This window comes from Cyanistes caeruleus, chromosome 11 (genome assembly GCF_971803275.1).
Source record: "Cyanistes caeruleus chromosome 11, bCyaCae1.hap1.1, whole genome shotgun sequence".
In the NCBI taxonomy this organism is placed as follows: Eukaryota; Metazoa; Chordata; class Aves; order Passeriformes; family Paridae; genus Cyanistes; species Cyanistes caeruleus.
The window spans coordinates 4,454,883-4,597,384 of NC_141711.1; the positions used below are offsets into that span (position 1 = coordinate 4,454,883).

A 142,502-nucleotide genomic window follows, 5' to 3' on the forward strand; every position below is an offset into this window, starting at 1 on the left:
CTATGAGATCTAATAAACCCAGTGCATGACCCCGTGCAGTTTTTGGACTTAAAGAACTAAATGCTATTGTGAGAGGAATGAGAGCCTACATATTTTTTCCTGTAGCATGGCAGAGTTCAGCTGTATTATATTTGCAGTTGTCAATAAATGTAACGACATAACATGAAGCATATAGACATCTCTGGTCTCCAGCCTCACCAAGAGAATATCCCGACACCTTCTTGTCACACACAAGGCAGATATTATTTTTATGCACCAAACAGTAGGCAGGATGCAGCAACAGACTGACTCTGTGCTACCACAGTGTGTCTGAGAGGCTGTCAGCACATACTTTGCCTACTTAACGTTGCTCTTTCAAATAATATAAAAATACTTTGGGCTCTGAGTTTCAACCTCGCTCTTGCTATGCCTGACTAGTAAACAGGGAGCCAAAGTTTGGTGCAGCATCTTAGAACTACCTTTATATATAGAAAGGGTGCTCTAGGAGATAGAGGTTATTTATCTCAGCTGTTGAGCTCTGCATACAAGACTGGTTATTAAATTTAAGGGAAAATTTAAGATCTCCTAAAGATTATAAACTACCCTTAATTAACCCCCACGGATCCCATCGACACTGGAATGAGCATAGCTAAATGAAAGGCATCACTGTATATAATCTAGGAGCTGTGGAAACCAGAACTTTAGCATATAAGTATATGGGACTAACTCTGTCCTCTGAGACCCAAGGATTATTTTGGTTTTTAGGATTTAGGTGAGCACTTCAGAAGAGCACTAAATTCTGAGGGAAATGCAGAAGTCTGCTTTACAACTCGATTCTTTCAAACATACACAGATAGAAAAATCCTTTTCCCCAGTAGTACAAGTGCTATTAACTTAGAAAGGAAGCATTCTCATTACATGAATAAAATCAAGCACCAAAACTTAGTATAAAGGGCAACAATCTAAGGCAGTTCCAGAAAGACTAGAAAATATTTTTTTTTATTATGTTAGTTCTTGAAGATGATACAAATTTTTGTTCTTCACTTTTTATATTCCATTAGCTTCCCATTTAACTATAAATAAAGGATAAGTGAATGGTTGGTAACACAGACATGTTACAGTATTATCAAAGTGTTTATTTCTTTTAAAATCTTACCCTTGTATACCTGGCTTTGATTAAATAATGTCAGAGTGTGAAATAACAAAACATAACTACCTGCCTAAATTGTACGTTATATATTCGTTTTAAATCATGGAAAATTCTCCTCAGCCCTGCTTTAGCTGGTAGCTGCACTCAACGTTGGAACATTGTTTATTCTTTAGTAACTAATCATCCTTCATGGTTTTCCAAAAGTTCCTGGCATTTCACTAGTTTACACATTGATTGAATACTGTTCCCAGAACTGCTTGTGGCACTGTGCCAAATGCTGTGATAATCAGCTGGAAGATTTATTCCAGTTGAGGAGTGTTATAAACATAAGGATTCATAAGGCTCAGCATCAAAAATGAATACTGATGCTTTCTTTGAGAAGGCTGAAAACTTTCTGTGAGCCTTCAACGAGACACGCTAAAAGTCTTTGCAGTCTTCTTCAAAATACAGGCTTTGATTTGAAAAACACAGTCATTTAACTTGATTTGATTTAAATATTAATAACTATCAGAGATTTTAACAAATTAAAATATAATTTTACATTGGCATATGCAGAGCAAATCGTACATGGAAAACCTTAAGGAAATTCACAGATTAACTACTGTGCACAGGATCAGACACATTTGCTGCAACAGGATATATTATTATACTGGGAGATGGGTGGAGGAAGAATACAAAGGAAGCTGAAAAAATTCAAAGGGAAGCAGCTGGCAGGTAAATGCACTGAGCCAGAAAGAAATAATAAGGAGAGAGGCAGCGAGTGGAAACCGAAAGGATAGTAATTTCTTAAATAAAGCAACAAGAAGTAGAGAAATATAAGCTACAGATGAGAACCCTGAATAAAATACAGAATAGCAAACATTCCCAGTTAGAAAGAGAGTATTGCAGTTTCATTACTGGCCTAACAGTAACAGTAAATTAATATTACAGAGACTGAAAAGGTGATACTGAGAGACTATCAGCTTAATTAAGAGCCAGTGAAACCACAGAGCATGGCTGACTGGCATGTCCAGAGTCTATAAGGCTAAGAAGTGCTTATACAAAAATTAAAAGTAGTTAAATGGATGAAGCAACTTCATTGCTTTGTATGGCTGCTGCATCAGTGAAATGATGCTGGTACCAGCTTAGGCCACTGTAAATATTAAAGCCATGATATTCAAAACTTGCAAGTGTAGGTGTCCAGCTTGGTGCATTTGAAAGTTGCCTTGTGGTCTTCCAAAATTCTTTGTCAAACAGAAATTACATTCCTTAGTGCATGCAGTTGTGGTAAACTGTCCCTTACTGATCAGCTCCTCAATACCATCTCCAAAACTCATTTGAGAAGCTCACTCTTGAGCACTGAGTCGTCTCCCTGCGCTTTATAAAACACTGCCTCTTGCACATGTGCTCGCAGCCCCCCACACACCCAACACTCCAATCACAGTGCACTGAATTAAACCTCCAAGCTGTCATCAGGGCCTGCTGCCCTACAGGCATCTCTCTCCATGAAATATGGCAAATGCCACAGATTGACCTCCACAAATATTATGCTTCTTTTAGGAAAAAAAAAAAAAAAAAAAAAAGGAAAATAAAAAAAAAAAAAACCAAAAAACATCAACTAACCAAAAACTGACACAGAGAGGTTTTCTGGAACTTTTCTATGCCTTGTCTTTGTTACAGGCAACAATTAAGTATTTCATAGATAGGTAGAATGGAGATGTCACCAATATCTAAAACTGCCAAAAGCTTTATCACAACACAATCTTGACTTCCAAAACTCTCAATATATTGCACACTTCCCTCTGGATGAGACCAAGGCACAATATTAATGATGAAAGGGAACAAAGGAACTTGTGGTTTTCTCTTTGTTGCATGAGAGATTTTCACTCAACAAGGCAATTTTGAGCAGTCAGTGGCTCTTCACAGCAATGCTGGAGCCAGGGATCAGGTGTTTAGTGCTTGCTCCTGTAGAAAAAGGTGATGTTTTCTCACAATAATAGAATTAAACATTTTAAGAGCTGCCAAAATATTGCACAGCAGTAGGAAAAACAGTAAATACTCAATAGAGGATCTCAGTATTTTAATGAGTGCACATTTTGAATCATTCGAAGAAATAAGACATAAGCAAAGAATTGCATGTTCTGACAGGGAATGTCTAGATGTTTGCAGCAAGAAGAGAAATTGAAGAGGGAATGAGGAGATGTGAATTACGATGTTTATAAGAAAATAGTTTCTTGGCAATGTTTCATGTTCTTTCTAACATGATTGCTATAAGAATGAATTAGTGTTTTTCTTTTCAAAAAAGAAAAAAAGACCATTTTCAACAACAAAGCAAAACCTCCTCAGTCCATGTTGCAAAAGAGCTTTGATGCAGATCTCTTACTGACCAGTCCTGAGCCACGACATTCTTATGACAAAGGCTCTAATGAGGGAGGGCAGTGGCAATCAACAATCCACTCCTTAACAGGAACTTAAGGGTAAAGAAAAAGAGATAACATGGCTGATCTTCCTAAGAACCTAAAATTGTGATTTGGGGGATTTTCTCAGATGCCAAAGGGAGGTTTCTTGGTAGAATTTAAAGAGTGAGAACACAAGCAGAAACAGTGGGCTGTTGACAGCATGGCCCTCCAAAAGTACCCCAATTACCACTAATACAGAGACAAGCACTGGAGATGAGTGACTGAAAGTCAGTCCCTTTCCAATGGAGCCACCATAAACAGGGAAAAAACAGGAGCAAGATATGTCAAGGAGAATTATGCTTGTGTATTTTCTTTGTGCTGCATAGACAAGGACCACTTCTCCTTTGAAAGCCCTGTAGACATGCAAATGTGCCCAAAAACATGGAAAAGAAGAAGCTGCATAATTTCTCATGGAAAAATGAAATTCCTCTTGGAATCTCATGGGCATTTCCCATTGTCTTTCAGGTATGGATCCCAGGAACAGGATGTATTGCTCTGTTTGTGATCTTGACTCTGCACATGACTCTAATGCACTCTACTCTTCTACCATTTCATATTCCTCTTTTTCTACTTTGCATTGCTGCTTTTTTCTCCACGTTGCCCTTGGCACACTTTATGGAAAATGCTGCTGAAGACCTGCTCCTGGACTGGCAGTGTAACGTACATGCTAAAACAGAGGGGTGCATTTGATTTCTATTCTTTCAGAACGTGGATGTGAGGCCAGCTGGGGAGGAAGAGGAAATGTCTATAACTCCAGTCTGCATGTAGTTGCATATTTAAAATATTGATTATGCCAAGACAAGAGGAACAGTCAATGTCAACAAGACCGTTCAGCAAACGGGATCTCCAGAAGGGAACAATACAAACAGATTTATGACTTTGGTGCCAGGAAAGGGTTTTCAGATTCTATTTGCTTTGCTTATACTACTTATTAAGATAATTCTGCTGGACTAGTGCACAGTGCATTTATTATTGTTATTCAGTACTTTATTAGAAAACAGATCAGAAAGTATTCGAAGATCCTTAATAAACATTCACAGTCATTATACTTGAAGACTACAGATATTTTTTAAATAGTCTTTACTTGAAGCACAGTAACCTCAGCATGCCAAGGTTAATATACCCTTAGTTTAAAAGGCAAGGTGGGATAAGGCTGCCTGTGAAGAATGTACCACAGATAAAATAAAACTCCTTTCTCTGCAACTGGACTTGAAGGTAGCTGAAATTGTTATCAGCTTCATAAAATCAGATTCCCCCCCCCAAAAAAAAAAAATCAAATGGTTTAATACAGATTATAGAAAGGCTTTCTGGCTATCATTTACAAATTCATGAAATATGACATTCTAAATTAAAGACTAAGACTGGCCTCTTTCTAAATGAGAGATTGCAAATATCACAATGGCTCCCAGCACATAGGTAATGCTGTAGGGAGTGGCTCCTTGACCCTTATTCCGTCATGCAGCACCTTGTGACCTCAGAACTTAATTCTGCCTCTTCTGCAGCTGGAAAGGTCAATGTTTTTACTTCTCAACCCTCTTCTCTTCTCTTCTCCACATTTATGCAGAGATTGCCATGGAAGAGGAACATTCTGATTTATGTGGTTTTTTTCCAGTCTTTTGCCCAATTTATATTTTGGGCAAAATAGCACATGTATACTAAAAGGGAGTTGGATGAGAAGAGACAAGTTCATATTTAGATAAAAGTGGAAGGAATTTTTGGTTTTGTTTTAAACAAATCAAGGCTATTTGGCAGGTATTCTTGATGTCTGAACAGTTCCTGTTCCAAAAGCATCCCTGACAGGATGAAATAGGCTGTTATTTAGCTATCTATAGTCAAAGTACAGATTAGTGAAATTTTTTGCTTGGCAGCTTTTTAAAACAGAGGAGCTGGGACCTCCATCAAAACGAAATCCACAATGATGCAGAGGACAATGCTGGTCATATCTGAAAGGTGCTGTCCTTCCCCCCTACTAATACTCCTGTATTTTCCAAGCTGACATTTATCTAAATAATCCTGTCCATGCACTGAGAGCAGCAGTTTCCACAGGAGGTGAAGGACATGTATTGCTGAGAGCAATCATGAGTTGCTCCCCTACAAGGGCTATGCATCTGACAATCAATCCATAAACATGGAAGAGCGAGAGCAAAAGAGACCCTTTAAGTTATTTCCCCACATTTCAAATCTTGACAACATATCTGAAAGTCAACTGTAATTTTAATCATCCAGTAATGTTTTATGTTAGCCAATTACAGGGCTCCAAGAGATTAGCTGAATGTTTCATGTCTGAAAAATATGTGACTGGGACTAATTCACTGGACCCTTCTCTAACCTGAGGTAGGTATAAATGAGTAGAGCTTCACTAAAATCAATCGAGCTGTATCCAGTTATACTGTCACAGAAATTGGTGCTTTAGACTTAGGATAATTTTCCTAATAAAAATAAATTTTAACCAGTAGATTTTTTTTTTTGACTCATACATGTAATCTAATATTTCAGGCAATATACAGACCTACTAAATCATCATCTGCTTTCCCTGCATGCATTCCAGATGAGCTTTGCTTTTTACATCCCTACCTACTAGGAAGAATGCTCATGAAACAACCCATAATTCAATTATAAGTACCTCCAGGAACCTTCTAATTATATGTTAGGCAGGTCAGAAATGAAATAGCCATGCTACCCTTTAGTCTTGGATAACAGACTTGAAACGGTGAAAAGAAAAGTTCATCTGTTCATTAAGAGGCCAATTGTAATACAGTTAAGGGCTCCAGCGAGCTGTTTTGTTGAGATCTGAATATCCGTGAAACAAGCCCCTCCAAAGCTGGACATTTAGCCAGCCTTTGCCTTTCAGCAAAGAATGGGGAGCTGCTCTGGAGAGTAGGTACTGTTCATTAGTCATTTGCTTTCTCTTACACTAAATTTGGTTGTAGGAGCTCACGGGAGCGGAATGAAAAACAACTGCAGGTACTTAAAGGTGCTATCCTTTTCCTGGAGATTGCCGCACTTGGTCTTAATTAAATCTCCCACAGGATTTCAGGGCTTTAAAAAAAAATTAATACAAAACAAGAATGTGTCCGTCAGGCAGGTTTTTCTTAGCTCTGACAGCTCTAAATGCAGGCAGCTGCAATACAAGCTTGTCCTCAAATCCTTGACAATGACCTCAACCTCAGGGTGAAAGATAATGTAGTTGCTATGCTCATTCTGTGTGGAGTGTCTACTGATCAGAGGCTTGTGGCAAAATATGTATATTTTTTTCTTATGATATAGACTATTGTTCACTGGCAACTTAAGTGATACCACAACATTATCTCTGTCACAGTTTATTTTTTCATTTTTAAATGGGAAGGAGTGGCACAAATTCAAGCAGACTTCTACTTCAACAGCTACAGAGAAACGACTTTGCAATGCCTTCCATATTAACCCCTCCACAGCCACAAGGCTGAAGGTGAAAAGGAAAATTAAGAAAACAAACAATCTAATCCCAGATACTTTATAAAGGACTTTACACAGCCACCTATACCAACAACAGGGAGATTTCCCAGTAGAGTGGTTCCTGTTGCATTTAACAAGGTATTATTTGGGATCAGTTTCCTCCAGTGGTGGAAAGTGTCACTCAACTGATTTTCTTGGAGTAATGACAATTTTCATCCTAAGAATCTTCCTCAAAGTGAGAATCTGTCTTCAGTTTTTAAAGGCAGACAAATTTTGAGCTAAGAAGAGAGACAGCCATATAGGAACACTGTAGGAACCATAAATGACAAAGGAAAATTCCAACAGTAAGACTTCAATATGAACATTTTTAAAACTAGTTCTTAATTTTCATTGATATTTCGTTAATAAATTAAATACATTTAGGAAAATATATTTATTTTATATATGTGGGAATATATTCTGATTTAGTTTGGGGGTGGCAGTTACCCCAGAGCTGGGGAGGGGACGGGTGGGTTCAGCTCAGCGCAGGGGCACTGCCTGTGCTCCACAAGGACAGAACATATGGAAATCTGAGCTGCTAAATATCAAAGTCTTTGTCACTCAAGTGCAAACTGCAATTTCTGTCACACTATAACCTGGCTGGATTTTGAAGGTTTTCACAATAAAAGGCATGTTATGACATAAAGGCTGTCCCCTCACCAACCTTCAAGTCCCTGTTCTGAAGCCTGGGCAGAGCAGACCTGTTCAAAAGGAGCAGCACGATTGCACTACTTGCAAATATTTCTCACAGGAGCATACAAAAATAGTAATTTCAAGTGACACTTGTTAAGCACGGTGTTTCTCACAAAGAGGAAAACCTTTTTTTCAAAGGCATTCTGAACAAAAATAGGAAGAGACGTGCATAGAGCAGAATGCACTTACACTACACATACCTTTTGGTGGGTGTGCACTCTGAACATGTCTCTTCTTATTCAAAGAGCTGAGATTTTTTACATTACATTACTCAGCTAAGAAGGGGGAAAAGAATAATTTCCATGTGGGAGCCAAAACTAAATAATTTAATATTTAAATGAAAACAAAAAAAAAGTTTCTTCTGGATTTATTCAAGTATTTTCTCATAAAAAGGTTTGATTTGAACATGAGATTCTTTAAGAATATTAACAGGAAAGTAAACTAAATATCACCTTGAAAAAATATATATTTTTTTTAATGAAGTACTAAAGAAATATTTTTTGTATATAAAAAACTAAGATATTATTAAAATGTACAAAAATCACTTAGCAATTTTGACCCAGATGTGCATAGAGATTTAATTGCTTTGTTACAATTTAGTATTTTTTTCCAAAATCAGTCCAACCCGCCTTTAATACTGGTGGGATTCTGAGATACCATCATGTTATCATAATTTTTGAGTTGATTTCACTGATGCCAGCCTAGAAAATATTTCATCATGTGCAATAACTTGAGCTTTATTTACATACAATAAGTATTCAGAGATGTGTTTCTTTTCTCATGAGAAGCCAGAGGCAGAGGAACAATTTTTGTGTGCACAGGGAAAGTTTGTGTAAAAGCATTCATTTTCTTAAAAAAATTGGTTCAATAACAAATTATTTATGTATAGCTACAAGTGTTAGAGTGTAATATTAACTATTTTTATCTGCTCCCTTCTCTTGATTATCAGTACTACTGAAAAAAAGCCTGACCTTCTACCAGAAAAAGAAAAATTTGGAGATAAACTCCTGGTCTCCATTTTCTGCCCATGCTTATTTCAGATGAACCACATCAGACAAATCCATAATCTGTGGGATATGACCTGTAGATTAAAACAATCCTGCAGAAATCCATAGCTCCTCTTTTGTCAAGTACCTCATGCTTTTTCATGCCATTTTTCCACTTAAAGTATGTGTGTCTGTTTTTTTCCAAAATGCTATTTACTCTTGATTGCTATTTGGTCCATTTTTAATGATGTTTTTAGAATATGTCTCCCTAGATCCTGCCAAAATATTTCACTGCTCTATTAAATTCTCTTCCAAATATTTCAAGATTTTAGTTTTAGTTTTATGATTATTTTTTTTCTATTAACCACAAATCCCACTGTTAAAATAGGAGAAAAAAACAGAATAGAAAAAAAAATACCAGCTAGAAAGGTATATGGAGAACGTGTTAACATGATATTGTCAGACATTTATAAACTTCTTCCAATGAACTTTGAATTACCCTGATCCTTTCATATTTTCCAGTTAACATACATACATCTGCTCTGCCATGTAATCAACTGATTGTTACACAAGCATTTGCTGAAGCTATGACAAACCCAGATTTATGAGGTCAAACAGTTCAAACTTAATCCATTCAATAGCTGCAATTTATCGTCTGATGATAATTGTATACACAAACATTGTAATGATTTAGATGACATAGTGTAAAGATGAAATCCGTTTATTTTAAAAGGGTTTCTAACCCCTAAAACACGTTGCCATGAACACCTTTCTAGGTCTGCTTTTAACAACACCGTTATTATTGTTTTATTGATCAGGATTTTATTACTGATTTGACACTTATATTTCACACTAATCGAAAAAGGTGTAATTTTTCTGCACGTATAAGGCCGTAATTAATTATATCATTATTGTGTTTTCAATTCCTTCCATTTAAAGGGCCCCAGAAAAGAGTGCTTAATTTATCATACATGTATTATAAGGAATATGTAAACCTCTTAAACAGACAGAGAGCATGATCCTTTTGGAGATGATGGGATATGACACAGGCACTATATTTATAGATTCTTACCTCTATAGTGACCTGATTTTAGAGTGACAACTATTGCAGAATGGGAGAGTAAATTAACAGCTTCGAAAGCTTGAGTATCTGAAACAATTACTATTCATTACTTTTATAACACTTATTAGTGACCATTCCCTAATGCTTTCAACAGATAAGGAAACAACCTGCAAAGAATTATATGGCAGACAAGTGGTGTTATGTATATTATATAATATATGTAATTTTATATGTGCATTTCTATATTTTCTGTTCACAGATTTAGGAGACAATTGCTACAAATGGGCAGCAGCTGTATCATCTATTTCTTCTAAACATAAAACATGTTAGTGATTGTAAATTTCAGAGAAACTCTAAAACAAGTAGCTAAATGTGAAATTTAAATTGATCTTTGGTTTACTGCCATTGATTTTGTCAATTTTCTAAATGTAACAGTGTTCACCACTGGGAACAGAAACCTGTATATATATCAGCAAAATTTATGCTTTCAACCAACATAAACTTCACAGGAGGAATGACAGTCCTTGCTGCATAAAATAAAATGCTTGTGAAGTGAAGGATTTTCTTCTCTAATTAGATACTGTATATTTTTTCAACATCATGTTAGTAAATTTGCCACATAAATTTAAATGCTATTATCAATATTGCCTGCCCATATTCAGTTCAGTTTCCTTACTACAGACTTCCACAAGTAATTTGTGATAATGGTACTAACCCATATGATTAATTCACACGTACAAAAACCATTATGGGTACTCACAGAAAAATACCTCTAAAGTGTTTCATAAAAATGTCAACATAAGCATAGCCTGAGCTAGCTGATACTTGCACAACTCTAATATTACTTATTGTTTTCACAATTAAAATACAGATGTGTATTTCATACTGTGGTACCCCCTTAGACCATGAATCTCCAAACACCATTCCAGTGTGCAAATTCCACTTGCAAGAGGGGGTTGTTAGAACTGAGCTAAGAGAAGACATCCCACATTTTTCAGGCTGCTCCTCTGAGTGACTAGTGTGGGATTTTGCTCACTGATGAAGCTGAAATGCTGTTTCAGGCAACATTAGGAACCCATCCTCACCCAACCCAGCCTGATCACTTGGGGAGGACACAACTGTCACAGGATGGGATCCCGAGTGCATTTATTTCCTCAGGATTCAAACCAAACCACTTGCAAACTTGCGTCAGGGACATCAAATATGTGCTGTGGGAAGCAAGCATACAACCTGCTTTAAAACACTAAGTGAAATAAAATCAATGGCTGAGCTCATTTTGTGCTAATAGTCTTCAAATGCCTTCATTGTTTCACCGTTCTTAAGCAACACTCAAGACAGGCACATGTATAAGGCTTTGTATTATCAGCCTCAGAAAAGGAACTTTTTTTTTTTGCTGGTATAATGTCTGATAAGGTATTAGTACACAAAAACATTTGCCTTAAAAGATAACATCACTTATCGTAGTATTGTAATTCACAGGGTGGTGAAAAGATCCCACTCATATTAATCTATCTGCTACACAAACACATGCAGTCAGTTCACAGAAAGCACATTTGTTTCCTGGAAAAGTGATTTTTAAATAGCATTGTGAGCCTCTCTTTAACAGCATTATGAGCCAACCTGCAAACTGAGCACAACGAGGGAGCAGAGCACCAGCCACGCTTTCTGCTGTCCACATGAGAACTGAGCCCCAGGGATGGGGCAGTGTCAGGGACACTGCTCATCATTGCTGCACCCCTAAACTGCTCCAGGGACACTGACCCAGCACCTCACCTGGGGAACCAGCAGTGCTCCCCTCTGGAGCTTTGCTTGGAGGTACTCCAGCTCCTCCTGAGGATGGAGCAGCACTCCCTTTCCCTAAAAATGCGAGACAAGATGAAGGGATGCTGGCATTGCCTCCCTGCACTGGGGATGACACTTGGGAAGTACCCCCAGCTCTGCCCAGGTGTGACCTGTCCCACATGGCCCCAACACTCCCTGCCAGCACACCAAGGATCTGACAAAGATGAGGATGGCTGGGGTGCAGTTCCCCCAGGCAGAGGAGACATTTCCTGGGTGTAGCTCATTAGCACGGAGAGGTTTTGCCAGTGCCAGCTTGTGCTCTGACTCACTGCTCTGCTCTCCTGCAAACCAAAGCACTGACTCTGTAAAACCATTTGCAAACAAATGCTCACAGGTAGGATGATAAATCCAATGCAATTCCAGACTATACTTAGCAAAGAAAGACTTTCTGACGGTGGCACAGACAGTGCTTGGCCTGTCCTTGTGGCATTTGCCAGGAGCACACATGGAAATTGTCAGGTCCATCAAGGTTAGGTCAACTCCTGCTATCTGCAGGGGCAAAACTGGCTCTTCACAGCACCCAGCTTTCTGCATCAGACAGATGGGGAGTAGGATTTTTATGTTATAATGCATTAAACTGCTGCTTCTATCACCTCTAAGTACTTGAGTCCATTACTGGATGCAACTCTCAGATGTTCTCATTTATGGTGCTTTCCCCACCTCTGGCCATGCAAGCAGCCCAGCTCCCTCCAGCCCAGCATTTGGGTGCTTTGAAAACAGATTTTATTTTAAAATTGCTTTCAAAATTTTCAAAGTAGAAGCTGCCTTATGGTGCAACTGGATCCAAAATGTTCCTTTGGTCCTTTGAATGGACAGGGAAGAGTCCCCCAGATAAAGACACTTGTGCTTGGACAGATGAACAGGCAATAGTGTTATCTCTGACTCCTCCTGGGTGGGCCACTGCCACCTCCCCTGCTCTTCTGGATGCCCACATTTCCCTGGAACACAAACCCAACCACCCTTGTGTTTCACAGGGCAGCTGCACAGGCCTGGCTGGCTGGAGGTCTGTGTTTCAGAAGGGATGGTTACAACACAGCCAGGAGATAAACAAGCTCCAATATCTTGTTTTTGCTACTCAGCTCCTGTTATCAGCAGTGACTGACATTCGGTGGGAGCTCTCGTTTTCGTACACTCAAGTGCTATTGTGCATTTTCTGATAAGAAACCTCAGTAACAGAAGTGTACATCTGAGAGTGACAGAAAAACCTCCTTTTTTCTGTCTGACTGCATTCCCCACTTCCACCAGTGCTACAGCAGCTTAGGAGCTCCTTCCAGTTTGCACTGGGAAATGGGAGGACCAGAGTCACACAGTATCTAAAAAAAAGTCAGTTGAAGAATCTAGCAGAAACATTAGAGATAAAGTTTTCATTTTGCCAAAGCAAAATGAATTTTTTTACTTATTTTCTAAAGATAAATGTATCTGTTCGGATACAATCTTTTCTCACCTGCTCTGCAGCACACATGGTCACCTTTGGCTTCCAAAGCACCACACTCATCCTAACAGCAAAGTCCTGTTCTTCCAGTTTTAAGTATCTGTAACAAATACCTCCACTCTGAGTAAGATTGAGGCCATGGGACCATGGTCCTGATTACTGCAGCAGCATAACCAAGGAAGGAATTAAATTTTCAGTGGAAAGAGCCTGCACCCGTTCTGTTTTCTTTTATTTCATCCTCCAACATTTTCAGGAACTTGCTTCATAAAGTTTTTCTATCTAAGTACTGTATCACTACCCAGATCCCACACTGCTGTGGGTATTCTCACCTCTCCTACAGTAGAGAGTGTAGGGTCTTAAGAAGAGCATCAGCCATCTACCACCAAAATTCAGCCCAGATAATGCCACAAGGCATCCTGGAGCTTCAGCAGCCTGAAGAGAAGCAGTAAAGAGGTTTTCTTTGTGCCAGCTTTCTTTGTTGAGGCAGCGGTGAAGGTCTCACCCCTGGGTGCAGGGTCAGCTCAGAAGCAATGGGTGCTGTAGTGACAGCCCAGGCAATGGGGAGGGATCAGAGCTACCCTGAGATACCAAGGGATGTTCTCTCTGGGGACACGCAGCCAGAAGGCATTCCTGGTCCCTGTGCTGCAGCACTGCCCATCTGCTCTCACTGGGCAGGACAGAATGGATGCAGGATTTGAGGTGGCAGCAAGGCTGAGTCATTCCCGATACACGCTAGGGCAGGCAGGGTGATGAGCTGAGCTTTCTGCTCTTCTCAGGTACAAGTCACGGCTGCTTAGCCCTTTTTTTTCCATCCTCTCCTCCCCAGAGGGTTGTTTGAAAAAGGGAGTTTGAGATGTGCTTACCTGGAACTCATGTTAGCAGAAGGGAAAATGCCAATTACTTATGTTTTAAAACGGGCTGAAAGAACATGCTTTCCCTGTTTTTGTTTTTTTCCTTTTCATTGCTGATTGCTTGGTGGTACTGGCTGAGAGAAAAATCAAAACACCATCACTGATTCATCAAACATTCTATGTTTGCTTGTGTTTGGTAGCAATCTGGAGAGGGAATGAGATGCTACCTGGTGACAAAGGGTGACATCCTACCACATCCCAGGCACAGGGCACGCTGCTCCCTCCTAGCAGCAGGAATTAGAAAAGCACCAGCTGGAGTTTAACAAAAGTTACCGTTTTACTAGAAAGTTCTATGTGCTCTGCACACAGATTCCCTGTGTCAGTGGGGATTGCAGCCCTTAGTGCAGCAAACAGGAGCGAGGGAGAGCCCACAGCGTCGCAGCCGCCTGCTGCGCAGCTCTCCGTGGTGACGTGACCTTCACTTGTGTGAAGAGACCAAAACACCTCAAAGCTGCTTTACAAAACACACAAGTGGCCGTGTCATTGGCCACAGGTGATCAAACAAGGAGAATTTAGAAACATCCAACAATTCACCTCAAAGCTTTGCTCTGATGAGAGAAGAATCCTTCGCTCACATGAAGGATGTCACATCTGCCGGGGGAACAGGCGCCCAGAGAACACAACTGAGCTCCTTGGCACATACTCAATGGAAACTCTTTGGACTTCAAACACTTCAGCCATCAGAAGTGGGTGCCTCTGAGATAAATCTATTTCCCTTTTCATTTTGTTTCATCTTTTGAAGCACATTTGAATAGTTCAATTTTACAGCAGCTGGGGAGGAGTGCTAGGACAGAGCCATACTTGCTATCTCCATGTCTTCAGATATATTTTAGGGGTAAGGGGAATTTTAGGAAGGAATTCACAAACTATATGAAAGAAAGACTTATGGGCTTTTTAGCCACTGTGTTTGGGTTATTAAAATATGCTTTGTTATCTTCACACACGGTAAAACCTTATAAATTATTCTTATGGAGATAATACCTTGTATTAATGACTGAAAAGCCCTGAAGTTAGTTGACACTTCGCTGCTTTCTCTGGGTAAGTAGAAACAATACCCTTGCTTCTTAGGAAAATGAACATTCCCAGACTTTCCCCAAACTAACCATTGCAGATATGAAGTCAACAACGGAATTCCTCTTTGTTTTTCAAAATGTTTTGGAGAAAGACCTACAAGCATCTCAGCATCTATAACAGACTCTTAAGAATTTATCCTGTCAAAAACCAGGTATGACATTTTGAACATGAAAACATGATAGTGGATTTTTAATGCATAGAAAATGTTTTTTTCTTAAAGTAATAGGAATAAGTTTTTTATGTGCTACTTTGTACATTAGTACATTTGGACATTAGTAAAGTCCAACTTACTTCTCCAGAAACTTGGAGAGCAAGAGTAAATTTAGGCAATAAGTTATTCTCAATGCACTATGGAGTGCCTCACCACTGGACAGGGCTGGCAGATGCATGTGTACATTGGATGATTTTGAGAGATAAAAGCACATGTGAGGGGGTTTGGTTTGAGGCATACTTTCCACAGGATGAGATCTCTGATACCCATTATTTATTTTACTCTTGCCAAGTTAGAGAAGCTTCAAGCACAATAACAACTGTTTAATCTGTTAAAACATTTACTTAATATTAGCAATACAGAGTGTTACTGGAGGCTGATTCTAATGCAAAAGTACATGATATTTCCTATAAGACTCATATAAGTTTCATTAGGCTCTTTAGACAAAAAAATTATAAGGAAGTTATTTAGCTAATCATCTCTGCATCAGTATCACTAGGATTTTATTTAGGCCCAATACACAGCAGGACCAGAACAGGTCAGGTCTTAGTTGAATTCTGTGGCTTTGCATTGCAAAACTAGTCACTGAAATACATGGACAGTCCAGTATCCAATGGCATCAACCTAATAATATCTGTCACCACCTTTCCTGTTGTGACATATAGGGATCCACTGAGCAACCTCAAATTACAGGATGGTGGGGCTGTAGCGGGGTGTTTTTTGTGGTTTTGTTTGGTGGTTGGTTGGTTTTTATTCAGATTTTTATCAGCTAGCCGCCTTTTTAAAAGCTTATCTATAGATTTTATAGGGTATATTTATCCAAGTTGTTATGGCAATGGTACATTAGAAATCAAATGAAGTATTTGTTGGCATGACAAAATTAATTGTTGCCTAGGGTCTGGAACAAACAACAGTAGAGATAACATGCCACTAATATGGCTTGTTTGAAGTGACAGTACTGTATCAATTAAACTGGGGCTATGGTACACAGCCTGCCTAAGCTATTTAGCTCATGCTTGAGGATGTGAAACTTTACATTCTGTGTCAGGGAAAAAAAAAAGATCCACTTACTGTGCAGTAATGAGGAGCTGGAATTTACCATTTTCTGAAATACATACTCACTTTCTTGTCCAGTGTTTAGCACTCTCGTTTCCCTCCTCAGCTTGGAACATGAACAATATTTCTGTGCCTCCCATAGAAGCAGCATTATGGAAGTCTATTTTTCTTTCAGGTATATAGTGGACTAAATTAAATTTTGTCTCCACTTAAGACAAGCATAAATCACTGTGTTCCAACATCACAGGAAAGGCTGGAGCTGCACGGTTCCAGGCCATTGCCTAAAGCCCTTTCCTTAGGATTCCTGATCCTGTCTCAAGTTTGGTAGTGCTTATAATCAAAAATTTGTGCAGGGTGATCTCCTGACTAAGGGATGCAGAATCACTGAAGTTCAACTCTGCAAAGAGGAAACAAAGGCCAGGACAGCCCTCTTTTGGAGGGATTTAGCCTTAGCCCAGATCTATGGAGAGGAATTAATTTAATCTGTGGTACAGGACATAAATCTCTGTGAGGAACATCACTAACACCATTTATAGGTGCTATGGAAATTTTTAACCCTTCACACTCAATGTAGTCAATGGACAAAACTCCAGTCCCAAAAGCTGTGAGGTGAACTGGGCTCATCAGGTGAAGCATCCAGGTGATGCACATCTACAGAAGAGAACATTTCAGTCCCACTTTCCCTGAGTTTTAAGCTTTGGTCCTATGCAGTAAAGCCATATATGTGACCCATGTACTTGTTCCAGTGTGTTGTCTTAGCTGACATTGGCAGATATTGACATGAGATGAATTTTGATATGAAAACACCAAGGCTCCTATCTGTTGCCCAAAGAAAACACCTTTTATTTGAAAAATACCGTTTTTTTTTTTATTTGCCATACCTGGGTGCAGCCAAGCTTTGTGAAAGAATACTCTTTTCAAACCATACACTCAAAACCAGAAATCAGCTGTTAGAAAGACCAGCACATATAACATAATATAAAAAATTTTATCCCACAAGTGTGGTCAAAAACCAAAACAAAAGCAGAGTAGCTGTAAAAAATTGTATTCCATCCTGTCCTAGGAAAGTGCATGTTTCACCTTGATTCTGTTGCATGCAGTCAATTTTTCTGTACAGTTGTATTTACAGCAAAGTGTAGTTGCTGAATGCAGCTGTGATACTTTATAAGAACCTTTAATAAGACATCCTAACTTTTGTGCCCATCCACCAGGAATGTTCTGCCAGGAGATATCATATTTAAAATATAAAAGGGGACATATTTTAGATTTGTCCCAATTAACCTTGTGATGAGATGTATTGGAGTGCTTATTAATGACAGTAATGAGATGCAGACAAGACAATGTATAAAACATCATTGGCATATCAATTGAATTCATATACACAGATACCTTAATGCACTGGACATGGAGGGAGATTATGAAGAGGAAATTTTGCAGGGAAAAAAGGCTAATTAGAACAAAAATTCAATACTTTTCCTAGCTTGTGTCCATCAATGTTAGAAAACCTGTTTATCCAATGACTGAAGAATTGTTTCCACTGCTTTTACCATACAAGTCACAAAACTAATTTTATGATGGTTCTCTTGGAAGTATTTACTACAAACAGCAAACATCCATTATCCTTAAACTGTGTATTGTTCTGTTTAATTTAGTTTGGTATAGATGTACAATTTAGTAATACATCTTCTTTCTCTTCTGAAAGCTACTCTAAATATACATTTATTTCTCATTAAGACAAGTTTTAATGACCTTATTTAGAAAGATCCCACAAGTTTAAATTTTGTAAGGTAGCATAAGAGCCCTAACTCCATGCCTTAAAAGCTACTATTCTTACATTATGTGGGAAATGTCCACTTAAAATATGTAGATTACTCACGTGAGTAAACTTATTCACAAACTCAAGTGTCCTGTTCTACCATCACATAGCTTCATTAAAGTTGTGGCAAAATCACATCCAGCTTGGAAAAAATCTAAGGTGTGTCATTAACAAAATGGGGACTTAAGAATGATTGTCATGGCCAGCAATAACAACAAACTGATTACCATGCTGAGCTTCATAATAGCATTTCACCTTCTTTTCATTATTGGAATTATAATAAACAGATAAATTACATCCACACATACACAAACAGCTAGGTAAGCATGGCTGAAAAAGTAAGAAAATCACTTTATCAGTGGAGTGATTGGATCTCAAAGGATAACAGAAATTATGTACAGTAAAAGTAATAGCTCATGCATGACTTATAGTGATCAGGAGAGGCAGGAGGCAACAGAATAAAGCTTCAGATACCTCAGAGTTTTTCATATTATTACAATTGTATCCTGCAGTGTTATTCATTACTTCTTTAAAATACTAAATGAAGGCAAAGTATTTTTTTCAGTGTTGTTTAACTCTGAAAACCACCACACCTCCCCAGTAATTTTAATTCACCCCCCTGTTTCTTTTTTTTTTTTTTAAATTAGTCAGGATGGGAGGAGGAATAAAGGAATAAAGAATAAGTGGGAAGAGAAGGGAAAAGCAGAAACAATCTGAAAAGGGCTTAATGCCATGAGTCAAAGTGCAGAGGAGGAGGACTGGGCTCTGGGCTCTGTGAAAGGGAGAGCACCAGGTGCCCAGAGACCAGGGGACACCAGCCCTGCCACCACTCAGCCAGCCCCAGGGAGGCTGGGGCTGCTCAGCATCACTGCCAGACCCCCAAGATCTGTACAGTATTTAGCAGAAAGGCCCCAGACATGGTGTGGGACAGCCCTTGCCCAAGGGGACTATAATCCACATGGACAAACAACCAACAAGGGCACCCTGGAGCCCTGCTGGAGGGAGAAGGTCAAGTCTTCTGGCCGGTGCATCATAATAAGACAGTGATGCACACTTTCAGCAGATGGATTTAAGCTAAACCCATGCAAAATCAGTATTTTCCCCCCAGTTCAACAGCTTCTGCTCAGGCACAGGTTTGAAATCTGTGCTGTGAAGGGAGGGGATTCCATCCCCAGAAGCTCTTATCTCAGACTGGTGCCTCTTTTCTAAACTGTTGTGGAGTTTTTAAAGTCTACAAAACTCAGCACGTGATCATGAAATGTTCACTATCACACCATGTGCTGTTTGTTTCAAGTTCACCCTCTGAGCTGCCACAGACAGTTTTAGGGGAAGCTGTCTGGGTTTTACACTCCTAGAAGATTTTACTGCTCCTTCACTTAGGGCTTTAAATATGAGCTGATGGCCGCTGTGCACAGTATCTTAACTTTTCCATTTTATTATAGAGTATTACACTGGTGAAATGATAAATGCAAAGCAAGGCATGACTGAGTGACCAAAGTACTGGGCTGGGACTACCTAAACTGCCAGATCCACAGGAGTGTATCAGCAGTGTCAAGCCAGCTCTTCTCCCTCAACTTAAATAAATTAAGCCAAACGTAAACTATTACAAGGGGTTTTTCACACTTGTCTTTGGAAAGAACTTGTTCATATGGCCAAAGCTATTGCCACTTTTTTTTTTGCAAGAGAAAAATTTAGCTTAGTGCTCTTGCTTCAAGTGTCACAGGCATATGTTATTTTGTGGAAAGCTGTAGGTTTCCCTTTATCTGGACTGCTACAGACCTGGGCTTGGCACCTTGACATAGAGCAAGCTCCATGCTGAGAATCAAGTGGGTGGTAAAGTCTACTGATATTTCCTGTATTTCATCCTCAGGGTTTGTAGAAGTTTTGCTCAGTTTCTTCTCATTTAGCAGAATGGAAAACTCTGACTGCTATCACCACCTCCTCTTAATATGCAGTTATGACTGAAAATAGGAGATCCAGAAAAACAATTAGCAAGCAGTCTAATTGCAATTGATTCATTAAATGCCAGCAGATGAGTAGCATTGGGAACCAAAATATGCACTTCTTAAATTCTAGTTTTTAATTCAGGGATTTGTTTGTTCTTTGCTGATGAAAAATCACAGCTAAGGGAACTAAGCACAAAAATCTTGCTACTGAACAACAAAAAAGCTAAATTAGCTATTGAGTACCCATTGCCAAGGGCAATACATCCAACAGAGGATATGATTATGACAGATGAATCCTCACTGCACTCTCACTCTAAAAAATAAATGTACAGTGTCTTAGTTACACTCGTGCTCGAGTCACTTTTCTTCCACAGCAGCTGCTTGCAGCTCTATCACTGAAAGCCAGTAGGGGTATACTATAGAGGTGGTTTCCCATCATTAATATGAGAGAATCACTCCAGTTTTCAGCTGACAGCACTGGATTTTTATGGCTGTTCATGCCTTTTCCTATCCTGCTCCTCCTTTGTATTTATCATTTTCCCTGGGAACTTTATTCTCTTCCTTTCACTGTTTCCCCTATTACTGCCCCTTGAGCCAACACAGATTCCTACACCTTCTACATTCCTTTTTCACCTTTCACAAAGGTTGTTTTTTGTTCCAGATAAAAAAGAAGTGAGGCAATGACAGCAAAAGGTGGCTTCACTCAGTCCAGCATCTTTCAAACAGATTCAAAACACAGTCCAGTGATGAGCAACACAATTTCAGCACTAAGAAACAAGAAAAGATTGACCTGATGGGGGTAAGACTCATTCCTGAGTATTCAAATGCTCAGCAGGAGGATAAGTTTGTGAACCTTGGGGGTCCTCCTGCAGGAGCTGATTTTCCATGAAGTGAGAAGCTCAGGTAATCCATAGCTGCCCTAACTGCACCCTCAAATGGGCACCTCTGCTGTCAGTCCTTGTTGCCAGGGATCCAGCATCTATCAGCCAAAAGATGCCATCCATTATGTACACTAAAACACCATAAATTTCACCTGTCTCATGTTTCTGCATGGGATGTACAAGTTCTGAAGCTGCTCATGGGCCTGGGACGAGGCCTGGCTATAAAAACACGTGGAGGTCATTCCTGACACAGGCACAAACCTCGTTGCCTTTCCCACAAGCACAGCCCCAACCACAGCCATGCCTGCACAGAGCAATTACTCACTGTGCTCCAAGATTCAAATCAAACTTTCCCTTTAAGCTAAGCAAGCACATTCTTAACAAAGCCATCAAACCCATCAACATGCTTGCTAATTTATTAGGAAATAAAACCATGGCCCATGCTCCCAGGATTCTGAAATTACCAGAGACCAATAGCGAGATCCAGCAGGAAGGGCATGAAAGTACCTTTGTTAACGTTCTTTTTATTCCTTCATCAAATTCATTTTGTTTAGAAAGAATATTTCTCCTTATTTTCTTTTGCCAGATAAGCCCAGAACTGGGGAGCTTTTTTAACAAGGCTAGAAAACAATGTAGAGCTTTGGAAAGAAACCATGTTTAGACAGGCAAACCATGGATAACAGCGATATTGTGTGTGTCAGGCAAGAGAAAGGAGGGACTACAAACTAATAATGACAGGGCTATTTATTACTGAATAACCAGCCTCTAATTTTAGAAACATAAGGTCTCCTATTTTCTATTGTTCATTTTAATTAGTATTTTCCCTAAATAGTCTCCCTCTTCCTATATGCTATTTATACAATTGCAGAGAAAATATAAAGTACATGCAATGTTAGCAGAATGGCAACAAAACATGCTGTGAGTGGTATGGGAGCTGTGCATTGTCTGCAGCAGGGACAATCTCAGGAATGATTCTGTCTTTTGAAACAGGACATTTTTATTTTCTTGTGGAGAAAATATTTGGCCTTTAGTATCCCACCATAGCACCCCATCCCATGGACACAGAGTTACATGAAGTACTTTGAGCCCTGTAAGTAGGATGAAATAGGTAAATATTTCTGTGAAGAACAGCCTTGAGCAGCTGGAGGAATCAGCCCTGAACTGGGCTCTCTCTCTTTAAAATTCCTCTAGGATTTTTTTCCTTACCAAGCTGACAAAATGCTTGGCAGTGGCTCAGAGGCTGGTGCACTGCAAGATATCCTGCCTTGCTGTTTCCTTGCACTTCCCTCATCTGCTGTAACCACTTGTTTCTTGACATAAGTAGGTGAGAAACCTGTGATTTAATATGCAGTGGCCCTCAGCTACGCCCTTCACTCTCACAATGAAGGGCATTTGGGAAAGGGATATTTTCATCATGCGCAGACAGGATTTGTTTACCCTCAGAGAACCTAAATAGGCTATTCAGAATGATGTTGGATTTCTCCTTCCTTTTCGTCTGAGGTGGCACAAAATTTTCTACCTGATGGCAAAGAAGTCAAACAACCATAAAAATGGGCAAAAGTCCTTCTCACCCTGGGTCTGCCTCCACCTCCAGACACAAGTAGATACCTGGGCAGCAAACAGCGACAGATCAAACTCATATGAAACTTATATGAAACTTCTTCCCTTAAATGCTTTTTAACTCTGGTTTTAGTCATGTGCAATTTCCTTCTTTTAACAACAATCTGTGGATTCCTACTCTGAGAATGTGTCCAGTCTTTATCTGAACCCATGGAAGCCCTTTCTGCATGGAGCTTCTCATATGCAAAATAACCTCCAAAAAATTTTGTGTGCTTGAACTAAGGTCTGCTAAATTATTTTGAGCTTCACCTATGATGCACTTGCCTACAGAGACTTGAGAGATTTTCTTTTGACTAGAGCACGTGTTTTCTAGGCACTCTCCAAAGGTTCCAGTGCCCTCACTCTTATTACTGCTAACATAAAATCCAGAAAAAAAGGAAAGTAAAAGAAATAGAAGTGACAAATGACAAATGTAAAGGTGAACACAAAAAAGTGCAAATTTGCTTCCTGTAGGAAAAATGATGCTGAAGAGTTTAGGGGGCTCTGCTCATTTGTGCCACCCCCCCACCACACAAAACATTTCCATAGGAAATGCATGTATACTTGACATTATCAGCTCTTACAAATAGAAATGGGAAACATGCATTTGGTTCACAATGTGGGGGCTCCAAAAAAAGGGATCCAGTTAGAACCAAATTGTACAGATCAATTTAAAATGTTACTTGTTTCTGAAAAGGATTCCAACTCAAATATATAAATTTAGTGCATTTCAAGTCATAGAAATGCATATCGCAGGAGGGGAAAACAAATAAATAAACAAAATCTGTAGAAGCAGTGTAGATCTCAGCATCAAAGACAAGGGGAAATGGGTTTAAACTGAAAGAAGAGGAATTTAGATTCCTCTAATGAGAGAAAGAGATTCTTCCCTGGCACAGGTTTCCCAGAGAAGCTGTGGCTGCCCCTGGATCTCTGGAAGTGTCCAAAGCCAGGCTGGACAAGGCTTGGAGCAGCCTGGGACCGTGGAAAGTGTCCCTGGCCATAGCAGGGGGTGAAACAAGATGATTTTTAATGTCCCTTCCACTGCAAACCATTCTGTAGCTCTATGACAGAATTTTCTTCCCTGGGCTGCTCGACCCCCAGGACCCTCCTGCCTGCACCCTGAGGGTGCTCAAGAGAACATTTCCCACCGCCAGGACCAACTGCAGTTGGCTGCTCCTCCCAAAGTGACAAGAAAGCAGAGAAAGGCAGTCCATGATGGGATGTTTTGCCCTTGGGCAGGACTGAAGCTCGTATGAGGACTCAGGCGTTTCCTTCATTGACAGACTCGCTTCAGCCGTCGCCAAAAGTGCAGTGCGAGAGCTGGCAAAAACCAGCTGAAATTCCGTTTCTGTTGTGTTGTGCCATGATCCTCCACGAACTATTGGTGCCAAGTTTTAAGCAACTCCATGTGCAGCGTTTTGTAAATCACTTCCAGATATGCAAATAGCATCATTAAAACATTTGCATATACCCGTAAGTTTCTGCTCCAGGTCCATATGCCCAGGCTGTAGGAGAGGGCAGAAAATAACACCTCGTGGCATGATGCAGGTACGTGTGTGGAGGGTGGGGAGCAATGGGATCAGGAAGGTGCAGAACGTCTCTGGCTGCCCTTTTAGATCTGCTTCAAGAACCCCAGGAGCTAAAACCTATTTTGCAAAGGGGAAAAATGTAAAACATCCCCCCCCCTCACCCCACTCCAGGCAAGGAGCAACTGGCCTGAGTAATCGGTTTGTGACACCCACCCACAGACTTGCACAAAGGTGGGGCTTTTTAACTAACCATCCCACTCACTTTAATGCTCTCCCACTCTGCAAGACCTTGTAGCATCAAGGCTTCCCCAGCTAACAAAATGCAGCACTAAACCTCGAGAAGTATGTTTGGAGAAAGAAGAAAACCACCCATGTGCAATCTGGAGAGTCACTGCAGGGTGCAGACCACAGGGACCTCCAAGGAAATGAGGACTGGGGTGGCTTAGCTTTAAGAAAAAAAGTCAGACAGGGCATTGGAGAGCAGAGTCAAACACATAAAAAGCTGCTGCAAAGAAGCTGAGAGGAATCTATTTTCCATGCCCATGGCAGAGAGGAGAGGCAGTAATAGGATTAAATTGAAGGAAGAAAGATTAAGGTTAAACATTAGGGAAAATTACTGAACAATGAGGCTAAGGAAGCACTAGAATAGATTGCTTGGGGAAGATGGAGAGTCTGACCTGGAGGTCTTAAAAAATAGATTAGACAAGTGTCCATCAGATATGACAAGTACAGGTGGTCTTGCCTTAAGGTGGAGAGAGGGGGATGGGACTGATACCTGTCCTGCAGCCTGGAGAAACAGGCAGCACATGAATCCTATCTATCAGATCCCAAACTGCAAAACTATTTTAAATAACATTTTTAAAGTACTAAAAAGTAGTCAAAATTGTAGCCCGCCTGGGGAAAAAAAAACCCCAAACATCACATATATTTTTACTCATAATGCTCTTCTAATTGTATCACAGCCCTTATTTTAGTCTTCACTGCTTTAGGTTTCTGTATCATCAGTCATGCTCTGATGAAATCATTGGGATTTTCTCAAAGCTATAAAGAGGTAATTTTGAAAGATTCCCACTTATGGTGGGGACATTTTCATTAGTATTTTTCCTATAAATAAAAGCATCAGAAAAGAAATCATTTCATTGACTAATACTACTGGAAAAATGTTATTTTTTTTTTTCATGCTTCCCCTCAATTATCTCCAATAAACACCAGTTACATACTTCATTCACTGAAGTCATAAAATAGAAAAACAAGCTCAAACTACCAAGTTATGGTTGATAAAATGCAGTTTATCAACTACAGTTGATAACTGAAAAACTATCTTTTAGCCCAGCTCTACAATGAGATGTAAATACACATCCTGTAAACCCTTCAACACATGCCTACGACCATAACAACCGTGATTATCTGGTCATAATGCCCTATCCCTAAACTTTCTATAACATGCACATTTAACAAAGTAAAGTGGGCAAACCACTGTCTGGAAAAGGCAAACCAAACTGTGTTGCTTTTGCTTAAAGAAAAAAAATAAACTACTTTTTCAGCTTCTTTTTCTCCCCCATCCCAGAGCTGTTTCAGAGCTGAGTATTACTAGCCATATTTTTGAAGGATAAACCAAGCCTGTGCAGCTCACCCTGTCCCACACAAGGAAGCCAAGTCTGGAGAAGAAGCTGTCAGAGATTTTGGATGTGTTTAATTCAATGAGAATTTTCCATCCACTCCCATGAAACCAAATTTTCTCCCCAGATCTGCTGTTGCTCCAACAAGTGAGGCGTGCTGTCATGTGGCTTCCCTTACTCAGACATACAGACCTAACACAGATGAGTCTATTTATGGATGATTAGAAATAAATCTACAGAACAGAGTCCTAGAAAAAAGTAGAGGAGAGATTTGCCAGTGCAAACAGGTGCAGAACGTCGTCTGGAGGGGACCTGTGCTGCAAAATGAAGCATTTTGCAGGATGGTATTTGAGATAAAAGTGTAAAACAGTTTACACTTTATGTGTAAATGATCAAAGAATCCTAAACAGGCTAGTGAGGCTAATTTGTGGCTTGAACATCCACATGGAAAAGACTGTCAGATTTACTGCAATCCTCATTAAGCAAGAGCAGTGTCTGGTGTGGCTTCTGCAGACCACCACTCCTGCCTGTGCAGAAAACACTGAGCATACATTGATTTCTTTACACAAAATCGTTTTTATTGTTCGATTATAACAACTGAACTAATATGATATAAACAGACACAAAATTCACTCTGCCAACTTCATAAACAAATCTTTACCCTTGGCCACAAAACATCCCCAAAAGCAGCACTCCTGCCTGGAATTACCTCATTCACAGTAGCCTGTTGAAGAAAATCTTTCTACCACCTTGAAGTAAAGAACATCTGCTCAAAACCAAACCACTGCCCTCAGAGTAATAAACCTACAAGAATCAGGGTGAAGATCCCAGCCCCCTGCCTCATGGCAGTATTTCTGCCCAAGGGGCACACTCTTTAGACAGGCACGTTTTTCTTAGGAGTCCCAAACAACAGGAAGGTGCTTAAGTGATAACATGCCAAGAAGAATAAGGCTGAATTCTGAAAGAGGGGATTTCAGAAATCTGGGTGTCCTCCTTCTCTATCCCTTGAAGAACAGGGAAAGGTGCACAGCTCCCCAGCTGACCTGCCATACCTTTCCTCTTTAATCAGACCAAAATATTTAAATAAGGGCATAGCAAAAAGGCATCATTAAAAAAGCAGGGCACACTAATTCTTGAACAGAAATACATAATTCATAACGAAAGTTCCCAGTTTGTCAAAAACCTTAAATTCCTAGTGCTCCAAATTCTTTGTGAGCCATGTCCTATATGACAGGTTCAATATGACACATCCCTGCAGGCCAGCACAGCCTTCTGCCTGCACTAACAGGTCTAGTGGATAGGAGAAGGGACTTAAGATTGGCCTTTTAAAAGAAAACACGATTCAGATTACTCATCTAAGAGCACCAGTTATGCAAGTTTCTGTGTCAAAAGAGTTTCTGGAGGAAGAGTGATCTGTGAAAACAACATTATAATTTGTTCTCCAATTAAAGTAACTGTAGGAGTAGGCATGTTCTGTTAGAGCTTGGTTTTGGTAGGAAACATGGTCAACTAGCAGAAGATTTGGCCATGAAGGTCTGACCAAGCCATTCCAGAGCTGGTATAATGTGCAAATGGTACAACTTCTATAGAAAGAAAACTTTTATACACATTCCTGACTGATTCCTGTACTGAGAAGTCAACATTCAGATCCTGAGGTGTTTTCTAGCACTCGGCACGGGGGAACATCAGAGCTGTGCTGGTTTTAAAAGAATCAACAAATTTTTGCTGTGTGCAGAATGGAACCACCACTGCTGCATCTCTGTGGTGTGACAGAGAGGAAGAAAAGCATGTGCCAGATATCCAGTCAGGATATGGAACATCCCTGGGGTTCAGCTTGCCTTTGATTGCAGAAAGAAACAAAAAAAATGGGCCCCTGAGAGCAATAAAGTAAAAGGTGATTAAAATGAAACAAGATGAATCACTGAAGACCTCATAGAAAACGATACCAGAGCAGGTGGCCAACCAAAGCCATGGAAAGATGAATTTCCAGCATGGAAGAAAGTGTTAAACAATGCACAACTACACCAGGAGAAACATTTTATTAGAAACATATTTGTTAAAAAAAAAAACAAACCCAAACTATTTTAAAAACCCGTTTTCAACAGTGCTGCAAACATCTCAAAAGTTTAAAAGGATGATTCTTCTTATTCTCCATATATTACCATATCATTTAGCACAGAATAAAGACCCATCAGTTTAATTATACAGCTAAAGACAGGTGGTTGTTGTTGTTTGCTTTGATGGTGATGCACTGCAACAATAAACAGGCCTGTTATTTCTATATTAGCATATGGGTTCTTTCTTTGATGATACAACACCTGTGGTTACAATGTATGTTGAACCGGAGAAAATACCTCCCAGAAACATCTCCACAGACTTAAGATTTCAAATTTAGAACAACAAAAGCTCTGCTTGAGTCCCCTGTTGTTGGAAGGAGCAGCAATTAATTATCAAAAAAGGAACCAAAACGTTACCATCAATCCTGCTGACAAGAGGTGCCGGTGGTTGCAGTGGACAGGGACAATTATGCACATATCACAGGGCTACAGACAACTTCTGAATTACAATTACACCGGGAAACTCACTAGAAATATCACAGATGAATACCACTGAAAACCATTATCAGGACTGGCTTGAAACATATGTTGCACTAGAGCTGGGGGGAAAATAAAACATACACCAACTTTTGAAGAGATGCCTGTCCAGGCAATAAATATGTTTAAAAATTCCACATTTCTGCAGCCTGTGCAAAGAAAACACACACACAATAAAAAATTAAACTAAAAATCTTGTGCTGCAATAACTACTTTTCTTTAAGATACTTAGTATTAAATGTTACTAGTATTACTAATAGTTAGTAAGAAAAAAAGTCCAGTTAGAAATTTTTCAAGTGCAAGTAGAAGAAACACAGCCTTGAAGATTTTCCTGATGGAGGTAGTCATGACCATGGTGATGAATTCATCAAAAGAGGATGATCAAAGGGTCTTTTGCAAGATGTGCTGCAACTTGAGCAACCATCACTAGGGCAGATGGGCAGGCCAAGACAGCTCATCATCTGCATCATTCTCAGACTCTCCCACTGGCACTGCCATTTGCCCAGAATTCCTTTCATATAAGTCCATAGTGAAAAATGGAGATAGAAGAATAAAGAAAATGAAATCAAAGCAGAGAAATTATAAAACTGGAAAAAAAAAAAAACCCTTCCTTTGAAGTGGACTCTAAAATAGGACATACTGTGTGGTATTTTATTTTTAATATTTTATATTTAATATTTTAATATCAAGCAGGATACATGTCCTGGGTGTTTTCTATCATGGGTTAAATTGTATTTAGAGGTAGAGGAGGGAGCAAACTCCAACTGACTACACCTGTAAGACCAATTGGAGTGACTTGGCCCTTCTTTATGTTAAAAAAAACCTTGGGTGAAGAGAAAAAATGACTAAAGAACAATCTGTACACAGGAAATGGGGAAGAAATAAAGAGGAATAAAATTGGAAGGCGATAATTAAAGAGATGTTAAGAAACCCTATAAATATAGATTCAAAGATGGAAAATTCAGCAAACAAACTTCAGTAGTTGGCGTCTCTTATTCTCAGTCCAGGTTTCCTTCCATCAGTGGATCTCAAAGCAGTTTACAAATATTAACTGATGAAATTTGTTCTTCAGCCAAGTTCCCATTGACAAAAAATCACATCTGTTAATGCAACTAAGTAATGGAATATAGTTTTGGTCATGAAGATTTGAAAAGCTTTTGGATGTTCAGTTTCAAAATGTCATCTCTAAAGTTTTCTAAAGTAGCTGGCCTGGGAAGGGAAAGTTTGCAGGCTGCTCTTAACACATACAATTTCATTCTGCAGAGAGATTTTATCAATCCTCCAGTGTCCCAATAAAAGAAGTACTGATCAGTGAGAATAATTACATGACACAGACCTAATGGCCCTTTAATTCAGTCCTTACTTGTTAAATATTAAATAGATGAACTTGGAATTAAAGAATGCTTTAAGTTTGTTGGTCACATCCTCATCTGCTGTAAATTTGCATCCCCACTGATTTCAACAGGGTTCTAATACTTTAATCCAGTTCAGGAATTCCAGGACAAATATCACTTATGAACATCCCCACTGTGGTCTCATAGCACACAAAATTTAAGTAATTCTATTTTAGATAGCCACTGTTGAAACAAAAAAAAAGACCCAATGTAGCCTAGAGTGGCATAATAGTATTCTGTGATTATGCTACCTTGACATAATTTACCACTTCTCCTACAACCTCTTTTTTTCTTTGCCATGTTCCCATTCTTCCAGAAAATAAAATCTATAATATGTAATAATTTAGAATTAATATCTTGATTCCCTAGATCCTTTAATGAATTCAAATGCACCTAGGGAATCCAACCAAAGACATCTGTTCATGAATAGTGAGAATTATTACCAAGTCCTGGTGGAGACGGCAAGATGCCATCTCTTCCTGAAGTACCTCCCAGCTGAGAAATCAACTGTCTCCTGGCTGAATTTCCTTGTGTCAAGGTTTTACCGTGTTATGTCTCTTGGGATTACTTACTAACAAGAACTCCCTCCCAAACTTTTGCAAACCCCAGAAATAAGGAAGTCTAGCCTGGCATTCTTTTTGTTGTCCAACTACACGTGCATGCTACCTTTATCATATAAAATAATGATGGCCTCAATTAATACTAATTACTACTCCAAACTTTCACAAATCCCTTTTTAATCATCTTTGGGTTTAACTGATATACCCTAAACCCCTCTGGCTGCCAAAAAATTAACATTTCATTAGACAAATCATAACCTACTCCCTATTCTCCAAAATCCAACCCATCTGGAAATATTCTACCTCATCAAATGTCAGACTTGCACAGTATAATGGAAAACTATTTTTATTTAAAGACCACACATACATACACATAGCAAGTGTGATGCATCTATACTTATAGATGCAGATCTAGAAATATCACCACACCCACATCCCACCCACCACTCACTACATTCCAGAAGATGTCCACTGCCTTTACCAGTTACCATCTTACTTCTTCCTCACTCTTTGCAAATCTTCTCTCCGCCTTCCAAACATCCATCAGAGATTAATTTACCTCTACTGTCAGAAATGTAAACCATCAGCAGCTTGTTATATTGAAGAGGTTAAAAGAAACTTCTGACATGACTTGTGTTTAAAATCCATCTTTAGCTGATGGCATGTCATCAGCTAGAAAATGTGTAATCAGGAGAGCAGACCTGAAAGTCTGAAAAGTCAGAGAATGCAAAGTTCTGCTGGAGGCTTTTCTTTCCTCTTTCTTTTTTTTCTTTTTTTTTTCTTTAATTTAACAAGTTCTAAAATATATTTTCTATTTTTGGCTTCAAGTGTGGCTATGGTCTGAACAGTGACTGTGTAAAAATGGCACCTTCCTACTCAAAAGATCTGCTCCTTCTATGTATTCTGAGAAAAAAAAATAAAATAAAGCTGCTTCTGAAAAACTATGGACCCAATCTCCAGATGGATAATCAAGGTATGGGAACCAACATCCGTTCAAGACCTTGGTTTTCCCGCTTTGTAATTTGTTAGGCCACATAACAAACATAGAGATGCATGTTTTGATCTTTCTCTAAATTTTAATTTTGCATTTTGTTGGTTTGGTTTTGTCCTTTTACAAGTTTCTGTTTACAGCTGTCAACAGCACATCTGATGGTGCAGGAAGGATGGGACAATTATATTTCACACACATCCAATATCACATAGCAGGCTAAGGAGCATCTCTTGTGCCTTCCAGCACCCAAAATGCTCAGACTCACATGGGAATTTTACCCAAATTCCACTTGAAGTCTTATTACCTGACCATGTATCTTGTCTGCGCCTTTATTCAGTCTCAAAACCAGTCTTATGAACAAAAATGTTGAGGAACAAATTGCAGCGAGCTCCTCTACCTTCAGGTCATGGTCCAAACGTGCACCTACTCCCTGGGCATCAGCACCCCTCTGCATCCCTCACACTGATAAGGTCATGCATGAAGGAGGGTGATCATGCAGGAGGGCACTGCACGGCCACAGAGCCCAGGAAATCTTATTTTTGCTCAGTCCACCGTGGTTCCTATGAATTCACTGACAGTTTCACAGCCAGTAGTACAAGTCTGTGGGCTCACACTTAACAGGACACCAACTCCTCACATCTCCCCACTCCAGGAGCTCTCCCTGGATGATTTCTAACGAACCAGCAAGATACAGCAACTGCAGAATCCCAAAAGACCTATTCCCATTCATTCCCAGACTACAGCCACCATTTAATTCCTGCACCAGCTTCTCTTTGACCCTGCTGGCTCACAGCCAAATCACCTCCAATTCATCCCCTGACCTGTGAAGCACAGATTTGGGATGTTCAGCCTCTGTTTGATATTATACATGTTCTGATCTGTTCAATGTTTTTTCATGCTTTCTGATTCACTTTTATCCATAGTACTTTCATTCCCCACTAAATTATCCCAATGCATTTCATTAAAATATCTCATCATCAGAGGTATTATTCTCCACTTTCTACCTCTTTTACCTCGTGTGGATTGATTAAATCAGCATGATGGTAGCTGAGTAGTGTTTAGGACTCAGTGTGACCACATCTGATTTGTTCATAAAGGATTTTCCTTTCTCTGGATGCCAGGGGGGTGCAACTTGATGTTCATTTATTAGTGCCTTTTCTATTTAGAAAATCAGTTACCAAAATTGTTCCAGGTTAGTTTGTTTAATCAAAAGCACCAGATAAAATTAACACAATATTGACAGAAAGAGAACTTTAAACTCCACAGCTGTGCCAGTATTAGCTGCTCCAAGGTAATTCTTGCAGTCTCGTTCTAACTTGCAGCAAACTTGGGATAATAATACCTTAATAATAATAATACCTTAATTTTATACATCAGTTGTTCTCCAGAACTATCCAAAGGCACTTTAGTGACTATATATAGTCATTACTTCACCTACCACCAAACTGCGGCTACCTTAAGATGGAACAAAGCACTCACTTCCAGCTCCCTGCATCCTTTAAAACGGGATTGGAAAAGAAAAATAAATTCACTATCAGAATTCAGGTAAGCAGTTAAGTACACAGAGGGCTGATCTCCAGGAGAACATTCACAGGACAGCTCGCCCCAGTCCTGGGCAGTGTTTCCATACTTGGTTAGATGTCCCAAGTGCCTGGGATATTTGTGTTTTCTATGTACATAGAATACCTGCTGTGTCTCTCAGTGGGAATGTCTCAACCTGCCCCAAACCCAAGAAGGGAGGATAGTTCCCAGAAGACTAAATTACACCTCAAAGCCCTTAGAATGAGTCTTTTCCATCTTGTCAGCCCACAAAGCCATGGCTTCCCGATATTTGCAATTCCAAATTTTCTATGTGTTCAGTTATTTTCATGGTAATTTGCACCAAAATTTGAGCCTTTCACCATGTGCTTGTCACTAACTGCCTTGCTGATAAAAGTGGGAAGATTTCATCTTGTTCCTAAGTCCCTGCTTGCAAAAATACCTCTTTTTCTGCATGCAAACAGCAGAATTTGTTGAGTGAGAAGCCTTATTTCTACATGTGCTCTTCTCTCTCTCTCTCCCGCCCGCCACAGTTCCTACATGGCTACTCGGTTTCTTGGCTACAGCAGCCACCAGCAAGTTAACAACATGTCCCCCTACATGCTTGGCGAGGCTCCACGACGTATCTGCTGGCCCATTCCCTTGCTTGAGAAATGCTAAAAAGCATTGCTGGCATTTACATGTCTCATTGCTGCGCTGCCATCGGCCCAAACACTCCTCCTTCCCTTTTCCCTTCCCACCAGCTACCCAAGCAGCAGGAGCACATGAGGAGCATCCTGCCCCAGCCCCACGTGGTAATTCCAGCCCTGGGATTGAATGGCCAGGCTTGCTGGAAGCCTGCTTCTGGATACAGGGATTTGCAGAGTAGAAGGGTGGCCTGTAGCGGAGAGAGCCGTGGCAAAAATATGGGATGCACCATGATTTACAGCACTGGCAAACTGGTGATCTGCCACGAGAAACTGCTTCAGCCATATGGTCTCGCTCCAGAAATAAACTCATTACACCAGATAAATACTGTTTCTGGGCATAGTGGAAGCATTTATCCTCTCTGGAAAGATGCAACATGCCTCGGGACGTGGCAAGAAGCCTGGGATCAGATGACCCAGCTGTTCCCACCGAGTGGTATCACCCTGAGCTGGTTGGTCCTTGTCAAACCTCCAGTTCCTACTGTCTCCCCACAACCAGAAGGTCTTGCTGCCTAAGCCTTAATCCCATTTGGATGTGGGCAACCAATGGAGCTGGAGCAAGGCTGTATTTAGCCTTTTATGGTCAGACTGAACCAGAGAACAGCCTACTTAAGGCATCTTTCCCCACAGTTGAGGCACATGCAATTAGATGACGGCAACAGCATTACAGCATTGGGAAAATGCTCCTCGTACCTGTTGGAGCAAAGTCCCCACGGGATGTTTACAAATGGTTTGTCAAAGCAGAGCCCTAAGCACGCACATGGCAGCCTTTGGAGACACCGCTGGCACCAGTGAAGGCAATGGCTGCATTTGTAATACACGATTTTCACACTTGGAGTTCTGTGGGGTGTGTGAGGTGGCACCAGAGCCTGGTGGCATTCGGTCCCACGGAGGCACCACAAATGTGTCAGGGCACCTGACACTGGCAGCAAGCTGTGAGTGTCACTGCAGGGCCAGCACTGCCTCCGAACGGAGAGGCACCTGGATGATTAACTCTTAAAGGAAGGCTGCATTGTGCTCCAAGGTAATTTTACTCTGGCATTGATTTGAGGTGCAATTTGAAATTCATGACAATCTATGTAAATGTGCTTGTGACACTGAAGAGACACACAGTGTGGATTATGCGTGACATCTTAAGAGCACACAGATTTTTTCATAAATACTTATACAGTGTCTGCCTTTTAGACATCCTGGACGTTCTCTGCTCTCGGGTTACATCCATCACATTGAAAATAACCCCCGTGATTATATCAATACAAAAGAATTTAGTTTGGCTTCTAATTCTATCTGCAGATTTAATAATCTTCTCCGTGTAAATGTAGCAGAGAATAAGATATTTAAGGGTCACAGGTACTGATCGTCCATCTTTTAAAGTGGGAAATGTAAGAGGAAATGGAAACAGTGAGGAGGGGAAAGGAAATGCTGGAGAAAGGAGGTGGAAGCAGCACTCCCTCGTTTTATTTTCCCTCTGCATTGATAAGGCTGCTTGACCACAAAGAGGACAGTGGTGATATTCTGCTGTTTCTTAACACAGGATGGCCTCCCAAATGTCAATAAAACACCCATGAAGAATTAGGGACAGTGGTGGCCTAAAGGGGACAGTGTGCTGACACTGTAGCCATCCCTAAAGGGGTTAAATCCAAAACGAGTTATAGAAAGAGGCTCTTTCATGAGTGAGATAAATATGACTAAAGCACTTTTACTAGAGACAGTTAAAAATAAAACCTTAAAGAAGGAAAACCTGCATTCATTTTACCCGACAGACACTATTATTTCAAGATATTTCAGATTCATTTGCAAGTTAGGAAAATTGCGGCTGGGAAAAGAAAAAAAAAAAAAAAAAAAATGCTAACAATCCCATTTACAAGCAGAAATTCTACTGTGTTGAGTCATAAACTGCCCCCTTGCCTCAGCTGTATTCGGCTCCGGAGTTCAATCTATCCTTGTGCTCTTTCCTCACCTCATTTAGCAGTGGGGATATCTTTTGGATTAATTAGCGCAATCCTCTCACTCAATCAGCACCGGTTGTTTTCTGGCCAGGCACTCTGGGTGATTGTTGTCCCTGTCCCTGGGGGCTGGGGATGTTTTTCCGCCGCCGGCCCCGGGGCGCTGCGCGGGGCGCGGAGCCGCATCCCGGCTTTGCACCGTGCGGGGATGCCGGCAGAGGGCAGCCAAGCAGGAATAATCCCAGCCGAGCAGGGATACAGCTCCAGGTATTCCTCACATCAAACAATTGGCCTCAAAACCTCTTTTTTTTTTTTTTTTTTTTTTATATATATATTTATATATATTTTAATTTTTTTTTCTATCCCACTCTCTCCCGTTTCTCCCTCCCCTCCCCGCATCCCTGGCAGGGCAGCTCGCTGCTTCCTCACCCGGCTCTCTCCACCTGAAAAAGTCATTGCACTGCCCAGATAACTGCTGAGATTTTTACAAAGACGTGTTTACTAGAGGTATATTAAAAAAAAAAACCATCCTGAAAAAGTGACCACCAGAGTGGTGAGCGATGTTTGCACAAGCTTCCAGTCTTAATGCTGGAGCCAGCTCTAAGGAACAGCACGAATAAAGTCAGGCTTTTAATCTTCAAATTATAACAGCAAACAAAGGGGAATGTGTTTTTGCAGCATAAGAACTGGCAGCTAAATCCTTGCAGGAGGGCTAAGACCTAGGGCTCTGTCTTGAAATCATTCATTCATGGAAAGCTTGAGGCTGGTATGACTATCCTTCATGAGCTTACACGTGGATGTCTTCTACAGATATTTCTAAATTCCAACATACGTATATAAAATACATGTAAACACAAAATTTCTTAATCCTTGTTACTAAATAAAAACTTCTAATTCCTTAAAATTTGTGTGTGCATATATATTTGTAATTGCTTGGATCTTTTAAAGAAAATTTTCCCCCTTTTTTTAAGGAAAAATCATATTTTAAATAGCATTTCAGACATCAGAGAAGAATATGACATACACAACAGCAAAAAAGCACTAAAATACCATCTCTGTTAGGGAAAAGCATTCAGACTACTCCTAGGAAGTTACAGGGATCAAGGTAAAAGGCTCTAAACTACTGGGGATTTTCAGCATAGTTCGGAGCCAATGTGTATTCCAACCCATTTCACTTTAACAGGATGATTACTTATGAAAATTCCTTACTCTTTGCTCCAGCTTGAAGAGAAAATAAATAAAAGCTTTTAAAAAATCATGGTTTGAGCTACCTATTAGCTAAAAATGCAATCATGACCAAGATATTCACTTTAAGTTGGACATTTTGCTCTCTCACGACCACAAATTCCTCCTGCTGTCAAACCTTGAGAGCATGGGGTGACAACAGGGATGCTGCTGGATCTCCTGTTCTCCAAGACCTGATCCTGCTCCCCTTCCTCACCCCAGAAACAGATCAGGGCCAAGATTTGTCCTGTGATGAGCTGCTCTGGCTTGGGTACAACTTCAGCAAAAAAACTTCTGCCTCTCCCCAAGCTTTCTCCTCCCCAGGTTTCTGACCCTGTGGTTCTGTTACATCATTTTTTCTTTAGTCAGGCAAGCTCAGTCCTTGGTTCTCTTTGGGTTGTGCTTGAAGGCACTGAGGGTGTTTTGGGAACAGCAGCAAGAACCTCTAACCCTGGTTTAAAGTGTCACCTATAGGGATGGGTAAATTGAGGTATTCACCACCTCTCTGGGGTCTTGTGGCCACAGGGAGGGACCCCCACACCTGCAGATGCAGAGATGGGCCATCATCACCCCTCAAATACCAGCCATGGATGTGGCCCAGGTCTTGCAACACCACAAAGTTATTCCAAATTTTGGTTAATTTTGGAGAGAATTTGCATTAGTTTTAGGTTATTTTGCAGGTTCATCACTGGGTGCATCCCTCTATCAGCTCACAAAGGACAGTGGTTGTTTTCTTCTCTCCTTTTTGTAAGCAGCAGGAAAAGCTGCTGTCAAAAGAATGTTTTTACAGTAGTGGAAATAATCAGTGCAAGGCTAGTTTTAAAAACCTGCTTCTAAAGTGCTTGGAACATTAAACAATTATTTATGAACACTTGAAACATTAGCTGTTCCACTTGAAACCATTGGCAGGGCTTTAATAACAGCCCAAGCAATGCTCTGGAAGCAACACCAAGGACTCTTGCTAGTCACAAACCCTTTATTTCATTTTTAAAGCCGCTGTTACTGCATACCAAAATTAAAAGGTTTATCACTATGATTAAAACAAAATCTCATCACCAGCATGAGCATCTATTCCCTTCAATGCTCCACTGAGACATTCCCTTCATTTTTTGACTGTTTGGCATGCCTTTGCTTTCCTTTGCTTCTTCCTAAAACTAGGGAAAGCCTGGCTGGGGCACTGCCTACCCTCTCTCCCAGGATTTGGGTGTATTTTCACATCAAGGAGGCCAACTGACACCAGGTTAAATAGATTTTCTAATCAGGACTGCAAACTCTTTGATAATGCAAGTACCCTAAACTTTTACAAAAACAAAACTCTTTCTGGTAAGAGAGGGAAAGGGGAATTCAATGACAGATTTCTCAATGACAGCAAAGGCCACATTCACTGAAGTTTGCAGGTGTGCTTGTTCCTGCAGCTCGTGTTGCCCAGGGAAACAAAAGCCTTTAAGCGTCTTAATTTAATTTATTAACATCAAGATCTTCCAACCCAAAGCAGAGTCCTGTTACATGGGGTGCAGCACAAGCACATGGCCCTACCCCTAGGATGACACCTTCAAAGAGAAAGGAAAGGAAGAGGTTTTCCCATTTTGCAGTGAGGAAATCAAAGCGCAAAGAAACAGACCCAGGTAGGGAGGTGGGTGCCTGTCCCCTGGAAGGGAAACCCAGTCCTTCATCAGCCTGCCTGTGCTCCTGGATCTGGTACTTGCAAGCAATATACACCCCAAAATTAACCCTTTCAGTATCCAGCAACCTAAACCTGCCCTACACGAAGACCCAAGGAGGGAGGCATTTCACAATCCCCTTTTAAATTTAAACACGTAATTCACTTAAAGAGTTTTTTGTCCAGAAAGTGAAAAAGCTCTGGCCCTGCTCCTGGTAGAACACAGCAGACATTGCTCCTCTGTAGCAAGGTACCCAACAGGGCTCCTCTGTTGTTCCTCATCCTGTGGTTATGGTGTTGCACACAATTAGAATTATTAATTAATTTTTGCACAGAGAAGGATGGGTGCAAGAAGGGGGCAGAAAGGTGTTTTCCACCTTGACAAAAAGTTGTTGGCTGTTGAGTGAAGGAATCAAGCAGTGGTCACTGGACCATGTGTGATAAATCCAAGCCTTACCAGAAAGGCCACATTCTACTGGATGGAAGGGAAAGCAGGCAGCATGGTGTTAAGAAATAACTGAGGCAGAAAAAGCAGCAAAAAGAATCTGAAAGACATGAATGCCTGAGGAAATGCAGATTTTGGGGAATCTGTGAGTAAACAGGCATATGACTGACTGAGCCAAAATATATACAGGATTTCACAATATTTAAATCATGGATCTTTGTGTTCTTAAAAATAAATTAAAACTATACCAATGCTTACACATGGGGATCTGACTGAGGCTGGGAGCTACCAAACCTGCAGCCAAGGGCCTCATCCTGCAGCCTCCACAGGAGCAGGGCTGGGAGCTGTGCACAGCCCCCAGGGAGCTCACACCGACACCGGTGGGAGCAGAGGCAAACCAGTGGTGAGTGGCTTTAATCTCCCACATGAAGAGCCCTAACAGCATTTGAGAATCACACAACAGAACGTGCATTATCTGCCATGGCCCCTGTGCCCTCTTTTTAAGGTGGCTGTTAACTTGGGGAAGGTACTGTGCCAAAGGAGCGGAAAAACGATTTGATCACATTCAGTGATATTGCTGAGAGCAACAGGGAAAGACATTTGAAAAAGTGGCTTGCAGTCATTTATATACCTCTTTCCACATGTTAACCATTTTTACTTTCAATAACCATGCACCAGCGCTCTTGCTGCATTACCTTATAACTCCTTTTCTTCTTTATGGTCCTTTGTGGACACATTTTCACCTGTTTAAATCTCTGCATATCTACTAGGAAAAAAATGAGAGACATACACACAGGTACTCTGTCCTAAGCTATAAATATATTAGGGATATACAAATGTCATCAGAGCCTTCACATGCAGCTTCACCAGCTCCCACTACAGAGACACGCTGTTATTTGCTGGAAATGCACCAGCCAAAATCTGGGAATGTTCCTAGGACTGGTGCTTCTCTCTCACCCAGGTAATTTCTTACTCAGTGTGTTTTTATCTTATTAAAAAAGCTATTCCCTCCTTTACAACTCTTTGCTGCTCTGATAGTTCTCCCTAAAGAGATCTAAAGCCTGTTTTGCTCGTATTGACAAAGCAAGAGTAATTATCTTGTTGAAATTCTGGGGTGGAAATCTTGGACTTACAGGGCTGCCAACAACTTCTGAAAACTTACCAGAAGTTTGGCCACCTAGATCAAGGACGACAGTCTTGTAAACCATGAATTTGCAGAGAAAAGACAGCTACCCATGTTTCCTCTCTCTTCCTAGTTTAGGTCCACTCACTCCTCCTCTCTAAACTCTTCTGTCATCTCCTGGAGGTGTTGGACCCAGCTCATCTTGCTCATCCCTGACACAATTATATAAATAACAGAAGTATCTGCAAAACCTCTCTGGCTCTTAGTCACCTGCCATTATTCTTGCTGACTTGGAAGAGATTTTGGATCCTCCCTGAATTGTATTTTCAGAAAGATGTTGACCCTTCTCTAGACACCTGTGATCTCCATATGTTCGGGAGGGCTCAGGCATCTGGAAATGTTGGCTCTTTGGGAGTGTGGTTGAACCTGCCACTCCTGGAGATGCTGGCCCTTGTGATGATCTCTACCCCAGCTTTAGACATGGAAAAGGAAGTGGATACACCTGGAATAAGTTCAGATGGAAAAGGCAGCTTACAGCTTGTGTAGGACTCTTCCCAAGTGCCTTTGAGATCCCTGGTACACACATCTTACATAAGGTGCCTCTGAGTTTAAAGATACTCTTTTTAACATGGCAAACTGCACCACACTCCATTTTTATGGTGTCTCTCTAGTCACAGTCTCAATCTTGGGTATAAACACTGCTTCAGATTTCAACAGGATTTTGGGAAAACATCCTGTAAAAAAGGGATTCTTTACCATTTTCTGCACCCTTTCTGATGCAACTCCTGCAAGCAGATAAAGCTGGGAAATCCTTGTACCTATGAGCAGTCCAGTAAGAAGAGCTGAGATCTATGCAGACATTGAAATTGATGGGTAAGGCTTTGGTAAAGCACCTACACAGCAGCCAGAACCACCTTGTTTCCACTCAAATTCCATGTCCTTAGCACTGCCTTCAGGAGAAGATTTTCCTGAAGGGATGGACTGAAAATGCGAATGGGTGGCTGTGCAGCAAATAGCTTTATCAATGATTTCATTTGTAGTCCAGAAATACCAAAGAGCTTTGCAATTCAAAATGTTAACACACAATCTCAGACCCAGGGAGCTTGCCACTTAGAACTGAAAGTATACAAAAGAGAAAAGGAATGAATAAGATGCTCAGGGTGAAGATGTAGAGAATAAATTTAAATTAATCTATATTTTAGGACCCTGAGTGCTAGCTATGGTTCATCTCTTTCCCAGTTATTGATCAAGTTGTAACTTACTAGTTCTTTATGAAGGAGGCAAGGCCATTATACTACTACGTATGTTTGAGAAATCAAAATATCACCAGCATATGAAGTAGTTGGATTTCCAGTTATGAAACACACGTTTGACTCCTAAGAATGCTGGAGGCTGAATAAAGGTTAAAAACTCAGAAATAATATTGTTCCTGCAACTTTTGCAAAAATCTTTGAGAGATGAATTTAGCAATATGTGGCTTTTAATGGTGTTACATTAAACAGCAGGATTTCCATATGGCGTGAATCTGCTGAATTGTATCGAAGATGGGGATTTTGTTCCAAATTTCTATGGCATTCTGTGATTGTGTCATTAGATACCCGCAAGCCTTTGCTACAATGAAGAGTACAGAATGTGCCAAGTAAAACAATCTTGAGTGTGCCTTCCAAGGGAAAATACCGAGACTAACGTTTAAAATTCCCCAGCCCCATTTTCTTTGAAAGGCAGTGAGTTCTTTTTGTTAGAAAAGGGTTAAATGGAAATGTGTCATTTTCATAATAATAATGTGTTTTATATTGAAATTTGTTCTTCGCGTCTTTTCTTTTCAGTATAAGTGTTGGTGTGTATGAGTGATATGAGGATAAGTTTGTGAGGGCAATTACCCATTATTGTTGAGTAGCTGAGTAGTCCCCTGAGCAAACTCATGCATAATTTGTTTGTTCATAAGATACTGTAGAGCTGAGGCTGCAGTATCTTCTATGCCCCAGCTTATGGGAAAATGGAAGCTTTTTCCCACTACTCTGCATTTCTTACCCTATTGTTTGAACTCTGATCATCCTTCTTGCCCCTCTATTATGGGCACCTTCACTGAATAGGAATCGCATATCAAGCGGGTGAAGGTCAGAAATACATCATATAAAAGGGGAAACAGTAAATTCCTTTTACAAGATTCATTATGATAATCATGTCCAAATACATTATTAGAAGCATTAAAGAAATCCTTTTCTAATTTATTTTTGTGCCTCTTACTATCTGCATATCCCCGTTATCTAGGAGAAACAGTGTGGTCTGCAAAGTTGAGGTTACAAACGTGCAGTGGTCTTGGGATAGACGGGACTGGCTTGAGATACAACTTCAATGTTAAACAATTTTCCACATTTTAAAAAATTCTAATCTTTCCTTACATGGTTTTCTCCTCTTACAGCTCTCTCTTCCTTTATCTGTGAGAGGACTTGCCCTTTTCCTCAGGTAGCAGCATCCCTATTACCTCCTTCCCTTGCACACACTACAGCAGTGATTTCTTGCTTTACTGATCAGCTCTTGTGCAGCTTCACCCTGGAGAAGCCCCACAATTTAAATGTTGCTGTCTGCAGCCCTTCTTCTCTAAAGAGCTGCACACACTTAACATCAGGCTGTCTGGGCAATGTGTTTTGTTATTAAAATTGCTGCAATAGGAATGTGAGCTTTTCAAAGTGATTCATAAGTGCACTAAGACAACTGTGTGCCTTCATTTGCAAGGGTTTTCCACCCACCTTTTTTGTTTTTAAGCCAAGGCAGTTCTATCCTGTGCCACAAGGAGGGAGGCAGGCTGATAAACAAGACATCTTAGCAGGAGATACAGGTATTTGTGTTGAGACATCCCTTTCTTACAGGATTTAACACTTTCTGTTACCCAAACTCCACTTCTTTTTGCACAGGGGTCACAAATTTTTTATCAGTAGCTGCTCAGAAGTAGAAGGCAACACCAGAAACAGAAAAGGGGACGTACCAAACTATTTGGCATTGCTGCCACGCCAGATTTTGGAAACTTTTGGCTTAGGACATTTAGAGGGTTTCTAACAATGCTGCTGAGACATGCCATAAGAACCATACCTACAATTCTTTGAGTACATTTCACTAATTGTGTAACTGATTTGGGGTGAGGTTTTCATAAGAGATTAGCCTTACAAAACCAGCAGAAAATCTAATACTGGGTTTATCCTTTAGGAGCAGTACTAGACCAGCACAAAGCACTGGACAATCCCAGTGTTACATTTTCCTATTTGAACAAAGTGTTGCCATCTGCAATGAATTATATTTATATTCCACCTGTGCCAAGCACTTCTTTAATCATGTCAGAATGCTTTGTTCTGAAAATAATAGTACAAACAGGAGAATGAAGCTTCACCATCCAGATGTCAAAATTATTTATTTTCAAATTTTTTTAAATTGGACAGCTGATTGGACAAGATCTTCATTTCCTTATCACATGCTTCATGTGCATTCCCTCCTGTTGGTAAAGTATATCAGAAGCTAGCTGAAGAAAGATCATACTAATATAATTTGCATCTAGTCCTAATGCTTCAGTTTGGAAGAAATGCTGGACCAACAGTGTCCATCTGTCCCTTTGTAGCTCTCCTTGGGGAATTCCAGTATAAGAAGTCAAAGCAGCTCCCAAACTCACTCACACCTGAACAGAATGAGCTGAAAATTGAACAACATAATTGCACATAGGAAAGAAAAAAACCCATGAAGTGCCTGAATTCAGTTAACTGTATTGTTGTAACTGCTTGTAACTTATGAAGATACATTAAACATCCTCATTCTAGCTCCAGAGAAATTAAATACCCCAAGAAGTTCCAGTGTGGGGCTCTCAGACTTGCTTTTGCTTGATGAAATTTCCCAATAAATACATTGGGGTTCTGGAGTGATTTAAATGACAAAGCCAGTCATTAATTTTGGATGTCACAAACTTTGGATGAGCTCTCCAAGGCTTTATGACACCTTCCTTCACACATGGAACTCTGCCACCAGAGCTTTTATCCTCTCTTTTGCTCTGGCTGGTGTTATTAGTACCAGAAATGCTGTTTGGATGGAAAGAGGAAATGGAGATATAGATAATTTCTTAAAAGGTGGGGCCATTAATCCTTTCAGAAGAATATTTGGAACTCAGGAATGTAGATCCTCTCAAGCTGGTGGCTCTCAGTTTTAGATGAGCCTGAGCACACAGTCCCTGAAGCCAGTTCCGTCACCACACAGCCCTCAGGTGCAAGGTGAAGGGACAGATTTTGTGAAAATAATTTTAAAAAGAGAAAATAGATTTTAAAAAATATATCCAGGGAAAACATGGCACACCCAATACTGTAAGAACAGCCTTTACTGGACAAGACTTATCACCATAATTGGGGAGGGAAGTGGTTAAGAAAAATAGCAGGTTGTAGAACTTGATATATTTGAAAAGAGGTTTCAGGGGTGTGATTTCTGGGGTCAGGACAGCTTATCTGTGGCCCAGAGAGAACTGCCCCTCCTGAAGGTTTACATCAGCCGACCATGAGCTGACAATATCGAATGTTAATGCAGCTATAGGTAAGAAAATACTTATAAAACACACTGGCTGTGGGTAACAAGGCAACTTTGCCAAGAACTGAGACATCCACTGAGATCATGAGCAAGGAACGGGGAACTGGTGGGACTAAAAAGCCTTAAACAGATAATTAACTACTGAGAAAATGTACATTTTTTTCCCACCATCCTCTGGTGACCTTAAAAATTATTCTGCAAAGGGACCTGATCTTTTCTTAAAAGGAGAGTCAATCAAAGAGCTGTCTGCACTTTGTCTTTCTCATATCCATGGATCTCTAAGGGTTTGTATTACTTGGGACAGCAAATTTACTGACAGAAGAACAGACCCTGAAATTCATAAGACCTTCCCTGTTCACAGTCCTGTCAGCTTCTCTTTTCGTTCTCATAGATTTTTAATTTAAATTAAATACTCAACAGCCTGAAAATATACATAGTGCTACTTATGATCATCCCAAGGTCTCTACAGGTGATTTACACAGATGCCTGAGCATGCAAATTGTTAAACAAGGGAGTGACTCTGTCTTTTCAGGGTCCTTTGCTGGTAGCTGGGACTTGTAATACCACACCTTAGCTCTAAATCATTATTAGTAAATTGAATTTTTAGTGTATTTTTGTGTAATCTTTATCATCACAAGTCTCAAAACATTGAAAGGAACACGCTCCAAAAGATAGGCTATGAAGAACTGCTACTGGGGAGAAGAAAAATGTTCCAATCACATCACTCAAAGCCATATCCAAGGACCAGAAATTTCTGTGCAATGGCTCCAGGGGCTAAACAGCAACAAGAACAGCCTGACGCAAAAGATGTAGTATCTGAAAACTTGAAAGTAGTTTTTGGTGTCCAAGACAGTTCTATTCCTCAGCAAGAACTCATAAGAGCTGAGAAGACGCTGGGGAATCACTTGGAAAATATGACTTGCAGTTAAGCCCTTGATCAATCAGTGCAGTGAAAGGAGCAGTATCACTCTTCGGAAGCTAATTAGACACTAAGAGTAATACTCGAGAAAGCTTTGAGAGCAGATTGTGTAAAGACAGCTCCCCATATAAATCATTACTATACCTCAAGTCTGAATTTCCATTAATTATTAAAGCTTTCTAGGCAAGCTAAGCAGATATTTCAAGATGCATATTTCAGAAATTTCCACATGTTAAAAATTAAGTACTGTCAAACAAGCTGGCCCAGGCAATGAGAGCCTCTGGAGCTCCCCACCCCAATGTACTCACGTCACTCATTCCACCTCTGAGGGATGCGTCAAGCTCCACTGTGCCACTGCCCTCTCCAACCTTTTGGGTTCTTTTCCCTGTGTTTGGGCATATTGAGGATGTTCAGAAGAGCTCCCTGGTTCTTCTGAGTGCTTTGGGTCAGCAGGGCATTATATCATGGCACAAACTAAAGGAAAAGGGATGTGAAATAAAGGATTAGGCAGAGGGGGACCATAGAGAGCAGCTTGTGTGAAGAACCAAAGCCTGGCTAGATGGTGGGAATGAGGCTCTTCCCCTCATCCTTCAAATTTTTCTCTAATTTTCCTTGCTTTTGTGATCAGGCATGGAAGGAAACAGATCTGAACCAAAGATTTGATTTGAGCAAACCTTCCTGGCAAACTCCAAAGCTGAGAGAACTCAGACTAAACTGATCCATGGCTTTTTTCTGGAGTTTAAAAAGAAACAAAAGTCCACTAAAATGCTCTCATTTGGGAAAATGGCATTAAGTCCTCTCTAAATCCAGCTTTCCAGTGAAGTATTGGAGCAAGTGTCTTGTTGCTGTTTTAACTTAGAATTTCAGTAATTTCAGCTATGACTAACAGAAATACAGCTTTACATATTCTGAAATAGATCTGCATCCTATGTAGGTATCTCTTGTGCTTCTGCAGTTAAATAGAAGATGATGATCAAGGATTTTTTAGTAATTGCAAATATGTGGGAATACAATCCTCCAAATAGATTTAGTGGGCAATTTTTTTGCATTAAATACAAGTTAACTTTATTTGTAAATAAAAAAAGGCTTGTTCTTTCTTTTTAGTTTTGTTTTTTTGGGTTTTTTTTAACCAAAAAAATAGAAAAAGATTGGCAATGAAAATATTCCAAGGATTTGTAGGGAATAGCAGGGTTTGGATTTGCATGCAAAGCTTTCAATGTGATGAAATGTACCCAAATAGAGTGTCGCAATTTTCGATTATTCAAATCAAGATACTGCAATATTTTTGGACACTCAAGGCTTTGAGCTGTTTATTTATTCATTTTCTTTCTTTACTGCCTTTTTCCCCTGAGAAACCTAACAACTGAAATACAGCAACAGTGCAGAATATTTATTGGAGAATACAGGCACTTAACAGGATTGCAAAATTCCAAGTTCTCAAGAAGGAAAAGGAGCAGGCATTAAAACAAAAGCTGCTGATACTGTACAACTTTTCACTTCTACAGATAAGACACATCTTCTGCTTTCAAGAAGAAGACTAAGCATAGCTGAATAAGTGTTAGAGTGCTTGTCATCCATTCTGCACAGCAGAAGGAGACCTTTGCAGAAATGTATAAATCCTATGTTTTCCCACCCAGGTAATATTTGAAAATAGAGTCACTGTTGGTTTAGCTAAGGACTAATGACTACTGAGGTAGCAAACCAGTTGTGAAAATAGAACAGCCATGGTGAGTAGTTTGAAGCACTGCAGGCAGTGACATCAACAGTATTTTCAGTTGCAGTTCTGGCAAGGATAGGTGGTGTTTTACAAGAGATAAAGAGTTGCCTGGTCCCCAGAAGTCTGTGGGTACCTCTCTGGACAGAAAGATGCTTCCTAATGTGAGAAGCACAGCTAAGAGAGATGTGGATACAGGGGCTGGGCTACCTTTGGGTAAGAGAGCAGAGGGTGAAGTGCTGTCCCCAAGAAGACAGAGGGTCTCTATGCCAGGACCTTATAGAAACACAGTTCTCCTCAAAGATTTTATTCACACTTGACAGGTGTTTTTCAGAATGGCCACAGACCTCCTGCTTGCTCCTCACACTTCCAGCAAAGCAGGTGAAGTATTTGAAAAACTCTGAGACCCTGTCTTCAGACTTTCCACAGCAGAACAAGTTGTCTTGCACAAGTCCTCGTCTGAACCCAAGATACAGCATGAAATAAGAATTAACAGTTTCAATCATATGATCACCTCATATGTTAATGAATGAGGGAGTAGAAATAAGGTTGCCTGAGCAACCTCAGTTCTGGCACTGCTTAATATCAGAGTATTTGGCTAAGCAACTGTAATAATTTCCTTTTACTACCGAGGGGGTTTCTTGGACAAGTCTAGAGAGCAAATTGCCTACTTACACTGCTGGGAATGAGGATACAAACATACACATCTCACTTCCACTACCTCATCTCACTTTAGAGTCTGAGGTTGTCCATAGGGCAAAGCAGCACATCCAAATACTGCCTGAACTCATACACAGGCAAGTTGTTCCCCAAAATAAAACACATTTTCACTCTGCTCTGCCCTTCCATGGCTTCTCTCACCAGGAGCCAACCAAACCTCCAACTTTAACAAATTGTTTTCAAGTTCAGGATGCAAAGTGATGCCATCCTCAAAACAAAACAGGGGAAAAAAGAGCCTGTTTCAAATGTAAATATGAATTGGATACTATTTCACCTGTAGCACACCTTCCTCCACCTCATTTCAGCCTGCTACACATCCAGAAAGATTTTGATACTTAAAAGTACAATACAACAAATACAATACAACAGCTAACTAATGTAATGATTGTGTTTGAAGTGTCATGGTACATAGAATCAGACAATTCTCCCCTTTTATCTACAGTCCATAGAACTGCACTTTTTCCCACAAGTTCTGTAGGGTTTGAAAAGAAACGGTCCCAGTTTAGAATGACAGTACTCCAAACAATTCTTGTGTTTTCCATTAATTTTTGGTTGTATTGGTATTCTGTTCCAATTAGCCTCTGCTAGTGCTTCAAAGCTCTGTCTTATCTGTAGATAACATCAAAGATGAGAGCTTTCAGTTTTAAATTTGGTTTGTAGTTATTTTAAAGATACAAAGACATCATTTGTGAATAGCTGATCAAATAGAATAAATACTTCTTTGTTTTGGCTCCAAAAGGGCCAGAAAACTACTTTTCCTTTTGAAGTTCAATTTCATTTAGACATCAGGACTTATTTTCAGGGTTCTGAACTCCTGGAGCTCACATTTTCTTCAGTTGCAGTTGCATGTGCTCAGGCAGGAAACGTATTACCACCTAAACAAAACTTTGAGACTTTACAATTTTTACCATTCCATAAAATTCCATAAAATGGATGGTTTGGGTCAGAAGGAATATTAAAGATCATCTTGTTCCAACCCTTCTTCCATGGCCAGTGACAACTTCCCTGAGACCAGGATGCTCAGAATCCAACCCAACCATCCAACCAGCCTTTATCACTTCCAGGCCAACTTTTCATTAGTCCAAATCACAGATCTTTACAAAGAATCTCACAGAAGAATTAGCAAGAAAGATTCCAGGTAACCCCCTTGACCACCTATTCTCTCCTTTAGGACAATCTCTTAATCTCTCCTGCCAGACCTGTTTCCCTCCAGCTGGAAGGAAATCTAATCATCCAGGAGTTTGACCTGAGATTTCTTATACCCCAGGGAGAGCCTACATAGGAGTTCACCAAGTTGCTGATTTGTCATTTCTGCTGCCTTGTATCTGGCCTGATCAGGATTTAAACAAGCCAAACAAACTTAGCAAAAATGCAAAAAACTCATTTCAGTAGTGGTTAGCTAAGAAATAATAGTGCTGACTTCAAGACAACTACAGATTCCTTTGACACCTTCCTGAAATAATGTAGAGATCTAATTTTGTCTTTTTCTTAAAAGAGTAATTTAGACAAAACCCCTCCTTCTCAGCTCTACTCAGCACCTCCGAGAAGCGACCACATTTCAACCACTGTTGGGAAGCAGCTTATTTAAAAGCATGAGGGGAAAACACTCAAGTCAGTTTTCTCTCTGTTTAAAAAGCAGAGTGATTTCACTGACATCTTTTCTGGGATAGTGCTGTTTAGGGAGCTGCTGTCAAGCTTTGCCAGTCAGCAAAGGAGTCCGTAAGTGCTCAGGTTCCTCTTCATTAGAAAATACTTGCCACCAGCTTTTTACATTTGATGGAAGATGTAACAAATCACTCTTGTGCTTACCTGGCTCACAAATAATGTTAAAGACAGCGTGATCTGCCTGTCAGTGCCCCCAGTGTGCACTGCTGCAAACAAGAGGGATTTTTCTTTGTGTCCCCACATGGGTCAAACTGATGCTCTAGAAGATACCTCTGCAGTTTATCAGACAATGAAGAGTCAGAAATTGAAAATATTAATGGATTCCTGAAAGGGAATATACTGTGGGGGCACATGTGTAGTTTGGGAAGCACAGAGCTCCGTTTCTGACCTACTCCAAGCACCTATATTGCAGAGGCAAGGGATTTCCACAGAAATTCTGCAAATGTCCACCAGATGATGGTGGGACCACAACAGGTCGGGGCTAACAAGCACTTTGGAGGACAGGATGAGAGTTCAAAATAACCTTCACAAACCAGGAAAACAGCGTGAAGATGATTAGAGTGAAATTCTGGAAGCACTGCTGCACAATCCTATGCTTAGGTAGGAGAAAACAGCAGCATTGAAAAGGAAAACACCTGGTTACATTGCTGTGCTGCAGAACCCAATCTGGGGAGCAGCATGGATTATAAACCAAACATAATTCAACAATTTCATGCTGTCGTGAAAAAGACAAACGTCACTCCAGGACCTGCAAACAGGAAGAAAACTTGTAGAACATTCCAGAAACCTCCCTGCTCTGTGCCACGTGGGCCAGGCCTTAGGAGGAACGTGACCACTTCTGGATACCTCATTACCAGCAAGGTGACCAGTCATCCTCAAATTTATTTCACCCTGGAGCTTCATCCTCTTTTCCTAGGTGTGTCCAATTGTCACTTTTTCACACAGGCACCTTGCCCTCCTGGACAACAAAAGATGTGCAGTCTCTCTCTTTTCCTTACTCAGTGGAAATACAGACCGTTCTTAATTTCACTTGTTTGGGCTTTCTCCATGGTATTAGTGACCTCTGTTCTAACCTGCCTTTGCAATCTTTTTCAAGGTTTTATTCCAACCTGAACACATTCCCAGACTTTCACTGACCTACAGTGGCACTGAGTATAAAAGTGAAATAAAGACCTGTGTCTCCTCTTGCAGGACACAATTGCTGAAAAATTATCTGGAGTGTCTACAAGACAGAGTGATGAGGAGTAAAATCCTGTCTTTGTACTGTTCTGGGTCTCTGCAGCATATAGATCATTTGTCAGTGCCAGTTTGAGGTAGACTCTCTAAACAGCCTGTTTTGCATTTGAAGCACTCACAGGACATGATGGTTCGGCTAAAAAACCATGCATTTTACATGAAATCACCAGGATAATTTGGCTGTATATCGTGTTCCCACAACTTAATATTCTACCTTACAGATGCATGATCAAGAAGAGATTCCTTAACTTTGACAGGGCACATCACATTATACTCACTTTATTATTGGAAATGATCACCCCAGGGTGCAAAAGGGAGCAAAGACATAGTTTCATCATACCTTTTTTTTTTTTTTTTTAATAAACTACATTTACTGCAGTGTGGGGTATTCCAAAGCTACAGAGCGCCACTTGCCAGTGGACAAGTGGCTATATTTTACCTGGATTGTGGAAGAAAGAAGTAACTGCTTAATTTAATGCTGAGCTGTGTAAAATTCATGCTGGAAAATTCAAGTTTTAGCCACACAGTTCATATCCTCATTTAATATCATTATCTAAAATTACTTTTTACTTATTTTAAATGCTGTACTCATAGATGCAACCAAAAACCTTCCTCACTATGGCTATACATCCTCACTTGTACTCAGGACAGGATCCAGTGCTGGACCCCTGGCCTTAACATTATGGAAACTTTAACAGTTCTGATGCTTGCTAAAATCAACAGTGAGATTTTCCCTTGGCTTTGATGGTTATTACAACCAATTAAAGTTTCCTATTCTCAAACTCTGCAAAGACTTTACTGCAGTCCCAGCTGAGCAGACCAGAAAAATATACTCTTGAATCTCAACAAGCACTTGATACAGTACATTTATCTGGGAACTGATTGATACCACATCTATTTTGGCATTATGATTTTTATTTTTAAACCTCCATTTAAATACCCTATTTCACAACCTAGAAGGAAAATGAACATGGGATGGCCCATAGATATTTAGTAGCTATAAAATAAAACCTATAAAATGAAAGTGAAATGAATTATCAAACCATAAACTAAAGTTCGGTGTTTAAAATGGGCCAGGGCTTTAAAAATTCAATTACAGCTTTAACAGAAACAAGTTTACTCAATATTTTAATAACCTCTCATAATGTTTTTTTCTTCCTTTGCAAAGCCTGGCATTACTGAGGATGTATGGCAAGGTTGCCTTTCCTCTAACTACTTTAAGATTGATTAGGAAACAGAAATATTGATGCATTTATCCAAAATAATTAAATGAAGCAAAAAATAGCTCACAGGAACATGTCTCAGTAGAAGACTGGAGCTGGTAAAGATTATGAAAGGTTACATTTAATATTCCTGGACTGAAAACATTAGGACCATTAATTGAATATCAGTAATGAATACAAAGAGTAAGAAAGTTATTTAATGTTTCCCTAACACACTGGTGATTTGTTTCATGCTCAGTAACTTCTGTGGGTTTACAAGCCACCAACATGTCCTGCAGGGCACCTCAGGACAGCAGGTGAGAACATCTCAGAGCACTAATCTGCATTACCTTTGTTGAGGCTCAGATACAAAGGGATAAAACCCGATGAAAAGTCAGGTTTATTTGGTGTTGTCAGACTGGTATTTGTCATGGTTTGGGGGATACATTCAGCAAAGAGCTTCTCTTCAAGCACCACTGGCTGCTGACGTTCCTGGAGGCTGAGCCCAGGCTCCATCCTGGCTCCTGCTGGCTTCAATGAGAGTTGAAGTGACAAAAGCCCTGAAGGACAGGACTTGAGGGGCTGTTGTCTCAAGGCACAGCAGTTTCCAGGTCTGTGGTTTTAGAAGGGCTTTCTCCTCATCTGTTTTACTTTCTTGGGGAAAGGCATTAGGATTTTGACAAAACCTCTAGAAAAACAGTGAGGATGTGCCAGATGAACTAGAGAACTTCAACTCCAGTTTATTTTGGAAAACACCCATATCTTCATTTTAAACAGTGGCATCTGAAATGCAGAGTAGCACCAGATTTGTTACAATCAGAGAGGATCAGACTGCTCCTTGTGGAGCCCAGATGATTTTATTAGGACCCACCAGGAGCTCCACAGCCTGACAAATCCAGCTGAAGAGCCAGCACCTCTGATAACTTTAAAACATTGCAGATGCAACAACATGGAGAAATAGGTGTTTCTGGGAGAGTGAGGAACTCCACTTGAAAATATATGATTCTGAAAGCTGCATCCAAGGAGAATGGAACAAAGATCTTAAAATACTACTAGAGTTTTTCCCCCCCCACTGTGGTTGCAATTGTTTCTGAAGTACCCTGCTTAAAATAGGTTTTCAAACCATGCAAGACTAATCATTGCAATTTGGAGAGGTAAGTAGGCACTTAGCATGCAGTTCACAATTAGCTAAAGATGGTAGAAGAATCTCAGTCAGGTTGGCACAGGAGATTTAAAAAAAAAGAAAGAAAACATTTTTTTTCTAGCAAGAATGACATGTGATGGGAGAATAGAGGAAGATAATTGTCATAACAAAGGGAATATGTTATTATTTATTGGCCACACTTAAGCACTGGAATCCTGGATTATAGTATCTGGTGACAAATGCTGCTTGAAATTTTGTAAATATCACTTAAAAAGTATGATAAATGAGTAATTCTGCACCTACTCCACAACCAACCCTTTCAAAATTCAATTCTGGGAAACAGAGTGACTTTTTTGTCCTATATGAAAGGACAAAATGCCAAAGCACCCTAAAATCTTGTTCTCTTTAGGCTTCACCCTACTCCTACTACCATGAAAGCAATATTGCTGGTAACTATGGCAAGAGAATTTTCAAAACCAGCCAACAAACTGAACTTTGTGGTGCCTTCAGGGTTTGGCACAGCCCACCCAGGTGGTCCCCTGCCCCCTTGTGCTGCTGTCAAGCCCACCCAGCCTTGTGCTGCCCCCATCAGGGACCACTCAGCCCCATGGCACTGGAGGGAAGGGCTGAGCTGCCCTTCACCCTCCAGAACTGAGGAGGGTCACAGCACTCAGCTCAGGCTGAGACCATTTCTTTGCCAAAGTGACAGCTGTAAATAGATATTTAGTGTCTAATTTCTATATCCTTCGGTATCTTAACTTATATTTAGCCAAAAAACCATGACACATTTATCTGATTTGTTGCTATTAATTTCCTGGTCCTCTTTCTATTTTCTCCCTCCTCTCACAGATTCACTGGGTTATGAACTGCAGTAATAACATTTCCAAACCAATTTTTTTATATTTGAAAAGCTTCTGATATATATATATATATATATATATTTATTTTAATCACTCCACCAGTGCTGGGATGCTGATCACCCTCCTCCTTCCCTACCCTCCCCAGCTCTAGAAGTGCATGCAAACAACAACGAGGGGGGGAAAAGAAAAAACCCCAAACCCTCAGCAGTAAGTTGGCTGATGCTGGCAGCAAGACAAATCTGGCACCACACAGCAGGCAGGCAGAGAGTGCACTGCTCATCCTTTCGCTTTGCCGGTGTGTGGGAATGCTGGACACCAACACCCAGCAAGGGACTCGGCCAAAAGCTCCTCTCCTCGGCGCCTGAACCCTGCTGCTCTCTGCCCCGGGTGGGAGATACAGGTAAAAATAGAGAAATGCTTGAGCTAACTGCATTCAGTGGCAATAGAAAGCAGTTAGGAGAAGCCCAGACTGCCTAATCTTATTCCTAGCAGTAAACCACGGCGCAGGGGCTGTGCACGTAATGCCCTCAGGTACCGGGACTCGTTCAGGATTCTTCGCATTACAGCAAATAAATCGGTGCAAGTGGCAGTATGGATTTTTTTTTTGGGGGGGGTACACTTTGTTCAAGTTGCCTTTATAAATATTTATTACTATTTATATAATTATAGCTCTCTGACAGCAGGCTTTACGGCAACTTTGAGCCACAATAAACAGGCTGGATGCCTCCTCCTCAGCCTGACCGTACCTATTCTATGTGTTATATGTTTATCTATTACCACCCTGCTTTGAGCTTATAATTTATTTCAGAATGTAATTTATAGTTACATTACAAAAGCATCCCTCTACAAACAGCAACCATGTAATATTGATAAAGCATTTAGGAACAGAACATAAATTCAACGGCTCAGATATTATGTAGTATCAATAATCTGCAGGGAAAAAAAGTGTCTGTATAAGTATGCACAATTTATTATGGCAGGAACCTAAACAGAGAACATCTTTCTCTGTCAAACTTTCTTTAAGAGAACTTGACATCCCCAAATTCTTTTCTCTCCCACAGATGTCAGAGGACAAGACAGACAAGGTAAAAATCAAAGCAGCTGAAAGTTTTGAACATGACAAGCAAAATATTTCTTGGCTGAAAAAAGGTAAGTTACTTTGAGTTATTACTTACTGTGTTCAGATATTTCTCTTTTTCTAAAAAAAAAAAGGCAGAAAATAGCCTATAGGCTTGAATATTTAGGCCTGAAATTCCTACCATAAAAATTCCATAGCTTGACTCCTGTGCAATATGTACATGCAATTTCTTTTGGTACAGAAAAGCCTAAATTACCAAATTTAAAAGTAACCTGAAAACTCATTTTTCTAATGTCCTTGCATTCCTGGGAAAGTTTAATTTGACCTGAACTATAAGTATGGATGATTGTCTTATTCTGATGAAAAATTTTTAGTAACTGAAATTGTTACTGAATTGGATTAATATTATTAATTATTATAAATAATTACTTTCTCAAGCATGAGTAAAGATCAAGCCTGAAACTTTGGATTTTGCAGTGTTTTATCTTAGAATAAAGTTACATCAGTTGTCAGCGCTTTGGATGTACAGAAACATCTGTACAACCCTCAAATGTAGAGAAGTCATACAGGACAAGTATGGGGACCTTTCAGATTTAAAAGGATGAAAAAGAAAGCCTGTTAGGTAATTAATTTGAAACAAATACCAGTATTTCAAATACTACGTTCCATTTGTTAAGCTAATTTTTTAAAAAACAAAGAAAAATTTTGAAATGTTTCCTTGTTGTTTGTACAAGTAATGAAGAAAGGTTCTTAGGATATATTTCTCACTGGAAAAAATTGATTTGCCATGTTAGAACATATCTTATTACATCTTTATGCAAATTTGTTGGTCATAGCAGAATCCCTTTATTGCATTTATTACAGACAAGTAGGATTTGAATTAAATAGAAGTTCCAAGTGTAGGCTTTCAAGATGTACAAGAGAGAAATTAAATGTCCATGGCTGGGTGCAAATTATGTTTTTTAATGAGAACAGTTGTATTCTAATCCTAAAAAAATATTTTGGGAAGACTCAACAAGTGACCTCATATTTTGAAAACACCAGCTACAGGGGTATTGGGCAAAAGGCACATTTATAGCCACTTTATGTCATCTCTAACATGTGCATCACTATTTTAAGCTCATGTCATTAGCTGTACATTAGATCTTTTAGTTATAAAGGAGTTTGCAGCAAAGAAGGCCTGAATTAATGTTCCTGCCTTGCAGCCTCCCATGTTTATGCAGCATTTGCACAGAATGAAAAACTCCCACTGGAGCACTGACCAACATGCAGAATTGCCTTGAATGGACACCCAAAGTCCTGCTTGAAAGTAAACTCTAACAACAACCCAGCAAGCAGAAACTTTGTTGTTTGAGTGTCCCAGAGTGGGATAAAGCTGAATGACTAGACAGCAAACATTCAGTTGAATTGAGTATTTATTCCATCACTAGAGAGTAGAACACAAGGTATTTGCTACTTTGCAAAGGGATATAGAAGTCTAAAGGACTTTTGTCTCTGAACAGGGTAAGACTGATGGCAGGGCCATCATATTGATATTTGAGTCTCATATTGATATTTATCCTCTGGTCCAGACCTCCTCCAGGAGCCAGGTACAGCTCAGAGCCACCTGAGCTCATTTCAATTAGTGACACTACTTCACAAGGTTTTATTTCTCCAGTTCCTAAGGAGAAACCCTATGCAGAATTTCAGGATCATTAGCAACATTTTGATTGTTCTGTGTTTGGAGGAGCTACAATCTCTCAGAAAGAGCCAAATGTTGACTATTGGCACTTCTCCTTTCCAAAGTGCCACCGAGCAGAATTGGGCCTTGAAGATCTACAGCAGCTGAGTGAATAACTGAATGTGTCTCATGAGGAAAGCAAATTTTCCTTGAAATAAGAATATGGAAATTATTTTATCTTAAATTGAAGTTTGTTTTTAAAAAAATTTGTTGTTGTTTCTTTGCTTTAAGCACTTCTGTGGTATGCACTGGGATTTTAGAATATGGTGAAACAAATTGTCTGGAGCAGAAGCTTAACTTCTATGTTTAAATGTTTTAAAAATACCTCATGTATAGATTTCAGGCATTCCAATAAACAAAGAATTGTGGAGAACAGACTTGTACTGTTTCCATCAGGCACAGTAAGAAGACTATATGTTCTTTTAGCATCCAGTGTTAAAGAAAAGTTATTTTTATTCATGGTTTTGTATTGATTATTTGTTCCTTCTAAAAGAAACAATCATGAACCACATAGTATCAGAAATAAACAACTAGGCTGTGGTTTTAGTGTCTTTCCTAAACTTTAGTTTTTCCTAATGCTTTGCAAACTAAAATCTCATGGGCTGGTTGTACAGTGGGTCAGCAGCAAAATAAAGTATCTATAAATTTTTGTTGTCTTTCAGCATTAGAAACTGTTTAATCAGGGTAGGGGGAGGGGTGTTGATCTGGCTGCCAGTTATTTATCTTCTACTTTTTCTTGGAAGGAGATAATTGAATTCTGTCTTGAATCCTCTAAGAGGAGAAATCAAAGCCTCGTTTTGAGGGAGAACTTTCCCAAAGCAAAACAGAAACTAAACTTGTCAAAAGTATTACAGAAAAACAGTAGGCTAGGCATCTAGGGTTGTGTCTTATCAGCAGGAAGAGTATAAACAGTTCAGCTCATGGCTCTGCCTCTAAATAAGTCATTTTTACTCACTGATGTGCCCTTACACCCCTGCCATGGGTGCACCAGGAAACTGCTGGCAGTTAAAGATGACAAAGGGACAAAAATGCTGCTCAAGTCAGCACAGTCTGGGACAGAAACATGTACATAATCATGGCCTTGATCTGTAATTTTTTTTTTAGAGGATAATGACAAATTTATCCTTTCCCTTTCTTTTTTGCTTGTGCTACAAGCCTTTTTCTGGTGAAGGGTCCTCTACAGCACCTGCAGAATGTAGAACTATAATGAAATAGTAATCAAAACATAAACAGGGGAGAAGAGTGTTAAATGTGTATTCTAGGTTAGCTTAGACTTTAAAAAGTTCCAAAACATCTCTATCTCTTGAGGCATTTAGCACTGAAGTCTAGATGTGGATTACATGAAAGACTCCCAGGGCTGAAAGTGAGAACAAGGATGGTGAAATGTTTACAGTCCTATTCCAACACGTCTCAGGGTAAGGAATATTTATACCAGCAATGTTTTCTGATAGTATGGAATACTCTTCAGGACTGTTTCTTTCTAAAGATCACACAACAGATGAGAAATCTTGCATCTGGACAGTATGCATACGACCATCACATAAAATCAACAAGAACCTGTGTGAATGAGCACAGGGAAAAGGCAGTTCTGCTTGTCTGACATTAACACTGATGTGAACCAAGCCAAGGAAAGCCTGGGATATAGCAGCAAAAACCAGACAAATGAGTTCCATTTTGTGTAGGAATGGACTTATTGGTGCTTTCTTCCTCCCATGGGAAGAAGATAGGAGCTGCTGGAGATGGGAGCTGGTTTCAGATGGAGATATAGAGATCCCCATGTCAGGGCTTACAAAATATCAGGGCAGAGTGAAACATGGGTTCATTAGCAAAGAAACACTTCAAAAGTTATCTGCCATGGAAAAAACTGGCGCTGGAATCTTCAGTGCATGTGTTATCCCCACTTATGCACGTTTTGCCCTAACATGCACAAAATAACATAAATGACAGTGCCTAGAATATGACATGTATAAATAGAGCCAATATAACTTGAAGATAATATTTGAGAAATGTCCTCTGCAAGGCCTTGCATCCCCACCTGCTTCATGCACTCACAAGATTCCATGGAGAGAGAGTGACAGGGAAAGTGGGAAGTGTTTAAATATAAAAAAAATAAAATAAAAAAAAAAAGAGAGATATTTAAATTAGATGTTAGGAAGAAATTCTTCCCTGTGAGGGTGGGGAGGCCCTGGCACAGGGTGCCCAGAGAAGCTGTGGCTGCCCCTGGATCCCTGGAAGTGTCCAAGGCCAGGTTGGGCAGGGCTTGGAGCAACCTGGGATAGTGGAATGTGTCCCTTCCCACGGCAGGGGATGGAACTGGATGATCTTAGAGGTCCCTTCCAAGCCAAACCATTTCATGATTCTATGATTTGATGAGCAACAAGCAGATCATCACACCCAAACAAGAAACATCTCTGGGCCCCTAACTCAACATGGCCATTAGAGGGTCCAGCAAAATCTGGAAGCTACACAAGACAATACTTTAGAAAGGCAGCACTCAAGGATGGGCAGCACCGCCAGGAACTGACTCTGGGATGGTCCCACCTTGTCCAGCACAGCCACAGCCCTGCCTCTTCCACACGGGCCAGCGGCTCCTTCACCATGGCAGTGATTTAGTGCCAGATTAGCAGCCATCTGGAGGGAAAGGAGGGAGGTCAAAGCAGAGCTAAATTCACACCAGCCTCAGCATGTGGCTTTTGGAGCTCCTTACAAACAAATCTCTTGGTATCCCTCGATGATTACAGCCATATGGATACGTGGGAGCAGGCGGGAGCTTATCTGACGGACATAAAGCTATAAAAGGTGACACTGATTTTGCACAGGGACCACAGTGGTCTGTTCACTATTTCTGCATCCATTGCAAGAGCAAGGGAAAAAAAAAAAAAAATGTTTGAGGGCCTCACACTGCCCTCCCATGGTTTCATCCCAAACTGGCCACAGCAGCCCAGGAATGCAGATCCAAGTCACAGAGAAATGAAATTTCATTTCAGGATATTTTCACACAAAGCCCTCCTGTTTTATGCTGCCCAGCTGTGTACACAAATGCCCTCCATATATAACTTCCAGTGAAAAGTTAATGAAATGGCTTCCTTGCTCTCTTGCCAAAAATATAACTGAAAGTCTAATCTCAAGACTTTCTCCAAAATAGCCCCTTTTTGCACTAAAATTCCCATAAATCAGAAACATTTTTGTCTAAAATAAGCCTGTTTTCATTGTCTTGCAAATAGTAAAAAGTCTAGCCCCAATTTCTTTAATCCACTGCTCCAGCCAGCAGATTTTCGCTGTAGGGTGAAATTCAGCCCAGTACTGAGGGTCACTGAAAGGTCAGCACTTAAACCATAAAATAAGGCTTAAGTGGTAAATAGAGCCTCTGTTCAGGATTATATTTCACCCCTTAAAAGGACTACATTTCATATGAAAAGAGAGATTTACTTATATCATAGACCTGGCTGTAGTGACATTATTCAAATAATACCTTATTCCAGTATTAATCCCATTGGGTGAGACTGGGCCACAATTCTGATACATCCCAACACAGGAGCAGATTATTCCTGACTTCACCAAAACTTCCCACAGCCTGGTCCTGGGATAAGAGGAAAACCTTTCTATAGGGCGGCACTCAAAAATGCCTTTTTCCAAAAACACTCCTATCCCATTTACCCAGGACTAGGAGGCATCAATAAAGTGGGAAGGACACAGTGCCACGAGACTGGTATTGCAGAAGGAGAATTGTCCTGGAGACACTCAAGGAGTTTCTAAGTTTTTACAACCTTCCAGTTTTATCCCTGGTTTGGGAGGACCAGAGTAAAAGCACAAATCTTGTACTTTTGCTGAGACTATTCTCAGCAGAGTGTTTTGATCTGACTTGCATCCCTTCATTTAGGGAGTTAAATGGCATTTTTAGAATTTCTTCCTAAAATTTCACAAGCCACTGAATAGAATTTTACATACAAGCTTGGACACTTGTTTCCTGAATTTTGCTGACTTGGGTCCAGAAGCTTTTTTCACTCTCTTCTTTCAGCCTGAATTAAGTCATTGCATTGAAAAGCTTTATAGAAGACTGATAGCAAAGAAAGGCTTCTCAGTTTCATGTAACAGAAAATGCCAAATGCTTCTCAGATGAATATTCTAATCCAAGCAGACTGTTTCCAGATAAGAACACCACACACACAAAAAAAGAGCGTATTTAAAAACTGATGACAAGGATCCCAGGGGGCTCAAATTCCTGGAAGATGCCTTGTCAGCTTCAGGACTATGACCAAATGAATTAATGAAGACAACCCTTCCTTTAAGTTGTAAAACAGCAGATTTAAAGACTCTTCCAATGGAGAGGGAGTATATGAAAATCTGCAATGGTCCCAGCTCACCACTCCTAATTACAGTGTTATAAACTGAGGGGTCCTTGACCTTTGAGCTGGAAGATCCCTGAAGATGTAAGACTTTGTATGTACAGTAAAAACAGGGGTACTTCTCTGGGTGACACTGGTAAAGTTTTAAAGGTCTAAAGTCATGCTCCTGTGGATATCCTGGATATCTATTATAAAAATATGTGTGAATGTTTATTTAGGTTTGATTGCCTGAAGTAAATTTGTTCTATAAAGGAAAGGTTTATATCATTCAGCTGCTGGTCCTGGGGAGGACCTGAATGTATTGTTCCATTCACTACTGGAAGTCTTCCAGACCAATTCTATTCTTTGCTGTACTTGGGCAAAATATTCAGAATTTCGCCCATCATTGTCAGTAGAACAAAACATGAAATAACACTACAGACACTCTTTAGTTGTTGAGTATCTCAGCAACATAAACATTAAAGCAGAACCCTCATGCCCAAGTACCTTCATAGCCCTTCCTACTTAAGATGGCAAACTGGTGCATGGAAAATCTTAGCCTAGGGGTCAGTGTCAAATAGATGAATAATTCCATTAAAGCAACAGAGCTGCACTGGCTTGCAAAAATTCTGATTTGTTCCAATATGTTTAAGAATAGATACCAGTAATCATCCCAGGGCACCACTGCAGCAGGAGGAACAAAGCCATGGCTCATTTTACCACCTCAGTTCATAAAGGAAAGGGTCAAATGCCAAACTGGTCTGCTAGATCTGAGACAGTGCAAGCCCATAACAACAAAACAACAAAAACTATGCTGGCCTGATTTATTCGGAGTTAGAAGGCGGAATGATCATGGATTATTCAGAGCCTGTTTTGAGGAAGTGTTTTATAGGCCTGGGAGGGGTATGTGGAGTCAAACTGACAGTCACAGTCATACAGAGGTAGCAAAATCTTTTATTATTGGAGCAGCTGAATGAAATATTCAGATTAAATATAATTAGGTTATGAAAAAAAAAATAGACCTCCCCTCATCTGACTGAAGATTTCCAATCATTCTCTAAAATACAACTGCCTCCAAGTACCCAAGACAAAATACTGTGTGGATGGGCTAAAGACTGGGCACGCTGGTGGCCTATTGCTTTTGGAAGATATTACAGGAAAAAAATCAGAAGTGAAATTAGTTTAAACATTTCTTGTTAGCTGAGATTCAACAAAATTATTTTCCATCTTGTCCTAGTTTAAATAGATGTGACTATTTTTTAAATAAGTATTTAGAACTAAGTCCAAATGGAAAGAGACATTAAAAGTGACTGTTTTAAATGACCAGTAATAAAATCCTGGACACAAGCCCCTCTCAGAACAGCTTGGTGATTAGATCTGTGACTTCAGATCTGGGCTCAGAGCACATGAACATATGAGAGTACTCAGATTCACTCCTTCCAGAAGACTTTCATCCCCAGCAATCAGATACTCTGTGTAATATCGTGGTTTGAAGGTTCCCAAGTGGCTCTGTCTGGGCTGGCCCCTTAAAGCTCATTGCTCCAGAGAGAGGGAAGGACACCTGAGTGAAGGACAGGAGATGGGCTCCTGTCAGGGAGAGCATTCAGCCATCAGTAAAAAGTGGAAAATCTTTAAGATTCAACAGGCTATCCAACTTTAATTCCTTGTTTCCTCACCTATCCCCTCAGCTTAGTGATCTCAGGTGTCTGACCCTCTGCATGGATGGAGCTGAACCAGGGAGTCTGCTGCCTGCTGGACAGAAGGGCTCATGCAAAAATGAGGTGCTGAAGCCCTCAGTGTCAGCTGAGTTCCTTAACTCCAACTATTCCTGAAATTCATCTCTTTGAAGAGAATTGCACAAGGCCTCTTTACCCCCTAAGTGATATTTCAGTGTTGCAGAGATCTTTGTTATTCCCCTAAACTAAATTAATTTTTATTTTATAGGAGTCAAACAGTCTCTTAGGGTCTCTTGATTATATAGTCTCATTCTAATTTCAGTCTTTAATCTGAATAAACACATTAGAAAAACACAGACACAATTAACTTAATCATAAATTCAGATGGATTGTTTATTATCTGTCTACTTAATGTGCTTATGATTGCAGCAGTTAAACATGATAATGTTGTCTTCTCTCACATATAAATGAATACACACAGCACAGAAATATCCCCAGGAAGAAAAACTTCTTCCTGAATACATCAGTGGGCTCCAGATACAGAGAAGTAGATGCACCACTCACTGCAGTGCTCTGCAGAAAAACAAACATTGCCATGATATTGTTGAGACATGAGAGAACTGATTACTGACAGATTATGTTCCCCTTGCTGAAATATGTCTGCAAACTGCTTCAAATGAAGAAGATGCTACTGCAGCAGAGATGCAACTAGGAACACTCTGCCTATATTTTTGCACCTGCAATTTAAAGGAAGTGTAGATTTTGGGCAAATAGGACTGCTTGAGTTCTTCAGGGTAAGATACAGGTCAATTCAGTATCTTCCAACTGAAGAAAACTCAAATATCAGACTTAGAGAACTTTCTGCTTTGTGATTTCTGTAAATATAGTTGTCTTAAATAGAAGATAAACCCTTTTAGCACCAAAAATTGTGTTTAGTTACATGCCCATGGCAACTAAAACTTGTGCCAAAATGCTTTCATGTATCCACAAATGCTTGGATGCCAGAATTTAAATTGGAATATGATTCTTCCTGTTCCTAGAGCATATTGAATATGAATAATTATTTCAAGCATGCATCCAAGTTAAGTTGGTGATTATTACTCAGACTTCTCTGTCACAAGACTAGTTTTTTAATAACCACACAGAATACCATGATGAAGTTTAATTTGCCTTCAGAATATTTAAGTTTTAACTAAACTTAAAATGCACTACACTTTTCCCCTCAAACAAGAAACACTGAAAAGTACCCACTATGAAAGTTCATGGGCAAAGGGGAAGAAGAGGGGAGATAAAAGAATGGAAACTCAAAAGTCAATTCAAGTCTCTTCAGTTTCACTTTCTCAACAGTTTCCCTCATCTATAAATATGAAAAAAATTAATTTCCTTATTAAAAGCAAAAGAAGTTGTAGGTTAATTTTGAAGCTCAGAAGTCCATGCTTATATTCCAGGAGTGGGTAAAACAATATAAGAGATGATGAGATATGGGGAAGAAAGCCAAGAGAATCATAGGAAAAAGCAATTATGGCCCCTGGTAGTCATTCTGGCTAGATGACGTGGTGACCAAATTTATTGTCAGCAGATATTTTAAGTGCTTACTATTTAAAAAATACTATTGCTATTATAAAACAAAGCATATAAAATCTAGCATAAAGTACTTGAACTATATTCAATTCAGCTTCCAGCTAAGCAATCTTTTCTTTTATTTTCCAAGTTTATTTATGATTTAAATAAATAAATAGCCCATGAGCTTTAGGGAGATATTCACTTCACACTCTTGGTCTCCCAACTTTATGATCAGCCCTGTTCCATCAGAAATGGTAACCATGAGCAAAGAAATTCCAAACAGCAGTGGAAGCTTCCCCAGCTCTGCCTTGGAGGGAATCACCAATACTTGTAGAAGGATAGTACAGCCCCCATGCCTTGAAATTTTTCATGAAAAATAAATAAAATGTAAAAACTCAGCAGTGGTTTTTACAGTATGACACAGCAGTATTACTTGCATTAGGCCAATTTACCACTTATGATAGCAGTAATAGCACTAAAAGCCAATAAAAGCGGTCTGTTCGTTCAGAGATTGGCTTTTATGGCTTATTCTAAATATTATCAAGTGAATCAAAAGCTGTCATTATAGTGTCTAAAAAGCCTTCGTACCTTGTAAGCAAACAGTGAGACTTTGACAAATAATCATTAATATGCCTGTGTGAGACCAGGGCTAAAAGAGAAAGAAACAGGAAAACCCAATATTTCACTTTACATAAATCATTAAGATCATTACAGTTAAATTCCACACAGAATAAAACAGATTTATATGTAAAATGCCATAGTTTTCCCAAGTTGTTTTTTTTTTTATCTCTGTACATTTTCATAAAACAAGAACTTGTCAGAACACTGAGCAATGGATGATTGGACTACAACGATGCATCGTCATCAGCCCTGGGAGAACAAATGATACACGTGTCTAGGCAGTGTCCTTTGGGCCACATCTAACCTAATCTTCCCTCCACTCTCATCCTGCCTGCCAAAAATTTCTTCTCCATGTTCTGCTGATGAACCTTACAGGGGTGGTCTCTCAAGGTCACACCTCCCATGGCCAGATATCCCTGCTGGCTGCCTCTGTAACGCCCTCAATCCTTATTGAATCCCCCTGGGCAGGCATTGCCTGAGCTACCTAGAGACAGGGAGGGAGATGGGCAAGGTGGAAACACAGCAGGAGCTTCAGGACATCACATGTGGGAAGGGTAAGCACAGCACCACATAGGAGTGTAGGTATCAGAAAAGCTGGGCATGGATTTGTACAAGAGTGTGACTATATAGTCCAGACTTTTCTCAATTAAACAAAAGCTGTTACTACAGAAACAAGTTAAACTAATAACTAGTGTTAAGAAAATGACTGTAAAACCTTAGCTGTGCACACACCACCTGCCTCTTCTGCCCACAGAATGATTTTTCAGTGCAATGGCAGCAAGAGCATTTGGGAGCCCCAGTTATGCTGAGCACCTTACGAGGAGCTGCCCTTAGATCTGCAGGACACAGCACTTCCTCAGCCTCCCCTCAGCCCCCAGTCAACCCTCAGTGACCTCTTAACTACTCTGGCAAACATCCAGGCTCTGAGAATGAGACCATGGCCAAGAGCCTGGAACAAACTAAAAGCCCTGGGCTAGGCATGGCCACCTATCATGTGTGGCTTGGGCAGCTGGCTCAAGCACTCCTGCTCCCACAGGTAGTGCTGTGCCTCTGGGAGGTTTTTTGCCCACTCTATTTACAGTTTTGGGGGTCCCCAGGGATGGCCAGCTGGCATTGACTGTGTTATGTGATCCCCCATCCAGCTGCATGGAGCACATGGACAGGCAGGAACATGTGGTGCTGCTCTGACAGGGGAATTATCCCCCCAACACGGCCCTTCAACAGCCACGTGTGTTTTGCAAGCAATTTATGAGAGCAGAAAACCAACAGACCTCCCATTCCAAGCTTCCAATTTCTTTAGCTGGGTTTGTTGGGGTTTTTTTTTCCCCCATGAAGAACTTTCCAGAAACACTACATTAAGAGTGAGTTAGAAAGATCCCAGGTAAAAACTGGTACTCCAGGTTTTGCCAAAGGCATCCTAAACCGTGGTTGGAAACCTGTTAGGATTTACTACCCACTTGTGTTTATTCAAGAAGCAGTGTATTATATCCTTTAAATCTACACCAAGGAGAGCTGCTTCCCTAAAAAAAAACCCACCCACTGAATTATGGGTTTGATTGTTTCAACTCAAAAAGCAAAAAAACCCAAAAAACCAACAGATAAGAGCTGCTTATCTACTTAGAGTCATAGAATATTTTGGAATGGAAGTGACCTTAAAAAGACCATCTTGCTCCCACCCCCTGCTATGGGCACAACCAAACAAAGATGAAAGGACTTTGGTCCATCTGAACCTCATCTTTCAGGCAGAGTCCAGCAGCTACCAAGGTCCCTCCCAGACCCAAAACACAAGTTAAACATCTGCTTTCCTGTGCCCATGCTTAGATAATTTAACAGAGTATCAGCCATGAAGACCTAGAGAACAGAAGATGGTCACTGAAATTAATAATGTCAGTCTTCCCCTTCTAGTACTCGGCAGTGCTGATTTCAGTCTCCAGCACTCTCATAAAATGAGAGAAAAATATTTCTCAAAGATTTGAGTGGTTTGGTCTGTTTGGTTTTCAGTCCATGGGTCTGCAATGCATGTATTCATCACACACAGTTTTCCTCTATTATTTTTCCCAAGGCTTCAATCCCCCCATACTTTAGCCCCACCTTCATTTCTGTCACACTCAGGTTCTCTATTACTGCTGAAGAAAATCAGAGCACAGGACACTGCAGGTTGCTGTGCAACCCAAAACAACCCATGCACACGCTGACAAAATGAAAACATCAGATATGGTTCTTTAGGCCAAGATTTCAAGAGCAAAGTCACCAGAATTATTCATATGCCTGAAGTTAGGCTTGTGCTTAGGCTGAATCTGCTTCTGATAGGAGATGAAGAATGCCTTGGTTTTGATTAGAGGCCACATCTTGGCTATAGTGTTGCTCTGTTTCTAATTGTTGGTATAGTCAAGAAACTCTATCCTTCCACTTGAGACCACCTGGAAAAATACATTCCCCACCCCACCCCCCTAAACTTCTCCCACGAGCCCAAAACTTGGCATTAATATAATACATATTTTCCATTTTCCCCCCACTAATGAGATGCATTGATATTTTTACCTGTTTGTACTCTATTTTGTTAATAGGAAAAGTCTCAAACACAGTGAAGTAATGGGATATGGGATTATATATTTATTAATCTCAAGAGCACTGTGTAGCCCATACCAATGAGTTACAAGCAAACTGGCAGCACAGGGTTTGAGTTCTGGCAGGGGAACTCCTCTAAGCCTTGCCTGTTTAAAACTTTGTGCTGAGCTAGAGCTGCAACTGGGATGCAAACAGGCTGCACTGACCCCTCTGCCCTGGGTCAGTCATGTCTCAGCCAGGGTGGCCAGGTGGCCAAGGAGATGCACTTTGAGCAGCTGATCATTGTGGTTTGCTGCATAATATAGAGAACATTGTTATATGCAGAGAAAACAGAAGGAAAATGTTAGTTGTGGTGTGTTTCCATTGACAGAAAAAAGCTCTTTCCACCCTTGGAGACTGTGTTTATATGCAGTGATGTCTAAAGCTATCTGTATGTGAGTTTACACCAGATGCTGCAGTCAAATACACCCTCCACCTTCTCTCCTGCCTCAGTGGGTCAGCCTAGAATTCTCACTTTGGTGGTTTTTACAGAATTAAAGACTTTTTTTTGCACAACTGAGAGACTGCCACTTGAAGATGAAACCTGATTCACCTCCCAATGGAAAATTAGAGGAAGTTTGATTTTAGATGGATTTAGATATATTTGCCCCCTGTAATATTCAAGTTTGTGTGCAGCAAGAAAAGGAAATAAAAACTAATGGAAAGAGACATTTCCTCTAGGATCAAAGCTGAATTCTTCCTAGAATGCATTCCCAGACTTTACTCAGGAGAAACAGTTGTGAGGTCAAATGATTCACAAAGTCCAGCTCTGCTCAGGCACCTTGTTTTCCCTTATGAGGTAAAAAACTTGACAAATTTTTGCTTTTCTTTTGAGGATCTCAAATCCTTTTCAGCACTTAACCACTACAGCAGCCTATTTCCTCCATGAAGGTGATTAATAGGAGTGGAGGTGAAGCAATTACTTAGAAGTATGATTGCTTTAGGTATATGTAATACTTAGATATCCTAAATATTCAACTTTATGGGTAGCTGAGACCCTTGACTACAGTTTACAGTGCCCAGCATCTCTTGATGAAGATGAACTCTGCATGTAACCACGAAATAAACAGAAATAATTTTAGCACCCTAAATAAATAGCTGTAGATGAGGTAAAAATCACATGAATGAGAGAAATAAGCCTTAATAAAAATGCCAGCACCCAATTGTTATAATCTGGCTTTGCCTGATTCTCAGACTAATTTTCTGTTATTTGTTTTATCATGTTAAAAAATAAAATGAAATGAAAAAATAAAAAAAAGTGGCAACATCCACTTTCCTGGCCTGTGATAACCTTGTTTGTGCAATACCAGCCTGTTCAAAATACTACATTTCATTTTATCAGCTCTGAACTGAAGCCCTAGAATTGGTTTTAAAACTAAACTTTCACTCCAGAAAATAAACATTTTTGAGGCAGATGCTCACAGCTTTGTACATAAATTTTAAGAAGTCTCACTCCAGGTCTGGTCACTCTGACCTCCTTCTCCCATCAGTGTCCCCACTGGAATGCAGATTTTGTTAAAAATTAGATCTGAATCTTGGAAGTGCCTCCATATCCTGGATTCCCTTGGACTGCCAGGGCAGAGACAGCAGTCACCAATAGCCTGGTACAACACTGGAGTTGTTGGCATGGCTCTTGCCTTGGAATGTATGTAAATTTACACGACAGTTATTTAAGCAGCTGATTTTAAACTGCTTTCTTCATCTACATTGCCCATAACATACATTATAAAATCCTTATTTTCACTATGGTGAAGACTGCCTAAACTCCAGCTGGATAAAGACTATATTTGCTTTGTCTAAACAGTGCAAGCTCTCCCATATTCAATGACTACTGGAATTATTGTGTGATCTTTTCAGCTCCTAATGCATATTAATTTGTAATATACAAAACCCTTCAATAAATAATTGTGCAGACTGAATAAAAAAGCAATTTAAACTTTTTCCCCCCCCTAACTAGAGACACTTTTTACAAATAGTTCTTTTAAGTAGTCTTAATAGTATCTCTTTAATATTGCCATTAAAATTCACCAGAGTTCAAGAGCAGAGCAAATTTACATCTGTTAAAATAATGGAATTGACACTGATATTACATCATTGCTATTTTAAATAATCATTCTTCATAATTCTAACCTACTTGCTTTAAGTTGCAAATAAAGGGCTTGTTCCTACTTTCATCAAAGTCGATGGCAAAACTGCCTTTGGCTTTCAGGGAGCAGCACCTAGATTTAGAGACAGGGCTCTCTGCTGATGTGTTGGGGTTTGACTGCATTCCCTAATGCAGCAAAGAATAAATCCCTCTGAAAGAAAAATTACTGAGGAGGCTTCTGTGAGCTCCAGACAGAGAGGATAATTGCACTGGGCTAGCCTGTTCCCAAAAATCACTGAGCTCCATAGACTACTCTGAATTCCAAGGCAGTTACAGTTCTTTTGCTTGTTTTCATAAGAAAGCAACATTTATATAGGTGTTTTTTGACATTTTAGTGCAATTTTGTGGTTTTCCTTCCTTAAAATTTTGGGAGAGATTGTTTGAAAAGAAGCATAGTGACAACCCTCACAAATTCACCTTCTCCTGGGAGAATATTAGAACTTTCACTGAAATTATGTAAGTGTTCTATGAACAATTCAAACTGAACCTAAAGGAATTAAAAATACACACCATGCACAACTGGAAAGCCACCTAGATGGTGAATCAATGTAGCTCTTTCCCTGATGACAGCAGAAAATGAAGCAAGGATTTTTCAGACATATAGAGGATAAAGGCTATAGCTGACACTATTTAAAACTGGTGAAAAACTAGGCTTTTCATTATCCATTTAGCACTCAAGTGAACACAGTTTTATACCCGACTTTACCTGAGCTGCTTTTGTGTTCTTCAGAAAAAATAAATCTGTGTCCACATTGCAGCTTATCATCTGTAAAATCACCATAATTCAGCTGTCTATGCAGACCTCAAGTTTTCAGGGACAGAAACGTTTCACCTGTGTCTGCACTGAGCATTTAGTGTGACAGATTTCTGGCCATGGCAGAAATCACCAGTCACTTGAAGAACTTTGTGCTAATGCACCACTGAAATATGCTGAACATTTACAGGACAATAACCACCAGCTGAGCCTTAACCATAATTTTGCACTGCAGTAACGGGGCTGTTACATGTTATCTGGGAAGCAGAGAACTTTATTAGCACTGTCATAAAAGCTAAGGCAGAATCAACCCCTTGTCCTAGCACCACTGACACTGCCTATTATAAATAAGACATCCATCAAGCATACTTAGACCCTAACTGAAATGGCAATTGCCTTGGGTGTCTTTAAGGGTAATTTGATATTAAAGAAAACCACATGAGAGAACAAAATGTGACCCTTTACTGAGAAGAAAAGCACAAGTAAGCAGCACCACCAAGACCAGGAGGAAACAAATTATTCCAGAAATACCAAGTTTTGAAGAATCTGCAGTGCTGGCTTCTTTACTCCACTTGGAATTACTTACCCATTTTATAAGTTTCCACTTTCACAGTAGGACACCTGCCCTTATGCTTATTTGGGGAAAAGAATGAACATAGCCTGAATGTTAGGGAAATATTTTCCAAGCAAGGATGATTAGGCAATGCTCTGCCCTAGGAAGTGTTTCAGGCACTGTCACTTAATGATGCTTAAGGAGAAATGAGAGGGAAAACACCTAAGGGATTAGCCCACAGAGACTTTGATGTCATGAAGTCTGGGTCTAGCTGAACTGAGATCTGCACGACCTGTAATTCTTTTTGGCAGCATTCCTCAGCTTTCAAATATTCCATCATTCCCCCATGCTGGTGGCCATAACACAAGATGATGCCTGGTGCAACCCAGCCTTCAGGATAGTCCTGAACCACGCAGCAAACCAGGGAAAGGCAAACCAAATACGTTACAAATGTGGCTTTTTGAAGAAACTTACTTACTTTGTGACTTTCCAATCACACTAATAGGAGGAAACATACACCTGACATGAAAGACCAGCTGTTGCCACAATTCTTCACCACTGTAGGAAGGAGGAATATCCAGATATGCCTATCCCTATTTAATTAAGCCTACATTATACAGACTATTTTTGTATTGTAAATGTACATTCTGGATTCTTCACTCCAACACTATTCTCTTCCAACACTGAAACCTGCTTATCTGAAGAATTCACGTAGCTGCAAAAAATTTCATTGGAAGAAATATGTTCTCATGTCATCTATTTTTGGCTTTCCATGCTGTGACAACAGAGGCTGGCCTGGTGTTTCTATATCTGAAGATTTCTCAGGTAGCAGAAGAGCTGCCGCAGATTGCCTGGCACCTGCTTGAGGATGAGGTGAACAGAAAGCAAAGCAAAAGTATTTTTATTTCATCAAGAACGTTTTGGCCAAGCCATATTTGTAGAAGATAAAAACTGAGGAAGGTGTAAACCGATGGGGAATGTAATCTTTTAATATTTTGGGAGGATGAAACGATGAAATCAGAGTTCATAACTAGAGCAGGTTTAAGATGCAGTGGAACAAAAGTGGCAGGTGCTGGGGAGAAATATCTTTTTCAGGGCAAGTGTTTTCAAGATCTGAGAGTTACATTTTGGTAATTCTAATCTTTAAACAAAATAATTTCTGAGAAGGCAATATAAAAAATATGGAGCACAAATGGCAATAGAAACCTATTGCAAGTATGAAACATTAGCAACAATCCTGTGATTGCTGAGTTAGGAAAAAAAAATCCAGTGTACTTAGATACATTGTCTTTCACTAATATACTTTGTGAAGATCTGACTTTTTTTAATAGAGCAGCTATTAAGAGAAACTAATTATGATTTTATTTTTAAAGGCTTGGATTTACTCTTACATGTATCATTCTAACTCAGGAGAAAGGCCATTCAAGCAAATGAGATGAGGTTGGTGTGAGCGAGTTTAAATGATCACACAAAGGCCTCAACATATTTATGGATAGAATGAGTCATTCCTGTTCTGGTTGGATGATTGCATCAGTGGAGAATTAGTCTATCATCATGCAGGGCCTGAGCCTCCTTTCTCTTACATCACCATACATCAGGATACACTGGGTGAAGCTGGTATTTCAGTGGCCTAAAACCAACAAGTTGGTAGAACTGAGCCCACAGCCCCAGTTCCACACAGCATTTGTGCACTGACTCAAAAGAAGCTGCCCCATCAAAATCAGGAGATCATCTGGTCTTCCTTCTAGGCATCCTGTTTACCTAAAGTAACTTATCAAAATTTAGTAAGTCTTGTTTCTCCTTTAAAAAAACTGTGGTCAAAGAACATTCTTTTTCTAGCAACACATTCAAAAAAATTAGCTTTTCTTCCATCAGTCTACAGCAACATGTCTACAAAGGAGGCATTAAATAGATTACACAACTTGAACTACTCAGACTCCTTTTTACACTAAACGCAGATCTGTGAGACATCTTCAGCAATCCAAGTCCTGGAGTATTTTGCAATGATTTTTGGGGAAACAACTATGCCAGAACCAGCAGGATTTTTGCCATTTTAGGCACACACCAGGTTTGGTGGTGCTAGAACAATATGTGATCCATTTGTCTTATCTCTAAGAACAAGCAATGCCAGCTATTCAAGAAGCCAGATCACAAAGTGCTGTGGTGGGCTGCTGTGACTATCTAGAATAGATTATGAGAGAAAGAAATGGCTGGAACATCTCCAGCAACTGTTGGAGTTCCCAAAAAGTTTTTTCCCCTCACAGTGATGACTTTAAGGCTAATTAGAGGCAGAAAACCAAAAGGGCAAATTCCCCAGACACCAGGTGTTTACTGGAAAAATCTCTTCCCCAGCCAGACACCATCCCTGCTCTCAATGGTTTCCATGAGCTTCTCCCCTACCAGACAGGAGGTGTTCTGCCTCCTGTCTGTGCACTTCTCACTTTGGAGAATTGGGAAGGCTTAAAATCACCTCCAAGGTGGAGAAAACCAAGTGTAGATGTTGCTTGGATCCATCTCAGCAGCCCCAGGAGCTGGCTGAGACCCAGAGTGAGGTTCTTCATGCTGCAGGCAGCCAGAGCATCGTGTCTTGCTGCTCTCCTGTCCCTGCCCAGCCAGAAGTCCACCACAAACATGAACCTGGAGAACACTGGATTTAAATAATCCCCAGTGCAGTTTTACTTCCTATTTTAGTATTTACTTTACTATTCCACATTTTTCTCAAGATATTTAGGCACCAAGCATTACAAGTATCATGGTTTCATATTCATGTTGTATTTTGCTGGTACTTTGTAGTGTTTGTCTGCATTACGTGGTGTTTTTTCTCTTTTCCCACAAATAAGAGATGTCTGCACCACAGCATAACCCTTGGGCAGCTCTATTCATATCTAAAGCCCTAGGATTTTTGGGAAGGGAAAAAAAAAATAAGATTATGTATTTATTCAGAAATTAAATGAGATTAATAATTTTGAAAAGCAATTTACAAATAGCAATCAGCCACTGCAATGAAGGTCAAAAGAAAAAGGACACATTAGCAATTGAATCTCTTCCCTTCCTTTAAAGTTTTAATGCTGCATACCTGTTAATAATGGGAAATATTCTTCTTCAAGAGTAGCATTTTCAAAAATTGGTAGGATCCTTTTGCTAATTCTAATCTTCTTTTAATAAAATAATTTGCTAAAAAGGATTATAAAAAAGCATGAAAATGAAAAGGCAATGGAAACGTACTGCCTATACAATAAATAGTTAATGTATTTTCTAAATGAATGATTTAAAATAGCTATTAAAGTAAAGAGAATGAGCTTATGTTTCTAGTAATGACTTCTCTGCCTCAGAATGAAATCTGTAAATCCCTGATTGCAATTTCACATCCCAAAAGAACAAGCAGTCCTGGGACCGGTGCTTATTGCCTTTATCATTAATACTAGCACACTACATATGTGATTTTTTATATCACTGGGTTGAATATTTAGATTTATACTTGTGTATGCTTTATATTTTAAATCCCACACAACCATTCTGTCATAAAAATAAAGCTCTCCTTCAACAAGGCTTTTTTGTACGTACATGCATACATGTATACACAGACTTTCAGTATAACTACAATTTTATTCATAAGAGTGCATAATGATTCAGGCTGTGATTGTTAATAAAAATGCATTTCTAACCATCAAATTTGAGTCTATTATTCTAAGTTAATTGCATTTGCCCTAAAGAGACTTGCGACTGGCTGTCAGCCTATTTGTGTCAGTTCCATTTTATTCATCAGTCAATCTTGTCTCCTCTTTTTTCACATCCCATATATTGATCAAATAGATTTGTTAGCATGCCTCTGCAGCTTTAAAAAAGTTTGTTATTTGTCAGGTTTATTTGATTACTATATTAGCGGAGTGTTATCTTAATTGTTATTTCAATAGAAAATAAATGCCCTTTGATAGTCCCACTAGATTCCCATTAAATATAATCCATATAACAAGTTAGTGGATGAAGTGAATGTGGTAAGAAAATAAACACATTAAGCCTGTTTTAAAAGGTGGCATTAATCTGCAGCTGCATTGTGCTTGATCCAAAAGACAGGAACAGAAATAAGTACAGTGTAAAACAATTTTGATAAACATCAGTGCCGTATCATTGCATATTATGCTATGTATAAAATACCTTAACAAAAAGATGTGTGATATAAAATAAACTGAGGTCATATCTGGAAGAATGGGGTTTGTGGTTATGTGTGAAATTGAACTGTATTAAATATGGCTTTTGACACTAAAAATTAGGCTGGAGAGGCAGTAAGGAAAGGGAGGTGGAAGTGCTGTTATAATATGGGGCAAATTTTTGGTAGGAAGAGAAAAAAGGAAAACCAGCTTGCAGAAAAGTATTTACTGCAGCAAAAAATAAGCATGTATGCAGGTAGCTTCTTCCTCCACAAAGGTGTGATACACTGTTTAATGAAATAAAGAGTTTAGCTAGATTAATATTTTGAACCAGCATCTTGTGCACATCAGTCACTCCATTTTGGTAATGAAGTCACAATACCAAAATTTTTACCTCAATCTTTTAAAAAGGGAAGGTGATGCAACCAGTTTTTCCTTATGAGTGTCTCAGAAACCTGTCTCTCATATCTTCATTATCAGCAAGGTTACATAACCCTGGCTCCCTGCCTAACCTTAAATCTAGGATCTGCCCAGCTGGTACCTGAACTTACAGTGTCAGAAATACCATCTCATTTTAAAAGATATGAGAAGTCCATATGTTTTAAGATAGCTACTCAAGATATGGAAACATTGATAAAAATTTTAGGAAACAAAATCTACTGCTTTACCTGAATTGAAGTACATTGACTGAACCCATTACTTCCTGAAACTGAGATGAAGAACCTTATGAAAAGCTAAATTTCTCTCATTTCTTTGGCCAGGATTAGTCAATCATCTGACTTCAGAGAATTTTGGGTTTTGGTTGGGATAATTATCTGTAGCCAGCTCCAGGGGGAAGGCATGGAGTAGGGACAAAACCAGACTTTCAAAAAAGCAGGTTTTTTCTGGCTTAATCTCTTCAGTTGAGGTAAGGTGACTTGCAGCAGGATGGGCTTGTCTTCCATTGATTTCTGTAGGAGTTCAGGCAAGATTGAACAACCAGCCTACCTATCAGGTAGAGCTGGAATGATGAACACCACCAAGGGGGACCTTTCTCTTTAGAGCAGGAGCATTTTTAAATGCCTATACCTGGCTGAGAATGCTTGAAAAATCCAATTCCCAGACTGGTTTTCATCTGGAACCTCTTTATCAGTATTTCATGCTAAACTACCGTGCTAAATCTTCAGATGCACTAAAAAAAAAAAAAAACCCTCAAATTTGCAGTCGTCCTAGAGCTGTTAGCAACACTCCTATGATTCAGAAGCACACGGTGTGATGATAGTTTCAAGCTAAACTGTTATGACCAGCTAGTATGGAATATAAACAGGAACAGATGAGAAGAATACAGCCTCAACGTTTGAGACAACAAAGAAAGAGTGAAATGATTGCTACATAAAAGACATTTCAAAGACCTCCCAGAAAAGCAGGCATAAAAATCCCCAATAAAAAGGCTCAGCAAGAAAACTGTCACACCCCCTAATCCTCAGCAGACTCTAACAAGATGTTCACATGAGCCAGAGATTGTCTCCTTCCCCAGAAGACAAAAGGCACAGAAATCAATACTGTCTAGCATAGGATTAGGAGGCAAGAGATAGATAAAAAGGATTCCTTAACCTTACAATTAGAAACCCCAACTCTCCAGCCAAAAAGATAATCAGAAACAGACTGCAAACCTGTGTCACAATAATTGCTGCATCTTTTGCTCTTTGAAAACTGATATTTTTCAGAAGATTTTTTTATAATTTATTGCCACCCCAAGAAAGGTTTTGATGGCCACTTAGCTACAGACAACTGCTGTGACCAAACCACAATTCAGCACACATGGCAATAGAATTATTTCCCAGTCTTTATGCTTTAACCACCTCCAACCAAGCAAAAATTATATTACCAATGCTTGTACCAACCTCCCAGTAAATAGTACCACTAAAAGCAAAATGATATGTAATGCACTACTTCTAACAAATGATCAGCTTACTGTGCCCTGAACCAAACACTTACACAGATTCTTCATGCCAAACCTGGCATAAGCATGTGCTCTGATTAAAAAGGAAACAACTTAGTTGTTATAACAAGCGTCTTTAGCTTTATTTGGTATTACTAATGCTTTTAAACAGAAGGCAGGGTACTGGCAAGAGTAAAAAACAGACTTGAAGGGGGAGGAGACCTGCAGGCTGGAAAGAAGCTGCAGTCTCCAAAGTCCGACCCTCCTGCTGCAGATAACGAGTGACCCTAAGCTGTGAGAGCTGGGGAAGTTTGCTGCACAGAAATTTCAGACTCTGAGGCTCAGCAAGGCAGCCACAAGACATGGACAATGACATTTACAAAGCCTATATTAGCTTACAGCAATGACTTCAGCACTAAATTATATATGCTTAGGTACTGTATGTTCCCACTTTACAGGGGGTTAATTAGCACAAGCTCTTATTGAGGGACAGTCAGAATTTAAGCAGTCAGCACATCCAATGTTACAAGACTTTCCTGGTCTTCCCTGGTACCAGCAGAGAGGAAAAGTCAAACAATTTCTTTTTTCTCAAAGCACAAAACACTTGCAAACCATCACTGCATGCTCCTGTGATCCTACTGTCTACTGAACCTTAAATTTCCTGCCTTAAGCTAACTTTCCATGGTCTTGTTCAGTGCAAGTTAGACACTACCTCAGAGCTGCCTCATGTTCTGTGGCAGATGAAATAATCCCTGTAAGTAAACTACTTGAAACCACTTAGAAAGAGGTTGGCAGAGATGCAACTTAAACCATTGTCATTTGTCATGGAAAGACAAACAAATCACCCTTCCCAGAAGAATCGTGACTCAAAATACACACATGGAAAAAGGCATGAATTTCTGTTCCCTTTTTAGCAAGCTCAAAGACAGCATAAAGCTTCTCTTACACATTCTTGGAGAATAAAAGGGAGAAATTATATCTACAGATTTCTAAGTAAATTTTCTGGACCTCAATCCAGATGGGAATAAGTAATTCCCTCCACCCACCCCAGAGGCTGCAGCCAGCAGGGGACCAGACAGAGCAACCCAGGCTGTGAATCAAGCAGGGTGGGAGCAGAGGGCAGTGTGGTCTGCACAGTGGCATAAACAAATTAATCCCTTCTCAGACACACAGCTCCCCAGGGACCCCATGTCCTGCTTGTGGCTGAGTGTCAGAGACTCACAAGCCTTTGCCTAGGAGCACACTCTTCTCCAAGCCACAAGAAGCTTCACTGCTGTCCAGCAGAAAGGCCAGCTGAGCTGGAATTGAGTCTGGGAATAGAACCATGGCATCCTGCCTGTTATCCGAAAGTTATTTCCAGGTAACGTTTTCCTCATTTTATAACAAAGCAAGCTACTGGTTAGCACTACTAGAAGCACAACCTGAGACACAATTTGTGTTCAGATCAAGATTTACCAAAGAAACTGCAAAACATTATTTCAGTGTGGCACAAAATCCCACATCCATCAGGATCACAGTGCCACCCAAATCAGTCATTTAGATGAGAACCACATCTTCCCCTCCAAAGAGAGGAGAAAGGCACAGTGCTACAGACATCACCAGGTTTTCAGCTCTGCCAGTTAGAAATTTAGTGATTCTCAGAGGCCATGGTGGTGAAAGACAATGCAAAAACTTGAAATACCTAAAAAGGTAAGAAACATTGCTATGCTGAAACAGAGAAATAAAAATGGGTGAGCTAAATTTAACCTTCCAACCTATCATAAACCCATGGTTCAGAAAACTAGACTAGGGTTATGTTCCACTATCTTCAAAAGTCCAGCATCTTTATCTGTACCCTTGATAGCAGCAGGGATGTAACAAAGCATACAGTTCATTACCAGCAGTTGCAATCATTTTAATGAAGGCTTTGCAGAATTAATGTTTTCATTTTGGTGTAGGAATCAGATACAGCACTTGATATGGTTTGCCCTGCAGCCAAACATTTCCATCACCTTTAATGGGCATTAGGATGTTCCTTCATGGATCGAGGCAGACTCATTTCATTGACCAGGTGCATAAAGAAAACTCAGACATGAGCTACCAAAAAAAAGACATCAAAAAAAAAAAGTTTACTCACTCAGAAACTCAGGGTTCAGTGCTGCATCAGTGAACCAGGATCCTGAAGCAGTCTCCACTCTTTTGGGTAAGACAAGATGTCTTGATTATATGAAAATTGCTGTGTTCCCAGGGAAAAACACAGAATTACAGAATCACTTTGGTTGGAAAATACATCCAATATCATCTTAGTGAGAAGCCACAGGACCTTAACTAAAGGGAAGGGGTATCTCCCAACTTCCATTAGGATTCATCTTTAACATACTTGCGAATTCTATTAGGGGACATAGCCTGACCTTTCTCTTTCCTCTGATAGCAGCACAGCTTTGAGGTGTTCACAAAACACCCATGTGGGATAACAAAGGCACATCACCAGTTGAGGAGCTTTTCCTGATTAGTGAAACTTTCTTTCCCCATTATTTTCTCAAACTGGGCAGCCCCTTAGAAACTCAGGTAAACCCTTCACCTTCTCAGCTCCTTCTCCCTACAGCACATAGGGCAGGGCATCACATCATTTCAGGTACTGAAGTAGCACCTTCCATGAAAAAAATTAGCTCAATAAGTCTAATTCCATTGGAGGATGGAAGCAATACTTTTTCCTTAATATTTTTCACCTGTTTCAGTCTTCAGCACATCTTTAAATTGAGATTATTTTTTGTGTCAATGGTGCTAAAGAAACATTTTGAAGTTTACTCAAAACAGAAGAAACACAAAAGTGCTGTGCAGGGGGCTAAGCCTAAAAAGTTTTAGGGCATGAGAACAAGCTTTTAACCTCACTGACATTTTTATGTGAAAATTGAGTAAGAACCCCAAAAGGGTCAGCTTAGGAGCCACAAAAAGGCTGCTTATTCCCATTTGCAGGATCTCAGTTTATTACTTTGGTATCAAGAAACCCTTAAGCTGCCTCCTTTCCAGGGCTACTAATTCTGCACATTACCTGGAGAGCTGCCATGATGTTGTTTGCCCTCTTTCCTCTATTTATCTACTAAAGGAGCAGCAAGGCCTGTGGTCCTCTCCCCTCCCAGCTGAGGATGTTTTCCTAACTGAGGCTTCTCATACGAATTAACACCATCTGAAAGCCTTTAGAATGGGGAGATATGCCAATTTATCTGCTTTCTACCCAGCCACTCCAGAAGTGGGTAATGCTTATTTGCTCCAATTACTTCTGAAAATGGCATTTGGAGCATCCCAGCTGGAGCCAACCCAAGAGACCTTCCAGATTTTGGCAGTGGCCCTCAGCAGTGCTCACCATGACCATTAACTGGGGTGTTCCTGATTAAAGGATGGGTACACCAGGCTGGGCAGCACCCACAGGCTGGGTTCTCCCAGTAGCAGTGAGCTGGCTGTGTTTGAAACCACATCATCCAAAAATTTTAGAAAGCACCATGATCCCATAAGGAATGGGCACCCAAGATTGTATTGTTGCAATCAAAAAGCCTACACCAAATGGATTCAGTACTTCATGGGGGCCTAGGAGAGAGCTGGGAGGGGTATTCTGACATAGGCATGAAGTGATAGATAAGGGGGAATGGCTTACAACTGCAGAAGAGTAGGCTTAGACTTGATATTGGGAAGAAATGTTTTACTGTGAAAATGGCAAGGAGCTGGCACTGGTTACCCAGAGAAGCTGTGGATGCCCCATCCCTGGAAATGTTCAAGACCAAGCTGGATGGAGCTTGTCTGGTGGAAGGTGTCCCTTCCCACGGCAGAGGGCTTGGAATAGTATGGTGTTTAAGGTTCCCTGCAACCCAAACCGTTCTATGACTCCAGTTGTGCTGGAAACACACATGATGCAAACTTTCTCTGCTACTCAGAGGACACTGATGAGGCTTTGGTAGGCAAGGTCAAGATGTTTACCTGCTCTGATAAAGCATGAGGAGGTAAACCATCCTGTGCAACTCAAGTCATTCAGATGGTACTTTTGGCATTCCCCCCCTCCTGCTTTTGTTCTGTCAGTCTGAAGAGAACAGCTCGTGTGATGTAATTTAGAATGGAGCTTTTTTAAAGCTTTCACTCAGGAAAAGCTTCAGGAGCTCTGGGGGTATAGCTTAGCTCGGAGAAATAGAAAGAAAGCAAGTTTGCATTGACAGCTTGATCCCAGAGAGAGGTGGCTGCCTGCTTGTCTAACAGGTCCTCTGGGTCTGGATGAGGCAGAGACAGAGGAGCAGTCATATTAAGTGAACGCGCGCTGCCAATGTTAAAGGAACAATTACCATTATTCTGCATAGTTCACTGTTTGCTACTGCTATTTCCTTCAATAAAACCTCTTTTCACTTGCCAATTGGAGCTTGTCATGTAACAATATTTCTTATGCACAATACACATACTAAAATGCCCCTGTGTTTTTAATACATTTATAGTTGTTAACAATAGCGGTACAGCGACAGAAAAAAACTGTACTTGCTTTGAATACAGAACAGACTGAAAAAAGAATAAACCAGTGGCCCTGCTCTGAAGGATTAATGGGGGTTAGATTTTGCCTAATCTGTGTTAAAATAGTGACACTGCCATTTGTTTGACACCCACTTCTTCCTCTCAGGGCCTGGGCTGTGACCTCCTCACTTGGAGGGGGTTGTACACCTGAGCCCTGTGCAAGACTTCAGTGATGATTTTGATGTCAGGGAGTGTTGAGGAGAGCACTGTGCTCTCACCTGCCCCTGTGCCTGGGCAGGAGATGGACAAGGGGTGCCACTCCTGTGGCCTTGGCAAGCCCAGCCTGCTGAAGGCTGCCCAAATCCTTCAATCCTTGTGTGTGGTGCGCAGGCAGGTGGGAGCTGTGCTACCCTCCAGCAGCACCCAAAACTCTGGTGCTCAGTGCCTGTATCAGGCTAACAAAACTCCCTGTGAATGCAGCTCCTGGTGAAGCAGGACAAACAGACAGCTTTGGGGAGATGGGCATTTTCCTGGGGCTGTGCAGCTCTGCAGCTCTCCTCCAAGAGCTCACACAATGGAGACATTGTGCTGCTGCTGCACTTGCCAGCATCACAAAGCCAGGTGGAAATGACCACAGTGAAGGAGCCACAGTGAGAAGAAATTATGTGTTTGCACTTCTGAGCAGGCTGAACCTCATATTTCATGCACCCAAAAGAACAAGCAGCTGTTCGGGAACCTTTGTATCACAATCATGAAGGAAACTTTCTTCTGCCATAAGATTTGTGTTTTCTAAGAACACTATTTTCTTCAGAACAAGTTAATATACACAGGAAAAGACATCTTGAGTGTTCCTGACTCTCCTACACTATCCAGGAATAGTGATAGACTGCGAGTTTAAACACATTCTTCCACTGCACAGTGAGAGAAGTGTGTTTAATGCTGTGAGCAGAACACTTACCATGTTTGCCTTTGCCAGAGCCGGCAAGACTACACCGTTTTAGGAGTACTTATTACATACATAAGTAACAGAGGATGTCATCTGTCTGCCCCCAGAATAGATGTTCTGCATCTTCGGTGCAGGGGGAAAAAGGGATTTGTGAAAAGATGCACAGCATGATACAACTTCTGCTTCAGATATTGCTAATTGCTTTATCTGTGGCTTTTTCTGAGGAGAAGAGCAAAGAAACCCAGAGAAGGCCACCATATTGGAGGCTGGTTTGGAGCCTGATCTGACCTCCCTGGATTTGTTTTCTCTGACATCTGGTGATACAGGATCAAGCCCTTGTGAAGATAAATAAGTAGTTTTCCAGCATGGTCCAGCACAGCCTGTTCTGCAACACCTGGGGAGGTGCTCAGATGGCAATAAGATTAATAATGTTTATTACAGTGTGCAAGTCCAGCTCCCAGTTGTGTTCCAGCATGGCATGCAAGCAAGAGAGAAACAAATGGAAGTGTTTGCTAGGAAAGTCTCATAGAAGACATAAGACTCACACAGATTGCCACTCACCATTGGGTTCAAATCAAAGAAAAGCTTTTATAACTTAGTAGAAGATATGGAGAGTTGTAGTCATATATTATCATGTGTTAATTTATCATCAGTAGAGCTCTAAGGACTGTCTGTGAGAAATGCTGCATCTTCTGTGATTTGCACCTCTGTTTCACAGCATTTAAAATGTTTGGATTTATTTTAATATATATGGGTTTGATGGTGTTCATATATGTGGGTTTGTTGGTGCTTCCCCCCACCAAATGAAAATGCTGACAGTCTCAGAGCTGCTGTGGCATTAGTGCTGTGCAAGGATATCTTTGTGACCATAACTATGTGTAATGCCTGCTTTGGGAATAAACTCTTGGCACATAACTTCAGTGTCATTCAGAAAGTGGCACAGTTGTCAAGGACCTTGGGACATGAAAGGAAGACATGCTGTCTTTTCATTGGAAAGTTCATGAATTCTGCCTAGAGATCCCTCTGATATTTTCACTTTTCAATACACAGTGCTTACCAAAAATAAAACTGAGAATTTTAAGTGCTTTCCAAATTTAATGACACAGAGTTTTACACGGAAAAAATTTCTTTTGTAATAAACTCAGCATTTTCTGTTTTATATTGCCTTATAAATTTCCCCAGCTAAAGAGTGAGCAATTACATGAGGATATCCATGGGTGAAACCTACCTTTAATTACTGTGCCAGCATATTAAATAAAGCTCCATCCACTTCTGGCTGCTCAGCTCAGGTTAGGATTTTGTTTCTGAAACTTGATCATATTGGCAGACAACCTTAACCTCATTGTGGGGTGAGTCATTAACCATGAGAGGAAGGAAGAGTGAATTAATGCAGCAGTGACATCGAGGCAACAACAACAATTGTGAAGTTTGTTTTTTCTCTGCTTTGGAAACAACAAGGTCAATTCAGATGAGACAATACATCAAACCTTCCAGTTTTACTCTCTTCAGTGAGGAATAAAGAGAATTGAAGAGGTTTGAGTTAGCCCTGCAAAACAAGAAGCTGTCCATGAGCACTGGGATGGATCTGCCCCAGCAGCCACTGAGGGGTGTGCAGGCAGCCCCATCAGAGTGTGGCCTCAGGGGCTCTGTGTGGTGCTGTGCATCCCAAATCCCAGCCTGGGGAAGAGAACAGGGACTGGCAGAGCCATGTGGTGACTGGAGTCACCTACTGATGTCAATAAAAGCAAACATTGCTAAGCCCTCCACTTGGAGGGGGAAGGACAGGGCTGTGTGTTTTCAGTTCAGGTTCAGTTTGTGACTTGTTCTGAGTTTCTTAATTATCCCTTTTAACAAAAGTCTTCAGAGTGCAGATTAAAACAAAACAAAAAAAAGAAACAAAATAATCTGGAAAGCAGACTTTAGCTTCATTTACAACACTACTTAGGGCTGTTTCATATAACAGGGCCACCACACAAGGTCCTCCCCATCCCTGGAGTGTTGAAGGCCAGGTTCCACAGGGCTTGGAGCAACCTGGTCTAGTGGAAAGTGCCCCTGCCCATGGTGGGTGGTTGGAACTAGATGGCCTTTCAGTCCCTTACAACCCAAACCACTCTAAAATTCAGTAAAACAAAAAAATCCACTCTGGGCTTAAATACAACTTCAGGTATAGCCACTCCATCTCAGTGACTTCCAGAGAGGATGATCTCTTTCAAGACCTGCTGGAATAACAACAGGGTGCCAGGATGCTCTGATCATGAAATTCAAAACAGGCAAAAGATTTTAAAAAATTACCTAACAGCAAGAAGCATGTGAAATGCCACGAGATCCTGCTGCTCCCTGGGTAACTCAAATTCCTGTAATAGATTTATCTCATGGATGCCATTTCAAAAAGTCATGACCACCAGGATAGAAATAAGGACCTAAAGAAAGATGTGACAGGGAAAGAAAACAGTGGCTGCAGGGGAATTTGGGAGAGCCAATCTACAAACAAGTCCTGAGGGCTCCAATAAGGCTCTCCTGAAGAGTGCACAGCTGTATCCCACATCCAGCCCCACAGGTTTCAGGGATTACCTTGCCTGTTGACCAGCTGATGTTGCATTTCTGCTGCAGTTAACACTTGATACCAAAGCTGTGAGGTTCCTGTGAAAATTCAGTGATTTGTCCTGGTGCTTATCAGCCAAGGGCTCCTGAGGACCTCCCAGACAGGGAGCAATGGACAAGAAGGGCTCTGGGCAGGCCCTGTAAACCAGCCAGTGAACACACACTGAATTTTTCTATTGTGGTCATTTAGGGCATGAATTATGCCCAGCCTTTAACACAGATGATGATGTCTGATGCAACAGGGACTGTGGACATAAAAACCTTTCCATAAATTGCTCAGTCCCCCTTCTTGTAAAGTTGTTACAACTCCAAGGTGTAAGAGAACAGCATAAAATTCACACTGATCCCTTCAATTCTTTTTTAAGCATCCTTAAATCCAGCTCTTTTTTTCCTGCTATACATCTTACTTTTTATAGTTAAAAGTAATTTTAAAGCAAAAAAGAACATAAACAATATACACTGACTCTTGACACTCCATTGCTTTTTTAAACTAGAATAATAAAAATTTGCAAATGAACAAAAGAGTGGGAGGAAGATATCTGATTTACAATGTTTTTGAGATAAAGAACACTATAAAAAAAGATCAATGTGAATAATAAAGCATTGTTAACTGAGTCATGACATTTCTATTCTCAGTGAAGATTTGAACAGTAGAGCTCTGCAAATGAGCACCTTGTGCCATTTTCAAAGTGGGAGGAAGACATATAATTATAATTTTTAAAGTGAAGAGAATTTAAAAAAAAAAATCTCTGTGAAAAAGTTTATTGAAAAACATATCGACATATCAATATGACATAAATTACTTTAATTTTATTAAACTGGGAGGGGGGAAAACCTCTTTTTGAAGAATGGCTGCAGAAAGCATTCCTTGAAAAGAATTTTCTTTATTAAAAACTCTTTGCTAAGATGAAACAGCACTGAATGTCAGCACTACCGTATATTTATTCTGTAACTCTTCCAACAGCCGAGATCTATAAAAGAAACATATTTTCAAAACAGTTTTAACCTCCATTGTCTTGATCATTCATATTAACATTTTTCATGTCACCTATTGAAATCCCTTAAAGGAACCTTTTATTCAGTCAAAATTAATGAAGCCGTTTTCTTAAACAGTCTCCAAAAAGTAAAAAGGACGTAATGTTGTGCATTTTATTTGACATACGTTTTCTGCCATTTCACTTATTTGTGTGATGAGAGCAATACTTCATATTTATGCTATCAAATCTGCAGAGAAAAGTGATTTTGAGAGAGAAGAAAAACCAACTCTGCTCTTGCTGTGTGTGCAATTTAAATCCACAGCGAAAATACAGCATTGATCAGATTACTCCAATTGAGTCATTTAGTGCTTTGGCATTCCTGAAGTTAGGGCCCAGCTGTGAAATCATAGTTGGGGCCAAACATTGCTGTTAGGTGAGTGCACATGGCTCCCATTTTCTTCAAAGGGAATGACACACATGGCCAATATTTAGCTTTCACCTCTTCCATTCTTTAGCTAGCAAAGCCAGAACCAGTGGAGTATATGCAGGCAATTTAACAGAATTAAGAAAACAATCAAGATTTTCCAGGACTTAGTAGTGATTTGGGATATATTATTCAATACACATCAAAATACAGATGCTCAGCATATTCTGAAAATCAGGCCATCTCAAATGTCTTGCTTTAAGCAGGTAAAATCATAAATTACTCTGGGTATTTTGGCCATTAGATCCTAACAAACTAGGTGTAATACATATCTTCAAAATGATAAAACTCCTATTTCTGGCTTGGGAGAATTACAACATCCCAACCAAATTTTGTTCCTGTGGTGGCACACAGTTCTCCCCTGCTGTTACCATTATTTGAACACAGTGCAGGTGCCCTTCTGCAGCAGGTGACCCCTGGGGAATATCCAGGGCCAGGCTCTGCAGGTCCCCTGGGATGCACTGAGCTGCTGGGATGGCCTACAAGACCTTACAGTGTGCCACAGAGAGAAAAAAGGATGAATCCCCAAAATCTAGCTGTCCCATGCTGCATGCAGATCTCCATTTCAACTCAAGGTCAAGTGGAAAACTTTTCTACCATCCTTGCTGACTCTCCTCTTCACTTTCTCCTGACTCCATCTGTTCCTCACCCTTCTCCTTCGTTCCGCACTCGCCTCCCTCTTCTTCCTGTGTCCATCTGTTCCCTCCTTCCTCAACACAAGTTGGGGAAGGGAAGTAAATTCAGTCATTCACTGAACAGATTTCAAGATGAACCCCCTCCCTCTCCAGTTCTAACTTCATTCATCATGGTAAAAATTATAATGAATAGAAATGTTGAAGGTGAAAATTTATTAGGGATTGTGTTGCTTTCTTATATGAAAAGCAGTTAAAGCGGCATATAAACATTGGCTTCATTCATTTTTTCTTAATATATGGTATAATTAGTGAGAAATATTAGTGGAAGTGCTTGCTATGCAGTCCATCAACACACGGCTGTCAGAGCTTAGGATCTGGGCCAAAAGTTTTTGCCAGTCCTGTGATAGATTTACAATAAGCCTATAGAAGGCTTTACAGTTAGCTGGGTCACTAATTCATGAAGTTAAAACGTATGCAATGAGGTCAAAAATTCACTATTGATAAAATACCCCCTCCCGGGATTGCACCATTAGCTTTGTTACTGCAACAGCAAAATAAAGCAAACCCAAAGCTCCTGTGAATTCCCAGTCCATCATCGTAAATCAGCAGTGAAGCACTTGCACGAGTTCATGATGTCATCTGAAGCCTGGGATATATTTATAGCCTTGTGTACTATTTCCTGTTTCCTTACGACAAAAATAAACAGTCTCCAAATCCCCTGCATCCTTCTGCCTGAGCTCAGCAGAATGTAATGGGCACGAATCTCTGAAAGCCCCCGTGATATATTGGTCTAGAGCAGCTCCCTTCTGATGGGCCACGGCGCCCGCGCTCCCTCCGGCCTCTCCCATGTGGGCGGCAGCAGCTCCCATGGGGTTTTTCTCCATCTGCTGCACTCACTGCTGGGATAGTCCCACACCCCCTCCTGCTTTGCCTCCCTGACACTTGGAGAGAGCAGGAAAGAAGATTTAAGCCTCCAAGCCTTAGGCATGGAGTGAACAGCCTGGCAGGCGCATCCAAGGTGGAGGAGCTCAGCCTTGCTCCGTGTGGGGACCTGGGCTTGCCACCACCTGTGGGGACCTTGGGCATCTTGTCCACCAAGACTGCCAAGCCATGAAGGTTGGAGTTTGGGCTTAAATTTCCTCTCTCCTCTTTTGCTGATGATTTGGGATCCTCATCTAAGGTTTCTGGGGTGTTTGGGCATGGATGATGCCCCACATTTCATCTCAGACCTTCCAGCTCCCAAATTTTCTGTACCTACCTGAATTGCTGTGTTTGCTGGTGATCCTCTTCACCTCTTCTTGGGTGGAACTTTCTCTCCTGGCAGTTGTTTTATTTTTTGCTTCCTTTCTTGAAACAAGACAGAGGGTAACACAAACAGCACACCATGCCAGGTAACCTCCCTCTGCAAGGAAGCGTACTTGCTTCTGTTTGACCTCAGAGCAACAATGCCTGAGGTCAATGACTGTCACTAAGCGGCTGAGGGTGATAGCTGTGCCAGACCACATTTATTTGACATTTATCCCTCTTCAATTTTGTCTTCTTCTCTCCACCAAGACCGTCGCACCAGCTCCCTGCCTCTACTGGCCCTCCCTGGGGTGACGCCGAGCAGCGAGGACCATCCAGGTAAGCTGCTGGCACATGCATGCAGAGATACTCCCTCCTTGGCAGGCTATTAAATCCCTTAAACAATCAAGAAAAAGTGTTTTGTTTTCCTTTGGCTTTTGCTTTTTTGAAGCACTGCTGTCAAACCCTGAGGTTTGGGTTTCATCGTTCTGTGAGTCCTTTCAGACCAAGTGAGTTCAGATCAAGCCTTCATAGGTGCAAGTTTTCATCCATCAGGTCTGGTGTAGCTCTGCCTGTGTCATCTCAGGACTGAACGGACATGGCACACGGCTTGTTCAGTGATGAGCATGTGATACATTAAACAGACAGGTAGCACAGCAGGGCACGGGATAAAAAGCAGCGTTCCCTTGGTGGTTTTGCTGCGCTGATACACCAACATGCCTCAGGGGAAAATTAAAAAGTTACAGGTCCTAAACTGCTGCAGTTTTCCACACAGTTTAGCATTAACCTTTGGGACTCCTTGCAGCAGGGGCGTGAGACAAAGGGCCACTGCCAGGATGGACTTGGAACAAATGCCAGCATTGAGTAGAGCCACAGGCTCCCTTGTCCTTTGCTTGTAAGATGTGGATGAGCCCTAGGAAGGTCAGAGATCAATTCTCCTTCTCCTTCAGTGGAGTCTCCTCCTAAACAGTTGCTCCAAGAGCTGCTTTGGATCACCTGCATTGCTGCAGTCGCTGTTCAGCAGAACAGACCACCTCTTAAATCCTCTGTCCCTTATCACAAATAGACTTGGAGCCCTCCTATGCCTCTGTACTAAATCTAATTTCAGAAGGACGCAGGGAATCTGCAGACTCCTCTTCTCCAGGACTGCAAGATGCTGGTTTGTGCCTAAAGCCAGTGAAGAGAAATAGAGGTCAGGGGACATACTGCAAATGCCAGTCTTGGTATCACTGCTCCTCCCTATTAACCAGTGGGATCTGAGGCTGGCATCAGTGGAAAGTAAGTGATTTACTTTGTGCTTTCATGAATTTAGACTCCATAGTCAGCCATCTGAATCGCCCAACTCCAAAAAGAAAAAGAAAAAAGAAATTCCATGTGAGTATTGAGACCGTCTTTAATACAAACATGGGTGAACGATCCCAGGCTTCTACTGCAACAGCCAAGGCGAGTCCCAGCTTCCCCATGTGAGGAAGAAAGTTGCTACTTCATACTATTTAAAAATGGCACATTGTGGGGGTGTACCTTTAGCAGCCTCTGCCTAACAGTCTAACACTGAATAATCTGAGATTTCTTCATCATGATACACTTATTTTTCTCTTTAAGTTCACTTCAGTCATTGATTTCTATATGTTAAAAACACAGACATATGTGGACATTTGAAGCTGAACACAGGCTCTTAAAAGAGAGTCGCAAAATTTGACCCTCTTCCCATCTCTAATTGTAATTTAGGGGCTTTTTATATTCTCATTTAACTATAATCATAAATAGTATCAGTGCTATGTAATATATTTTTAAAGCCTATTTGGCTATATCTATTTGTTTCAAACTCTCAACCTACTACTGTTCCATCCAGCAACAAACTATAATAGGAAAAAAAAAAAAAAAAAGTGCTAACCACCTTTTTTTTTTCCTGCTGGTCTAGCACAATCTTTATTTCTTCAGACACTTTGTGCAAACATTAAATTGATAAAAGACGTAATGTAGATGGACCCACAGCTGAACTGAAGGTAATTGCATAAAAATGAAATGGAGACCTATAATTGTACACTGCTTTAGCCTCTCCCGCAGTGTTTTCTGGAAGCAAGGATCTCACTTGTCATAGCAAGTTGCTTGTTACAGTGATTGCATGAAGACTTGATCTAGCTGTACAAGACAAGTATAACATTACTGAAAGGGAGCTTTTCAAACTAAGAGTCTGACACTAAAATGTACTGTATTTTCCAAGATGTAGTATGCTTTAACAAACAGAAGAGTCCCTGAGTGACAGCTTTTGTTACCCTTTTGTTTGATGGTGCTGTATTGAAAAATTCAGGTTATGTCTATGCCTTTCTATTTCTGGTTTTGATTTCTCTTCAACAGCACTTCAAGAATAAAAATTGACTCAAAGTATGAATAGTAGAAGTCGGTGGATACAGTAAATGTTAGTCTGGCATTTACTGATTACTTCTGTCAGACTTTTTTTCAGTCTCGCTACTTGAATGCTTAAATGCATTCCGTGGGCCATTGTATTGTTGCAGAATTGGGGAACTCAACAGATATATCATGAATTGAAACATATCTAGTTTAGATTTTTGGTCAGATTTTGAAAGTGGAAAATAATAGTTATTCTTGCCTAAGCCTTTTGATCTGATCCGTGTGTATCCAAAGGCTGAGCCTGGGTGCAGCTCTCAGTGTGAACAAACAGGACCCATTTGTAATATTGGCACCTGAATAACAGGTAGGGCTTGTGTCCTCTGGACTCACAAAACAATTGTTATCCAATAAATCCAATGCATAAGCAGGACATTGCTTCCTCCTGAGCTCAGCTGCTTTAATCAGCACAATCTTTCCTGGAGATGGCTTGTTATTGAATGAAAGTGCAGGAAACTTGTGGAATGTGATTGATTTAGGAACACTGGAAAACAGTCATGACTGTACATGTAAGGACATCCAAAACACATGAGTTTTCACATTCTGGACTGAAGAGGCTGGCCAAGAAGTGAGAGAGGGGGTAAAAAAGAAGCTGTATTTGCTTCCTCTGAGGGCAAAACCATCAACAAATCATCACAGATGGGCAAACCTTGACATGCATAGCCCTGGATACTGCTCACACAGAAGGTCTTCCAGACCCCACATCACTTCAGGGCCTTCACTGGACTTAAACTAGATACCACTCATCTCTCAAATCCTTGCTTCTCCCTTCTTCAAGCCTCATGGTTCCACTGGTTTTTCACTTATCCTGCAATCCATCCATCCCATCCACTTTTCTTCCTCTCAGCTGCAAGGATACTGGGGGAACAGCTGCAGTCTCATCAAGGTTTCACTCTCTGTCAGCCTTTCCTTGGCTTTCCTTTAACATGTGTCAGAAGTCAAAGGTACCTAAAACCCAAGAGACACTCAGGGCCTCTCCTCAGCCTCCTTGCAGCCAAGTGCAGATGAACCACTCTAGAGCACTTACAGTTCCTCTCAGAAAGTAGCATTTGCAAAACTGAGGTGTTTGTAAAGATTGATTTTCTGTATATAGCTCAAGAGCAAGCATATCACAAGATTTAAGTGAGATAAAAAGTGAGGCTGTGCTTGATGCGAGGTGCAGGAGTTAATCAGCTGTAGATAAGAACTGATGAGATTTTATCATCCCCGCCATGGAGAGAATGACTGAGTTTCTTGGCCACTTGATCACTTCAGAGAGTGAGTGAAACTGTATATCAACCCGTGTTTATCTGTGCCTGAGAAGTTCTTCAAGAATAAATTGAACTCAGAACTCTTCTTAACCTTTCCCCTAGTTGGGGCTTAAAATTAAGCTCTCCCTCTGGTTTTTGAGCTGCCTGTCTGGCACGCTGACAGCATGTGAAGTATCCCATCTCCTAGCTGACTTCCAGGCCAACAACTCAAGTGGGGATGAAGTTATGAAATAAGGAATCTGGATGCTAAACAGAGACCATCTGGCTGTCTTTGCTACAAGATTATGAGCCACGGTGAGCTGGCACATCTGCATCCAGGTACCGCCTACATGCACATTGTTGGCTGTTAATTTAGGGATGCAAAGTTGCAGCTGAAAAATAACAAGATATTTGTTTTGCCTTATTTTATGTCACAAATTGAAGTTAGGGTATCAAACTCGAAATAGATGTCAACTGAGGCAATAGTTCTGTTTTCTTTCCAAACCTGATCCCACCCACTGGAAGTTAATTATTACTTAGCCTCTAAATCCTCTGGGTTTAAGAGAAAACCTTAGAAAGCAAGTTCACAAATAATTTTACTGTGAATAAACCTCTGTAAAGAGACCGAAATCATTAGGTAAGAAGGGTTAGGCCTTGGAAGTAAACAACTGTAGGTTTGAAAATTCTGCATATGCTATTCTTTCATATCTCTGCCTTAGTATCACAGTCTTTTTTTTCCTAATCCCACCAGATAACCAGCTTACAAATGAAAAACACACAGATGAAAAGCCTATGAAAGGTATTGTTATGAGTTCTGTCGCAGAATTCAGCATCACAGACGCTTCATCAAAGGGTACCAAAAATGAGAAGAAATTGTCAGATGCAAGCAGATCATCCATTGCTTCCCTGGAGAAATGCAGAGAATTCACTTACATTGAAGATGATGCATCAGTACATCAGAGAGACAGTGACGGTATGTTTTATAAAGCAGATCACATTTGAGCTGATTTCTAAATAATGCCCACTGCAAAAGAACTATGTATAACCAACTCAAAATTAAATGTAGAACAGGAGGTTCAAGAACATCGCCAAAAGCAATGTTAAGTTGCCCTGCAGACATTTGTGTGATAGATGAGAATTTCTAGAAGATGATCTTAAATTGTCAGTGATACTAAAGTCGTAGAAGAGGAGCTTAGAGCCTATTGTGCCACAGAGCATTTGTACTTTAGTAATGAGTGTTTGCACAGAAGCACCAGTGTCAGTATCAGATAAATCTATTCCTGGTTATTCCAGTGGATGTTAAAAAAAGGCTCTGTGAAGTATTTTAGAAGTTTCTTTTGAGTGCCTTTTGCAATAATGGATTAGTGTGTTATATCCAGTGGAGCTGGGACCTGTCATGAATATCATTTAGCAATTCCTAAATTAAGCATTTCTAAGTACAGACCAACACAATAAAGTGCCCTGTTCTCCAGGAATCATTAACATCTCTATTGTGTCACAGATCCTTACAAAAGGGACGTCTCTGATACATCTGTTAAAATACCCTTAATTTCAAGGAAGGATCTGAAGTATTTATTTTATTTAGGGGACTTTTCCTCTTGTCCAGACACTCCCTATTTTTGACTTTGAGAACTATCTCAACCATTACTGGCACACAGGTGTGTCCCATGTGATGAAAATAACAGATTTCATTCTCCTTAAAAAAGCTAAATGTGAAGGAAATTAACAACAAAAAAAACCCCAATCTGTGCTTAATTAATAATGTTAAGGGCTGGATTGAAGCCAAGAAAACCAAAGGAAGACAGATTTGTGGTTGTCACTGCATACTCAGCTCCCTCCACTCTGACAACTTACTGCTTATTCCACATACACAAGGCCAAATCCTGTTTGCTGGTGCTTGGAGAACCTCTGAAGGCAGAGCAATATATGAGGAAATTGGTGATTATTTTGTTCCCTGTGCTCAGACAAGAGCAAACACAACACTCACAGGTCTCACCAAGGATGACCAGAAAGGCTCCAGCAAGCTCTGGACCAGAGTTGTTCAGAGCATCATCTGTGTGAGCAGATGCCACCAAACAAGAGCAGGAAAACTTAGAGATGAGGCATGCTAGAAAAATTATTATAAATTCTTCTTTTGTGCTAATTAATCTACTAATGTAGGGAATGAGAGCTGAGGTCATTGTTCTCACTGAGATAAACGCAGTAATGCTGTTTGGCAAACAGCAGGGAAAGCAGAGGGGAAAACAAGAGATTGCATCTTCTTTTATGCAGTTTGTGGCTAATTTATTTTCAAATATATAAATGAATGCATAGGAATGGATGTCTAATTGCTAATATCTATTATTTATATACATTACCCCACTTAAAACAGGACCAAAAAGCCTCACACATGCAGATTTTTTGAAATGTGTTACATCCATTATCACAGTTCATGGTGTGTGCTCTGATGGGAATTTAAAAGCATCTTTACTGCACATCACAGAGTCTGTGCTGAAACATTACTTTATTATTAAAATCTTGTGCTTTTTGTGTGCTCTCTTTCCTGGATGAAGCCCTAAGAATCATATCTATTCTCTCCAGATTACATAAGCACCATTATGGTTAACACATTCGTGGAAAAAAACCTGTTATTAAAGAAATGAATCTTTGGAGAGGGAGAAAAAAAAATTGCCAAAATCCTTAATTAAGACATAATTTTGAATTCTGTCTCTCATATCAATGTATAGGAAAAAAATTTCATAAACATAAGAGGTCTAAAAAGAATAGTCTTAATTACACCAAGGACTACTGCATAAAATGATTACATTTTCTACAGTGTAAATCTCATACAATTAAATGCAGTGGTGTCACCTTATTAAATGTTTCAATTTTATAATTATTTCAGTTCATTTAGCTAGAAAAAAATATAAGCATGAATTTACCAAGTATCACCAAAATCTAGTCATTCTTATTTGACAGAACTGACTTGGAAGTTAGTTGTGCTTGTCTGAACCTAAAGAGATCTTGACATATTTAAATAAGTATTAAAATTGATAAAATTGGTGCTAAGATGCCACTTAGAAGTTCAGAAGTATGCTATTTGTTCTTGCTACCTGCTTGAACTGCTTTTTTAATAAAGAAGCTGGAATGATTTTTTTTTCAATTTTGTTTTTCATCAAGAAGAGCATTCTAAAAAAAAAAAAAAGGCATAATTCTGGAAACTTCCTGGCAGTGAATTTAATGTTACGTGAGCTAGAAAATGCCACAACAGAACCAATGCAGTTGAATGAGTTCACAGTTAGTCATCCTAGGGCAAGAAATGTGGTTATAACCATATGCTTTCCTGAAAGAACCAATGAAAAGACATTCATATTGTTGAAGGCATTTTTCCATTCCAAAAACAAGAAGGGGAAAAAAAAAAAAAAAGAAAGAAAAAGGAAAGGTCTGGGTCTGTTCTCCAACTGGATTCACACCGTTGGAATCTCACACCTGCTGCACCCAAGCAGCCTCCCCAGATGCTGGAGGCTGAGGGGTGGGAGTTACTTAGTTGATTTTGGGAGGGCACAAACATAGCACAGAGTTTTTAGTCATGGTGACCAAGTTTTCAGGAATATTCACTGGCTCCAGACTCACATCCTACACAATCTATTTTCCAAACTTTCGTTTCCTTTGAAAAACTGACATTTGTGAAGGAAAAGGTGAGAACTCTGTTTGGTGGGGAGTTGGCAGGACCCTGAGCTGAGATTCAGCCAGCACACTGCCCTCTCTGAATGCTCTTCTCCAGACCTCCTCTCCCTCCCTGTTCTTGGTAGTCCTTAAAAATTTTTAGTGCAAACTCTTGTGAAAATGAAAATAAACTCCAGTGTCACCTGTGCTGGTGTTGTGGTTTAATCCAAGGGAGCAACTCCACCCCACACAACCCCTCACTCACCGCCCCACTGCAGAATGGGGGTACCAGAGGGATAGAAGGAAGAAAACTCATGGGATGAGATAAATACATTTTAATAGGACAGAAAAGGAACAATAATAGTAATAATAATAATAATAATAATAATAATAATAATAATAATAATAAATAATTAGAATATACAAAACAAGGGATACACATTGCAATTACTCACCACTCACCAACTGATGCCCAGTCAGTTATCTGAGCAGAAAACCCTGCTCTTTTTCTTCCTAATTTATATTGATGCCATATGGTCTGGAATATCCTTCTAGCCAGTTGGGGTCAGCTGTTCTGGTTGTGTCCCCTCCCATCTTCTTGCGCCTCTCCAGCCTCCTTGCTGTCTGGGCATGAGAAGATAAAATCTGGTTTAAAGGGCTTGTTCTTCTGAATTTCACTGCCACAGAATATTTCCATTCAAATTCATTTCATACAGCTGTTTGTTTTTTTTCCAGAGCAAATAAAACAGAAAATAAACTTTTCACTTGTCTCTATGGAAGCAGTTCTCATCAATGTGTTTTTAGCTCACCCCTCTCACTTCTGTGTAGCCACACTGGCCTAAACCTGGGTTATCCCAGCTCACGCTTGTTCTTACATCTCCCTGCTTTTCCTTTCTCTTAGATGAATGCGCAACACTTATCCTGGCCTGCTTGTTCTGCCAGTTTTGGGACTTTCTTATAATGCTGCCTGATACCTGTGAACATTGGCTGACAGATACCTGTTGTCCATCCAATAGATATTACCAGACCTCCGACGAAGACCACGGCAACAACGACTGCAACTGTGACTGTGACATTGATTGCAGCCTCTTTGAGTCCTGCCACGAGACTGGGGAGTGCCTGGAACTCGCCATGGAGATTTCAGAAGTCTGCTATCGCTAATAATTCCTCAAAACTACCTGACAGATTGCAAAGGAGATTTTTTTTTTTTTTTTTTTAAATATTAATCGTAACCAGAGGTTTTGGCAATGAGGACTATGTGCATCTTGTTGCTGCCTCCCTGGAGGTCTCTATATCTGTACCATTCTGGTGGCATGATATCACAAGCTGCTGAAACCAATAAAGGACAAAAAAGGGTCTTCTCTGCCATAGATGACAACAGAATTCCTAAGTGCCAAGTGTGCTCACTGCTTTACCCACTGTCAATCCAAGCTTTTATAAACCTCTAATTGCTTTAAACACAGATTTCCCCATTCATAAACACAGAACAAATTAGGACATTATTTTAGGACTGATATATATACTAGTTCATCTTCCTAATGGATTCATACCTAAACATGTATTACACATTGTTGGTTATTATAAATAATTTATGATAGAGCATTATTTTATAATTAAAAATTTATTTATTCAATCTCTTAAAACACTCCTATATGCCCAGTATAGGTAGGAGAAAAAAATTAAATGAATAAGAAACCATGCTACTGGTAATTACAGCAAATGTCACAAAAAAATCTCCAGTGAATTTTGTGGAGGAAGAATTTTCACAGGGTAGTGCAATTCGACAGCAAATTAATGTGCTGGCCCATGGTTATGCAATAACAGGTTCTGCCTATTGTTCACTAGTTATAGGAAAGGGCTCCTTAAGTGTAATTAACGTAAATGGGAACTGACTTCACACTTTTAGAGGAGAATTACCCAGTGGATACTAGTAACTCCTTTGTTTGATTTTCATTTGTAGGACTTCTGCAAGAAACAGAATATTGCCACCTATTCCAGTGCAAACAGGCATCTCCACCTGTGCACAAAAGATTACAAAATGACAGTATCTATCCTGGTTGTGCTTTCAAACTCCCTCTATCTCTTTTTTGATGGGAGGTCTGATTAATAAAAAGGAAATACGTGTTGTACATTACAACAAAAGCATGTAAACTCAGCTGCCTGAGGATGCAGAACACAGGTATTAAGCACAGAGGAAAATACAGAGTTGTTTGCTCAAATTAGGTATTTATAGACTAAAACAAAAGTCAGTGTTTGATTTGTATAAGAACTAAAATTTCTCCCAAAAACCCCACTAAACTCAGTGTAGAAGTGTTTGTGGAATCCCTAAAAAGGATCCTGGGAAAGATACTGGGACATTAAACATTTCTAAAATCATTGAAGCCACTTGTTTATTAACCAGAGTAGTCCAGGTACAAAAATATTTAATGGGGGGGGAAAAAATTAGGTGTATATCCTTTCCTTACTCCTCTTCTGGAGTAAAGAAGTAGAACCACTAACAACCATTGTCCAGGTGTCTAACAAAGCCTAGGGACCAGAAGACAGCAAACCTCAGCAATGCAGAGAGCAGCCCAGAACACCTCATTTCTCTGCTCCTTCCAGGACATGGTGGGGAATAGGAGAGATTTGTTTTTCTTGCATTGTCCCATTGTGGGCTGTAGTCACCCACAGGAACTAAATCATTAGTCCTTCCTCACCACTCCAGTCCCAGCCTGCTGGGACCCAAGCCCCAGAGCACAACCCACTGCCATCCAGGAGCCACTGGTTTGGGTCACCCACCCCAGGATGGGCAATGCTGAGTTTTAATGCTTCAATTTGCATTCTCACACAGAATTTTGATCTTAAGTCTTCCAAAGCTAAGCTGAACTCTCACTGCTACATACCAGGCCACAGAGGCTTGGATCATTCTATCCTTTCTGCCACAGGTTGTCCTTGACAAAGTGGCATATGGGTATTTATGAATAAAAACTCTGAGCTGAGGCATTTAGGAGTCAGAAAATGGGGAAAACTTGTTCCACTTACCATTTCCTAGGGAAGCACTGATCAAGATGTATATTGGCAGTTCTTGCTCTTGATGCCAATCTCCAAAAGGGAGATTTCATGTGCAATGGCTGGATGGAGCCCAGGAGGGGAAACCAGAGGGTGGCATACCCCAAAATGTTGTCAGTGAGGGAATCAGAGAGGGGGAACTTGCCTTTCAAGCCAGGATGTCTTGTTCCAGTTCTGAGTCTGCAAGAAAAAACCCATTGACCACATCAGTATAACTCATGGCAAGTGAAGTCTCATTCAGCTGTGGAACTGGACTGGGGGCTTTTTGGCACAAATGTAGGAATTTTTTCCAACCCTTTTTATTTTCTTTTGATAGAAATCAATATTCAAAAAGATTATTTTTTTATTATTATTTTTTTTGTGTGTTGTAATTGATAGGTTGGCATACTGAGGTCATGTCTACTACAGGGCACAGGCAAGGTCAAAACCAGAATTACTTTAGCCATGCTTAGCCAGGATGTCCCAGCAACATGAATGGAATCACACTGGGATATATTGAGAGCTGCTGCTGTACTGCATGGTGGTGTTTTAAATAATGCAGCAATATCTCCTTGCCTAAACTGTACAAGAGCACATTGCTCAGTTTCTTGCTTTAGGAAGTAGATTTTTTGAGACCTTTTAGAGCAATGAAACCTTGAAAAACATGTTATTTCATACAACACAGGAGAATCAGCAGCCTATGACAATTTTGTTTTCTGCTATAAAGTTGTTAATTGCAACACTGTATTTTCATGACACATAGGAGCACTTAAACATATTAACACCAGAGAAAGTCAGTCAGACTTTTCCATTAACTATTCCAGAAACTCTTTGAAAAGTCATCCTATTCCCACACTAAACTGACTTCCTGGTGCAGAAAAACACCCATTTATCAGATCTGAACATGGGTAGACATTCCAGTGAAACCGAAGCGTTTGGAACAATTTGAGGCAGTCTCTGTATTTTTTATTTACTGGGAAGGAAGGTCTGGGTGCTCGAGTAGGAGGCGTTTGGGTGGATGGCTGTTGGGAACATGTTGGACTCAGCTGTGCTCCCGGGGAGATGTCAGCGCGTGAAACCAGCTCCTGAGAACAACAAATAGAAGTTCCCGTTTTGCAAACGGGAACAGCGCTCCGACACGACGCCTCTCCCCGGCACCAGAAATGCACTGACAGATTGCTTGGGGGAAGAGAGAGACAGAGAGAATAACGGAGAGCTGCATTGCTACCTTCCACAGGAAAGGACCATGGGATGCTCTCTAAGGATCTCCTCTTGGAAATGACCCAGCAGTCTCATCCTTGAGACAAAAATGTCTTTTTGCCTCCTTCACTCTGTTCTCAGAACACAATACGGATTAGGATGTAAACTTTAGGGGAATTGATGTTTGCTAAATATTGGAAAAGCCTCTGGGGGTTTCCAAAAGTTCAAAGGTCAGTTATCTCAAAGGATATTAAGTTCTCTGACTGACCATGGGCCTTTCCACAATATCGCTCTGGTGCCTTACTCTCCATGTACAAGAAGTCCCTGAGATGTGGGACTGGCAAAAATTATCCCATGTACATCCCCAAATACAGGGATGGAATAGATTATATTACCTCATTCGACTTTCCTCTGCTTCCTAAAGCACTTTGATCATTCATATTCTCTTGAGAAATCATCAACTAGAACAACCAACATCTTCCAAAAGTCCAGACAACGCACAAGTCTGCCTTAACTTGCAGTGCTGCTTAGGGATTCAGGCTGAGTGTTACAGCTGAGCTCTAGAAGGCTTTGGTTCTCATGAACAAAGCAAAATACGGGAACAATTAAGATGCTTGTAATTGTATTTCTCCTATTATGCTTGTACAGTATCAAAAAAAGTTCAATAGTGTCAGACTAAGAATGTATATATCTATTAAATTTTTCTTTTAATTATATTAAATGGGTGGTTCCATTGCTTTCATCTTCATCTGTTTGGGTTCTCTTAAATGCAAGGTAAGTTTTCTATTATGCAAGAAAATGAGTTTACCAAGCAGACTGGGATTTCCAGGCACTGCTCTACTATAATTCACTGTAACTGAGCATTAATCATGATTAATAATCTATCATTCCTGTGGTTTAGGAAAATAAAAAGGAGGACTTTATTGAGAAACTGCCCTTTCTCTTAGCATACTTCATATAATTGCACAATGGAACAATTCTAGGGAATTCATTATTCTGCTGGTAATGATCTAGATTTCCTTAACATTGCACACGAATGGGAATCGTTGCCATCTGATGGATGTTCCATGGCCTGTACAAAATGAGTTGGTGGGTGCAAGCCAATTCATAATGGATGTGTGCCCATATCACAAAAAACACCATTATAATTGGTACCCTTAGGAAGAATGCCAAAGTCTGAGTGTAAACAGAGCACTTTCTGTCCCAAGAGCTCGCGCTTCCGTGGTCAGAGTTGAAGCACGAGAGAATGAGCAATGCTGAGCTGCATCTGCTGCCTCTGTACAGGGCTGTGCTCCCCTGAGGTAGCACTTGGCATCTTGGACCCTCTGTAAAATATGAAGAAAACTCACACTGAAGGGCCACAGTTGTGCCTCTGCCCCCACCATCACTAAACTCATTGTGGAGGTTGTGCAAGTATAAAATGGAGTGGAGGCAGTCATTGCTACAGTCCATAATTTGTTCTCTTTCTAAGTGTTTCCAGAAAAAAAAATATTGTCGCTAAATGAGAAGAGTCTGTTCACCTTGTTTGAAACCTTCCTATCAGAAAATGCTGAAAGTCATTGACTCACCACCTCCTAGTGCTTTCCAGTGGGAGACACCATTTCTCTTGTATTGAAGAGGGACCAGGAAAGACATTCACAGCTCATTGGAGTACACTGCTTTTAAAAAATAGAGAGAAGAATGAAGACATCTCAGGGACAGTCTATTGATGGCCTGCATGAACAGAGCAGTTTAAGCAGCAAAATAATATTGGAAAAGTCTTTTTCCTTATTAGAGAAACCTGTAAATCAATCATTTATTGACACATTCACACCACAGTATATTGGAATGACCATGGTGAAAGGAGAGGAAAAAACCCTGCCTTATCCAAAGGCATGGAAAAATCACCATCAGTGTCATTAAGATGCAGACTCAATTTACATTGCCAGCTTTGCCATGCTTCCTACAAAGTAAAAAATAATGCCAGAGAGCAGTGAGGAAAATATTATTAGATCAACTGTATAAAAAGCATGAATGATTCCATTAGCAAGCACAGCTGAGAAAAGACAGGATTTAAATCAAATCTAAATATGATAAGATTATACAGTCAAAGTGACATGTCCATTATAGAAAACATACAGAAGAAGCAAAACAAAAGCAGAACTTTGGTTTTATGCTGTAAAACATTCTCCATCTTACAAAGCATTTAAAAACCTGATGGAAGCATTCTGTCAGCTCCTCAACTTTATATGGTGCTTGTTCTAGGTGAGTCACAAACGTGCAGATAATTTAGAAAAACACCCTTTGCTCATCTCTCTTGCAGTATATTTGCATCATTCTTCCCTTCAGAGAGTCACTGTGTTGTATCACTTGATACAGTCATCACACAAACCCTTCTAATGGAACAGCAAAGCTGCCCACCCAGACACAATCCCACTTCCTAAAAACTTTTGGGGTATTGTAACCTGGTGCTGCTCCACATGGAGGGAGAAAAATGTACCAAATTTTGGTGTTAAATGGGACAACCAGTAGTTTAAAATTAAAGGATCAGGTCTTCTAATGCTTTCTCTTTTGGAACAGGAGAGCTCAGCCTCCACTTCATGAGGCTTTTCATCAAAAATACAGATGGAAAAAAATTTTTCTCCAACAAGCATTTTTTGGATACTACTGTCAAATAAATTCTCCTGTATATGTGTATGGAGAGAAAGGGAGAGAGAGAGAGAGAGAGGCAAAGGATGGAGACATAAAAAGGCACAGGGTATCTTTGAGTAATGTAATGGAGAGCAGTTTTTCCTCACTTGTGATCTCCAATTGCTCTGTGGAGTTTTCTCTTGTTGAGGTAACTAATCCTTGTGATTTCTGCTGTACCAGAGGCAAATGAGCCATGGGATGAAAGCAGGATGAGACTTTGCCCCAGGTCTCAAAGATCTCTGGTTCCTCATGTGCTGCCCACTCCTGTCCTTGTTTACATCCAGGTGGTCTCTCTGATATAAGTTTTATTTGTAAGGGATTTCACCACAGCTCAAAACCAAGACTGGAGAAGGACACACATCATTATTCATCTTCTCAAAGATATAATCAAATATTAATCCATTTTAAACCCCTCAATTTTACTATGCATTTCAATTTTTCCTGTAATCTATAACCCGTACACACCATAAAGTCATCACTGAGAGGGGAAGCTGGAAAAATCCAGCTACCTTTCCAAATGGAAATCAGAATATATATTTTTAGCTACATTAAGCCAACTGCATGCAGCTCTGCACACTTATGTAATTCCCACATAAAAATAATCCATAATATTCCAGAGGAACAAATCCAATTCTTAGTCATATAAATTTTCATATAAGTCCATCAAAACCTATTCCAAAAATGTCTCAGTCTTTTTGAGTGCTAGAGTTGGAACAAAAGAGCGAGTCCTTTAAAATGCCTTTGGAGCTTCCAGGGATGTTAAATCTAATTGCCCTTAGCATAGCACCGATCCACAAAGGTTTAAGTCATGGAAAATGTATTTTACCTTTATACAAGGTATACTATGCAAAGTTTATCGTGGCACAGTAAAGTCGTGTCTAACTTGCTTCGTGCAAATTTCAGACAGAAGGAAATTAACCTTTGATGCTTCACTTTGACAAACCAGGACAGAAAAATGTGTCTTCTCACTGCAGACACACAATATTGTATTAAATGATATGATGCAGCATGGTAGGATATGATAAAATGTCCATTTGTGCACTTGGGTCTACATGCACATGTAGAAACCCATATTTAAACTCACAGATATTTATAGCAGTGTCTCTGTGCTCCAGGAAACAAGAAAGGATGGAGAGTATGCAAAGATTAATTGTGATAGAAACCTTCTTAAGACAAAGCCAGAACCAACGCTATTTGTTAATACCCTTAGAAGCTGCATAATCATCCCAGCTGAGGCTGAGGATAAATTTGCCAGTGAAAGGGTTGTTCATGACAGAGGGATCATTTGCTAAAGCAGACCTGGCAGCACCATGGGGGCTGGGAAATGCTCATTTCCCTGGAGAGTTCCACGGGGTTTTGGCAGCCCACTGAAAGAGGAATGACCCAGGCCCTTGCCTGGCAGCCTGGAAAGTCCTGGAGACTCAGATCAACCCTCTGTTCCATTTCATGAAAATATTAAATAATAACTAGAAGAAAAACCTTCCTTTTTTATTCCAGAAAAAGTTCTCTTTGACAATCCTCTTGCTTGAGGTATTTAATTTTCTAAAATCTATCTGAACAAATATTTTCCCCTAAACTCCAGAATCTCTGGTGGAATAAACAGCTCTGGTTTTGCCCAGAATGACTGTCACAACCCCTGTTTATAGGCATAGGAGTAACTACGTCTGAGCCAGAGCTCCTAACTTCACAGACAAAAGAGGGAACACTACAAGACTGCACAGTCTGCCATGGGAAAGCAGAACAAAGGGACCAAGGATGTTTTTTTTTTCCCTCAGAGAACTTTATTTCTCAGCTAGAAACCTGATCTGCAGCGAGGGGAGCCAAGGGACAAGCCGTGTTTATAACACAGCCAAGGATGCCGTTCCCTCAGCTCGGTCCCCCAGCGCACTCAACACCCCTAAGCTACATCTGCTCTAAAAAGGCCCAAGAAAACTTAGGCAGTCTTAAAAAAAAAAAAAGAATTTTTTTTTTTTTTTTTTTGCAATGGCACGTCTTCTTAACCAGCATCATGGAAAAGTCGTGCTGCTCTGCATATAGCCTTCAGGATTGTGTCTGTAACACTTGAAATGCTGCCCAAGTCTGGCTCCGCTCGCGCTAACAGGTACTCTGTGTGCTTCTGCATCTTTTCCTACAAGCAAATGTTGCAACTTTCCCATTGCGACAGCTGTAAGAGGCATTCACTTTACTCTGTTTTTCCTTAACACTCCCGATTCCTTTTATATCTAGTTGGGAATACACTCAAGCGCTAATGGCACTTGTTCAGCCATCCAGGGAAGGCGCAGCGTCGCCTTCCGAGCTATTTGTATTTCTTCATTTTGGCAATCTGAACTTTGCCAAGATCCAAATGCCTGATATTTAACTTAGATTCCTCCCTCTTAAGGTCAGGAGGCACCAGTAATATTATCTGGCAACACGAAATAGATGTCTACTTGGAGAAAGGAGGTTTTAAATCAATCATTCCTCCCTCTTACTCATGTAAGGAAGAGGATTTCAGGTGCCAGGTAATTAAGTCGCCACTGACAGATGAGACAGGTGACAGACCTGCATCCCTATTCTATCACTGCTAGTTTGGTAACCTCAAGGGATGTGGCTCCTGCTGCATGATGGGGATCTACAGCTCTGGTGTTTGTAAATTGCTCAGAACAAGCTCCTTCTGCCACTGCCTGATGGAAAAGTCCCAAGGGGACGAGCAGAAATGTAGCTCCTAAGGTTCCAAAGACATTGTTTCATGGAAGAGGACCTGCTCTGGGGTTTTAGACCAACAGCTCTTCCAGCTCTCATCCCCGTGGGGTGGCTCAAAGCACAGGGAACAGCATCAGTGCAGCCCTGCACAGCAGAAAATAGACCAAACCACCTTACGAGCCACTTCCAAATCTTTGGATCCATGTGGGGAAAGTGGCTTGAGAGGTATAAGAGGAAATGGCATTAAAAGCCCTACGAAAGCCATTGGTAAGGTAAAGCCAGCAGAGCTGCAGGGGAGCTAAAGGAGCGTGGCGACAGCCAAAAAATTCAGAAACTCCTTCAGCAACCAGGAGAGAGACAAACCACCACCCAGGCGGGTCTGACATCAGGGTTTTGAACAGGAGCCTTCAAAGTTTTTTTTATGAGGCTCCTTTTCATGAGGCAGGGCACAGCAAATACTCCATTTAAGGTTTCCGTGGAGTAGAACCAGAAATATCCAGCCTTGCAAATATCCTCCCCAGCCAAGCGCGGAGCCGAGACATGCAAAATGAGCGCCCGTCAGCTCCGTGCCAGCGCAACAGAAGGCAGAAGTGCTTCAAGGAACTTGTGACAGGTTCTCTGGATGCACCAATTCGAGATGGGCCAATCCCTGCTTGAAATGTGCAAACTCTCACACTCCTTGGCATGACCGCACAGCCAAAATGCACATTTTTTTTGAAGGATTTAAAGAAAACACGACCAAAGGGACAGGAACGCGGAAGAATTTGGCAATGGGGAGCAGATGCTTCCTAGGGAGGAGACAGGACTTAGTTTGAAAAAGGTTTGAGGGAAACTTTATATATAGAAGTTGAATGAAGTTGCTGAAATTTGTTTTATGGGAGAATGTCTAACTTACAGGGAGGATTGTACCCTAAACAGTCACAGCTAGGACAGCAACTCTGTGGAGATCCACCTGGGGGAGGGAGGCAACTGAAATGATATAAATATCAGGGTTCTGGTTTACCTACAGCAGCTGCTGCTGGCAGCCACTGCCACCAGCCATCACAAGCCAGGTTAGGCAGGTTTTGTCATCACTGCTCTTTAACAACCCCTCTGGAACCCCGGGGTGACGTATCTGGAGTGGCTGCAGCCAGAGGCTGAGCTGGCCTGCGGGGCTGGAGTGGGAAAGAGAGCAAGACGGGATCAAAATGCATTTAAAGCACAGACAAAAAGTGCAGAGACACAAGATGAACTCCTAAGCTGCTGGCAAGGAAAGGAAACACGACCAGCACTCATGAGGAGGGAGGTGGTACAGTCCCGTTCCTGGCTAGTGGGATACAGATTTTTGTTGAAATTTGTTTGAGAACTGTAATGGTGCTAAGCACAAAATGTAAAGAAAAGGAAGGAATAGGCTGATTTGTGAGGGATGGAGTTTCCTACCTGAGACAAATAGCACATTTGAGGGAAAATGTCCCAAGATAGAATAGAAAGTCCTAGTAGAGAAAGAAGAAGAAAGTGCATCATTATTTTCCTTTACTGCACTAAAAAAACATTTGCAACCATAGGCAAGTCTGAAATACTTCATTCCAAAAGGACTTCAGTTACATTTTGAGCTGAGCCTTTGCATCCTTCCTTTAAAAAAAATAAGACATTTGAGGTTGTCTGGGATTCAGCCCTTCTCATACTGGCGTTAATTTTATTTTTCAGGCTGAACAAGATCACTCCTCATTCACATTTTAGGGCCTCCTTATAAAATTAGCCTGGGAAAGCAGGACAATTGAACTGAAAATTTTGGACTTGCCTCAGCTTTGGGACACTGTAAAAAAACTTATGTTTCCTTGGAAATACTCCCCATTTGACCAAACTAAACCTGCTCTATTTCCACTAAGTGTCACAAGACCATACCTCCTTCCAGCGGGACCAGAAAATTTCTTTCCTATAAAGCTGGTTTTAAAGACCAGCTGCACTCCTGAGGCTCCAGCACACCCCATGCCAGAAACCAGCCTCTCTACAGACTCACAAAGGCTGTAAAATATCTTGTGCAGCGTCAAGGAAAAAAACCTAAAAAATGGCAAGGAGCTTTTCCAAACACTTTCTGCTTCCTCACATCTCTGCCAAACGCTTTGCAGCCTTTTGGGGAGGACCTCACACCCTCATGGGTCAGCCCAGATCTGTCCCTCGCAGAGAACAGCTGATTTGGAGTTAGCTGTTACCCTCAGGTCCTGCAAATTGGCATCCTCAGGCTGGAGTGAGGTTCCTGCCAGGGAGGACGTGGCTCTCCAGGTCAGCAGGTGAGGCAGAGGATGTGGACAAACACCTGAAGGCATGGGATGGATGATCCCAGCCATCCCACCACCAAAGGGTTATCCCTTGCCAGGCCCTGCCCTCATCCCTCACCTCATGCAGGTATCAGAGCAGGATCTGCCCTGATAAAGAGATCCAGAACCGTCATTTCTGACTTGGGCCTGGCTTTTGTCAAAACCTTTCATTCCAGCTCTCTCTCCCCACTGTTTTGAACCTTCATACCTACAACATTGAAGGCTCAGATTTGTCAAAACACACAAAGGTGCTGCCAAAGGCTGAGCAACTCATTTCAGTCCCTTTACAAAGCCATTTTAAGGAAAGAAACAACGTGTCAGGGCAATGCCAACAACTGACTGTACCAACAAGGAGAGATTTGACGTACCTTTCTCTGCTGCAGTGACTGTTATAATAAAAGACAGCAGTGCATTAGTGAAAGATTTATGCTCGTATTTCAACAATGGAAAACATGAGCTTTGCTGTATTCTCATTCACACCGAGACAGGCAGCGAGGGCATGTCATGTAACACTATTTCCAGGAAAGATGCTACAATTGAAGAAATGCTGATTTGCTGGTGCAGTACGACAATTCCTGGAAGCAGGACAGGCTCTTGTGTTATTATCATTGCAGAGGGAGAATTCAACTGTAAAGCCTCTTCTCCTGGGCTGTTTAGGAGGGGAGGCTCTCCTGCTCCTGGAGGGAAGGGAAAAAAGGTGAGCCAGGAAGGCTGGGAGAGCTGCCGTGGCCCCCTCTGCACAGCACCAGCCTCCCTGGCACTCTCAGAGCCCTCCATGCCAGCAGGCACAAGTGCCAGCTAATTGAATTTGCTAATGATACATTCTCTCGAAACCCTTCGCACTGATCCCACCATTTTGCACTTGCAATTAAATTACAAGCACCAAAAAAAAAAAAAAAAAAAAAAAAAAAAAAAGAAAAAAAGAAAAAAGAAGAAAAAAGAAAAAAAAATTGCCATGTGGTGTCATTTGACATTTAGATGTCAAAGTAACTGATTGACAGGGAAAGAAAATCAACAGCAAAAGGCCTGTTCCTGCCAAAGCCAGCGGGGAGGTTGCCAGCGGCGTTGGGAAGAGCAGGATTGGGGCCCTTGCAGGCCAAAGGGATGATGCAAAGCAGGGGGTGAGCAGACAAATCTTGTGCCAGGGTATCCTGGCCCTGAGGGGTGCTAGAGGAAGGAATCAGAATCAGCCACCTCCTGGAGCATCCTTCCCCATCCCCTGCTTTCCAGCACAGGGGTTTGGGACCCTCTGGAGGAGCAGACCCCAACACCTTTACAGGAGGGTGGCTCTGGGCAGAGCCTGGGAAGTTGGGGTTCTCCCACCTTGTCACAGGTTTTGACCTCACAGTGGTTTTCTTCTGTCCCTGCTCAGGAAGAAGAAAGGAGGGATTGTTAAAAAAATTAAAAAAAAAAAAAATAAAAAAAAAAAGACAAACAAATTCTGAGCTGACCACTGGGAAGTAAAGCAGAGTTAAACAAATCACTAATTTTGGTAATTCTGAAACCTTTTCTCCAGTTTTTTTTGCCTTAAATATTTTTACTGGTCTTAACCTAAAGAAGAAAGTAAATACCATTTCAAAGCAAAAGGAAAAATTTAACAGTCAAAATATGAACAGTTTCCATATTTTTAAAAAGCTTTTTACACCACAAACCATTTCAAACTGAAGAAATTCATCAAAATAGGCCCCATCCTTCAAAAAGCCTCAGCAATGTTAAATACAATATTACTGCAATAGGATTTAAGGTTTAGACACTCAGATAACTGGTGAAGGAGGGAGATCTGCCTTAGGGGCAGTGAGGTGGGAAAAGGACTGCATCCATACCCCAATAACTTCCATCAGCATCTGGACATGGTCCAGGAGTGAAAAGGAGCATTTGGGTTGGGAAAGGGAAAAGAGGGAGGAAAAAAAAGGGGAATTGCAGGTGCACCTTTCCTCATTCACAGCTCTCACATGGATTTTGGGTAAATAAATGAGAATTTGGGTCACCACTGCAGGCAGCCCCAGCTCCACCCACACGGTGCTCTGGTCCTGGAGGGGCACAAGTTCCTATGAGAGAAAGAGAAAATAAAAAATTAATCAGAGGAAAATAAAAGGTGTCCCCACCGCAGGCTCACTTACACAGTGTCCACAGCAAACACAGCACATCAGTGATGCTCCCTCCCTGCTGCAGTGGTGTCCCACAGCTCCCTGGGGATGTGGGTTTTGGTGGGCTCCAACTCCCCCTGCCTCCCCAGTGCTGGGCAGGCAGAGGGTGCTGACATTTGTGTGCTTTAATGGAGTGGACAAGGCATGTACACAGAGTTAAAAATAAAGCTTTGGGGCTTTTTTCCTGCTTTAGATGCAGGTGGGGCTATAAAACCCTGTTAGCATGAGTCAGAGAGCCAGACTTGGCAAAGCTCAGCTTGCCACTTTAAAAACAGAGCACTAATTAAATCAAATAACAACAAGGGAAAAAAAATATCTTTTTTTCCAATAACTAATCCAGCCTGAAATGAATTAAAAATATTTTACCTGGACGCTATTCATGAACAGAATAAAGCAAAAAATCATGGCTGAAAACAAAATTGCTTGGCAAAAACCTAATGCAAATTGATCTAGCATGAAAGTGCAGAGTCTTTTTTAAGCAGTTTAGATAGATTTAATCATGAAGCTGGAAGCTTCCTCCTTCTCTAAGGAGAGGCCAGATGAATAGCCCTCGCCTGGGTGTTCTTTGTAGGGGAAAGATGATGGGACTGTCAGAGTCATTCCACATATCCCATTTCAACCTGACATTAACAGGCAAAAATATATCCTTTATCTTCCAATGCCTAGTTTACACCCCAATACTGCTGTGAGTGGGTTTATTAAGGTGAGGTTATGGCAGAAATTTAGAATTTGGGCTGGTTCTGTATCCCTTGTGTAGAGGTGAGCCTTCACTGGGTGATGATGTTCTGCCTCAGAATTATCCCTGACACGGAGATGCTGAACTGGTCCTTGCAGCACCTCATAGAGGCACAACCAGCCTGGAAGATTTTAATAACCATTACAGTGATTTTTTTCACCAAGTGTTCCAGATTCGCACAAACTTCAGAGAAATTTGATCCATTTTGAACCTGCATCAATGCAGAAAAACATTCATTCTTCCAGTACTTCACAGTTCCTTGGCTCTATCCTTACAGATTTTTTTTTTCCAGGGTTGTTTTTTTCCCCCCTAATAGTATGCTGTTTATAAAAAAAAAAAAAACCTTCAGAAATGTCAGTATCAGCGAGACACAGAAAATTAGTGCGAAAAACACTCAGTAAAAAAAGCTGGGATGTGACAGGAAGTAATCTATTTTTAAAACCAGCTAATTCCTCCTGAGCACACCGCACTTGCAGAATTAGTTAGCAACAGCCAGGCTTCATACAGGAGTCATGGGACAAAGCTGTACAGTTGTGCAGGACATCTGATCAGCCCATCATGGGATGCACTTGCTGTAAAATTACTTGGGGCAAAACCCTGTGCAAATCCAGCTCCGAGTCCACCACAGCCATGCCATTAACTGCAATAGAAACCTGCTCACCTGAATAAAACAGGGAAGACTTGCCGGGGAATTTCTCTCAGCACAGCGAGCAGTAATAGGTACAAAGCACACAGCCTGCAGTTATTCACTCTGGAAATTTATTTTTATTGGGAGCTATTTACAGAGGCAGCAGCAGCTGCACATTTGTGGATGCTCGGGCCAGCCTGGACCGTGGAGCGCAATCCCGAGGGCCACCAGGTCACACTGGCACCTCTCCCTGGGGTTTGCTGCTGCAGGCTGTGGGCTTGTGCTCTGTGTGGGCTTATCCTCGCACCCAAATCTGCCAGTAACCTCAGGGATAAATCTGGCTGCCAAGGAAAGCCCACTCAGCTGGGTGGAGGGCACACCACGGACCGCATCACCCATGAAGCCGAAGCATCAATCCCATTAATGGCCATTAAAATTCCCAGCTGGTTGGAAGGAAAACAGACATTGGTTGGCATGCAGGGGAGTTAAGGGGAGGGAGAAAACACCACTCTCATGTTTCTGTAGGTCAAACCTGTGCTGGGAATGGGTCACCAAGGCATGGAGACCCACAGCCACAGCAGCTCAGTGGGCACCGTGCCGAGACCGCTCACAACTTGTCCCCTCACCTCACAGGAGCCTGCCTCCCCAGGGTTTCTGCAAAGAAAATAAAACTCAAGGACTATACCTGAAATTACACAGGAAAAGTAGTGTCACCTGAGACTTTTCCAACCCCCATCCTCAAGTCTTTTCACTGAAGGCTTCTTTGGTTTTTTTTCCAAGTGCTCATTTAAATTACATTTAATAAGATAAGCACGTCACATTTTGTTTATAGAAGTTTACTCTTCAAGTCAGTAGGGAAAATAAAAATCTATCGACTGTGGGTTTTAAACAATAAGAACACAGATTTATTTTTTTTTATTAGCACTTCATTTCAGTGCAGACAGAAACATCTCTGACTATCACTGTTGTTTACTGTTAAAGGCACAGCTCCTACTGCCTTTCCACACATAGAATATTCCCATGGCAATCAATGGAAGTTTAGCATAAAGAGCAAAATATACTCCATCATGTTGTCTCTCTATATAGTAAATGCTAATTTCTTGCCAACTACAAACTTAAAAATTTCTCGAAGTACATTGCAACACAAACCTATTCTCAGTGTGTAATTTAGATTTTCAGGATGTGTACATTCCCGGAGGAGAGTCATTTGTGTGTGTGTCTATGTGTGTGTGTGAGCACATGTATAGAGGAAATGAAATGTTAATGATTTCTCCATCTCCATTTCTTTACTTTTTAGCTTTCCCTATGAGTTTTCTTCTGCCCTTCAGAGTGCTAATTGTGCCTGTAAAAGTCCAGGAAATTTGTGTCATAAATAGTTTCTGCTTATTATAGCCAATGAAACACATACTGAGACAAATATATGGGACTGAATCACAAGTTATTTCACTGAAGCCAGTGGGGTTACTCTGCATTTTGATTTTGATTTGGCAAAGCATGTGGTCTAAAGTTGGTCTTGGAGACGGGAATAAAATTAAGCATATGCATACATTCTTGTCTGGGGCTTTTTTTAAAAATTGATTCCATACAGGGAGCAGAATTTAGCTAAATATATTGAATATAGCTTCCTTCTGATTTTCATCTCGATTGATAATAACTTGTATTAGGAAAAGTGTGCCATAAAGATCACACTTTTGCCAGAGAGTGGGGAAATAGGAAATAGTGATGCTGCTTTTGAATCAGCAGTAGTGCTGATTTTGATGGCCAGGTTACTGCCATCTGGCCATTAATTTTTCGAGTATGTTGGAAAATCATTTGCTTTTCTGTGTTAACTAATTAATTTTTTATTCAGGAACAATAATAAATTCTTTGGATTCTCAGGAGCTCAGAAGTATTACAGTTTCTTTGCCTGTTCCCCAGTTTTCAGGGTGTGTCACTCTCTCTGGTGGGTCTATTCAGCTCTTAAAACTAAGTTGCTTTTTTTTCATGTGGTACAGAGCTGCATGCATGTGTGTTTTTAAACAAGGGCACCTGCATGAAAAATGTCTATCCTCATTAGATCCATTTTCTCAATTAAATTCAAGTTTCTATGTCCAAAAGGCATAAATCTGGGTATCGATTTAGCCATAAAATAATGAAACTCCCAGCAGTCTTCTAAACCCATTTTACTTGGATGAGCGTATAAGCTTTTAAAATATCGAGTTATTCCAGTATTTAATACACATAACTGCTTCCAGAGGTCTGGAGGCAATAAGGCATATCTTCCCCACTCCATTTGAAGTGCTGCAGTGAGAGCCAGCCAGTCCCTCACTACTGGTTTTAAGGCTTTTGACAATTTTACTCAGTGTGAGTTTGATACTTTCTCAGAAGGGGCTATATCCCCCGAAGCCAAAATCAATAACCTATCAAATCAAATCTCTATAAAATACCAATGGGCTCTTGGTGGTTTGCTCCCATAAATACAATTCAGCTTAACTCTACACTTTCAAAACAGGCTGATTCTACTTTTTCTGGCCTCTTCCAAAATGTTAACTGTATCAGCAACAGGCACTACCAAAAATTTCTTTCTAGGCAACAAATAATGATCTGTTCCTTGTAAAGTAAAGAATTAAAACCAATTCCACTCACTTGTATTCAGGGATAACTCTGTCTCTGGGTTTTCTTTATTCCAAATGGGACAGAAATTTTCTCCTCCAGTGCCTCCTTTACCTGGTTCAAAGGACATCCACAGCTGAGCAAGTGTAAGCTCTGTGGGGCTAGCAGAAGCCTGGTAAAGCATTTAAGTTCCTTGTAGTCCCATTTCAGGTAAAACTGGATTTCACAGTGCACAGATAAATGTTGATAAACAAGCTGTAAAGGTACATTGGCCTCTTGCTCAGCCCTATCTATGCTCAGGGCAGTTTGAAAATTTAGAATAGTAGATGGAAGCAAATCTTTTTAAATGTGGCTTTGGTTTATTTTAATCTTTTCCACTCCTCACACACATGTTGAGGTTGCTGCTTGATAAAGCAAAATCTCACAGAGGTGAGCATTTTATGAGCAAAGAAACCTTTTCTACTGCAAGGTGTAGCAGTGTGAGGAGTAACTTACCTTGCTACATGAGAGCAAATTCCCATGCAGGGCTTTTCCCCAGCTAACAGAGTTTAGTAAACAAACCTGCCCTTCATAATATAATAAATATTATTCTAATAACTAGGAGCAGCATTTCAAATTCAGTAGGGTTGGAAGGTGTTTGCCCTGTTGATGCAAGCTGTGGTTCCTCTGCTTTCCATGCCTTTAGCACCACAATCTCTGTTCACTGCCATAGTATTCCAGGATTTGCACTGATACACAGCTGAGACAAAACACCTGTACTGGAGGTTTTCAAGTTATTTGAAAAGAATTGAACTCTCACTGAAATTGCACACACTAAAAACTGAAGTAACACAGTGATGAATTAAGCTCCAAATACAAGTGTTTTGATTATTAATGAACATGAAACACACATATTCCTAGAAGTTCCTTGTATACCACCTTGAGTCCTGCTCAGCAGCAAGATTGGCTTCTAAATATAGTCTTGAGGTCAGCATGTGAAAACTGTAAAGTGTGGCCACATTTCAAATGTGGTTGTATATCATAAATCAAAATTAATGCCAACAACTTTCATTCAAATTAGTGTCTTTTGGCTCTGCCTCTCCTCTCTCCCCTCTGATGAATGCTTTTCACATAAATATAGCAAGGTAGATGCTTTTTTTTTTTCTCTGAATGGCATTTACACAGCTCTCTTACAGCGAACATCACAGGAATTGTATGTGTTGATCTCTTGTGTCCTCCAAAAAAACCAGTTCCCTAATGCAGCATTATTCCAAACGGGTTCTTATATTCTGGATTCTGTTCTGCAGAATTAATAAACATCTTTTCTTTTATGTTAACAATAAAAAAGTTAAAGTGGTTGTTCAGATCGACTGATACTATCTGGAATATTTCCTCCCACTATTAATTCCATCTCTGCAGCTAGCAAGGACGATGGCCAGATTTGGAGGGCTGAACAGCTGCTGAGCAGGACCACAACCTTTGTTTCATGCCACCTCTTGCTTTGACCCCTGCTTTCTGGTCACCGGAGAGATGATTGACTAAGTGCACAGCAAAGTCCATTTTTAGTGCGGTGGACTGGAGCACGGCATGACAAACTGTGATGTCTGAGTTTTGTGTTACACCATCTGGCCTGCCACTTCCAGAGCCTCACATCAGAGTCCTGATGATGTATGTTTAAGCCTGGCACTATCATTTATCTCGTATCTCATGTTTAAACAGATGCAAGCTGAATATAACAGGAAAGGAGACCTTGGTGCAGGAGTCGCTGAAGAAAGTGATGCTGTTGAGCTGTCTACAGACTCCAAGATTAAGTGTAAAATCTGACAGGGAGGATATGTATTAAAAAATATGTGTTGACAGAATGATTTAGCTAATATTTTAAAGGCAAAACATCAACTGAATTTCCATATCACTTATAATGTTAGTGAACAAGGTACTACAAAGCAGGCTATCCCCTTCTGTCACCAGCATCCTATTCGCAACTTTATTTTATAGATCAAGAATGTTTTAATAAAAGGAAGCTCTGGGGCCTGATTTTCAGCTGTTGTACATCAGCCCAGCTACACTGATAGCACCAGAGTAGCCGCATTAATGAAGTGACACAATTTACAGCAGCTGAGAATCTGTTCCCTAGTTCTGATACAAGTTCCTATACACAGTCATAAACTGATGCATTGCCAGGAGTAAAAGAATTCAATGATCACAATGAGCCCTTAAAATGCTGTGGGTGGGAATGCATGGTCTGACCCAGATGTGTTCATCAGGCCAGGAGGAGGAGATGGAAGGAGAGGGGTCTGCCCTGTGCCATGAGGCCACGTGGTGGTGCTTGGTGTAGGGTTCCTGCTGTCCCAATTGAGCTCAGCTCCTTTTTAACTTCATCCTGCACTAAAACTATAGAATCCCAGAATGGTTTGGGTTGGAAGAGACCCTAAAGACCATCTCATTCCACTCCCCTACCAGGGGTAGGGACAGCTTTCACTATCCCAGGTTGCTCCAAGCCCTGTCCAGCCTGGCCTGGGACACCTCCAGGAGTGGGGCAGGCACAGCTTCTCTGGGTAGCCTGTGCCAGGGCCTCACCACAAAACACTTCTCCTGGACCCAGCTTACAAGAATCAGCAAGTCCAGTGGAGAAAAGACATTTCACACCAGCTTTGGGTTCAGCTTCTGAAGCCTACACAAAAGTTCAACAAGCTGTAGAAATTCAACTAATGGTACCACTTAAATTATCAGTCCAGGTGTGCACTCCTAATCCACAGAATGAGGAAGGCACAACCAGGTGTGGGTACAGCCCATTTTAAGATGTCAAACATTAATTGAGGGATGAAAACCTCAGTCCTCTGACAGCAAGAAAAGTGCTGAGCAACTATGTTGTGTCTTGGACAGCCGTGTCCCAACATCCAAATGAGAAAATATCACAGGGCAAACAAGCTAATTGATGCAGGCAGATTGGAGCTCAGAGGGAGAAACTGGAAGCTGGAAGGGGAAGAAAAAGTGATGAACTGAATAAAAGAAGTAGGTAATTGAGATGTGAGCAGTTTGGGAAGACTGAACTGTGCAAAACCTGGATATCCCTCTTATTCCCCCCCGACACTTCTGTAAGTGACAACAGCTTTTCCATCATGTCCATGGCACATCCTGGTGCTGAAACTGGACAAGGAGCAGCCCCGGTGCCAGGGGAAGGAGGCAGCAGCCCCTGAGTGACACACACCCTGCAGCAGCGCCTGAGCAGACAATTTTCAGCCCTTATTAAAACATTACCACTTTATTTTGTGAATGGAGCAGTACTTTCATTGCATGCACAATTAGCCTTTTCGTATTAGCAACTTCCTAGCAACTCTGTTTCTTAAAATAGGGACTTACAGTGCAAGCTTTTATCTTATATAATCCCTTAGAAAAAGATAGCTCAGACACCTTTTGGGGGTTTTATACATCAAACCTTCAGCTTGAGACCTGTCTTTATCAAAGGAACTAGCAGCTCTATCTAGGGTTTATGTTCTTTAGAGGAATTCCAAATTGCCTGTTTTTTATAGACTACCTACATAACAACCTCCTACAGTATTTAAATTTTTGTAATTTTCTACTCCTAATGTGATCTTCACATTTAAATGCACACAGATTATTTTACATTTATCTATTTAATATCATAGTTATGCCTTTCTTTAAATGCCTGTTATTCAACAACTTATTAATAGCGAGCTGTTTTTTTTGAACAGAAGCCATTTAAATTTAGTTAGTTTATGGTGATTTCTTGTATCTTTTCAGCCAGAAGAAAAGTCTTAATAGCCTAGAAGACTATATTTATAAAACATATTTGTCTATTTAGCCTCATATATATCATCATTATGAGAGGACTAAAGTATTTTTCCTGACTTTTCTCTATACAGATATTACATGCTGGTGCATTAATAAATGCGTCTCCTCTGAAACAGACTTGCTGGCTATCACCAATCCATACAAAGCATTTTGGCTTTAAAGAAGTCCCTCACAGAGTGTTTAAGCTGTCCTCAGAGACAAAGGTCACAGCCAGAGACAAAAATCACAGCAAAGCAGTGCTTACCTTGGCTGTCACATTGTGGGGTCCAAGAAAAACCGTCCCTCACCATCAGCTGCCAGATGTGACCCCACTCATGGTGGAACAGAGCACCCCGAGGCCTGGGCTGTCTATGGGCCTGAGGGGGCTGGGTGTGGCTCAAAGAAACATCACCTTGTCTGGGAAGGGTATCTACCATCTCCTGGGCAGGAAAAGATAAGGGAGGAGAAGCAGTGGGGGGTCATTTAGCACCACACTCACCCCTGCGACCTTCTGACTCATGTGGACTTCATTTTGATGCACAGGTGGGCTGTGGTCTGGAGCAGAGCCTTGGTGTGGGCTGTTTTTGATGAGCAGAAAAGCTTACAGGGTTTCAAAGATGCCCTTGGCTACTGCTCAGCATGAGCAAAGTGTCCTGGCTCTGCAGCGCAGGGAGAGGAAGAGAGGAGGGCTGGGGCAGAAATGGTATCACTGAATGTTTGTAATGACCTGCACAGGACTGGAAGCTCCAGCTGACAGCCTTCACCCACACTGCTGACTCCAGAGCACCTCCCAGGCAGGAGGAAGGTGACCCCCTCACTTCTGACGGGTATCTGAACATCATCCCTCTGGAACAGGCTGAACAGGAGGAAATGAAGGGTTTCACAAAGGTAGAAGCAGCCCAGCTCCCTCCATTCCCACCAGATGATGGTGAGGTTTGGCTGTAGAGGTGATTCTGAGTGCAGGCAGGGCCTTGGATCAGGAGCATCTCACCCACCTCTTTGGGTTGTCCTCCTCCCTGCAGGACCTGATCTGCTTGCAGGGCGTGCAGCTCCTGCTCCTCCCCTGCTGTGGGTACCTAACAGAGGAGCTTCAAGGAGTCTTTCTTCTCCTTTTTATTTATCCACTGAGCATACTTGGCGAGGGCTAATTTATATTTGAGCAGCAGTGTGTATGAAGGTCCACACAAGGCAGCTCAGCCACCAGAAAAGTTAATATGTGCATTGCATTTGCTGTCTCTAATTACAGAAGGGAAGCAGTGGAGGTACAGCCATGGCTCTGCACGAGCCCCTTTGCCTATTTGAGAGCTAATTAAATATGTCTCCTGTATATAAAATATATCATCTCCAGATAACAGCATACTGTTAAATTCTTCATCTTATTAAAAGCTTGCATTAATGCTTTTCCAACATAAATTTTAACTGTGGACAGGTACTATTTGAGGAGCCTGACAATAGGACTGACCTAGATTAGGCTGACAGTGCCAAAAGATATATCACCTCTAGCTGTCTGGGGGAGAAGAGGGATGAGGAATATATTCCCCATTATTGCCTAATGCTGATGTGCCAGCATTATCTCCAGAAACTCAGTGCTGCTTCTCCTTCTGCTCCCTTGGTGTCGTAGGTGGCTTTACCATGCTGAGGAAGGATTGCTGTCTCTTACTTCCCATCTTATAAGTCAGCTGCAGGGAAATTTAATGGGGCATTGGGTAATGATTTTAAAGCCATTGATAAGTCCCTCTGTAGTTTACCAGATTAAGGAAGGAGTCAGATAATTCCAGGTGGTTTGGTTTGTGCAGTGAGTTCTTGCAGGCATTTGGGTCAGGGCTGTCTGTAGAGGGGCAGGAAGAAGCCTTTCTGTACCAACACTCAAGCCTTCACCAAAAAATTCTTCTCTAAGTTTGCTTGGACTCTAGTCAAGGGGCAGTGATGGCAGGTTTAGAGACCTCAGGGTGTTTCACCACATAAGGAACATTTTTTTTCTTTGAGCATATGTGCACAGAGCTGAGCAGAGATCTTTTCAAGGCATTCTTGTAAAAAAAGGAGACAGCAAGTGGGCTTATAAAAAACCTTTACTGTCACACAACTTCTAATGCAGAAAACAAGACTGCTGAAGAGCAGCAATATTTCTCACATGCATTACTGAATATTCAAGAGATATGAAAATAGCTTTAAGAGTCTAAGAAAATAGAAATTCCAAATATTAATAGGAACTCTGCCATTGATTTTAGCACAGAGCTTGCACTGACACTGTGAGATTGCTCTGTGTTAGACACTTGATTGACACAGTGATGGCTCATTCAAAGTGTATGCAAAGTCAGAGCAACTGTATTAGGCTTTTCTCTTGACTTTGGATTTTTTAACTTTTACCACTGACATCCCAAGGGCCATTGTATTGACAGAATAATAATTCTTTTGCAAAGCTGCTGTATGAGACACTTTCCATTTTGGGAAGGGGGAAGGGAAGACTTTTCACTGCTGTCCTCCTGCATGAAGAGCTCAAGAAACAGTGAATGAGGTGCAGCTGCAGAATCTTCACCCCATGAAATTCTTTTTGGACTAATTGGTGGATTGCATATGCAAAAAATTCAGTGAAACCAAATGTGAGCTCCCTCCATGAACCAGCACCTCTGAACATGAGAGTTTATACGTACTGTGCTATGTGGACAATAAGGACAAGGATCACTTTTGGAGCCACACCTCTCTAAGAGCTGCCTGGGCTGTTTCCCAGAGCTGGCTCAAACCTCCTCAGCAGGAGAGAAGAAAACCAGCACTGTCACTTTCCAAAACTGCTCCCCAGGACAAGAATGGCATTTAGCATGTCCCTTCCCCTTTTCCTCGAGGAAAAGCTGTTCCTCGAGAACAAAAATAATAAAGTAAAATTTATTGTATCTATGGATTCTGTCTGATAAGAAAATTCAGTGCAAAGGAAAACTGAGGATTGGAAACTCGAGAAGTGGTGGGTCTCGGGATCACTTCCTTGGCAGTAGTAAAATGGCTATAAATGAACTGGATTTGATCTCAAACAAGAATATTTCAGGGATCCATGAAAAATGTCCTACAGAAACAGATGTTTCCACCTACTCAGAGATATGGACAAGAGTCTCAGTTACCCTAAATCCCTCTCATGCTCTTCTAAATATACACCCATCATATGCCCCTTGAAGTGTGAAAATGATGCAAGACCCACTTCACGTGTATGAAAATTTTATCCTGGATTTTTTCAGGGAAAAGCATAATTTATCATTAAACTTTTTCCTAGCAGTTCCAGTGGCTGTGGAAATTCACCTCCTCGTTTTGGAAGGCACATACAAAAATCTGTCTAACTCAAGGTAGAAAAATGAAAAGTAACAATGAACCATTATAATCTGCTTGATCAGCTGGAACACAGAAATAAAAAATGCTACCTCTTAAAAGAGTAGTTGGAATTATTTTGATTTTTACATAGAAATAAGTGACAACAACCTCCAGATAGCATCACTTCCCACCCGCATATTTAACTTGAAAGTCAAGGTTGAGTGAAAAAAATATTGCTGCCTTGAAAGATAAATATATTACTTATATTAGCTATATCAGGAATATGTGCTAGAGTATAAATATTTAAATTCAGATTTGGAAACCATATATTTTGAAGAAACCTTGGCCAATAAATATTGGATTATAAATTCATATTCACAATTTTCTTTAAAAAAAAAAACCTTATGATTTCTGTTTCAGTAAAATGGGGTGATAATAATTTATCTGCGTTGTACAAATGCTTTATTTGCACTCTGTTCTCCAAGCTAACATTTCCTAATGCCTTTTAACTACCAGAAAAAGTGAAAACATTGCCCTAAAATATTTCCATTCAAATTTCCTAGATTAAATCATATGCTTTTAAAGCTCACTCTGTGATGAAGACTGTTCCTGCAGCACTCCAACCTCGCTAGTTCAGAGGCATGAAAAGCAATAGAGTTGTTTTAATAGTGCAGTGCTAGTTTGGAATAGATAAAACAGGAAGGTTTCACAGTCAGCAGCTTACAAAGCCCATTGCCAACAGAAAGATCCTCTTGAAAGGAGGATCTCTGCAAATTTTTAAAAATAAAGAGGTGGGAGGAAGAGACCATTGTACATAATTAGAGCAGAAAGGGCTTGAAATGTCTTAAAATATAAGACATACGCCAGCCTGTAAAGAACAGGAGCAAGGAGGAGGCATTTCTTTTGTCCTGCTCTTTCATTCTGACCTGCTGTAAAGATTACTGCATTTAGCTCCAGGGCAGCTCTTATGGGTCATTTTTACCTACAAAATTATGCCTCCATAGCCTGGGGTCTCATATGATCTGATGGTTCCTGCATTAATTACTGAAGAGCGGGTTCTTCCCTTCTTGCTCGGATAAGCGGCTGTTGGTCTCTGATGGGGCAGGCTTTGCATCAGAGGATTTGCAGCTGTGTCATGGCAGGAGCTGGGAAATTATAAACCAGGAGAAACAAAGAGAAGACTGAAAATTAACTTTTCTAAAAGCACGGAAAGTTTAAAGTACGCAAAGGATGTTTTTATAAAGTTTAGGAGGAATATGGGCTGCAGTCACATGGATTGCATGGAATGACATGCTCGAGTGGTGCTAACAATAAAACAGTGAAGGAAGAAAATGATCTGATTGTCCCATCCTGCAAATCAGCAGCTGCAATTGTTCATGCTGGGTGAGATCCCAGGGGCTGAACCATCAGGTCATGGAGCTTAGGCTCCTGTCCCCTGGTGCTGGACCCCCATTTCAGCCCAGGAGGGAAGACAGCACCTCCAGGCAGGCACCCCAGGAATGCTGAAATCCTCCCCAGCACAGCTGATGGTACAAAGAACAGCACATCACTCTGGATTTCAGAAGGAGATTGCTGGGTTTAGTTGCTCTTTTTGGGTGGCTGCCCAAGAGAATTGATTGCCAGAAAGCAAAAGCTTGGGCTGACTGTGAATCAGGAGCTAATAAAACGTCCCAAGAGACAGGTGAAGGCATGCCAATTGTTTTTGAAAGCATAGGTTTTTAAACATGACATGACTACCAAGAAAACCCAAAAAAAACCAACCCAAGAGAAATGAGAAAAAAGAAACTAGTTTTTGTCATAACTAGAACATTAAACGTCTGATTCCAAGGGGAAAAAAGAAAATAAGGGGTTGTTTTTTTCTGCCAAATCTGACTAGAAAACCATCCAGTGTTTGAACATCCACAATGCTGACTCAAATAGGTAAGTCTTTTTTTTCCTCTGGGAAAACATCATTATCTTTTACATTCCCCTCCTTTTCTTTCTAGAACTGACTTCTGACAACACAGTGTAACTCTTTCCCATTACAGGACCAACGACTCTACCAAAGAAAATGCTGCTTACAGTGCCTTGATCCAAAGGGAAACACTCATGACAGAGGAGCTTAAGGAAGCCTTGGGATAAATTCAGTTTCACTAAGTTACATTACCACTCTTTCCACCAAGTTTACCTCAGCACTGATCACCCACCCACTGCATTCACAGGGAGGGTGGCCATCATGTAAAATGAATTTTGACAATTCATCTCTCTCTCTCTCTCTGGGACACAGCAGGCTGCATTTCCAAATCCTCCCCTTCTTGGGAAGTTTTAACACTTGTTCATTAATACTTGGCTTCAAGGGCAATTTGCTGCCCACTACTGTGTGGCCAGCATTTTTAATAAATAATGCATACTGTGTAAAAAGGACAATAAAGGCCAAGGTAAAAAATGCAAAACATTTTAATGGGATGTCTTGACAAAATCTTCCCATCACCTTCTCTCAATACTTTACTAATGATCTTCTAGCTTGGGGAGATTTTTCTTTTCTTAGGAAGAAGTTCATAATGTACTAATAATATGCTGTTAATTGTTGAAGTAGCAAAGTTCAGATATGTTATTCCAGCTTTTCTCACTGAGTAAATGTGTTTGTGTCACACACCAAAAGGTTCAGGAGGGTGTAAGAGTTACATGTCTGGGATCCTCTGCAGCTCTGCACTGTCTGGGACAACTTTAGCCCCTCAGCACCAGGGTGGATTCCAGTTTTCAGCGGCGGAATATTGAATAATGAAGTGAAATAATAGCATTAACCAATACCTAATTAACACACTATCTATTTAATTTCTAGCTCCACCATTAGGTTACTATTAAAGTATATTTAGTTGGCCTGTGTAAAACCACATTATGGCAGCTTCTCAGAGTCAGGCTATTCACAGGCCATTTGCAATGTTCATTTCTCTTCTCTTTAATGTCACAGATTTAACTTCATGAAGGTCTAGTGCAGGTTAGTGCAGAAGATGGACGATTACAGCCTAATAGGTTTTTTTCTTAGGCCTTCCAGACAGTTTATTAGAAACCTGCACAAATTTAGAGCAGAAATGTGTCTGTCTCCTCCTGGCCTTTCAAGCTGAGGGGGAGATGCATTTTTAGGTAAGAGGAACTGGGATTTTGGACTGAGCTGTGTGTTTCTCTGCTGGACACCAAAGCATTTCATATTTTTGCACACTGAGGCTGGTAAACACAGCCAGTGCCTGAAAGAAGACTCTACATCCAATGAAATGCACATTGTGTAAGGTCTGCACATTCACAATTAAACTATTCCATCTGCCCCAAGCCTGACTGTGCTCACAGGTATTATGGTCAGCAGTTGAGACCTTGGGGAGTCACAGCCCCAAGTTCTTGCCTGCCAAGACACCCAGCAGTGATGGTCAATATCCTCAGTAGGTAACTTTAGTAAATCATTCAAAATACTGCCTAGCCCACAACATAAAGGACAGCTGTGATTTAGTAAGGCTGCAGAGCAGAGCTGTCTGTGTTACCTCAACCTAGAAAAGGATGAGTTTTCAACAGACCTCCTCAGGATATTTTAATTTGTGTAAGTGCATTCAAAGCATGAAAGCAGACGGACAATATGTGAATTATGAACTAATTGGGGGAAGATGGAAATGAGAAGGTAAATTTCATTTACATTATCTCCCTTTTTATGCTTGCTAAGGTCTAAGGTAAAGGCTCGGTCTCTTTCTGGTCCATAAAATATGGATTGCTATTTTCAAACTACATCAACAGTGCTAATAGCCATTCCCATTAGTCAGCCGTATAATAGCATTATGATGCTATGAAATATTGACATGATAAAACAGTGTAGCCAGAGGTTACTGACAGTGCACACTCTGATATTGACAAATAAATGCTGATTTTTAATGCACTCCTTTTGCCACCTTTCTACCTGGCTGACAGTGTATAAAAAACATTTTTCCAGATCCTTCACTCACTACTGTTAATAATGCCAGCTGATGGCAGAAGACCACTGAAATTAATGAGGCTCTTCCCACTGATGTTTTTCAAGGGGGGGAAAGAATTCAGGAATTTCGTTAAAATGGGGCCAGCACTGCAGGTTTTATACTCCAGCCAATGTAGTGAGAAAAAGAAACCTGTTTGTGGAGGCAAAATGGGGGTGGAGGTTCAAGGAAGCAACAAAGGAGTTGCAAACTTGGTGGACACCATCCAGCTTTTGGGAAATGTAAGCACAGAGAAATGATGAAGGGAGGACAAAGTGACAGACCTGGTTGCTCTAGCACCTCTTTCTTGCACTCTCGTGTCTTCTCTGGAAGGCAGCTGCCCTGTACTCTGTCTTCTTCAGCTTGGATATCTCCTCCAACCACCTGCAAAGTCATCTTTGTGCAAAATAAGTATATTTAAACATATATCCAGCTACTGCAAGGGAGTCTTCTGTTGGGCATTTTTAAATATCAAAATCAAGTGTATCATCCGTGCCTCATTTTGTACCCTAAATCATGTCTGCAGTAGTATTTATTTTGTTTGGTTTAGGCAAATTTCATGTAATATTTGATAATACAGTATAGATGAGAGGGAGAAGCCTAGTTTCCAGAAATAATGAGTACTAGTCACATACTAGAATATATTCCAGAAACATTGAGCCTGAAATTATATCTTTGATTTAAAACATATCCTCTGTACCTCTCTACCATTCATTAGTGTTCTCTCCACCTCTTGTTTTCAATTATACCCAGTTTCACTGTGTCAGCTCTTCCTTTGTAACCAAAACAAATCCACATAAAATTTCAGATGTGGCCATCTTTATCTTTCAGTCATTCAAGCATTTCTCTCCTCATTTACAGCTTTGTGTCCCATCAGAATTTGGAATAAAGACTCTTGCTAAGCAGTGGTGTTTCACTGACTGATGTTTGCAGAGCAATTGGATGTACCCAAGATCTAAGGTCCAGAAGACCTCTCCTACATATATTTCTGCTTCCTTTATACCCAAGAGGAGCCCAGAACAGTTTTTTGTATCTCTGGAGGATGTGTCTGCTGGACTCACTCCCCTCCTCCCAGGGCTCCACCCTCTCATGCCTCCAACCCATCTGGTTTAATCATGACTAATTTCCAGTGCACATAAATCACCAGCTCCCCCTTGTTTTCCTGGAAGAATCCTTATTCTGTGGTACATACCTCCTTATCTGTTCCTGTAACCAGCTGTCTTTCCTTTGATGGTTTCTTCCAGAACTGCTACACAAATCCCCAGACTATATAAATCCCATCCTGTGGAAATGTGGTGGTTTTGCCACCGGGGTGTCCAGCCCACTCCTGAGATGACAGGACTCGAGGAAGGGTCTGTAACAAGCACTGGCTTTGATGTTGTCTTCCCACACACTCTGTCACCTCGTGTCTGAGGCTGTTTGTCCCGCAGGAGGGTACAACAAGGGCAGCCTGAGGAGAGCTTGTCTGGTGGGGCTCATTCCAGGAAGATTCGTGTTTCTGGTCTCCATTATCTGCAGGAGTCAAACAGAGGACATGTCAGAGCAAGCTGCTGGGGAGTGCTGAGCTAGGGAGAACACAGCTGCCTCTGAACAAACACAGCTCCTGTGTGCCTTTAACAGCTCACACTTCACAGGCAAGGTCTGGCTGAGACAGGAAATTTCCCCACCAGATGCTGCAGCCCCTACCTGCACCAGAGACCACCCAGGGGAGCAGAGCAGCGCCAGGTGAAGAAGAGAGGGAGGGAAGGATGGGGTCACTGCTCACCTCCTGGCACTGCTGGGACAGTGAGATCTCCTCTTGTTTCCCACCAACGTCTGACACATCCTCTTGCTTAAGGTACAAAGAGTGGCTTTTGAGTACAGAGGCACAAGGATGCTCTGAACTGCTGTACAATAAAAACAAGGATGAATGAGAGAAATAGGAGCAATTAAGAGTTTGCAACTGTGACTGTTGTAGTGCCACAGGGCTGATAGAAATCCTGGAGGATACTTACATCCCTGCTAATCCCAACTGCTTTCCCTGGTCTTATTCAGGAGACAGCTCATGAGAACAGGCACTCAAAACCAGACCTCCTGTATTATTTGCCATTACCAGATTTTAGCACAGATTTGAAACCTTGCTCAGACAAGGACAGGATGCCTGGAATGTGCTCTCCTGAGCACATTCTCTGCTGATCTGGCTCCTTACCTGAGCAGTGCTTAACAGCCATGAAGGAGCAGAGAGCATCCCAAGTTTTGTGCTACACTGCTGAACTGGTGGGTGAAGTGTGAGCAATTAAAAATGCAGTCAGAAATAAGTTTTCAGTTGCAATAGATAAGTGATATGCAAAGCAGTTACTTGTCCTTACTATTTACCTTGGTTTAGAAGCTGATGGCAATCCTCCAAAGAAATAAGTTTAAACTGAACACTGAACTCAGTTTAATTAGTTTTAAGGTATTGACACCACAGCAAGAACCATCAGACAAAACTTCAGTGTTGGATCAAACATATGGCTTTATCTGTGTCCGATGTGAGGCTTTTGCTGCCTAAACCTGAAAACTTCTTATCACTTAATGGCTTGGCTCAAAAGAAAGCTGATTTGGGATGGTAAGTGGATTGACTGACCAGTTTGTGTTTTAAGACTAATCCACATGTGCTGTACTTCACAGTGCTCCTTGGTGAACTACTCACCTTGTTCTGAAGCTTTCAGTATAAGCTATCTTCTGTGACAAGTGCAGGGAGATGCAGTGAAGAGTTAAAAGTGAATCTCCTGCCTCTTTGAACTGTTTTCTCAGTGCTTCATGTACACAGATACACTTTTGATGTGTTAACTAGAAAATCTGACTGAAAAAGAACAAAGCAGCTGTCACTGAAAGGAAGACACTGACGAAGAACCACACAGCCTTTTATTGAAGAACTGTCAAGATTGATCCTACAGCACTCAGTTTGTCTGTAGTATTTATCAAAGACCTAGATCAGATGAAGGAAATTTAAAAAAAAAAAAAATTAATAAAATTCTATCCACTGGACATTTATAAATGGTATCTGAAAATGCATCACATTTAAAACACCTATGAGAATGGTTTATTTAACAGTTCAGGAACCGGAATATAAGTACACAGGCATTTTTCACTAGTCTTGGAAAATAATAATTTGCCTTTATTGAGCAAACCCTCTTAACTGCTTGCAAAGTTTTAAGCAGAAAACTTGATTAAAAATCATTCTGTGCTAGGAAATAAATGAACTCGTAGAAAGTTCAAAATCTCTTGAAAAGAGAAGCAAAGAAGGCAATGCACTCTTATAAGTACCAATATTCAAGTCATAGTTGCACTGTGAGAGCTGAAAATGAGATCAAGGCACGAGAGTGCCAGAACCTCCCCCAAACACCTGGGCAGGGGGCAGGTGGCCACGTGAGCAGAGGGATTAAGGTTTTTGTCCAAGGTCACACAAGGAGGCCTGCATCCCTGAGGGTTTCAATCCAATACTCCACCACGAGCCCAGCTGCTGATTGAACACCCTTGCTGGCCTAGGGATGAAGCACGTGATGCATTTCTCACAGGACTGCCAATGAACGGCATTGAAAGGATATTGAAAGCCAAAACCCTCTCTGGATCAATACCACAAGTCCTGATCCTGAGCTCCTGGAGAAGCCAGCACTCCATGGTGGGTAGCACAGCAAAACCTGTGGTTACTGCGTGGTGTCTCTTGGCAAATGCTGACAGTTCAATGGTGTCAGCTCTGGAGTTAACTCCAACACAGAGGCAGTAAGAGCTCTGCTTAGAAGTAACAAAAATACCTTTTTTTCTTTCAAAACACAGCACTTGCTACACAAGGTGCTCTGAAGTATTATTCAAATGTTAATTAACACTCAGATTCTACTCATCTACACACATACACACTTCAGGAGAGCAGGACAGATTAGGGTTCCTGTCAGCCATGCTCAGAAATTACACTAAATGGAAGTTACACTAAGGAGAGATGGAAACCTGCATTAAAAGGAAAAGTGCTTTGTGACATTGCCCTTTGTGAATGTGTACCATTAACTCCTGGAAATTTTGGTGTGGAATTCTGCTTCCTGGGCTTTCTCTGGCACTGTTTCTCATGGACTGCCAGAGGGGTTGCTGGCCTTTCTTTAGCTGAGGCTCACCAAAAGAAGTCAGAAGAAATCTGCACCTCATTGAGTCCAGGTCCCTACACCACCCTCACAGATTTTCACTCCTGATGGTTAACACCTCCTAGCTGCTGAGGCTGCCTAAATTCCCACCTCTCCTCCAGAACAGTAAACCCATGTCCCCCAGCAGGGCAGGGCACATGGCCAAGGGAGGCAGATACATGGAACATCTGAGAGCTGCCCACAGGGGGGTCAGCACTGCCAGGAGGGATGTCTGCTAATCAGGTAGGCAGGCCTTCATCATTAATTCATGTGCCTGTGGATGAGCACAGCTCTGGCCTGCCTCTCCCTGAAAACGGCCCTGGGAGACGTGGCAGCGGGTTAGGCAAAGCAGGGGTTAAGGAGTTGGATTGGGAATAGACGTGTGTCTCAGTTTGACAGTCACACGCTAACTGGGGATGGGTGAACAGATGCTCTCCGAATGCTAATGTCACTCATGGTGTTCTACTTTGGGCAGACTTTCTCCACCAGCACAAGTCATTTGGGAAGCAGCTGAGCTTGGAGGAGCTGGTGGCCATTCTCCTGGGGCACTGGGGCTCTGCCCAGCCAGAGCTCACCCCAGCACTCATGCCCAGCCTAAAACACTTTGCTTAAACATTGCCTAAGTGCCTTAAGCCAGCGTTGCCCCTTTTTGCCAGCCCTTGGCAAGGGAGGGGGTAATTTCTCTAAATCACCTGGGAATGGGGCCTCAGCCATTCTGATACTCTTGGAGAAATTAAAAAAGTACATTGGACTTGCTCATGCACATTGTAAAAGGTATTTACAAGTCCTTAGCCAGCATATCTCCATCGATTTAGACACCAGTTCTGTATTCAGACCGGCTCCTACTCAGACTCCACTTCTGAAGCACCTTTTGAAGCTGAAGTGTCTGTGCTATCAAAGCCAGTGCACGGTCAAGACCTCGAATAACAGGCTGCTTAGATCCAGGATGTACCTCAGGGACCTGTGACACTGGATAGTGATCATTAATGAGGCTGGCTTAAACTGCACTGGGGGAAAATAGATATTTATATAAACTTTCAGCAGAAGACCCCGAAATTTTAAAATTGTATTGGAGCTGTCCCTTACAAACAAAATAGCAGAGGTCTTCCCTAGCTCTACCCAAGTAAGAGGCAGGCAGAGGCTTGCTCACATATGATGCTGTCAGTGCAGAAACACTGATTTACACCACTGAGAATCTGTCCCAGAGATTTGACTTTTTCTGAAAAACACTTCCCGCTGTGGCAGACATAACGCCATATCAAAGGCATGTGCTGTAATACACAATAAAGATATAGCTTTCATAATTTTCAATTACACTTCCTCTGCAATGATGTTAGTGAATCTCACCCAAAAGTAAATTATTCAGTGCAGATGATATAGAAATCGTTTGATGAGTGTCACTTTTCCATTTAAAGTTTTACCAAGATCTTCTTGGATAAAGGGTCTTTTTTTCTTTTTTTTTCACATGACACATTTTATATTTTGTTTCTCTCCCTCACCTTCATTCAGCAGGCTTTTTCAACTTTTTAATATACTTTTCTTACAAAACATTGAGTAGCCATTCAAATAGGTCTATTCAGGAGAAGTGCTCTTTCATTCTGCCAGAAATACTAATATATATGTTTTATTTAGTTTTAAGAATACTATTTTTTTCATTTTGAGAACCTTGAAAGCTGGAGCCAAATATGAAAAGGCAGCCTTCTTTCAAGGCAGGCTTGGAGGGAGAAGTATTGTGGGCTGCACTGGAAATCCTTTTCTTTCATGTAAATAAATAGTTCATTTACAAGAGCTTTTTAAATGGAAAAAACATATCCAATATACCAATACATTTAAACTCAATCATATGGTAAAATATAGCAAACTGAAAAGCTGAATTCCAGAATGTTTTTATCTTTCCTTTCATGAAGTTAGAGATACATTGAAATCTAATTCCAAAAAAAATTCAATGTCCCTTCAACTTCACAGGGTTTTTTTTCCTACTTCTTGTGCTTCAGAGATGTACAACAATTAATCATTTCATTTTCCAATCATTTCATTTTTCAATCATTTCATTTTTCAATCTGATCTTTCTCTTCTGCCAAGCTATTCAGAATCCTGCCCATGTGACGTGGCCAGTGAAGGATGTCTAAGTAAACTTTTTATATTGCTGCTTTTCTGTCTGGATGACTGATACATTCCTTATTGCCTCAGTTATACTGGTCAAGAAACACCAGGTGCCAGCCCTGTAAGGATTCTGTCAATTGTCCCTGACTGGAAATGGGTGGGTAACCCTTAACTCCAGCCATAACTATTTATTCAAGCACAGAAGCAAGGGGAGGAGCTGGAGGAAGAAAAGGAGGCTTGAGCATTATTGCAGCATTGAACCAACAGACAAGGAAGCCTTTGTACCTTTATATAAAGTAAGCAAAAAAAGCCCCATCTCTATCTGCTGGTGGAATGGTGGAATTCCACTGATGAACTCATAGGTCAAGACCAATAAGAGCCTTGAACAGGAAAAGCAGCAGCTTGTGTCTGACACTAAAAGGGGTAACAGCAAAGGAGATTAAAGGTGATGAAAGTCTGGACAAGAGAAGTTTAGCCTGTGTTGATGCACAGGAATGGCTGTATCAGCCATGAGGGGAGAAGAGATGACTTTTCTTCACTGTTTTCCTCCTTCTGCCTTGAGCTCTGTGCCTGCCTGCATTTCCCTGACTCTAAAAAGGGCCTGGATCTATCTGCAGCTCATGACAGGTGACACATACCCATGAAAACCTCCAGGCTGCAGCATCTGTCACTGAACACATCCAAAGCTTAGCAAAGTGTACCTGTTCATCCTGGCATTTATCCTGCACTTGCCTCATTTTTGCACTGCTCAGGCAGTGCAGTGAGAGTCTGCTTCCAGCTTCTTGTAAATAGCCCACAAGCAAAGGTCAAAGGCAGACTTTAATCTTCTTCCTTACACTAATGGTGTTTTCCTTGATGCTCTAGAAAATCTTTCTGAAGATTAAGAATTCTCACTAGTGCACAGATACATACAAAATTTTGTCCTCTACAGCAATAATCTGGCAACAGAGACATGTAGCACCTTTTGAAAAAAATCAGGGAGTTTTTCAGTAGGAAAATATACCATTAACTTCTATGAGTCAAACTGAAGTTTTGCATATGCAAATGATGAACAACTTTACCACAAAATTGGATGAATTGTTCCAGGGTATGGCCCAGAACCTATGTTGTGGGCTAACACACCATATTACTCAAAAGTAATTTATGGGTGAGTGATAGAATAATCAAACCTGTGCAAAAATCTTTGTGGGAAGAGCTGGAAATGAGTTGGACTGTCTACCTTAAAGGAAAGGACATATAAGAGAAGCAGCTGATAGAGATCAGCTAGGTCAGCTAGGACTTTTGGTCTCCCTGAGTCAAAACATAAAGGGAACATTAAAAATGGGAAATTAAAAACTGGTGGTTACTTGTATTTTCCAAGTTTCTTCAAGTGTAACAGAAAGCCCTTGAAGCTTACAGCCTTGTGAGATTCAAGAGGGGACTGGATATCTGGACAAACTTTGTTATCCAGAGAAGTTTTAGCAGCCCTCTGGTAAACACAACACCTCATCATTTTAGCCATTCTTAGATTTTAAACGGCAGATCAGTGTGAAAATTGTAAATGGCAGTCCAGTCTCCCTGCTGCTGGGTTTTACAATACAAATGTGGGATTTCACAGACTTCTGGGGCTCATGGACCACCATAAAACCCCTGATGTCCCTAGGGATTGCCACCCTAGCAGTGGAGAGCTGATAGACTTTCTAGTCTTGCTGCCCAACACAGATCCATACATCAGCTACAGATCACATCCCCTTGCCATACAACCAGATTGACAGCCCATGCTGGGAAACCTGGTACAAACTTTGACTACTGTTGGCGTGCTCCTTGTGCAGACTTTGATTCAAATGTGCGCACTGCTCAAAGAAAGAAGGCCACAGCCCAAAAGACAACGGGACGCCCCTTTCAGCACACCCCAGCTTATCCCCCTAAGCCAGTGATCTATCAGGAACATGATTCCTCTCTACCACAACCCCTCATCTCTGAAAGAGGATTTGTAATTCCCATTCTTGATTTCCTTTCAACCTGTTTCTCTAAAACAATCTTCCCCTCAGGCAACGTGAGTCTCCAGCCTTTGTTTGGCTGAAGATGTAAATATTTGGGCACTCACTGATTTGATATATATACATATTTGTTGGAACATTTACCACCTGCTATTCAAAGTTAAATCCATAGATTACAGAAAACAAGTTCTTTATCACTTTTTGTCTAATGTAAAATTAAAGACAGCTGAAAGCCTACAAGCTTTCTCTTGCTTGTGAATCACTTGTAGCATAATTACCCCTCCAAGGCTTGAATAGCAGTGAAGAGCCAGATCTCTGCAAAGGCCCATCATCCCAGCAAGAGCTTCAGGAGTTTCTCTGCTCCTGAGGACATTAAATCAGAGGTCATTAAAGCAGAGGTCACACACTAATGAAAACTCCTCGGCTGTGCTCTGTGTGAGCTCTCATCTGCCAGTTCTAAAAGCTCCCTTGTCTCCTGAAGCAGGGAGACCCAGGATCTCCATAAAGCATCATGTGCCTCCTCCTGAGACCAGTGCTGATGCCACTGTAGTGTTGCTTTGCACAGGGTTTTCTCAGCCCCATTCCCAAAGCTGAAAGGAATTTATAAAGGTCCATTAGATCTTTATACAGCTAAACCCAGCCTACATGTGAGGTCAAGTCTACCAAACCTGCATTATTTTCCCAGGTTTGTTTTTCTTCCATAAGGCACTGAAGCAGTTCTAGAAACAAGATCCAGCCCTTGCTATGGGCATGTTTCTCCTGTCTCCAGGTTTTTTTGGAAACTTCCTCTAACTCAAAATTAGCTGGAGCATCTGGAGACATTGCATTGAGGTTCTGCCAATGCTCAAAATCAAGCTAAAAAAACAACAAAAACCAAAAATCCAAGGAGATGTGTTTTCCAGGAAAATTGTGCTGTGTTCTCGTGCTTATTGTTTACAGGAGGTTTTCAGATGGTGATCTGGGGTGGCATGAGCAGAGGAGAGCAAACTGCATGGAGCATGTGTGTGGAGTGTAGGGTAAACTGGTACAAACTGCAGTAATTCCATGACCTCCAGCATCAAACATGGCTTGGTGGTCAGTGCCACACACAGGCCTCTTTAGGCTTATTTCACTCTGGAAGGTTTCAAAATACTCTTGAATAAAATAATTACATCCCTGAAAGACACCAGGCTTACTTCAGACATTTCAGAATTTCCCAATCCCTTGTGACTCCTTGCAGAAAACCTGTTTCAATGTCCACATCCATCCAGACTCCAAGCACAAAACCAAACTGGTCACCTGGTATCTGCTTTTATGCACTTAATTGTATGTGTGCCAATATTTTGGAATGTCCAGCTCTGTGTATGGGACTGACATCACACACACCTAACAGGACACACAGCAGCACATGCAGTATCCTTCAACCTGGAAGGCTCAGAAATCTGAGAAGCAGAAGAGCTGATGGCTGATCATTAAACTGTTATAGGAGAGGAAGGGTATGTCTCTGCTCCCTAATGAAAAGGATAAACAGATATTGAAGTGGAGTAAGTTGGACTTTAATTACCGGTTTTGATGTCTGATCTATAATTCCCTAAAAGTTTTGTACGGGAGTAATAGGGAAGCATCAGAAAATTCCACTGGGATAGAGATGAGGTCCAGTTTGCAAAAATATCCTCTTCATAAAGAAGCTCAATGCCCTCTTTTACTTGGCAAACCATCATGAATTTATGATGCATTGCATTTGGAAGGCAACACGGCGCACAGCTGAGGCAAGTAACTGAAACGCCGGGAGAGTAAAAGCAAAATGTTCTGAGAGTGAGGGTGCATATGGGGATGTATTTGAAAAAAAATTATATCTATATAAATATACACACACATTTGCTAGAGAAAATGTATATGTATTTATAAAAAAATCTAAACTTCTCACCAGTCAAAAGTTAGAAATGATGCAAAACGCATCTGCTTTGATAAGTCTGTTATAAATCTCTTAGCTTGAAGCTTTTAACTGACCCTTTCCAGTTCATGAATATTTTAGGGGAACTCAGTTTAATTTAAAACAACCCTGGATCAATATATGCATTTTTTCTGGCACAGTCCAAATTCCAGATCCTTGTATTGTCAAAAATTGTATCATACATCTCAAGTTTGGCTCCAAATATAGGGTTCATTCAAAGCTGGATCTCAAATTAGGGGTAAACCTAATTGGACTGAAACCTAAAAATGTCTGTGTGGAACCTGGACAAGGAAGACAAGGCAAACTATATTTAGAGCAATCCTGTGACATAAAATCTCCCCTACTGCCCAACACTGATGGTCAGAGAAGCACAAAATTGTCCTGGGGAATGGGTGGTTTCCACTGTCACTTTGAGAAGCTGTTCAGTATTTCGGCATGCAGAGGAAGGCCACACTCCCCAGCTTCAGAAACTTGCCTGCTTGTTCCCCAGAGCACAAATGGGCAGAAAAGATGCCTGCCCCATCAAGAACTGGCATCTCCAACCTCACTGGGAGCACCTTCCATGTGAAAATAATTTCAACAGCCAAGACTGCAACTGCCCTGGACACCCTTTGGAAGAATTCCTCCTGCTCGACATCAAGAACTGCAAGAAAGAGGCTGAGAACTGCAAGGCTGACAAATAATTCTTTGAAGACTTTTAGGCTCTTGTAGCACTGGCATGACTTTGCAAAGCTTGCAAAAAGCAGCTATTTATAAGAAGAACTCGAAACGTTACTGTCCACTTTAAATATTAATGGCATTAGCAACTCTTCACTGTCCCACAGATCAGTGTTCTCCGCTTCTCATCTTCTCATAAGTAAGAGGCATTTCTTAATAACTACAGTGAAAATTAAATCCTGCCTTCCTCTGAAAGTCAATGAGAGTTTTGCTCTGAGTCATGATTTATTGTGTACTTATGTTTTTCCTTCCTAGCACTGCTCATTTTTTTGAAAAAAATTCTCTTGAAAGACACTAGCATATATCCTACTGCAATAAATGGTTTTGATTTTGGAACCTCTCTTTCCATACATCTCGATCCACTGCAAAATTCATTTGGTGTCACTAATACAGCGCAGATCCTGTATTAATCCAAGCAGGATACTTCTATCACCACTAGGTTTTGCAGCAGTGGTGGCAGCCTCCATCCTCTCACCTGGTGACAGCTCCTGCACTGGGACACCCTTCCAGGCACAGCACCCTTCAGAGGTTTCCCAAAAACATGGACACTGATGTACAGGTGTCTCTGGGAAGGGCTGTGGTGTTTTTTTCTTCTCAGGCATCATTTTGATGCCTGAAAAACATCACTTTCCATAGGAAGGGGAGCCTGAATCAGCTTCCAGATGCCTTGGTAAAAAGAAAAGCTATTGGTCATTTTATATGCAACGAATAACAGATATTAAGTCAAGACTGCATCACAACTCCAACATCTCCACCTAATCACACACGCTACCAGTGACAAAAAGGCAGAAACCTGGACTGATTTTGCATTTGAGGTGTATCTGTGGGGGGTTATTTTGTGCACAGATTGTGTAACCAACCTCTAAGGAAGTACCTACATAAACATCCAGCCTGTGACTTCATTAAGCTGCCCCCTGACTCCATGGGAAGTCCGGAATAATCTCTATAGAAAGAACACGATCAATATGTTATCGAGAAGATAAGTCAGTGTCAACGCTAATGTTTAAATATTCATCTACTTGTACCAACATCTTGTCTGTTACCGAAACAACAGGAATATTCAAAGATTAACTCTACATAAAAGACTCGGTAATTTTTTTCTCCAATTCCTTGTTTTTCTCTCGTCAGTTCTACGAACAGTTGTTAAGTAGAACAGGTTGGCATTTTTTCATCAAAACGTTACTTATTTGAAAAATGGGTCTTGGAACAAACCAAGACTTTTGCAGGAAATTTTCATTTGGGGAAATTTTTCAGCTTGTTGTCAAGAAAAGTGAAAACTGAAAAGAATTCCTTTTCCAGGATACACAATAGTTCTGAATATATAATCAAAAGAGCTAAAAGAACCAGACGGTATTTGTTTTAATCCAAAGAATTTGAAGGGAGAGAATATAAAAGGACTCATATTAACTGCAAGCACATTTATGAGGAGCTTCGGAAGAGAGAAGATTTGCTTTTTCATTCAGGACTACTTAGACTAACTCCAGAAAGTACCGGAGAAGAGAAGGAGGGAGGATGACTCCCGAGCATCTGCGACCCACTCAAGCCATTTCTAGCACTGAGGAGAGACTCTCCAACATTTCTGCAGTTAAAGATCTGTTTAAAATTAGAAATAAAAAAAAAATAAAAAAAAAATCTATATAGACGATTCAGGAGCATGTGAAATGCTTGGACAGAAAGATGCTGAAGTTCATTGAAGCTTGTGTTCTGCGTGGTGCTGCTTGGAGGATCTAAATATAACCAGTGTTTCTGCCACCAGAGGCAACAGTCCCCTGCAAAGGAGGAGAAAAGTGGCCTCCCAGATGATCATCACGCTGCCCTGAGAATTCCTGCTGAAAGGCATTGACGTGGTTTCATGCAAGATGCTGAGTACATCTATCTGAGGTCTGGAAAAAGTAATATATAGTGGTGAACCAAGCCCCACATCTAATTCCTCTGTTACAGCATAGGCACTTTGCAGCGTGTCAAAAGTAAACCAACACTTCCAACACCTTATTCACAGGTAAGCATTAAAGTAGAGCCTCTTACCATTTCTTAGGTGGGATTTGAACATCAGAATTGGATGAATGAAGTAACAATAAGAGGAGTAACAGAGACAAACCATACTGTCATCAAGGGAGACTTGTAATGGAATAACGTAGTTTTGCCATTTTGCTATTTACCAAAAACCTTGTTTCAATCAGGGCTGTAATTAAAGCCCTTAATCATTCTGAACAGTTTCAAGTGAATGGCTTCTCTCATGCGTTAACATATCATTTATGCAACAACTGTACATGTAAGGTAGTGTCAGAAGTCTGTCTGGACATAGGAAGTAGCCTATGGAAACATAAATCTAATTCTCAGTATTTTAATACAAATCTGAAAATGCCAGTTTACACATTTAAGAAGCTGTTACAAACTATTGAGAAAAAAAAAATAAAATAAAATATGTATCTTGTGAATTAATGAGGCTTCCTAAAGACACAAAGTGTGTCTGTACACAGCCTGCTACGCCAGAGAGAGGGGAGCAATTAGAGCATGGCAGAGAGCACTTGCAGCTGCAGTGTGGGGTTGTGTCCCAAAGGACATCTCCCAGGGGAGGGAATATCGTCCCCACACCCACCATATAGTCAAGAAGTCCTTCATGTTTTCAACTAGGAAGGAACTGAGGTGGGAGTTACTTGTACTCACCCATCAACAAGAGCCTTCCTGCTTTTGCTACCACTGAAGGAGTCCTGGTACCAGAAGCAACATGGATTATGATGGAGTGGTTTGGGGGACAAGTAAATGAAGGTTAAATCCAGGCCTTGGCATTGAGAGGCATTTCTGAACAACCTGAATTCTGTTTGGTCCCCCTCCTGTGTTCTTCTTCCTGGTGTGATGGGGCAGCAGCAGCAGCACTGACAGCAGAGCAGGGGAAAGAGATCAGGTAGCACAGGTGGGCAAAGGAGAGCTCTGGAGAACAAGGAAAGAGGTGTGAATGGAAAAAAGACACCAGGTAGGTGAGAATCTAGCAGCAAACAATCCCTGTTATTCAGGAATTTTAAAGAATTCCAATCTATTGTGGTGAGAAGGCATATGCTGTAGGACTGCATTAGGGTTCTCCAAGGATGAGCGTGTACTTTCCTTCCCTGCTTTAAAGAATTGAAACAGTGTGGAAATTAGTATATAATCAGATTTATAATTACAGTGTAAAACACTTATGATATTAGGCAAGGCTGGGAAAGTTATCTAATTTTCAGTCCTCAGCTGCTTGTGTTTCCCCTCCCAACAGCTGTTTAGCTCTCTTGAAGTTCATAACTGGTAACTGGGTACTACTGTTCCATTCTGTTTCTCTGAAAAGTTGCTGGAAAGGCAAGCAAGAGAGTCCCAGAGCTTCCTGCACCCTAAAGCAGTGGGAAGGACAATCCCTTTCTAACTTGCTAGTCAAAGGTGTGGGAATTTGCCAAAAAAACTTTTGCCCTAATAAGGACACTGTTGATTTCTTCAAGAGAATATTCCAAAATAAGTTTTGTTGAATTTCCAGTAGCACACTGGCATGTTTCTGAGGAAGAGCCAGCAGACTCACAGTGCTGTGGTGGGCTTCAGGGAAGTGCTGGCAATGGCATGGACTCCATAAGGTGGGCATGTCAGAGCCTGGGCCTCCCAAAAGCAGCAAACCATGAGGATTTGTGTCCTTAAGCTCCTGGTAGGTCCAGGTTCCTTCACACACAGCAGCGATCCCTGAGAGCAACATCTCAGTGCAATGTCTCCTCTCCTGCTTCACACTGGAAATTTGAATGGTTCCAACCACATGTGCTCCAGTTCTGTGCTGGAGCAGAAATTTGAAATGCACCTGGATGAAACACGTTACTGACCTGCTGCCCTTGGCCTTCCCCAGCCACATCCTCGAGGCATCCGTCTCCCAGATGTCATCCAGCACCAGAAACATGATGTTGCACTCCGGGGCTGCAGCAGGGGGTACAATCAGCAGGTACTGCAGGTCACTGACCTTGGGTCACCAGGTGTCACCCACAGCACCTCTGCCTTCAGAGGTACAACCTTAAAATCATTATTTCCAGGTGAGCAATGATGGATGGATGAACTAAAGGTATAAAATACCCTTTTTTCTCTCAGAGACCACAGTAACATTCAGCCCCACTTCCATGTCAAGCTCAGGTTTGCATTTTAACATATACATTGAGGAGCCTGTGTAAAAAAAAATCTAATATTATGCTTTTGAATAGAGAATTTACCTAAGTAAATAATTATTTTTAAACCCAAGATTTAAGCAGCTTTAGTATTCCACATTATGCTAATGTTTGACAATTACTAAGTGTGGGTATCAGCCAGCATTTTTTTTTTAAGTTTAATTTAAAGCAATTTGACATGGAAAGGTTATTACTTTAGTTGCCAATAAAAGCTGTACTTTTAACATAAGTGTACACCAAGCCCTAGGGTATGTGACTATTATCTTTTCTGCAATTATGTGGTGTTCTACATAAATGTTTAAAAAAAAAAAAAAAAAAAAAAAACTTAGAAATATCAAAAGTACTAACTTAGCTGCAATATAAAAGTTGAATAGCAGAGCCGGGAAGCCCGGCTCCCGCAGACACAACACAGGTTGAGGTTTCCTCCTAGAGGTACCGCCGGGAACGGCGCCTCCGCCTGCACAGCATCACATCCCCCGCAGCGCATCCCCCCTGCACCACGGCCCCCGAGCCGCTTCCCCCTGCTCTGCATGCCCCACACCTCTTCCCCTGAACCGCAGGCTTCCCCTGATAGGAAGGGGGAAAGGCTTTTCTCATGTTCTTCACAGAAGCACAGAATGGTTCTGGCTGGAAGGGACCACAGCGTGTCTCCTGGTCCCACCCCCATGCTGGAGTAGGGTTATCCTGGAATACATAACACGGTACTGCAGCCAGATGGTTCTGGAATATCCCCAGTGAGGGAGACTCCACACCCTCTCTGGGCAATCTGTTCCTGTGGTCCGTCACTGCGCAGCGAAGTTCTTCCTTGTGTTCAGGTGGAACTTTTTGGGAATCATTTTGTGCCCATTGCCTCTTGTCCTTTGACTTGGCATCACCACCATCCTCTCAACGCCTTCCTTCTGGATACTTCTAGACACTGACATAAACCTCTTGAACTTTGTTTTTCCCTTTAAAGTGGACATTGGTGCTTCCACTTGGCTTTGGGGCTGAGTCTCCAGAAGAGTCCTCATGGCTGTAGCAATGATCCCCCCCCACAGCACAAGGCAGAGTGTGGGGAGCCCCACACCCAAGGAGCAGTCACCCCACAGCTCCCAACCCATGTGCCAAGTTTGGTGCTACCAGACAGAAGCAGAACTGCATGGTCACAGCCCTGCCCTTGAGTGGAAATCGGCTACTTCCCTCAAGAAATTCTGTGGGAGAGGGTGATGAGCCCCAGTGCCATGGCCAGAGCCCCTAAATGGATGAAGCCTTGGGTTTAAGGCCAGGTTGGATGGGGTTTTGACAAACCTGGACTGGGGCAAAGTGTTCTTGTCTTCAAGGTCTTCTAGTTGGAACTAGAAGATGCTTAAGGTCCCTTCCAACACAAACTATTTGATGACTCAACAGGCCTGTGGAGGAGAGATGAAAGTGTTTCCTTAGGAGGAGGCAGGCCAGCTCATACATACGGGGAGAAAGAAACTTCCCTTCTGACACATGGTCTCCTCCAGGATGTTTCCTTGGCCAAAGTGAGGAGGCCATGAAAAACAAAAGTGCTGTGAGGGTATTTGCCAATTAGCTTGGGGACTGGGCACCAAGTGCTGTGTTCCCTTGGGCTGCTTAGTCCTGAGCCCCACCTGTGTGAGAGACAGCCCCTTCCACCAGCCTCTCTGGGCCAAAATGGGGTAGGGCCAGGGCCCACGTGGGCACACAGCAATGTCCCCAAACAGGAGCCAAGCACCACATCAGCCTGTGCAGGTAAGCTCATTCCTCTGCTCTGCCCACTCAGCCCTTCAAAGGCAGAGCCTGGGGGCAAACAGAGCAAGCGAGACAAGCTCTAGTCCAAATACTGGAGGCTGCTTAAGTTAAGAGATCATTTTCTTTTTTTTTTTAAGTCTAGGTGAGGTTTCTTTATGTCTGGATTTTGTTTTTGACTTGAAACTTGTGAAAATCACAGCATGACCTTTGCTGGCTGAAAGTCTTCCCAAAACAAGCCAACACTGGGGCAGTGAAATTCACCTTCCTGTACTGCCCTGCCAGTGCCTTTTGGTGCTGAACTGCAACCATCTCCAGGCAAGGAACAGGAGTTCAGCCTCAGCAGTCCATTCAGTCTTTTGTCTTTCTGCTGAGAAAGTGAAAACACTGCTCATAGTTCCAGTGCCAACTGCAGTTCATGTTTCAAATTAACTAAAGTTCATTATTTTACACTTTAGGTAGAAGCTGCAACAAACTGTTCACCAGCAGTCCAAGCAATAGTATACAAGCCCCTCTAGGATCCCTTGGAAGAGCTCCTGATGAGTTCACCAATGTTTGCACATTAACCTCTGGGTGAAAAGCCTGCCAGAGGGATGTGAGAACTCCACCGAGCCCTCCAGAGCATGACACAAAATGATGCAAGTGTGGGAGCTAGGAGAGAAAAGGTTTTGTGAGCCCAGAAAAATAATAAAACATTTAAATCATTAATTGTTTTTCTTAAAGATTTATCCAAAATCAAGCTCTACTTAAGGCTGTGAGTTTGCAGAGCATTGTCAATAAATTAGATCATGCACACAAGGCAAGGATTTCAAGCCAAAAAGCTCTAGCCCTGAGTCGCTTAACAGCAACACTCCCCAGAAAAACGACTCGAGATGAAACATGAGATATGTATTAATTATCAATGGTCTAACAGAAAATTTAATGAAGACAAGTATCTTCTTGCACTTTATCCACGATAACGATGATAGTACGTCAGCGAGGCGCATACCTTACAACGTAGCAGTGAATGTCAAGTCTGAAGCCATTACAGCAATTCCCCACAATAATGGCCAGCCAATGCA

The 142,502-nt window shown here is 41.0% G+C and overlaps 1 protein-coding gene and 1 long non-coding RNA gene across 2 annotated transcripts; one reads left to right on the plus strand and one right to left on the minus strand.

Annotated features, from left to right (window-relative positions):
• Positions 1-53,988: 53,988 nt before the first annotated feature.
• Positions 53,989-97,047, plus strand: MDFIC2 (MyoD family inhibitor domain containing 2). Its single transcript, XM_023935131.2, has 5 exons — positions 53,989-54,275; positions 54,937-55,024; positions 88,652-88,720; positions 92,771-92,992; positions 96,566-97,047. The coding sequence occupies exons 2-5, from the start codon at positions 54,937-54,939 to the stop codon at positions 96,823-96,825; spliced, it is 639 nt and encodes a 212-aa protein (XP_023790899.2). The 5' UTR covers positions 53,989-54,275; the 3' UTR covers positions 96,826-97,047.
• Positions 85,866-100,565, minus strand: LOC111934969 (uncharacterized). Its single transcript, XR_002867537.2, has 4 exons — positions 98,686-100,565; positions 96,120-96,288; positions 88,356-89,548; positions 85,866-85,972 (listed from the first exon to the last, which is right to left on the minus strand). It is a non-coding gene; the product is annotated as an uncharacterized LOC111934969 (long non-coding RNA).
• Positions 100,566-142,502: the final 41,937 nt, after the last annotated feature.

Bases quoted from the DNA above. Each gene is read 5' to 3' on its own strand.
- MDFIC2 (XM_023935131.2), top strand. From the start codon at position 54,937: ATGTCAGAGGACAAGACAGACAAGGTAAAAATCAAAGCAGCTGAAAGT. The intron at 88,721-92,770 runs GTAAGCTGCTGG...TAATCCCACCAG, and splicing joins GAGCAGCGAGGACCATCCAG to ATAACCAGCTTACAAATGAA. The intron at 92,993-96,565 runs GTATGTTTTATA...CCTTTCTCTTAG, and splicing joins ACATCAGAGAGACAGTGACG to ATGAATGCGCAACACTTATC.